The sequence below is a fragment of the Colias philodice genome, chromosome 1, assembly GCF_061535455.1.
Source record: "Colias philodice isolate Cphi_HAF_F1 chromosome 1, ilColPhil1 Martin Lab GWU primary, whole genome shotgun sequence".
Taxonomy (NCBI): domain Eukaryota; kingdom Metazoa; phylum Arthropoda; class Insecta; order Lepidoptera; family Pieridae; genus Colias; species Colias philodice.
The window spans coordinates 5,609,948-5,740,494 of record NC_143086.1 but is presented as its reverse complement, the minus strand read 5'-3'; the positions used below and the strand labels follow the sequence as shown (position 1 = coordinate 5,740,494).

Genomic DNA, 130,547 nt, shown 5'->3' with positions numbered 1-130,547 from the left:
TATTAACATTGTTTTAATTTTTACCTATTCTTGACCAACGGCTATAGGTATGTAAAATAGTTTTTACAATAGTGAACTTGCTTATCGTGATACCGAATTGTATGGAGGCTCCGTGCGATGTGGCAGAAATGTGATAGCACGTCAAATCAAATGCATACTACGCATTATGATGGTTCATTACGATATCGTGTTTCTCATTTGAAAATTTATTAAAGTTTTGTTGTTTACTGGCTAGCTACAAATTCCGGTATAATGCAAATTATTAGTTAATTAATTATAAATACATACAACACATCCATACCAAACATTCTATAATGGGTACGTTTTCCTCTTTTTTGTATACCATGTCCAAAAAAAAATATATATATTAATTTTTTCCACTTTGTCATTGTTATAATTAATGTAAAACTACTGTCACATTAATTGTCTTATTATTGGTATTCCTTTTTATTGGCGTATTGTTTTGTTAAAGTTAGTTATAAATATTGTAATACAAATAGCTGTAAGGAATCTATGTATGTATGTAAAAAAATAAATAAATAAATTAATAATAAGATTAACAATTATTACACTGGTCACCAATGATTTTGTTGCCCTGGATGTGAAAGTGGTTTCGAATAATTCAATGCATATTATATATAAAACTATTAATGGTTTTGGTAGATTGGCTCTAGTTTTTTTTTTATCCTAATTTTCTTATTAGACTCTAAATCGCAGTATGAAAATAAAAGGTATATTTGTTTAACATCATTTATTCATTACAAAGTTTTACTTATTGTTTTGTTTTAGTATTTAATTAATTCAAATGGATATAAAAATAGAAAAAAATCATTAAAACTTATGAAATAGTACAAGGAAATAAATTTTATAAGCTTCTCTTCTTAGTTAATTTTGGGACAATAGTTTTGTTATGGACCATCAGTAATCTGCCATCATGTAACGATCCCATATACCCTGATACCTTTATTCCATAATTTTTACTTCTTTTTTGATGCGTTCTTCCTGTTTCTCACAGAAATTTCGCAGATTTACTGGATATCTATCCAGGAGACTGTGGGGAAAGTGTAGCTTTATATTCGTAATTGCTCATAAAATAATGAAGTTTTTTAACAACTGATGTGCAATTTCTTTATAATTTGGTGTTTTAAATTTACCTTAAATTTACCAATACAATATCTATCCATAATTTACATTCAGCATCAGTTATAAAATTTTGTTAAATTTCCATCTTTTATCAATTTTCGACACGCCCGTCCTGTAGGGCCGTCGGGTATTCTTCTTATACTTCTAGATTCCCTCAAAGGCCAAAATTCTCATATTTATTAATTATTCCTAATTAATTTGCTTTGTCTAATTCTATTAATAAAAACATCAAGGGAATTTCGTATACCTATCCACTTTACTGACCAAGTGCTACTGGGTTTCTACAACTCAGTACAAACCGAACATTGTTGTTCATAAAAATGATTTTTTTTACAAAAATCATTTATTATTCTGATATTCTACAGCCAGTTTTATAGAATAAGGTTATGTCTGAGCGAATAAATGTGCAGAAAACGTAATTCACCAAAAAAATAAACACTTGTTATTAACCCGTATTCTGAAGGGCCGTAAGAAAATTTAATATATGAAAATCCAAATTAAAAAAAAACTAGAGCCAATTAAATAATTTTAATGATTACATTCGCAATCTGGGTACTTGAATTATATAAATCTGTAGAAATATCCAGGGCAACAAAAAAAAATTGTTTTTTTGTTGAGCTGTGTTATCTATATAATATATTATCACCTATCTATAGCAAAAGTGTGAGTATTTTTCGTGACGCTCGCCTAGCCCTTGCCTAGCCCCCTTAGCCAGCGTGCCGCGCGACAAGGGACTTTTTTCCAAAAAACTAAGTCTAAAATATGGTACTAGATCCCACCGCAGGATTAGTGCTACTTAATTTTACACTAATCTTGCGGTGGGATCTTAGACTAATAGTCTAAACTCTAAACCAGGGCTTCCCAAACTTATTTGTACTGTGACGCCCTTTGGATTTTACCATTTTTCTACGACGCCCCTCAACCCAGCCCCCAAAAATACTTAGCAATTTTAGTACCAACCTCAGGTTATCAGAAAAACACTATTTGGACATTTATAATTTTTATTAGTACCTAAATAAGAACGAAATCAAAACATAAGCATAAAAATAAAAAGAGATATTTAAGCCAGCAAAGCTGGCTAATGTGAAGGATGTATTTGCTTTTCTAAGCATAGCTTCTGAAATCGGGGCTCCAGCTTGGAAATTGCCACTCTCATTTCCTTTTCTATGTCTATTTTTGACCTGTACTTGTTTTTTATTACTGCAATTGCAGAAAAGCCTGTTTCGCACAAGTACGAAGTCGCAAATGGTAATAAAACCTTTAATGCAGCAGTCCCGATGGCACGATATTTATGAGAAACAGAAGTCCAAAATTCAAACAGTTTGTCCTTGTCATGTTGAATTTTTAGGCTGGAATCACAGGACAATTCTATTAATTGTTCTTCTTCTTCTGTTGAAAGTGTTGATGGTGGTGGCGACTGAAAAGGATTTCTGACCCAGTCATATTGCTCCATATTATCGGGGAAATATGGACATGCGACGCCCCTGGGACAATGTCGCGACGCACAGTTTGGGAAGCCCTGCTCTAAACTAATAGAACTAAATGAAATTTAAATGCGACCAACCGAAAGTCACCAGCTTTGAAATAAAAATGATTCATCGGTTTCCCTAATAAAAAGTTCAGTGGTAGCAAATCCGAAAAAAATCCAGGTGACTTGAGAGCCTCCTCCTTTTATTGAAATCGGTTAAAAACTACGTTTAAACCATCAATTCTAAAGTTTAAGAATTAAACTTTAGAAGTGTCAAAACTAAGAGCCTCTTTCTTGCATAGAGTTTCAAATAATATCTATACTAATAATAGGTATGTATTAGGTATAAAGCTGAAGAGTTTGTTTGTTTGAACGCGCTTATCTCAGGAACTACAGCTGCGCTCAGCGAAATCACCCGCGAGGCTGCGCTCCTTTTGATCATAGCGTGATGATAATTTATAGCCTATAGCCTCCCTTGAAGAATGGGCTATCTAACACCGAAATAATTTTTCAAATGGGACCAGTAGCTCCTGAGATTAGCGCGTTCAAACAAACAAACTCTTCAGCTTTATAATATTAAGTATAGATTATAGGAAAAATAATTAGTGGACGTATTTTTTTTATTTTTTTATGTTATATGACCAGGCAAACGAACAGACGAGTCACCAGGTGTGATCATCGTCGCCCGCTTGCACCCACAATACCAGGGGTAGGGGAGATGGGCCCAAAGGGGGCACCTTACGGAAAAATGGCGAGTGAATTGCCAGCCATTAAGGAAGGTAATTATTATCCCAAATTATAAGCAATTATATTTATTTTCCTAGGAAGCATATACAATAAGAATAAGGATAAAGTAAGTATAAGTAGATAAAATAAAATTATTGAGTGACGTGAAACAGCTAAAATTTAGAAAACATATTGGTCCAATAAAAATTTGAGCTTACAATTTTAAAGTCAATTCATTTTACAATTTACCGCCTCCTTGGTACAGTGGTTGACATGTGAGCGTAGCACCGAGGGGTCCTGGTTACGATTCGCGGTGGTGACGAAGAAAAAAAGTCTCGATCTGGTAAGACACAGAAGGCTGATCAAGTGATCACCTACTTGTCCATAAAGAAAATCGATCAGTGAAACAGTTGTATAATGCATCTGCCCCTTACCCCACTAGGGGACACAGGACATTTTACAATTCATCATCATCACCACCCCATAGGTACATTATGTTCCCACTGCAGGGACAAAGGTCTCCTATGCCGATTATAAATAGAAAGTACCTACTCATAATTTACAAAAACACTTGGTATAATCTCCAAAATCTACTCACAAGAAAACAAAATAGGTATTATTGATATAATTTTAATTCAGAAACTGAAATATATCTATTGTATCAATATAAATGTTAGTTACTAAGGTAACGGCACCAGTGGTGGACAAGCATCCAGTAATGGACAAAATAAATATAAAATTTAAATATTAAGGCCAAAATTAACGTTATATAATTTGGCAATACTTAAAATAAAAGTTTGGTTCATAAGCTATCAAAATACGACACTTCATCTTATTCGGCCAAAACGTTTGAAGATGGCAGAACGTTATGTTTAGTTGCTGCGACTCGTTTCGAAGAAATCCGTTTTTACTAAGGAAATCCTTAAGGAAGTGAGGACACAATTTTGGTTATAAGAATTTTTGTATAAATGTTAGCAAAATTTGATATTACTTTTATTTATAGTAGTTAATTGTACGAAATATTACACGATTTAGTATCATGATAGGTTATGTTGTTTAAATAAAATTCTTCAGTGTCCATAACTGGATATAATTCTATGGATATATCCATTTATGGACATATGTCGAAAATAAACTTTTTTTAAAGATATTAATTACATGCGCTTTTCTGTATTGTCTATTCATTCTGATTAATAATATACCTATCACGACCATTTCAAACAAAGGGTTCCATTATTGTACAACAATTGTCCATGACTGGATTTGCTTTGGTTCCTATAATGGACATTGATATTTTTTGTTAAAATTACACTAATGGGTCCAACAACATAATATCTATCACTGCGTAGAGAAGTCGCATACTTATGCGTATTGTAACGCATCTATCATAGAGAGTTCTCTGATAAACTGTTTGGATCGCTGTCTGCTGCTAAATTCCACCACCATATAGCACACACGCTTAAATTTCATCCACATCCATCTTGACAACAGTTAAAAAAAGCTTTTTGCCTCGTGCTACAATTTGGTATCCATATCGATGGACCGATCAGATTAAGGCTGTTGGTGGATTCAGATTGGCGATTCACTTTACGAGTGTAACGGAATGCCAGGAAACAGAGAGATATGGCGGAATATCGTGAAGCGGGTAACATCTACCCCCCAAACCTCATGTTGACCACGTTCGCTCTGACGAGAGTAATATGACGAAGAAGAAGAAGTCCCAAAATGGATGGAATGACTGTTTTTTTTAATTATATTTTTCATCCCTGACTTATTGAGAAAAAAAAAACCCATATTGGTGTTTCTTATCGGACATAACTCGTATTTAACGATGCATTTGTCCAATTTTTGCCTAGAAAATGGAAATTAAGACTGTTTTAAATGTTATAAGTATGCAAAATAATTAATAAGTACTATTTTTTTAAATACATCCCCGATTTATTATATTCCAATCATCATTTTCAAGATTCTATTGATAACTATAAGTCTTCTCCAAGTATAAATAACTGGGGAAACAACATTAGGTACAGTCCATAAATGGGTGTTCATAACTGGATGTTGTCCAAAACTGGGTGTCCATCATTAGATTTTTCACTGTCCAACACTGGTGCAAAAAAGTGGTTTTTTAATTTATAAATAACTTCATTATTTATGCATTGTAATCTTTTTTCTAACATAGGTTACGTTAAACTAACATTGAACTAAAGGTATAACATAACAATATCCAATAAAGTTAAAAAACCTACGAGAAATTTGCAAAAAACTTCAATTTTTTCCTTAATCTGTACAAGACTGGTGCCGTTACTTACGTATTATTTAAATCATACATGATCAATACCTATAATGAAAATAACTTTGTAATGAATAGGAATGCTTATTAAAAATATGTAGGTATGTGAAACCACAAACGGATAATGTGACAAATGGCATTTAGCTTATTAATACCTTTTGCATTTTTTATGTTATATTATGACCAGGCAAAATAAAAATAAAATAGTTTGGAAAATCCAAAAGTGCACGCCTCATAATTTTTTTTTTAATAATTACTTATTAATTATTATTTTTGTTTATTTAATAACAATTAAACCACATCGAATCAGACCCTGAAAAATGAAAGGGTTCTATTCCTGAGCATACTCAAGCGTAAGAGAAAAAAAAAGACTCGATTAGTAAAGTATTTCGGTCGCTATCGTGTTAACAAGAAAATCCTCCGCACATACAGACACACGGACGTCCAAGACAGAACTTTTTTAAACTGTTTTTTAACTAGTTTAAATAACAAAAATGACATCAAAAATATCATGAATGTTAAAAATAGTGTTTTTTCTTAATATGTGTGTGTATGTATTATCTTACAAGTGCAATGTATGATACATAAAGACATTTTAAGTTTGAAAAATCAGATGTTTTGCGCGAAGTGACAGTAGTACCCACCTCAACGCTTCGCTTATGAGGCGTGCAATAACAGAATTAAAATTGAAATAATTTATTTAATTAACCCTACAAGTTAATTATTATTATATACGTCAACGACATAACAATATGTAACTGTGATTTTAAAATAGCCGTGTTTGTTTAATAATAATTCTAATATATAATAAACTAGCGGTCCGCCCCGGTTTCGCCCGTGGTACATGTTTACGTTTTCTCTACATAAGAACCGTCCTTGTACTTCAAGGAATATAATAAAAAAAGAATTATCGAAATCGGTTCAGCCGTTCTCGAGTTATGCGCTTACCAACACATTTTGCGATTCATTTTTATATATAAGAAGAAGAAGATATAATAATTCATTATTTATCTAAAGTAATAATTCAGTAAGTGCAAAAATATAAACATTTTTTCTTTTCTGTTAATGTCTGAAATCCGTCACTTCATAAAATCAGAAGCACATTCGGCATACCTATTCGCGAAATGGCTTTCCATGAGCCTCCATCGGATCTAAGAGCCCATTTTCTTTTCTAACCGGACTAGGGCTTTGACCTTCAGTTATTTCTATGTAAAGGCTTGAAATCAATAATATTGTAGAACAGTAAGTACATAAATAATAATATACTTATAGATAACTAGCTTTCCACCCGCAGCTTCGCCCGCGCAGTCAAAGAAAAACCCGCATAGTTCCCGTTCCCGTGGGATTTCCGGGATAAAACCTATCCTATTTCCCGGGATAAAAAGTACTCCTTTCTCGGGTATCAAAATATCTCTATACCAAATTTCATGCAAATTGGTTCAGTAGTAAAGGCGTGATTGAGTAACAGACAGACAGACAGAGTTACTTTCGCATTTATAATACTAGTATGGATTTTTAAACTTAGTATTCCTATAAATGCCAATTAGGAACGTGGCAAAAACGTCTTATTTACACCCACGTGAAACAGTCGCTAATTAACAAAATAATATACGTCCGATAGATATATCCAGCTCCTATGGTGTTACAAGAAAATGGCTTCGAAATAGGTACACAATACGAAAAATATTATTTTCAGACAATTTTTATTTGTGTAGCTTTTCTTAGCGAATAGTTAGCGACGTGTGTAATAGATAGTTTCGGTCATTGCACGCTAAAAATGAACCAATTTTACTTTAATACTGTATTTCTAGATTAATTGTATGAATAAAATTTTATGAAATTAATAATGAACACATAGATATCATATAGTTGATAACAATCTTTATCAATATAGATCAATCTCTATCGGGAAAAATTAAGGTAGTATCGCGTATAAAGGGAAAGAAAAATAACAAACAGTAGGTAAACGTAAATCTAGGAGTTCGATACCTCAGCGATGATTGAAAAATTGGGCTATGCATAGGTAAAGGAAAGAAAACATGCTACGAATTGAGATTCGCCGTCGTTCTTTTAGATCATCAGTTAAAAAACCGGCCAAGTGCGAGTCGGACTCGCGCACCGAGGGTTCCGTACAAACCTGCAAGGTTTACAAAGTTGATTTTGTTACAGCTTAAAGGTATTATAGACCTGAGTATTTGGTATGAATTTCAATTTAATACCTCTACGCGCGGAAATGGGTAGTAAGTTTAAAATTATTAAAAAAAAATATATTATGTGATGTAACTAAAAATTTATGGTTTTCGTAATTTTTCCTTTATCTATGCTATAAGACGTTGCTTCGTACCAAATTTCAAGATTCTGAATTCACGGGAAGCACCCTGTAGGTTTTGATTCCCTTGCAAGTGTCGAAAATTTGCGGCATAAACGGCTGTATCTTTTGATTGCGTTGGCTTAGAAGTTTGATTTTTTCACAGCTTCAAGGGACAGTAGACCTGAGTAATTGATATAAATTTCAGCTTCATACCTCCACGCGTTCCTGAGAAAAAGGGTCTTGACAGACGGACGGACGGACGGACGGACGGACGGACGGACAGACGGACAACAAAGTGATCCTTATAAGGGTTCCGTTTTTTCCTTTTGAGGTACGGAACCCTAAAAACCGATGTGAGAGGAGGTACCTTCCTACTCTTAAAGATCAATAGACCTACTTTTTTTAATAGAACAAATACATCATCAGCTTTACTGAAAACATCAATTAATACAATTATATTCTTTTTATAATTAGTACTTTACTACCTATGTACATATGTTAACGGAAATGTATGTAATCCGTCATTGTATAAAATTCCTAGGAAATGTATGTAATTCCTAAAATCGCACTGAAATGTGTGAAATAAATTATTTTATACACTTTTCCTAGGAAATCTATACATTTCCTAAATAGCAATCGGAAATGTAAAACATCTAAGATATTGGAAGGTACGCTGGACGAGGGGTGTGTAATGTGTATGTCGCAGTCGGATTGTATAATCCGCTGTATTACAAACGGCCGGCATTTTGTAATATGCCGAAAATTCGTAATCAGAAATTTTTGGTTTGGATAAGGGGGTGGGTTAGGTTAGGTTCGTGTTTTTTAAAACTACACAGAAATAGGAGCCCCACGAAGTGGGGCTCCGTCGGCTCGCAACCGTCTTTTTGTAGAATTTTGGAAAAAGACGAATTTCGGCATATTACAAAATGCCGGCCGTTTGTAATACGGCGGATTATTATTGCGGATTATACAATCCGACTGCGACATGTACACGGGGGACAGCGGGACGAGGGGACTGATTACTTACCAAATGAAAATTTGATTTGATTGAATATAAGTTGATTTAAGAAATGTTAATAAGTTCTTACTTATTAATATGAACATATTATTATTATTTTACGGTAAGACTGTTACCCGATTGTCTCAATAAGTGCTATAATAAAAAAAAATAACAACGTGTTTTATTACAGAAATCATTTACTTTATACATTTCCTAATACGATATTGGAATTATATACAATTCCGAGGAAGATTATACATTTCCTAGGATATCTATGCATTAAATAGTTCATTAAACAATATTTTATACATTTCCTAAATGGTATCGAAATTGTACACCGTTCCTAGGATTTGTATACAATTCCTTGATTTCATACATTTCCGGTAACACATACCTACATTATATAGTTTATGATGATATTCTATACAAAAAAAAAAACACAAAACAATTTTAACCGAGGGCCCCTCTAAGATTGTGAGCGAAAATGAAATTGGAAATGAAATGAAATGAAAATGAAATTTGGAACAATGTTGTAGGTACGTACCTTCAATCATTATCAAATGATAATGCAAGATTGGAACAACAGATATTGTAATAACAGGTTAAATATAGTCAACTAGGTTTCCGCCCGCGGCTTCGCCCGCGCAGTCAAAGAAAAACCCGCATAGTTCCTGTTCTCGTGGGATTTCCGGGATTGCGTCATTTTCCTGGGATAAAAAGTAACCTATGTCCTTTCTCGGGTATCAAAATATCTCCATACCAAATTTCATGAAAATTGGTTCAGTAGTTTAGGCGTGATTGAGTAACAGACAGACAGACAGACAGAGTTACTTTCGCATTTATAATCTTATTATATATATTATATATATAAAATTCTCGTGTCACAATGTTAGTCTGCATACTCCTCCGAAACGGGTGGACCGATTCTCATGAAATTTTCTGTGCATATCGGGTAAGTCTGAGAATCGGCCAACATCTATTTTTCATATGTACCACGGGCGAAGCCGGGGCGGACCGCTAGTATTATATATAATAATATAATAATCAGTATTAGTATGGTATGGATTTTACATCAAAATGTATGTTGTTGACAATTATTTGATAGCAAGGGCTATCTATTTCAGCGTAGGTACAGCTATGTCAAAGACAAAATCTATTCACTTAATTAACTCGCATGATAATATTATCTCACATGAGCCGATAGTTATTTTAGAATGTCGAAATAGACGATAATATACAAATACATACCTATTTGAAATAATTACCTATTTGTTCGAATGATACGCCCCATATGCAATTTTCATGCCCGTTTTGTTGGGCTGTCCTAATATAATTAATGTATAACTCATATACATTACATGTAGGATAAAATTGGGACATTATGTCACTAGGTTGTAATTGGGAAAAATATTGTTTCACTACATTATTTTCCAAGAATCCGTTATTTGTTATGGCAATACATATAAATATCAGAAATTATTTTATTGAACGAAGTTTGTATGTACCTATCATGTTTTCTTATTTAAATCTTATTGATGGTCACTACATTCTCGTTAAAGTAGTGGGATCCTAAATCTCTTTCTAAACAAGTATACCTACTAGAAAAGCGACCCAAGTTACTTCCTATAAAATGTTCAAGAAAGGATACATTATGTAGGTAGTTTACTTTCATCGATTTACTACGCCACATTCAATAAATTTGATAGAAATAAAGTTTCGCTTAAATGTTGATAGAATAATACATTTAAGACTGAAACTCACACTGCACTTAATATATTTAGAGAAAACTTTTGGTAGACTCGAATAAATTGATGGATGAGGAATATTGGATAAGTTTAGATTTAAGAAAATGATTCATTTTTATTAAAAAAATAGATGTTTGAAGTTGAAGATTTGCAGATTTCGTAAAGCATTACCAATTTGGGCATTTTCGCCAAAATGTCTACAATCCAATTCACGGGGTGTCCCACACATAAAAATTGCAAAAAACTCAGGATTTTATGATTTAGAAGTGTTGAATTAATTTTAAATAGTTTATGATGACTTAAGATTTTTTGTTTTAATTTTACTTAAGAGAAAATTAAACCAAAGTTCCAAAATTTAATCCTGAAAACTGACATCTTACGGATTGCTTACTGCTACCCTTTTCGAAATGTGATCTTTATTTAACAATTTCTCAGCAATTTCGCTATTTACATATTACTTACTGCAAACGTTTAAATTATTGTAATTTCGTTGTAGTTTTCAAGTGTAATAAACTCATAATACATTTTAATACAATTATATTATTTTAAATTAGTTTTAATCGTGTCTTCTTGGTATCTGTTAATTGGACATGTCCTGCACTGTTACCGTAAATGCTCAATAATTTCGTTCGGTTTTTTTTCTACCTTCCACAATTTTTTTTATACAAATAGCAACACCAAATCGAACACGAGCTATGTCAGCAGCCATTTGAAGTGTCAGCCGTTTTAGCGTTCATTTTTGACAGTGTTGTGAGCGGTAACGGTCATTTTGCAAATTTTTCACCTCATACTGAGCGGTAAATGTTTCACGATTCTAGAACGATTTTGTAATGTTAATGTTAAAACAAAGGTAGTTTCACATGGTGACATTATTTATGGTTTTATATAGATTAAAGATATTCAATTATCTTAACATAGGTACCTATATTCAGTTAATGATTAAAAATCTAAGAAAAGATGTCGGGTTACGTCATTTTCGTTACCAAATGGCTGGTAACGTATTAGCTGGACCAAAAAAGTAACGAACAGGACAGCGTAAACATATGGATACACTGAGAGAATTTTTAGTACTATAAAATTGCTCTGCTTATTAGCCACCTGCCAAATTTAACTTGAGGTTTATAAATTTGCTTTTGTTCAGAATTTAAATTTAAAACAAATTGCATGTCAACTATGAGATAAATATGCTAGCTAAAGGGTGATTTTTTTGCTGGTTTCTTTTTGGCAATACTGTTTTTGATAGATCACGCGTGAATCGTGTCTTGTGTCTTTATCAAACTTGTTCAGTTTGGTCTATAATTTAACCATGAATCGACTTACGAACGAACAACGCTTGCAAATTATTGAATTTTACTATCAAAATGCATGCAGTGTGAAGTCGGTTAAGAAGTGCGCGATGCACTTCATCGATTGGCGATTTTATTTTTTTTTGCCCAAAATGGAAGAATTGGACATGCCTCACACGTGGTTTCAAAAAGACGGTGCCACATACCACACGGCACGCGAAACAATAGCCCAATTGAGAGCCGTCTTCGGCGAACAGTTTATCTCACGTTTTGGGCCCGTCGATTGGCCGCCTAGATCGCGTGATCAAACGTCTTTGGACTATTTCTTATGCCTACAGGGATAAACCAGCAACGATTGACGCACTGGTAGCCAATATTGAAGCATTTAAGTATTCGTGATATACCGGCCGATATGTTGTAGAGAGTGTGCCGAAATGCGAATGGGCCATCTAAACCGGAGCCGTGGCCATCATTTGCATGAAATCATCTTCAAACATTAAATTATATTGATCGTTTTATCAATTCCATTATAGATTACATCAACATTTTCAAGTTTTTTGTGTTTTTTTTGAAAATCAAATCCTATACCTCTTAAAAAATCACCCGTTACAAAACTACATCAAGTAAAAGCTATAAGTAGTCATTCTTAATTAGTCCCAGTATGTCCTCAACTTTACTATGTCAGGACCGTTACTGATTGGTCAGATATACGTGACTGTCCCCTGAAATATTGAAGAGTTTTGATAGTTTTTCTTTATTTTGTGAAAAAAAATAATATTTTTTTATATAATTTCGAAACAAATGCATTCTCAAGTACTGATTGGTATTGTAATTCTAGATTTGCCCCTAGTTATTTCATTAATAAAATAAAAGTTAAGTATTGCATTTTCGTAAAATTAACGGTCATGACAATTTGTTACAAGTTACAATAAGTAATTATTTCGTTTTTAACTAGAGTTTATGTTCATTTGCTAGACAAGACAATTATTAAGCTACTACATGCCAAAAAAAACTCAATTCTAACTTTAGTTTTATTTCCAAAGCAAAATATTTTTAGGTAACGTTCTAGACCAAAAAACGTGCCTAAGCTACTATTTTTCACTATTTCATATAAAATCGGGGTTTAAAATAAAATTCAAAAACATTTTTAGTAAAATTTAATTAATCTATTACTCTAATAAACCAACAATTACCCAAAATATTGAAAACAATATTCAGTAGCATATTTTGAGAGGTGGTACCAATTGAAAAAAAAAAAAATGCCCATTTATTGAATCAGGAAAAGAATTAGGAAGAACTAATATTAATTGTTCCAAAAATTATAAGAAACGTACCTTCACGTAAACAAAACCAAAATATTAACGACACGGAAGTAAATGATCTGATAAAAATAAAATACCTTTCAAAGATGAACAAAGAAATCAAAACATATTATGTATGGGAGTAAAAAATGCAGGAGTTGAAAAAGATACCAGCAATGTGAAACTAATGGAAAATAGCAGAGGGAAGAAGGCTAGGTAGGTACTCATTTCTATAATAAAACTGGGTCGAAGGAAGAAGGCCGTAAATAAGTAAATTTAATGAATCATGTAGTAAACATGACTGATGATAAAGACACATAGGTATAAGAAAGTTAAAGTATTCCTTTGTTGAAAAGGAAGAAAATGTTCCACGATTTTTCACTGACGAGTGTGGAACAGCCTTTAATTTTTCTCTGACTAATGGCTAAAAATATTTTGTGTTTGATGGTGAAGTACACCGTACTTACAGATAAAAAATTGTTGTGATTTAAATAGATTATTATCGTTTATTGCTGAGGTAAGTACTAAGTATAGAGTAGGAACATCTCAGCCTATATTGTTTAAGGTATTTGTTAGAGGAGACAAAGTTCTCGAAGTGTCGGCGGTGTTACGTAACAATAAAATAAAAGCCGTTTAGTTGGCATAGTTTTTTACGTTTTAATGATTCGTGAAAATTGCACCAAAAATAGCTAACAATATAAATAGTTGTCATAGCTGGGAAATATCCAATATAACACCTATGGTTAACATTGGAATTCGGATTGTAGATAAAAGCTCGACCTCTGTAAATTCAGACAATGGGCAAATTTCAATTTAATTCAAATTTCAGCATATTTAGAATTAATTGTAAAGGAAGCACAAAATGCAGATTTTGTTATTGGATCAAAAAAGTCGTTAAATCAATATTATGAGAAAAGTGAAAACTGACTACCTATTACCTATTTGAAATATTATAGTAGGGGAGCCCAAGAGGGGATTTTGGGATTTACTCGAGCGCGTCAGATTACTATAAGGGACGGAACCTTAGCTATTCATTAGTACCTCTAGTCAATATGAGCAGTTATGGTTGGTGGGTGCGCTCAGGGGCCCCGCTGGAAAATTTGAATAATCCATAATTCCCTAAGGTTGAGCTCGAATCGTCAGATTAGCGAAATGGGGACTTCTTATATTGTAATTAACCCCCCCATATATTAATCTGACGCGCTCGAATAATATTACTTTAATTTTTTACCCTTTCTTCATAGCGATTAAACCGCCACTTAAATCGTCAGATTAACGTATACTTTTTTTCAGTGACGTCCTGGAGCATGCAAAATATCAATATCTAACGCGCTTGAGTATTTCCAAGCCAATTTTTTTCTTTTTTAAATTAAAAAAAATCAAAAAACCCTTCCCCACCGCTAAAAGTGAAAACATTATAGGACCTTTTTTTCTCGCTATGGTCTAATCTACCAATTCTAATAGGTTCCCGTGACGCTCGAGTAAATCCACATTTAGCATCCTGGGCTCCCCTACTATTAGAACGACTGTCAACATGTCGAAGAAAAAATAAAACCGCAAATATTTATTTATTATGTCGATGATTGCTTTGGAATACAGGAAAAAGAAAAAAACATTTCAAAACCGGCTTTTCTTAAAAAAGTAGCAACACCCAAGATTTACTATTCATCTCGAAGAGATAGCTGGTGCGGAATATTCAAGCAAACTCGGTGCGGTGAGTGTAACATGGATAACTTCTTAAAGAAGGGTTGAATCTTGTAAGACATCTGTAACGACGGCGAGCACTGTAAGGGAGGCGACTTGTCTCACCAAATTTCGTGGCTATTGCAAGACGGCTCCTCCTTTCACCGCTATTGGTTTCACGCGGGTAAGCTCCGCCAATGACGCCTCGGCTTTCCCCACTCGACGACAAATTATTAAGATTACGCATTTCTTAATCAACAAAACTGTGTTTCCACACGAAAGATGATAAAAAGCAGCTCACGTATGCCCATGGATAAGCTCTACAATGTGCTGATGACAAGATTTTATTTTTTGTCATCTCCGTTAATATGAAGAATATAAGTAGCTGAGGCGGCACAAGTTCGGCTCCATGTCCACGCTGAAGAGTCGGCTAGTGTTAGTTTGTGTCGACGGCGCCACGCTTCAGTCGTATCGCCGAGCGCTTTTCACGGCTAGAGCTCGGCGCGCTTACACGTACGCTCGTCCTACGTACACGAAACGCGTTCAAAAGTTTTGCCGCGTTCAAGTCAAAACAATTTTCTTTTGACATTTAATCCGGACATGGACATTTCTGAAACCCTTTGTGTTAGAGCTGTGTTTGAGTGAATAAGGATTTTTTTGTTTATTTTTATCGGACTACGACAGAGGATTTAACTGAGTTTCCCAGGAATCGTTCGAGTTAGGTAAGGAGAAACTTTCTCTTGCGCTTCAAATTTTATAAGCTTCTTACTGTTACAAGTGGCGCTAGTTTATTTTAGTAGAAATTTATTTGGCTAAAATTAGAGAAACTTTGTTTTCTTAAGCTTTGTAGGCGTAGATACCTATTTAGAGTTTTGATTTTATTAACTTTATTTAAGTTTTTCTTTTAAATATACAAGCAAGCCCTTTGGTTTTATATTTCCTATTCAATAAATTTACCTTATAATTATCACAAAGGTCGTCTTGTCTTTATATATTGTAATTATGTTAGTGGGTTAAGCGATTTATATGTGTGTATGTTATTTCGTCGACTTGCATATTCTTCACAACTACATATTGTCGTACAGTCACCGTTTTTCCTTACGTAGGTATCACTTGAGTAAGAATTTTTTGACATAACTAATCTAGCATAATAGCGTCATGTTACAATGAATGAAATACCGGCAAATTATAATAAAGTTTGTTGACCTTTCATAAAATCTTTTCTTTTGAAATCACTTTGCTTGAAAAGTTTGAAGAATTTACAGTCGCTGTATGTCAGGGAATATTTACCTAAGCCATCATAAAAATACATGTAAATATTTAATTTGAAAAAGAAAGTTACAGTATAAAAAAGTACATACCTATAACAATTGATAACTTTTAGTTTCTGTCATTCCTAAATGATAGATACCATTCAAAAACAATTACATTTTAAAATAAGATACCTATTGAGAATAAGATAATTTTTACTGGACAAAAAAATTACTATGGCGGATATATTATAGACAGAAGGATAACATATTTATTTGCGGATTACAAAAGTTCATAAATACGACATGAAGCACTTTAAAAAAAGTTGGTTTTAGTTGGACGGGAATTTTCCGTCGTCAAATCAACATGAAATCTTAATTGTATGTATCACTAATAAAACATCACGGATAATTCAGTATCGAGGATTCGTTACTTGAAAAAAGGAAGGATAGGACGCAATTATAATTAACATTGTTACAAAAAACCAATTCCACAATAAACAATATAGGTACCTACTTCTTGGACAACACGTTAATATTAGTAAAAATGTTGTAAGACTTGCAATAATAAGCGATACGTATACCTACCTACTCCAAAGTAGTTATAAAAGTATTCTGATCGATAAAATTACATAAGATAAATATTTTCATCCGATCCCAGAAATTTCAATGGAAGCGTACACTTTTAATATGTTTCATTTCAACGTTGTTTGTACAGAAGATTTAAATATTTACTTTTTTGAGAAAATACAGGAAATAAATTAAGTACATATATATAAAGTAGGTCGTTGACGTATTGTAGGTATCTACATGCAATTTGTAGAAAATAATAGTGAAACGTGAGGATTTGTGCAATCAAATATATTCTCAACAATCTTCCGGCCGCTTTATAACACTGATACAGAAAAATTAGATCAGTTTTATATGTAATGCAAAATTATAAACTATGTAGGTATTTCAAAATTTATTATATTGTATGAAATAGTTCACTATTGATTTTATAATTAGTTATTGAGTATTTTTCATTTGATTATTTTGGTAGATATAGTAAGCAACATATTTAAAATAAAATGAGTTTGTATCTGCTTAGAATTCTACTTGTACTTTAAAAAATATACATGATAAGTATTCAAAAAACATTGATTTCTCTCAACCCTTTAAAGTAGGGATGTAACGATACCGATACTGATACCGATATATCGGCCGATATATCGGCAAGCCGATATATCGGTATCGCCGATAATAAATCAACCGATACCGATATTTTTTTATTAAATTCTTTCTTTTCTTTTTATGTTTTTGCATTGTATTCATTCATATTGTTTTATTTCTGTTTCTGTAATAGTGTTAAGGAAGAGCGGAACCTCCTGACACAAGCATTTTATTTGCTTACTAGGAGTGTTCCAATCACAAATTTGTTTATGTAAAGGAAATAAATAAATAATTTTGAATTTTTTTAATTTTTAACGTGATAACGTTTTTAAAATCGTTTTAGTCGGGTGACATGTTCATAAACTTGTGTCACACCAAAACCTCACGAGCGCGATAGCAGGTATAACGAGAGAGAGACGGACCGATCTCCCGTTTCATCTCGAGCGCTGCCACTGCATTATGTTATCACGTAAACATCTCGATCGTAAACCTACTTTACAAACAACCAATTTTTTTGATATCAAATAATTCAAAAATCCGCGCCCAATGAACGATGCGGGAGGCCGCCCGCGCGTGCGCACTTTGTTTTCTGAAAAAACTCTACCAAATAGTAAACTTTTATTAGGTACTGATTGTATGTGTATTACTTAAAGTTTAACTGACTTCGTAAAATAATAATACTAAAATAAATGGTTTTGTTGTTTTTTGATTAGGCATTTTTATTTAAAAGAATACGATTAACAGTTGTCTCTGTTAAATGTTGGTAACTTTTTATGCATAATTCACTATTTATTTTTCTACCAAGCCATCGATATCGGTATCGGTATCGGTATCGCCGATACATTACTACAAATATCGGTATCGGTATCGTATCGGCAAAATCATGTATCGTTACATCCCTACTTTAAAGGGTTTTCAGAATATTAATACTTTATTCCACTAATGTAATACCTATTTAATACGAAAAGAAAAAAAAAGCAGTTAGTGATCCTTAGATATTAAATATATATACGTAACTACGTATACGTAACTACTTTTCATAATTAAAAGTAAGATGAGAATAATACTCTACATGCTGTATCTTCGTAATCTTTAAAATAGTTAATGCCATAAAAATAAATAACTTTACATGAAAGTTAAATGTTGCCATGACAATTAAACCATGACTTGTATCCAACTTGCACCACAACTAAAACTAACAAAAAGTCGTCATTATATGTTTCGCGCTAGAGCTTAACTCTACAATCCCTTACTTGCTAAACTCTACCTTATTCAAACTAGGGCTTGATCAGCAGTACTTGTATTATAGAAGATCTGTTAGTAGTGCATATTTTTTATTATCTACAATAATTAAGCTCAGGGTTCAAAAAAAGTTTAGATTTTCTGAAAAATACGTTAGTCAAAACATCCGTTGAGACAATTATCGGATTTTGTGAAGAAATACGACATTTGGATAAATGTCTGCCTTATGTCTGCTATAGAAAACACATTTTTAATGTAACATTGCAGTTCGAATATGTTCGGATCTCGTATTTTACAGCTGAATTATTTTTGTTCGTTATAACAATTAAAATGTAGTTGTTAGTTAGGTAAAGTACTAACTCCTACCTGCAGATAAATATTATGTTCAAGTAATAATTGCTAAGTAGGTAGTGTAACGTAAGCGCGCGGGCGATCAAGTTCTCAGTTTATTATAACAATTAGCAATTTTTCGCTATTAATTGCTAAGTACTTAAAACTAATATTTATATTTATTGCGATAAATTATAAACTTGCACGTTGCGCTTGTAATATTGTTTTGTAGTGACATGCGATTAATATACCTACCTAAGCCTGTTTAGATTTTCAAAGATTATTACTCTAGTATCAAAGGGCATAATATTACTATAAAAGAACTTAATTGATGTTTTTATCTAATCCTATTTCTAATAACAACTATTAATCAGATTTTATGGAAGTTCATTGATATTAGATTTTTTATATAACGTTGTTATGGAAATGAAACGTAACAATATTATCATAAGAAATCATTGTAACAAATAGATAAATTAACGTTTATGATAATATTTAAAAATGATAAGTTTTACTATGAAATGTTTTAATTTATGATTATTATGGATTTAGTATTAATTAAATTGTAGAAATAATTAGAAATCAGGACAAGGGCTTTTCCAATAATAATCGTAAATAAAAAATGACTAAAATGATTGAACGTTTTAATTAATTTCAATATTACTATAGGTATATTAAGAAGAGCTGGAACGTCAACACATTTACACATTGCACATGTTAGGCCGGGAGATACTGACACAAAATTTCGGGTCATTTGTAACAGGATGGCGGTCTAGAGGGGTCTTAGTACGCAATGACAAAAAGAAAAATGATGGTCAGAACGCTAGTACCGGCGGACTAGTCGCGTGGGCGTTAGTCACACTCGTCGGATAAATAGCGAAAGTCCAACGATTTGTAACACAAAAATTTTAGAATTTACCGATAGCCCTTAAAAAAGATGTAGGCGGTAGTGTCATGCCATACTTTGACGATGTGACTTACAGTCCGCTATACCGACGTGAATGCGTTGATTTAAAAAAAAACAATTCAACCATTTGTACCGGGCTAACTTTTGCACAGGTAACCATCGTCGTGCAGCCATTTACTAAAATCGCCATGCCATACTTTTCGGACGATTCCAAATGGTCGCCATACCGCGGAAAATCTGCAAATTTTTGAATTTTTTTTCTCGCCGAACGATTTGTACCACCCTACATTTTTTTTCAACAACTCCTGAATGATTAAAAATAGAAGTGTGATAATGCCATACCTGTGGGAGGTGACGAATGTGTATAAGATTTTTTTCTTATTGTAAGATTTTATTCGTAGTTTGAACGATTTGTAGCAGTATGGCACTAATTTTTCCCTCTATTAAAAGTATGGCAAATATAATAATGGTCACGATGCATCATATACTTTCCAAAAATGCCGTACTGGTACAAATAGCCAATTCTTTTCATTTTTTTTTACGTCTTGGCTTAAGTCTTACAATCATCCGCCCCATGTTTGCATTCTGCGATATTTTTTCTATGTAGAATTGTATACAAACAAACAGAATATAATAATCCCATACTGTAAAAAATTATTTTACGTATTGTACAGTCGTATTTTTAAAACGTGACGAATAAATTAATTTTTCAAGTATGGCAGCACTTTTTCCCCCTACTAGAAGTATGGCAAATATAATAATGGTCACATTTTATCAAATACTCTCCAAAAATCCAAATGCAATACTGGTACAAATTGTTTGGCGAAAAAAAAATTTTTTTTTGCAGATTTTCGGCGGTATGGTGGCCATTTGGAATCGTCCGAAAAGTATGGCATGGCGATTTTCGTAAATGTCTGCACGATGATGATTACCTGTGCAAAAGTTAGCCTGGTACAAATGGTTGAATTGTTTTTTTTTTTAATCAACGCATCGCGTCGGTATTGGGGGCTGTAAGTTACACCGGAAAAGTATGGCATGACACTACCACCTACATCTTTTTTATGGGCTATCGGTAAATTCTAAAATTTTTGTGTTACAAATCGTTTGACTTTCGCTATTTATCCGACGAGTTCGACTAACGCCCACGCAACTAGTCCGCCGGTACGAGCGTTCTGACCATCATTTTTCTTTTAGTCATTGCGTAATAAGACCTCTGTAGAACCGCCATTCTGTTACAAATGACCCGAAATTTTGTGTCAGTATCTCCCGGCCTATGTATGTGTCATATTTTGCAATTGTTTATAAATACAGGGTGATGTAATTGGTGTAGTACGAATATCTAAAAATCTATGAAGAATTTTGTGATACAGTAAATGGAAGAATTATAGACTATTTTACAGTATTTAATAAAATCATTTAATTTTTTGTTCATTTTCATTAGAAACTAGCGGTCTGCCCCGGCTTCGCCCGTGGTACATATTTACGTTTTCTCTACATAAGAACCATCCTCGTACTTCAAGGAATATAATAAAAAAAGAATTATCAAAATCGGTTCAGCCGTTCTCGAGTTATGCGCTTACCAACACATTTTGCGATTCATTTTTATATATAAGAAAGATGTCAATTTTTCTCACCAAGGTGGAAATTTGGATGATAAGGATCTTGTTAGAAAAATATAAATTTTGACTAAAATCGGCATTTTTACCAATAACAGTGTGATAATGAGCTTTTACTAAATCAGGCACACTTCTCGAACTCTATATTTTCTCTTGTATCGGCTTTTCGGTAACATTTCAAAAGAAAAAATTTCATCTGATCAAAGCATGGATCAAAGTAACGATACCACAGCTAACATTTGACAGTATGTACATAAACAAAATGATGTCGATAAAAACATTTCAGGTCGTTTGAGAAATTTGCCATTGCCAAAAAAGCTCATTATCACACTGTTTGTATGCATTTTCTGAGTAAATTTACTATGGTAATGTATATTATATTTTAGACCATTAGAAAGTAGATATTTCAACGAACAAAAAGCCCCCAAACTTTTTGTAAAAAGCTGATATTTCGACGTCAGAATTTTCGATTGAAAATTAGGTTGTTTTTTTGGTATTAAGTTGAAATAAGGCGAAAAAATAAATATTTTCAATCAAATAAATTACAGTGTATTTGAGACACAATAAGGTAACTTTTCACCAAATATAGTAGAAAAAATTTTTTTTTGAAAAAGTAATAAAAAACCAACAACTTGGTTTTTTGAATATTTCACCTAAATTTTGAGGTTATGTGAAAAAATTGTTAATACAAAAGTACAACTTTTGTACTTTTTATTACCTACAACTTTGCCATTGAACTTTTTTCCATAGGACTTGTAGTTTTGTTGGAAATCAAGAGAAACCATTTTTTAGCCTTAAAAGCTCCCCCCTCCCCCTTCCCGAACTCGGATTGTCTGTAATTTATTTTTCCTTTAATTTTTATCACATTCTCCTCCTTTTCTAATGGGTTTCATCCTACTACTATTTTTTTTAGGTTTTTATCATTTTGGAAGGGATTGGCCCTGGTGTATGTTGGGAGTGAGCGCACGTGTTATTTGTATTGTTTTTATGACCTGAAATTTAATTATTATTTGATAATTGAATAATTATTAATACTTTTATCCAATTGATTATTATTAGAATAAATAATTAACTTCATCAATTGATTTACTTTTAAATTATAATTTTACAGGTAAATTATGAGAGCTTTCATAATTATATTTGCATATATTTATCTACAACGCACCATTTTACAATTCAAGTCTAAAATGAAACTAGAGTCGCATTTATTTTTGAACATACTGTAAGTGAAATTGCATAAGTGTGAGTACTGTGAACATGCCAGCTTTCCTTAATTGACCGATACTTCAATAGAATGTCATTAAAAGTGTGAATATACGCTAATAATGTACCTACATTCACTATTCAAAAAGTTGAACACCACATTGAATGTGATTCGCAAAATGTGACTATAAAACAAATGAATATGAAACATCGCACGGTTAAATAAACGGGAAATAATGATTTCGACGAATGTTTACATAATTTAAAATCAAAATTGCCCTTTCTACTTGACAGTCCACAGCGATTCAATAATATAAACTGCAGGCAGGCTGTCGAAAACACGCCTGATTAAAACATTTTTGTGATGCTCATTTTGTTTCTATCTAAATAATATCACGTCAGTTAAAAAAACTTTGTACCTACCGACGACTTAATTAGGATACGTTTTAATAATAAACATCGGTATCTGTAAGGCATAATTCAAATTGCCATAATATTAATTGGTACCATTTTTCTGACAATAATTATGACGATAAAAATATACTCGTAAATTGGAATCGTTTATAAGGTATTTCCTGGAAATTTATCTTGAAGGGATTCAATATGTAAGAATACTTTATATCGCAAAAGCAAATTGATGAAGCGGAAAGTTTATTTTATTGAAGTGAAAACTTCTTTAGCAGCGTTGAGCACTTTTTCTGTAATGGGTATAAAATCTTAAACTTGCGTCAGGACACGTGACCTGATCTAAAAAGCGTAAGACGGATGGATATAAAACATGCTCAACGTTAAGACGATACACAAAAAAAAATCCACTGCTTGGCGGGCGGAGTCTAATAGCTCGCTATCGCGAACGCGGGTGTGCGCGAAGTCATTCTTGCATACTCGCCGCGCTACCGCTGGCCGACTCGGGACAAACATGTATGGAGTCGTCATACAGTTATAATATTGTTATACATATATTTAATTGTTGATTTATTGGTTTTATTTTCTTGCTTATAAACACAAAATTATCTTCTTTTTAACAACTACTTAGACATTATTAATAATTATTAATTATTATTATTTCGTAATGTTTACTTTATTACAAAATAATACAGGTTATAAATAATCTTTAAAATAACAAAAAATATTGTTACTCTGAAAAAATGAAATGGCACCTAATTACGCGGACTACTGAATTGATTTAGATAGAATTTGATGCTGACGTAGATATTACATCATGCCCAGAAATGAAAGGTACTATTTCTGAAAGAAGTTATAAACCCTAATTCTACTCAGTCAAAGTCAAGAGTGGAAGATATCGCTAATACAGTAAAACTGATGCGAAACTTTGGATGTTAATTTGTATATTTTTTTGTTAGTTGTTACTTAATCACGTCAAGACTACATTACCAATTTTGATAAAATATAGCTAATTGCCTGGATTTACACATAGGATACTTTTTATCCGAACTGAACACTTCTGTGGGATAAAACAGGATTCACGATATAACCTAATTCCACGCGGGCAAAGCCGCGGTCGGAATGATATTTTTTTAAATAAAAAAATTGTTTTAAAAAAACACAAAATATATTGACGCATGTATTTATTTTTTGCACTCTATTATAATTGTAATTATTCATTACAAATAATCAAAATAAAATAGCCAGAACAAAGTTAGGCCCTGGTAGGATAGGTAGGCAGGTACAGCAATGTGAGACGAACACTGGCTTATTTATACCAATAATAATGTATTATAAACATTAAATTAAGTTTACTTTCTAACAACAAAAATACATAATATTAGCTAATGTGAAAACGAATCAACCAATCATCCCACAACAATGAAATGTGCACACAAATATTCATCCAAATCGGTTCATGTGATTAGGAGGAGTGACTGCAGCGCCATCCTCCGGGCCCAATTGTGTTTCCAGATCACCCAGGAACTCAATTTAATATGCTTACACAAAATTTTTCGAAATGAAAACTCACATTACTATGTAAATATGAATATAAACCGGTTTTAGTACTAAGCAATTACCCGCACAGGTGTAGTAAGTATAAATGAAATAAATATCAACATCAAATTCTTTATACAACATACTTATCTATCACCTACTAAGAAATTCTTGAAATTTTTTCGTATTTTTTTAAAATATAATACTACTCCAACGAGCTCCTGTTCCATAATTCCATATTACGTCCACCATACTTCCACTAAGTTCACCATGATTTTTTATTTCTTTGCACTTTGTTGCTTTTTGCTAAAAATGGAATCATGCGATAAAACCAGTAGAGCGTTGATAACATACATTTTTGACTGAATAAAGGTACTTACGAAGGAGTGGGTTCACATTGTGAACAATCAGTGGGTTTATTTTCCTTCTGGATTCCGGATTTCTGAAAAGATTATTTATGCTATAAATGAAAAAATCTTACACATTCGTTATGTACTTAAAACAGGGGTACATATCAAACATCGTCTATAATACAATTATCATCAAATTTAAAATAAAACCAACTTACTTCATTAATTTGTTCCAATTGTAAGCATTTTTTTTCCTCCAACCTTTATGTTTCTTCTTCTTATTTTCTTTATTGTCCCCATTTGTCTCATTTTGTCTTATCGTGTTGTCACCCTTTTTTACGATTGCGCAAGCGACACAAGTTCCCCGTGTGACGGCCGTAGCGGGAATGACTCGTGCAGCGATCGGGGTAGGAAGGTACAGGGCGGCTCTCGCTATATTGGCTGGTCGCGCGCTAATTTCAAGTATTTCTGGTTTATTTCAAAACCATCGCATATTTCAAAATTCTAACACGGTAGACGTATAGGTTGTATATTTTATAGTTAATATCCAAAAAGTCGTAACTTTACGTTTGTTATTTTGAAGATGCCAGAGATTAAAAAAAAATAACAATGAGAACTTTGTATTTTTTTTCTATCGAGAAAATATCATGGAATCATGTTTCTAAAACGGTAGACGTATTGTGTTACTATTGAACTTTCTTGTCAAGAATTTTAGAAGGTTTAAAAAGGGCCGTAAATGTTAGAAAAATTAATTCATCACCTTAATAATCAAGTTTTCACTTCTGCCGGCACTCCCGGAGTGCAACCCGTCTTTTTTACATATTAAATGTATCTATTTTCCTATAAATACGCTGTTTTATTCATATATCCATTATGGATTACCAACTGCATGTGTAGTCATTCCTAGTCATTCAAGATTGTTTTCGAATATTATAATTTATAGATATTATGCTTGTGCATATTTTGAAATATGCTTAAAACAGTTATTTTAAATAATTATTTGGGTAATTTTATAATTCATAACTATACAATGGATAATTAAATTATAAACTACTATAATAATACGTTTATTATTATCCTATATATATTATATTCACTAAAACAGTTTTTTTTATTTTCATTTTTAGCAAATTCACATTCACAATTCACATTTGCTTCACCAAAATCCACCCATTCACTCGGACGACTGTAGCAAATTTTCGTTCCAAACGCACGAGGGATCCCATACTGCCTATTTTTTTATTGGATTTATGCAAGTTTTAAAAAGCTAATCCGTTCACCATTATGGTTCGCCACCCGCAATGGTGAGTTGTATCTATAGCGTAGATTGAACATTAACACCGTCGCACTCGACAATTGCACCGTGGCTCTACAAACTTACTAGATGGAACATCCCTTAATTATCCCGTAATAGTATAGTGTAATGAACTTATTTAACCGACTTCTAAAAAAGGAGGAGGTTCTGAATTTGGGCGGTATATTTTTTTAAGTAGGTATATCAAATATTTATTTATTTATTTATAAATATACTAAGTTTTCAGTCAAAAGCTGTTTATATAGGAGGGAAAGTTCAATTTCACGTGTATTATAGCAACTCATTTGCATTATAGATAGTTAAGCTTTGTGCCGAAGGGCATGCTTTAGGAATATTATGTAGGTAATTTGAGTAGGTACCCATGAATATAAGTAGATATATGTGAAATCAACCCTAATTAGTAGCACATAATATAATTATAAATGTGATTAGAAAGATAAAAGTTTGAAAGCATAATAACTGGAAATCAAGTTGACCACCAGTTACATGCTATATTTGTGTTAGGAAGATGCCCAGAAATTCATTTTTTATCTATGATAATAATTAATACCTCAAGCCGGGTAGGTTTTTATCTTAATATATATAAATCTCGTGTAACAATGTTTGTCCTCAATGGACTCCTAAACCACTTAACCGATTATAATAAAATTCGCACACCATGTGCAGATCGATCCAACTTGAGAGAAAAGATAGTTTAAACATGTATAGGTACCACGGGCGAAGCCGGGGCGGACCGCTAGTAATTTATATATAATTACGTAAATATATTTTATTTCCTACTATCACACATATGGATCTGGATATTATTATGATAACATCATCAAAATTTGCACCAAATCGGTAATTGGTTTATCTACCCCATATCGTGTGCATCAATGGTTTACCAACCCTATAAAAGTTATGCTACCTCTATTCGACTATTTGTAAAAAACTACCATACAGTCGAATCATCAATCATTATTTTTTCTGTGAAAAATCGTCGCCGAATTGAGAGTCCCTTTTTTGAAGTCGCCTAATAACAAAAAGGCGAACTTTATTTTTGCAAAAAAATACGCGGCATGTCTATTTTTACAAAAACGCCTTAAAGTGGTATTATGATCCACCCTTTCAAAATTCACTTTAAAATGAAAAAGAAGTGTCCTTTTTTACAAAAAAAAACAAAACTTATGAAATGGACGACCGCCACGACGCAAAAAAAAACAACAAACAGTCGAGTTTAAAATCTCCCTTTTTGAAGTCGCCTAGCAACAAAAAGATGGATTATATTCTTATATCTATCGGTACATTTCGTTTAAACAAAATCAACGTGTTAATAAGTCGCTTAACAAATACCCTTGTTGGCAGAGCCAGTAGCCGATGGCGCGCGGTCGCCCGGCGACTGTCCGCTGAACGTGCGAGCAGGCGGTACGATGAACGACATATCAGCAAGCTCGTACGCAGCTGATACCCGCAGGATGCAGCTCTTCTCGCACCCCCATGTTGGCCATCGAGTAAGTACTTACTATTTTTAGGATTCGAGAACCTTGCAGAGATACCTATGTAGTACTAGGAGCTATTTGTTATGTCAAGGAGGATCTGATCCGATTATTCAAGAGAAATCATGCATGATATATTCATATTCTCCTGGGAAGGGAATATTATAAAGAGGAAAGGTTTGATTTTTTGTTTGTTTGTTTGTTTGTATGAATTGAATAGGCTCCGAAACTACTTGGCAGATTTGAAAAATTCTTTCACTGTTGGAAAGCTACATCATTTCTGAGTGACATAGGCTAGGTTTTATCCCGGAAATCCCACGGGAACGGGAACTATAAACTATGTTTTTTTTTGAAAACGCGGGCGAAGCCGCAGGCGGAAAGCTAGTTTTAATATAAAATGGATATTCTATTTACGTTTATTGCACGTGGGCGTTAAATAAGTTCATAATATTCAAAGCGCCTTCACCTCCAAAGCACTATTTTGTAAAATTACGTTTACTCAAAGATCCTTTAAGTTATCGATGTACAAATTAAATTAAAAAATGCTACTTGTATCTGGTGAAGTTTTTGGGAACATCGGTTGTGTCGCATGTAGCTGAAACCGCGGGAAACAGCTAGGTATAAATTAATTGTAATCTGTCAATGGACTGTTACGTGTGACGCGTGTGTCTGAGCTAGCGCTGGCTATGGCGCATGTGCATAATGCACTAAAAACTTTTTGCCTGAAAATATCTGCGTTCCTTTCTAGTATAATAAATTCTATCAATGCTGGATAAATGAATTGAATTGATTTGGTTTCAAGGTACTGAAAACTTACTAAAAATGTCTAACACCTTTTTTATCCTTATTTTTATCACTTGTTTGAAACACCGCTTGTAATCATTTATTTTGTTTGTTTAGTGTCTTGTTAAATGTTACAAAATATAATTACATAAAGTCGGATTTCAAGGTTAGATATTTTATTTATATATATTTATGAAAAACATTCTAATCTATAAATTTGAATCATTGGGTGTATCGCTAGGGTAATTATTACTTCCATGTTCTTTGATGTAAGAAAAACAAATATTATTATGACAATAATATTTACTTTAAAATTTAAAATAACTTTTTGATTATACACAAAAATAATAAGTCAATAGTTTAAGCAGCTAATTTGTGATCAGAAAGTCCTGAGAAACAGTATTTCGTACCTTAGGATTATTTTTTTCCTCGACCTATTTTTTAAACTTGATAGAACTAATTACTTACCTTCCTACTGGTTGCCTGGAAGAGATCTCTACTAAATGATAAGGTCTCTAAATACACTAAACTGTTTCTGATTTGTTATTATTTGTCATTTAATAACTGTTTCTTTAATAATAAATGTCTGAAACCACAACTAAGCTCATCAATGGCAAAAGTTAATCAGGTTTTTCATGTCCAACTCGCTATTATAAGCAGCATACTTACCTTAATGATTAATGATCAAGATCATAAATCTAATATCAATTGAAGTCGGAGAAGTGTCAAGGTCAGAGTGGAATAAAACTGTTTTAGTAGGAGGTTCAAGTTCTAGATATTTGTCTTTTTAATCGTGTCCTTTTAATCACGGCGAGTGAAGTCTGTTTCACAACAAATCTACATCAAAACGTAATAATAGGAATATATACCTGAAAATCTTTAAACAAACCTTTGCTAAAAATATCTATCCATATAGAGGTATAAATTGAAAATGTTTACTCAGAGTGTGAGGTATATAATTTCATAAAATATGTGAACATAGAAATACAACCTCTTGACAGAATAGGTACGGATCATATTATATTAACCTTTTACGTCATGGCTAGAAATATTGTATATGTATACCTAATGCAACTATTTGCAACCCGCTAATATTATTTTACAGTTTTGCTTCTACGACAATTTTGATAATAAAGCATTGTTTGCATTTATTTTCTTTATGCTTCATTATTACATTTTAGTGCAGTACATTTCCTTCAAGTAGATACATGGCCGTGACGTAGGCGTAAAGCGTATTAAAAATTAATTGCAAATATTGTTTACAAATCAAAAACAGTACCTATAAAACCTCTCCATAAATAAGTTTAAAATTCGATGCGAAGACTATAATATCTACCTAATAGCAACCCACATAAAATCTATCTATAGAGACTAAATTATTAACAAATAAGTATAAGACTTGCATTTTCCTGAAATTCTAAGTAGTGATGTCAACGTAAGTCGTAAACTCTTCGAGGGTTTCATAATTCTGCAATAAGACACCGATAATTGCCTTTGTACATATTTCAATGGAACTATTAACGATCAACTGATATTTACTGAAGTGGGGGCGCAAACTTAAAGATGCCGGCATTTCGCGGCTTTCAATAATTCTTTATACATATACTAGCGGTCCGCCCCGGCTTCGCCCGTGGTACATATGAAAAATAGATGTTGGCCGATTCTCAGACTTACCCGATATGCACAGAAAATTTCATGAGAATCGGTCCACCCGTTTCGGAGGAGTATGCAGACTAACATTGTGACACGAGAATTTTATATATAAGATTTTTTTTGCAATTGTTTCTTTAACAACATAAAATACAAAAGTTGCTTTTTTAAGTTCTTAAAAACAGTAAAGTACTGGTAGTTAAATGATATAAATAATAAATATGTACTACAGTCTACACTTGCCAGAGAAAAGACGTAAATTTTAAAACCATAGAATACCAATAGGTAGGTACCTTAAATTTCCATTAAGATGAAAATAGCATCAGACAACTCGAAACAAGTGGATGAAATTAATGAGGCAAATATCTTAAATTGGAATCTGCACAAATCTACTTATGACTACAGCTTACGTAGGCTCCTACGAGTTAGAATTCTTATAGTAGGGGAGGCCAAGAGGGGATTTTGGGATTTACTCGAGCGCGTCAGATTACTATAAGGGACGGTACCTTAGCTATTCATTAGTACCTCTAGTCAATATGAGCAGTTATGGTTGGTGGGTGCGCTCAGGGGCCCCGCTGGAAAATTTGAATAATCCATAATTCCCTAAGGTTGAGCTCGAATCGTCAGATTAGCGAAATGGGGACTTCTTATATTGTAATTAACCCCCCCATATATTAATCTGACGCGCTCGAATAATATTACTTTAATTTTTTACCCTTTCTTCATAGCGATTAAATCGCCACTTAAATCGTCAGATTAACGTATACTTTTTTTCAGTGACGTCCTGGAGCATGCAAAATATCAATATCTAACGCGCTTGAGTATTTCCAAGCCAATTTTTTTCTTTTTTAAATTAAAAAAAATCAAAAAACCCTTCCCCACCGCTAAAAGTGAAAACATTATAGGACCTTTTTTTCTCGCTATGGTCTAATCTACCAATTCTAATAGGTTCCCGTGACGCTCGAGTAAATCCACATTTAGCATCCTGGGCTCCCCTACTATTATTTTCACAGCAAGGATCACCTACCATATTCCGATATGTATTTTCTATTTATGTTTTGCACGCTTTATAAGTATTAAATCGAGTATCTGAAACGAAGTTTTCCGTTCGATATGCACATGATTAAATCCTGAACTAGACCCATCCCGGTTTCGCACGGTCTAAGCTATTTACGAGGCTTAAAAGGGGATATAAACTATCTGTGCGCAAAATAAACGTACAAACTTCCAGATACACATTAATAATAATAGCACTGCTAGGTACTACACAACGTCATCGTATTTTTTTCCAATGCGGATAACGAATGTTTGAAAGAGCACATATTTTCGTTTACACTTTATCAATTAATTAAAGTTTGTTGAGAATTTCCAAAAAATCTCTGGTAATTAGAATTGAGATATAACTTAGTTATAATGAAATACGTTTCTGCCCATGACTATATGTCATGTGATTATACAAAAATATTAATTTCAGAGAATATCGCTACTTTGCAACTTATGGTACTGAAATTTATGAGTGTTCATTGCAAAAGTGTACCTACTCTTAAAGTACAAATATTGAATTGGTCACACAATATATAAAGAAATAGAATGGATGGACGAAAATTATGATGAATTGTATAATTTAATAAATAATAATACTCGATTATTTCATATTTTAAAATAGAAGATCTTTATCGAAATATAATTCGTACATAGTAGGTACATACACATTCATAAGAGCCGAAGTGAAGCGACAGCAGTTTTCTAATTATTATTAGAATAGTAGTATCGCCAATCTCTAGCTTCTATATTGAAGAAGAGTGATTATCGCATACATGTATTGATATTCAGAGCGCGGTAAATGTATGACAACTTTAATAATAATACAACCGCTATGACGTTTCGTGGTCCGAAGCTATCAGCATGAACTTTTGTTATCAAGTGACTTCGTCACTGAAAATTACATCACCGACCTTGTTTATTTGACTTTGCTTGCAAATAACAACGAAAGTATGTATTAAAAATAATTATTAATATGAGAAGTGATTTTTATCCTAATCAATGAATGAGTGTGTGAATGTTTTTATTAGATAATAATATTGTGATGTATATTTTTTATTCGGTTGTTGATTATTATTTTTACAGTAAGTAAGCAAGTTATAAACTAAGTATATTTACTTATACAAGAAATGGTGGACGAATATAGGTATATAAATCAAGATATGAACTTGAAAAACATAGCCTGTTAAAATAAAAATTTGATGGAACAGGGATTTCAATAATAATCAATATATTTTTTATGAAGCAAAGACGCCTAGTATTCAAATATAATTTGCATAAATCTCCAAAACGAATTCGCTTAATATAAACATATCTTTTCACACATTCGACAGATATCAGAAGCAGTATCAGCAAAATCAAATACGTTTTTAAAAACACGTTGAATTTATTACAATCATATAAATATGGATTTGTTTGAAAACCTATCTATCACCTTAAACATTTAGACTACAAGCCCGCATAGGACAAAAATATGGGTCAAATGAACCACCAGGGGACATATCTAGAACGATAGCAGAGCAAAAAATAATAAGATTCATCACTATGCCGTCACTTGTAAGCTGTCCAACTGAGTGCAGATGAGAATTGAAAAGTACAGGTAGACTCGGTAAATTTTGGTCATATATTTTTGTACGGCATTCTTAACCATCGATAGATCCATTAAAAATAATAAGAAACCGCTCAGTGCCGTACAAAAATGGTGGTCCACCAAGTCGGAATTTTTATTTAATTTCCGAGAGTTACCGGGGGTAAATTTGGTCATTTGACCATGTACGGCATCTGTGTCATACTATTGCTATACTGCTTTTAATCCATTATTCCGCAACGCCGTACAAAAATCATGGGGACAAGGGGAAAAAATCGAGAGTTGTAATCCCCTCTCTTTCCCCACTCCAGGGGGTCATTTGACACAACACGAAATAAATTTATTTTTAAAGTATTTTATGCATAGATAATATTTTTTCATGTGCCGTACATTTTCGTTGGTTCAAAGGGGAAAAATCTGAAAAAGAAAAAATCCATATAACGAAATGTTTGCTTTATACAGTAGAACCTCGATAAGTTAAAGTCCAAGGGAAACACAAAATATTTTAAGTTATAGAGGTTTTAAGTTATCAAGGGTCTATCCATTTTTCACTGCTTCTATAGCTTTTAATTTATCGGCGTAGGTGAGGGTTGTTAGTTTTCTTTTTGGACTCATTTTAAGCCAGTTTTATCACACAGTAAGTAAAGCGATGTTTCCAGGACAACTATCAAAAACTTATGATGCAAGTAAGTCGTTGTCATAAAGCTATCCGCCGCAAAGCTTTGAAGAATTTCGATAAAGCAAACAATAGGTAATGTATTGTATACGTTAGCACTACATAGTAAACACGTGCAAGCAATAAATACCGAAACCTTTTGTTTTGACACTCTTTCAAAATGACTCATTGACAAATAATTTTATGTTATAGAGGTTGTGGAAACATTTCTTTAAGTTACTGAGGGCCAATACAGAGATTATTTATTTAAGTTATAGAGGTTGCGTATTTTAAGTTAAAGAGGTTTTGGGCTCTGATGGGAAGGGAACATATAATTTTTTGAAGTTACAGAGGTTTTTATGTTATCGAGGTTTAAGTTATCGAGGTTCTACTGTATTTTTATAATAAAATATAAATATACATTAATATTAAGAATCTCGAGGTGGTTAATTATCACCTTGGAAAGTCGGAGTCAGGTGGAATGGACTCCGTTAAATTGAAGAACTAATAAAAAAGCTATGAACGAAAAGATGTGAATTATATGCAATCAGTCCATGAATACAGGTAAAGTCACAAGCAAATGCTAGTAATATATACATATTCAAAATGTACAAGTAAAGCGCTTTCAAATGATACCAAACACTGCATATTTATCTTAACTTTATTTTTTTACTCTGTATGTTTTGTCCGCTAGAGGGCGCCACATTAGATTTTGTGAAACCCCATATAGCCTTTAGCTAGCTGGTCGCTGGTTATCCAGTGAACAATTCAGACGCTTCTAATGATATGTCATTTGTCGAATTCTGATAAGTAGTTTAGAAGTTACGAGGGAATAGATGAACATACATACATGACCTGTAAACAACCATAACCCTCCTTTTGCTTTGCCGTAGTTGGGTAAAAATATGTTAATGCCGTACTGTATCAAATGGCCATAAAGCACCCTTAAAATTGTAGCTTTCGTCGCTTTCATCAGCCTAAAAGATGTGGTCTGCACAAAAATGTACGGCATCGTTTTTTCCTAATTTATCTATGTTAATACTATATAAAACAACGGATAAAGTGTAGAAAACTATTATATTTCATTAATCTACGATGTTTAAACTTTAACAAAATTTCTGGTTTTGCATTTCTCTATAACTTTTTTTAGAACGGTTTCTTTTGAACGGCAATACTATACAACAATTGAATTTTACAATATCATGTTAAAAAAAAAGTTCCCGTACAGGGTCAAATGACCTTACAGCTCTTTATATCAAGAATTCGATGAAATTAAGATGATTATTGGTATACATTTAAAAGAACAATTATATTTTGACGGCATTGCTTTTAATAGTACTTTTGAGTGCTAGATAATGTTTTGGAACCGAAGCCGTACTTAGTCAAATGACCCCCTGGAGTGGGGAAAGAGAGGGGATTGCAACTCTCGATTTTTTCCCCTTGTCCCCATGATTTTTGTACGGCGTTGCGGAATAATGGATTAAAAGCAGTATAGCAATAGTATGACACAGATGCCGTACATGGTCAAATGACCAAATTTACCCCCGGTAACTCTCGGAAATTAAATAAAAATTCCGACTTGGTGGACCACCATTTTTGTACGGCACTGAGCGGTTTCTTATTATTTTTAATGGTTACCTATCTTAATCTCGAATTTTAATATTCCGAATATCATAATCCAGAAAACGTTTGGACATTTTTTCATAACCCCGAATTTTAAAATTTCGAAGTTTTGTTTGCCATATAATCGCAACTCCGAATTTCATTTGCCCATTTCTTTATTTGTACGACGTTTTACAATCCAGACGAATGAGTTCCAGACATACGAAATCTAAATGCACACAATCCAGATGACCGTAATCCATATACACGAAAGCCAGATTTTTAAAACACAAATTTTTGAAATACAGTTAATTGATATCCAGACAAACAATGTCCAGATTTTTGAAATTCAAATAAACGATATCCAGCAAAACGAAATCCTTCCAGGGGGACGCAGCACGAACCTAACCTAACCTTCTGAATAGATTTTAACACTTTAACCTTTCTGTAATGGGCAAGTAAAACAATAGCGAGTCGGTTCTGGCACTCGCCGGCCGCTACCGCGGCACGCTCGCTTCGCTCGCTCGGCTCGTGCGTGGGGGGTCACAGTTCAAACCTAACCTAACCTACTGAGTCGAATTTGACACTTAAACCTTTCTGTAATGGGCAAGTAAAACAATAGCGAGTCGGTTCTGGCACTCGCCGGCCGCTGCCGCGGCACGCTCGCTTCGCTCGCTCGGCTCGTGCATGGGGGGTCACAGTTCAAACCTAACCTAACCTACTGAGTCGAATTTGACACTTAAACCTTTCTGTAATAGGCAAGTAAAACAATAGCGAGTCAGTTCTAGCGTGGGGGTCGTAGTTCAAACCTAACCTACTGAGTCGACTTTGACACTAAAACTGGTCTGTAATGGACAAGTAAAACAATAAATTTACTTACTGACAATGATTATTTTCAGTCGATAGTAAAGGTATAATCACGATTGTATGGAAATCAAATAAAAAGATTATGAAAATCTGGCAATAGTTTATCTGTTATACGATTATATGGGAACCAAATAAAAAGATTATGAAAATTTGGCAATAGTTTATTTGGAAACTGGTACGATGGGAAACAAAAAAAAAGTATTCTGAGAATCTGGTATAATGAGATCTGTATTATGAAAATACGGGAAACAAAAAAATACTTTTTAAAAATCTGGTTTTGGTGCATCTGGAAATTGATTCATCTGGGAAATTAAAAAAGGAATTTTAAAAATTTGTCATTCATTACATCTGTCTTTTAAAAGTTCTAACAACCGTTTTCGGGGTTTTAAGATTCGGGTAATAGAAATTCGAGTTTTTAATAGGTTACCATTTTTAATGGATCTATCGATGGTTAAGAATGCCGTACAAAAATATATGACCAAAATTTACCGAGTCTACCTGTACTTTTCAATTCTCATCTGCACTCAGTTGGACAGCTTACAAGTGACGCCATAGTGATGAATCTTATTATTTTTTGCTCTGCTATCGTTCTAGATATGTCCCCTGGTGGTTCATTTGACCCATATTTTTGTCCTATGCGGGCTTGTAGTCTAATTGTTTATTTATGTTTAATAAATGTGAAATAAAAATCTTTCAAAATTTTAGAAAATGCAGTAGGTAAGCAGATATTTGTGCACTAAGTGTGTAGGTAGGTACATATTATTTTCAAATAACAGTATTATATGGTTGTTTCGCCAAATATTAGTTTAATAGATTTGTTTCATGAAAAAAAAACTATTTGGTCTAAAGAAGGAAAATTTAAATATTTCGCGACACATAGTAGAAACATAACAATAATTTGTGATAAATCCATAAAAATAGCAGTAGGTAATTAAAGATTTTGATTCGCGGGTTAAGAGGGACGTGACAGGTCAAACACTGATTACGGTATACTTGAGTTATATCGCCTTGTTATTTTCAGGGTTTAGGGAAAAATCTCAACAATAATACCGCCCACGCCTTTTATACGCTTGATTGTAATAGATAAGTATCCTACCATGTCTTATTAAGATATATTTTTGTTTACAACAGTTAAAATAAAGTGTTATATTCTGGAGGCGAGACAGACACAGGTCCAATTAAAAATTATCTGTAATTGACACTTTGTTTTGTGCATTCGTTTTAATTATTGTTGACCTATCGATTTGGAAACTGTTATATGTTGTGAAGATAATTGCTTCGTTTCATACATTTCTAGCTTATTTATGTATTTGCAGTTTCTTTGTCTGCATTTGAAGTTATCACAGTAAAGACGGTAGACGATCATTTCTCTTTATATGTATATGAAGAAAGAAGTGTGCATTTCGAACCTATAAAATGGGTACCTAGCTGATGTATTGACTCTATAATATTATGATGCCACCGATCTGCCACGAATTACAGTTTGGACTTGGCGCTCATTAAATAATGCAGGCATTAAAATTATTATATTACAGTTGATAATAATTAATAAGTAACGGTAATATGAAAAACCCCTTGACACTGGCACCAATATGAAAATTAAAATGATTAAGTGAAGAATTACATTATCAGTCGACCGTGACACAAGTTCATCTTGAGACGAAATAGATCGTTAATAAGATATCAGCTATTTACGACTTAAAGTGATTAAAAAATTAAATGATGAAATAAAGAGCAAAACAATATCAATAAATTCATCTGTATTATATAAACGTAAATAACAAATATAGAACAAATAAAGACTTAGTTACTAACACAGAACATATAAAGGAGGACCTCCTTTATATGTTCTGTGGTTATTAATAATATTTATGAACATCAAATGCTTTATTAGACCAGTGCCGATAATTTTTGAAAAAAAAAAAATCACAGTAGGATGAAACCCGAAATTTTTTCCATAGGATTTGTATTGTAGTTTTGCGGAAATCAAGAGAAACCATTTTTTAGCCTTAAAAGCTCCCCCCTCCCACTTCCCGAACTCGGATTGACTTTAATTTATTTTTCCTTTAATTTTTATCATATTCCCCTCCTTTTCTAACGGGTTTCATCCTATTGTGATTTTTTTAAGGTTTTTATCATTTTGGAAGGGATTGGCACTGGTCTATATTATATGATATGTATATCCCATCGCTTATTCTAACCTCAATTGTTGCAATACCTGCTGCGATAACAAACTAAGAATATTGTTGACAAACAATGGATTTGTATTTTATCATAAAGACGATTATTAAATGTTGGACGTACAAATATAAACACTTGAGTTTATTTTTATCGTAGCCAATCAACACGTCACGAATATGGTAAAATGTTGGTCAAAGGCAGCCTTTGTTCGAACGGAACTAAGCTGGTGTCGATTTGATAAAATATAGCTTCTGTATAAGAAAAAATTAAAGTATGTTCTGCAAGTCGCGCTGCGTTTGCATAATACGAACTTATGTTTGAGCGATGCAGGGCTACCAAAATTGAGTTTTCAACAAGTTTTAGTTATTGAAAATAATACCCAACAGCTTAAGTTCAATTGTTATTTACAATATCCACAATTCACGTGTATGTATAAATTACGAGTAAAAAACGAAACCAAAATTAATGGAATGTTACCAATTAACGTATGACATTCTCTAAATTTCTATGCGTGTATAAAATATAACTAAATCAGCTTTGATCATCAGATTTTTTTAAAATATAACTAAATCAGCATTCATGCAATTACGTAACACATACCTAGTTAGAGATGCTTGCTGTATTAGTAAGGATTATTGCCACTGAAGACAGAAAGCTTTGCAATGCTTGGATGATAAGCAATTAGCATATACATTTATGATTTAAACTTTAAACTTACGTACTATTTAAATACAATTTCAGTTAATTAGTCCTATTCGTCTTTAAATCTATATTTAAATAGAGTAAAGCCGATAAGATTACATTGTTTATTCTTTTAATTTATATAACCAATCTTTAGGTACAGTTTTTTTCATATTAAGTATACTTTATAACATTGAATACAATGCAAAACATACCTACAACAGTATAAAAATATTATCAACGCCAGAAACAATCAATTTATAATTTTAATATAACATTGTTAGTTATAAAGAAAAAAATGAATGTAAAGGCAGCCCTAGTATTTGTGTAACTCAGCTGGTCAGAGCACGCGGGCGACTCAAATGGCTCCCTGTAATTTGAGCCGTTCTGTGACAAATGTGAAAAGTATTGCATTTTTTAAGTGTGCCGTGCTCGACTGCCGTCAGAGCCGGTCTCCCGTTTCATGATTGCACACCATATAATTCGTCGTCTGCAATTTGTAATCGATAATAATTTTGTTTAGTTGTGATTTTATTTTAATAGTCTGTGTAGCGAAATTGTATTCGCCAGGTATTTATATAGCCTTTGAGATGCTACTGCAGATGGAGAGCCCTCGTGTCTTGTCTATGAATAGCATTAAGTTTCTATTAAAACTGGGGAATGGAAGCTAATTACCCAGTTTACGTATACTAATTGCTAAGTGCTACATTGTGAAAGTTATATTAATTTAATCCCGACTATTATTTTACTAATGAACATGAATTTATTACCTAATGTTACATCGGTACTATAATGTAACGTATCCGTGCATATTGGGTAGATCTTAGAATTGGCCAACATCTATTTTTCATACCCCTAAGTGATAAGAGTAAGGCAGAACATAGTGTGCCGGGACAGTAAATTTTTGGTCAACATATAAAAAATAATTTGGAAAATCCAAAAGTGCACGCCTCATAATTTTTTTTTAATAAATATTTATTAATTATTATTTTTGTTTATTTAATAACAATTAAACCACATCGAATCAGACCCTGAAATATGAAAGGGTTCTATTCCTGAGCATACTCAAGCGTAAGAGAAAAAAAAAGACTCGATTAGTAAAGTATTTCGGTCGCTATCGTGTTAACAAGAAAAAGGATCCGCACATACAGACACACGGACGTCCAAGACAGAACTTTTTTAAACTGTTTTTTAACTAGTTTAAATAACAAAAATGACATCAAAAATATCATGAACGTTAAAAATAGTGTTTTTTCTTAATATGTGTGTGTATGTATTATCTTACAAGTGCAATGTATGATACATAAAGACATTTTAAGTTTGAAAAATCAGATGTTTTGCGCGAAGTGACAGTAGTACCCACCTCAACGCTTCGCTTATGAGGCGTGCAATAGATACTTTCCTGACTGTATTCATAAGATGTTTTCGAGTGAGACAGATAAACTTTCTTTTGGTATAAGGTCCTAATACGGTATAACCATTGTGCCACTATTTTATTTTCATATATCAATATTACGAGCAAATAAACTAACATTGAACTAAAAATTGTGAATTACTCCGCAAGAATTTTCTATTAACCAAATAAACGCCGAAAAAAAAATAACCATAAAATCAGAAGAAGAACTGCGAAATTTTAATATTTCACTTTACAAATTGCACAAATACTAAAATATTTAATAAAATTTGTTTAACTGAACAATGGATTCGAAATCCGTTAATGGATTGGATTATTGTTTGTGATACTTACACAAGAAGAGTGTTATAAACTAGCTTTTTTCCGCGACGTTGTTTCTATTTAGTTGTGCTTTCACAGCTTATGGCTCTCCATAAATAAAAATATTGGAATAAAAATTATAAAATCATAGGTTTTCGAACATCGTGTTGACTATTAGATTGTGATATTATTTCTTTTCATAAAAACAATGCGGTAAGTGTAAAGGTGTAAGGCATTGTCACTAGATTGCGAGGTTTACATGATTTTTATTTTTATTTTTGAATGCATATAATATGTACAAAGTTTTAAAATTATTTTTAAAAAGAAGTCAATTGAGAATTTTCCCTAGGGTTAATAATACTCGTAGACTAGTTTTAATGATTATAATATCAATAATTACATTAGTAAATATATTCCTGCAGATTGATGGAATTTAAGACTTAAATTTCTTACTTGCATTCTTAACTAAAACATTATTAATTTTCTATCTAGTATTCCAGTGCAGTTACAAACCTATCATTTTAAAGTACTTTACAATAAGCAATAATAAATAATCACATTTTAAAAATAAACAGCTGCCAAACGTAAATTGTATTGTTAACATTATCACACCTAGCTCCATTAAATTTTCTGATGCAAATGAACTGAAACTTTAATAAGGTTTATCTGTAAAAACTTTTCCAGAGTTCATTAGAAATAATTATGTTCATGTAATAAAGCATATTTGAAAATTAAAGTTATTATAAAGATATTGAGAAACTTTCAATTTGATTTTGATTGATTTGATATTTTAATAAACACTTAACAATGCGGTTACTTAGTTATTCAACCGTTGTTCCCAATTATGTTCGACGGAAGGCTCTCAATTCTTTCACAGTTTACTCAAGTCTTGCGTATTTTTTCTTAAATAAGTTCTTTACTGTATAAAATATGTTGGCCTATTACTCAGTAGAAATATAAGACTCAGGAACAATCTGGCTCTTTAAAATTCATCGCTTTTTATTGACTGTTGAAAAAGTTTAAGTATAAAATATAAAAGTGATAGGTAACATGAAACATAGAGGTTTTGTTGGTAAAACTGCATGTATAAATGAAAATAAATTTGATACTGTTTTATTACATAATATTACATAACTACTTACATTTATTAAGCTGATGTATGATAAACATTTTGGATACCTTTAAACTCAAACATTAAGATATTAAGATACTCAACAGCTTATTTCAGGAGTACTTTTGAATACTCACAATACATACCGGCTTAGCTTCGCTGATTCGTTGAAATAATACCTAACCTAATGCAAGTATCGATAGAATAGCGTCTGTCTGTTAACACTTAACTTATCGCTACTTCCCGAAAAACCCCGAGGCAAAAGGGTTGAAAGGAAATAATTAGAAATGTTTGATTTTTATTATTTAAAACATCAGACGTGTTTTTTTTAACGAGAATGACTGGCGCTTTCGCGAACTGAAGAAATGTACTTTAATTATAGTACTTGGATGTAAATACAGTGTCAATGTACCTACGCCATTTTCCTTTCAAAGGAAAATATTATACTTAGACTTACGATGATAGTGTTTCAGAAGCAGAACTATTTTATGATTAAATTTATGTAGTACCTACTTGCAATTGTTGCAAATATTGTAACTTACTGAGTAATATGTGCAAGATAACCCCAATAAGGCGTTTAAAATAAAACTATTAATAGTTATTTACGATTAAACTAAATAGATATTGGGCACGATATTCCATCAAAATTGTCTTATATATAATATTATATTTTAAACTAATTTTTCTCAGCTTCCATCTCCTTAGAAATGTTCGGTATAGGCGCCAGTGAAAGCTTTCTCACAAATCAGAATAAATTAGCCTTTAAGCTTAAGCTAGCTCGATTTAAAACCTTGGAGCGCACGTGTGTTCGAACACATTAATGTTTGTGCAATTGTTCGGAATATTCACAGATCGTGGGTGGCCTGCCACATTTTTACATACATACAAGCAAGCAACTTTTATTTGAACTTGTGCAACCGAAATTCGATCTTACGAGGTGCTGTAAAGGGTCAAATAAGTGGTCGCCTTTTGCAGGCTTTGCTATTCAGCAGCTAATTTGACCGTTTCAAGTGCCTACACTGCACAATGGACCTATTTCACGAGCGGGTTGACTTTGTTGCGTATCTTACTTTTTAATACGAGCGAATATTTGATGCGGATAGTGGATGCTAAACTTAAGTATGCAATAAGTTTACTTAGTACATTTTTGTACAATTATTACAATTGATTTTTTCTAAAATGAAATAGCCAAATAGGTAGAAAAATTGTAAAGTCGCGCAATGATATACCTATTCCTGCACACGTTATTTGTATCTTTTTTATTTACATTTTACTCCGTTAGTCGGAAAACATACATGAGTTTTATAAATTGTTATTTGTTAGCAATAAAACGATCATATTTTCGACGAAATGTTGTTTTTTCATTAAATACTACCAAAACCAGTGAAAATAAATAAAAATATTCATACGAGATTAAAAAATGGATTAAAACGAAACTGAAAAAATATTCATACGAGATTAAAAAATGGATTAAAATGAAACTGAAAAAATGAGAATGTTAACATTGAATATTAATAGTTAGTATTTTAGTTACATTACTTATAATTCGTATTAATTATGAAGTTGTTAACTTCGACAAACAACATCCTATACCGTTGTGATGTCAGATATACAATACTATTGTATCAACTATATCATGTTTTATTTGCATGTTAATTTATTTTGTTAGCTAATATTAACTATAATGAATAAAAGCATTTAATTAAAATCATATTATGATGTGCCTCGGCTATCCGGAATTCAGTGTAGTTTTGTAATGTAATAACATGTAGGTAAAGCATGTAACAAATTAGAATTAATATTATTCTATTTTATATTCAGGATAGGTACGTAGGTAATAACACTGAAATTAAAAATATGTTTAAAATGATATTTAAAAGAGTGTGAATACAAGTCTTGAACGGGACGGAATTCTCAAATACTCGATTTGAGATTGTGGGCTTCGAAACATCCCATTAATTACATTGCTATTTTGGTTTAATCCTACCTCGCGAGCGTCTCCACGGTGCGAACATTTTTCATACAAAGTGTTTTTATTTACTTTATTCGAAACACTATTGGAATCCGATCATTGTATTAAAGGCTTTGTTCTAACTTTTCACTGACGTTCATTCCCATGACTCTAATTTATGCATACTAATTAAAATTTATTGTAATAATTATTGTCAAATTTTACATTCGACAATAGGTTATTCGAAGTGAAATTAACTTTTCTATTAAAATTTGAAATGTTATATATAAACGAATCACTTGTAGATAATAATAATTCGTATAAAATCTTTGTCTAGAATGTGTATCATCACTACATAGTATAAAACAAAGTCGCTTTCTCTGTCCCTATGTCCTTATGTCCCTATGTCCCTTTGTACGCTTAAAATATCTTTGAAACTACGCAACGGATTTTGATGCGGTTTTTTTTAATAGATAGAGTGATTCAAGAGGAAGGTTTATATGTATAATAACATCCATTAAATAGTGGAGAAGTACTGTTATTTTTGAGGTTTCTAATGTGATGTCGTAAATAATTACATTTTTTTCCGCTTACATTGCAAACGCAGGCTGAACCCTACGAGTTTTATCAAAATAATGTACTAAGTATTGTACACATTGAAAAGGTCTACAGAAAAGTCCGCGATGGTATATGTCTATCTCTTATGGATAACCCACAATACCTTTTTTTGTCATTTACTTTTTACGACAAATAATGGCTAATTTTCGAAGCGATTTTAACCAATACAGCATTAATCCTTATCCAATTAAATACCTTGAATACATTGTTCATTTAATATAGAATAGCTTTCCGCCCGCGGCTTCGCCCGCGTTTTCAAAGAAAAACCCGCATAGTTCCCGTTCCCGTGGGATTTCCGGGATAAAACCTATCCTATGTGTTAATCCAAGTTACCCTCTATATGTGTGCTAAATTTCATTGTAATCGGTTCAGTAGTATTTGCGTGAAAGAGTAACAAACATCCATACATCCATACTTACAAACTTTCGCCTTTATAATAGTAGTAGGATCTATATGGCCCTTTACACCGTATGATTTAAGTGAATATTTTCTGTTAGATACGTAGTAGGGAACAAGTGAAACACTTAACGGCTCGATTCGCACTGCTTTAATTTATAACTTGAACACCGGCGCGGACGCAGCCACGCACACATATACAAACTAAGTATACAACATTCCTCCCCCTATTATAATAATAAATTAGTAAAAAGATACAAAATTAACAGAAAAACCCTCCACCCTTATGTTTCTGCTTCATGGAACTCATCTTCCATATCACCAACATCCCTCACTTCCATTTGCCCCTCCTGAGCCCTCTCATCACCACCGTCCAACGTATCTGGTGGAAGATCGCATGGCACGTAGAATTCTGCTCTGCGTCCTCTCACGTGATGCGGCGCCTGGCTGGTAGGCGACACACACGATCGCGACGATGACGACGGTGACGGAAGTGTGGGTGGAGGTTCAAGCAGGTCAGCGCTTGGACTGTCCCTGATATCCCATTGATTGTTACTTAGACCCTTATACCGTAACAACTGATTAACATGCCTCTTTATTGTTTCTAAACTGTCGATATCTCTTATAATATACGTAACCTTTCCTAACCGTCTTTGAACAATACCTTTCTTCCATGAATATTTGGATTTATTTTCAAATTTTTTGTATAACACAATATCGTTCTTTTTAAAATCAATTATATGTTTATCGTTTCGTTCCTTAGACTGCATACACTGACGATTATCATTATTAAGGTTAGACAGAGATGGTGACAAGGGTAACGATGACTTTGGATGAATTAAATCTAAACGAGATCTTAACTTACGTCCAAATACTTTCTGAGCTGGGGATAACCCTGTAGAAGTATGAACAGAGTTGCGGTAATCCATGAGATACTTAAGCAAATTTAACGACGTATCTCTAATGTTATTTCCCGACAATAAGCAAGATTTTAATCCCTTTTTAACTATTTTAACAAAACTTTCCGCCTGGCCATTACTCGGCGGATGATACACAGGTGACGTCACATGAGAAATTCCGTTTAACTTGCAAAACGATTGGAATTCTTTAGAACAAAAAGCTGTGCCGTTATCGCTAACTATCGAACATGGAACTCCGAACCTAGATGAAAACTCACAAATATTTTTTATAACGGCGGCTGAAGATGTAGCAGTTTTCATGTTATAAACTTCAAGCCACTTTGTGTGTGCGTCAACGACTACCAAATAAACACATCCTTTAATAGGACCTAAAAAATCTATGTGTATTCTTTCAAACGGATGCGACGGGTACTCCCAAGCGACGACCGGAGCGCGGGGGGGTGAGGGACGTAATTGTATACACACTTCGCATGAACCTATCATTGACTCAATAGCTCGGTCAATACCGGGAAACCAAAATCTAGAACGGGCCTCAGCTTTGGTTTTAACTATTCCCAAATGAGAAATATGTAATTCATTTAAAATTGACGAATGCAAACTTACTGGTAAAACAACTTTATGACCCCTCTTAACGCAACCGTTTTCGTATGACAGCTGATTCCTACATAAATAAAATGGTTTTAACTGTACATCGGCTACTTTCGGAGGCCATCCATTTAAAATATAAAAAATCACTCGAGCTAAAACCTCATCACGTTTAGTTTCCGATCGCAACTTGTTTAAGGTAACCGGCATACTTCCCTCGACGACAAAACAAACATATGTTGCCCGATCGTACGCCACCTCGCAATCACAACACCTACACTGTTCGGTACACGCGCACTCGTGCGCTTCGCGTTGCACGCTCGCCCGTGAGAGATAATCCGCGCTGTTATCAGCGCTCCGAATGTATTCTATTTTATAATTCGACGCCCCCCGCGAATAATCCGGTAATGACCTATTACGGGGTTTTTCATGTTATGCGTTTTTCGGCATCTAGAAGTTAAAATACACCATGTAAATTTTTTTCAGAATTTTTCTATCTTTATTTACGAAGATATGAAAAATTACGCGTATATTCCATAAAATAATATTAAAATGTATTTTAAACGAATAATATGGTTTTAGATCTTTACGAAAAATAATATCAATATGCTTCGACAGTAAACATTGTTACGATATTATTCAGGTAAATAGTTTTCTACATTATTTAAGTAAGTGCTAGTACAGGCTTATTCGGGGTTTTATTAAGAAATCGATTTCCAGATACATTCATTATGGAGTGCAAGTATGCAAGGTATTCTTTTAAACACTTTCTATTACTGAGCAAATGATTTATACGGCCTTAGAAAAATTAAAAGAGATGAAAGTTTGATAGATAAACGAGACAGGCATCAGAATAGACCACATCGAAACCTTCATCTTCATCTTCATTAGATGCTGGTCGTCCGACTCAGGTTCTACCTACCCACAATAAGCCCCCATCAGTATGGCTTCATGCCACAGAGGAGCACCGAGAACGCCCTCTATAGACTGGTGGGCCACATCAGAAATAAGAGGGAGGAGAAGAAGATTTCTGTCGTGGTATTTCTGGACATAAAGGGAGCCTTCGACAGCGCTTGGTGGCCAGTCATAAAGGTACGGTTGGCCGAAGTTGGGTGTCCGGGGAACGTAAGGCGGGTGATCAGCAGATACCTGAGTGGAAGAGGTGTGAAAGTTACCTAACTTTCACACCTCTTGTCCCCCGCATACCTGCGGGTGTGAAGTGAGTAGAGAGACCAACAAGGGGTGCGTGCAGGGTTCCATAGGTGGGCCGCTCCTGTGGGACCTCTTGCTGGATCCTGTGCTGTGGATGTTAGAGGAGATGGATGTGTTTTGTCAGGCATTTGCCGACGACATTGTGCTAGTGTTTGATGGAGATACTGCTTTAGAAGTAGAGACGAAGACAAATTGCACATTGAGGAAAATTGACGAATGGGGTGTCAGAAATAAACAAAAATTCGCACCGCACAATACATGTGCCCTGCTCTCGACACGAAAATTAAAATTTGACATGCCACGACTTGTAATGGGGAGTGTGGACATCCAATATTTCGAAAGTATTAAGATACTGGGCCTTACTATTGATGGCGGCCTGACATTGACCGAAACGTCGGGAGCGTTTGCAAAAAGGCAATCGCCCGTTATAAGCTATTAGCAAGAGCAGCTAGAGTAAATTGGGGGCTTAACCCCCAAGTAGTTAGCGTGGGCACCCACTACGGAAAAGATGGGGGTCCAAAAGAGGCTTAACACCGTTCAACGGGGTTTTGCCCAGAAGATCTGCAGAGCATATCGGACTGTCTCCCTGAACTCTGCGATGCTGTTGGCTGGGATTCTCCCTCTTGACCTCAGGATACTCGAAGCTTCGAGGCTTTATGAGATCAAGAGGGGTGTGTCGCACACGGCGGTGTTGAGGGACAGGGAGGTGGAACGAATGGCTCTTGCGATTGAGGACCCACATTCGGCAGAGCAGGTAGAGCTGGGGCTCGGCTTGATAAATGAGGACACCTATGCTGACGTGGTTAACAGCCACGTCCACAGGGTCTATACGGACGGCAGCAAGATTGAGGGTCGAGTCGGAGCCGCCTTTTCCGTATGGAAAGGATATGCCGAGACAAAGGCCATTAAGCTTGCGTTGCCACCGTATTGTACCTCTATCTATCAGGCTGAGCTCCTAGCACTCAAAAGAGCAGTAGACATAGCCTGCAAGAGTGGAGCGGCAAAGGTCGGTGTCCTTATTGACTCCAGATTGGCGCTCCAGGCGGTTACCCTGAGTTCCCCTCATCCCCTGACTGTACAAACACGGGCGGCCCTCCGAAAAGCTGCATTGCAGAGGCGGGAGGTCTCCCTGTTTTGGATTAAGGCGCACGCAGGGCGGGGAACGAACGGGCAGACGAGTTAGCCAAGGAGGCCGCTCTGGGGTTGAGGAGGAAACCGGATTACGATCTGTGTCCTGTTTCATTCGTCAAGCGTATTTTGAGACAGGCTACGATCAGCGAATGGGATAGGAGATACGATGTAGGAGGAACGGCCGGAGTCACGAAGCTCTTTTTCCCAAGCGCTGCTGCTGCATAGAAGGTAGTCGGGAAAAAGACATCACACACCACACCATACAAGTACTGACTGGTCACGGTGGATTCGCATTCTGCAGTGAGGTTCTGATGAGGATTCTGATTAAATTTTTAACTGTAATAGGACCATAGTATAATTTTCATGATTATGTAATCATGTGTAATAGTCGTGTCTTCAGTGCAGTGTCTATTTTTTATAATAATAATAACTATCGTGTTTTGTGAAACAATCCAAAGTTGTTTCATTTACTAAAATGTCCTGTATTTCATAAAATATACTATAATAATCATCAAATAATACTTAAGTAAACTATTCGAATAAACAGTAATAGTTATAACAATAAAATGTACGTTACTGTTAAACAATCGAATAACCAAATAATAGATTTTTACAAATGTTCAGTATACAAAACAAATAACACGAATATTAGCGCAACAAGATATTACTGTTGCCGTCGAAAATATAAATTTACACGAACAATATCGTAAGTGACATTACTGACCAGAGCTTGACCTACACTAGTATAGTAAAATGCATCCAGCTAAATTATAACGAAGCCCTTGGGACTACTTAAATTTTGTTGAAATAACCAGATAGCTGAAAAAATTAGCTTCCATATGCGATATTAAAAGTCTCTGATACTTGTTGTTTAATGGAGTTATTAAGGAAAAATGGTTTTTTATTTTTCCTGAACATTTTCACTTTTACGATTACCGGATTATTCGCGGGGGGCGTCGAATTATAACTACTTAGGAATAATGCGTACCGTTGCAGTCTATTCGCCGATAATTCAGGTATACCTTTATGCGGGCCAAAAATTGTAATTAAGGGTTTATGGTCTGTACGTAAAATAAATGGTACTGTTCTACCGTATAGATATTGATGGAAACGACGAACTCCGTAAACAATAGCGGTTGCTTCCTTTTGTATCTGAGCGTAGTGCTTCTCCGCGGAATTTAAAGTACGTGACACGAAAGAAATAGGCCTTTCGATTCCCGACGATTCTAGCTGAGAAAGAATCGCGCCGAGCCCAGTGGGCGACGCGTCTACAGTCAAAATTAATTGTGCGGTCGGGTCGAAATGTGCTAAAACTTGCTCAGATGTCATTAAACTTTTAATCTTGTTAAAGGCTTCGTCCTGGACTTCTCCCCATTCCCATTTACAATTTTTTTTTAACAAATCGTACAGCGGAGTTAACACGGTTGATGCATTCGGAACAAAATTCCTATAATAATTTATTAACCCTAAAAACGACTGCAATTCATTTACATTTTTTGGAATCGGAGCTTCTAACATTGCCCTGACTTTCTCTGGCTCTTTCCTTAATCCGTCCTTAGAAATTATGTAACCTAAATAGCGCACTTCGTTTTGAAAAAAATTACATTTTTCTTTCTGCAAGGATAGGCCGGCGTCCTGTAGACGTTTCAGGACGGCGTTCAACCTCACCATATGTTCCTCCTTGTCCTTTCCTGTTATAAGTATGTCATCCAATAGACACAATACTCCATCGATTCCCGACAGCACCACTTCCATTGCGCGCTGAAAAATAGACGGCGCGCTAGCTAATCCAAATACTAGGCGTGTAAAACGAAATAATCCGCGGTTAGTATTGATGGTAGTGACGTTTTTTGAATCATCTTCTAATAAAAATTGATTGTAGGCCATCGAAAGATCTAGCTTACTAAACTGTTGACCCCCATGAATGCGTGAAAATAATTCACTAGTGGTTGGAAGCGGATATTTCTCGACCACTAATTGTTTGTTAATAGTTCCAGAGTAATCGGCACACAAACGCACAGAACCATCACGTTTAAGCACCGGTACGATAGGTGAAGCGTAATCGGAATATTCAACAGACTCTAAAATACCTAATTCCAACAACCTATCAATTTCTCTGTTTACTTTTTCACGCAATGCAAACGCCACCGGGCGCGCCTTACAAAAAATTGGTTTTACATTATCTTTTAATACTAACTTAACCTTATATTTATTAAATGTACCAAGTTTATCTGAAAATAGTTCAGCATACTGTTGTTGTAATTTTTTTACTAGTAATTCGGAATCTTCGCAATAATTTACAGGGACTAATTGCAATTTAAAATTTGAAATAAAATCCCTACCCAACAGCGGAGGTCCCCCATCGCGCACGACATATAAAGTTATAACGTGCTTTTGATTTGCATAGCATAATGGTAAACTAAACGTACCTAAACAAATAATTTTCATACCATTATAGGTTATTAGCTGCTTGTTCGTACTAGATAAGGGCACGTCTTTAAAATTGATTTTATAAAAGTGTTCCGATATCACAGATACAGTAGACCCGCTGTCTATTTGAAATTTAAATGGAACATTCCTAATTAATACAGTTTCTACCATAGGTCGCCCCCTGAACGAGCGTATATAAAAAAGCTTACCGTCATCATCCACGTTATCCTCACCCTTATCACCACCATCCGACATTACATAATTGACTTTGGTGCACATTTTACGTAAATGACCCTTCACATGGCATTTCCTACATACATAATTAGCAAACCTACAGTCCGACGATTTATGATTTGTAAACCCACACACACTGCACTTCACTTTCTTTTTTTCACTCGAAATTTTGTAAAACTCATCGACTACGGTAGCCGCCGAGGGTGCCTCGCGCGCCGCCGCCACTGCGGAGCGCGCGCGGCTCAGGTTCTCCGCCAGCTCCACGACCTTGGCCAGAGTAAGGTCAGACGGATCCTTCGTGTACAACTCCTCCTTTTCGCGTCCCGGTTGCATGCCCATTATAAACTTGTCACGCAACGCCTCTTCCACGTTGAGAAAGCCACACCTTGCTGTCAAGCCACGTAATCTAGCGGCCCATTGCGAATAAGATTCACCCGTCATTTGCACGGCCGAATAAAAGTTATGACGGTCACCAAACCCAACACTTTTGGGCGTGAAATGCGTGTCCAACAAAGCCAATAACTCATCGTATGGCACATCGTCGATATCCTTCGGTAAGACCACTTCTGTTGCTAATTTGTAGGTTTCTTCAGTGAGTGCGCTGAGCAATATCGCCTTCCTCTTCTTGCCCCCCGTATCAGAACGGTCGGAGATCTCATTTGCAATGAAATATTGCTTAATACGACCTTTATAAGTTTTCCACGTTTGTGTGTTGTGGTCAAAACTATTTAGAATTCCGTATTGCACGTTCGTACTCGACATTTTACGCTGCTATTCTTATTAGGTAATTCGTAACCTCGCGTGGGTATATCGTCGCCACTGTTAGATACGTAGTAGGGAACAAGTGAAACACTTAACGGCTCGATTCGCACTGCTTTAATTTATAACTTGAACACCGGCGCGGACGCAGCCACGCACACATATACAAACTAAGTATACAACATTTTCGAAGATATTACAGATTTAAAAATTGCGGGACGTAGCGTTTGCGGCGGTACCGGCCGGCCGCTATTGCACCCGTGCGAAGCCGGTGCGGGTCGCTAGTTTAGAATATGTAAAAACAATTACCTACCTGCTACAGTTACCAATAGGTACAAAATACGAACCAAAATTATAACTCTTAATTTCAAATACTCTATCTAATAAAATATCAGATGAAAAATAATAATTAATAATTGTTGTTTGTGTCAATTCGTTTCTCAAATTTGAATTGAATTAAAAAGTCCCCATGCGAAAATTCTAAGTCATGATAAATAAACCATTGTCGCTGGATATCCGAAATTTATTCCGTTTGTTTATATAGTAAAGAACATTTGTTTATAAACTTTGTCCCGACACGCTGACAAAGTAAACCTAAAGTTTTTGAACCTTGCCGGTCTGACAGCGAGAAATGTCTATGTGATTCGGTAAGGTATAAAATTATTACATAACAATATTTATAACATGAAACATTATTAGAAAGTCGTTCCTTGACCAATATTTCTTTATATAGAAAGAGAAATGACCTGCCAGCGACATATCGCGTTAATACACCAATTCAAAAATTTTTCGGGCGAGAATTTTTCGAGTGTCACGATGCAGCAAATAAATATCGGCCGTGAATCGAAGAAATGAATCGATCTCGCTCACATGTAGATGATTCCGAAGTTTTATCTCTCTCTCCCTAATAGCCGCCTGACAAACATGTATCAGCGGTTAATAGGTGCGCTGCAGCAGCTGTTGCGAACAAATCAGATCGGATATAACTGCCACTGTCAAAAAGCTAATACGCCGGCGTGCATTACAAGACGCAGCGGAGACGCTTTCTCATTATTGTTGTTTTTGTATTTTCATAAATCAAAATTAAAATTTAATATTGACTGTTCAGTGAATTAAGATTAAATTATACATTTACACGTAATTTATCAAACAAAAATATAAAAATTATATACATATTTTATCTGCTTCAATCTTGTGTATAATTTTATCGTCACAATAATTTTTCACACATGCGCAAGTAGGCACAATATAGTTTGAGCGCGTCTAATTATATACGCACCAAGATATTTTTGTTCCGTAATCGCGTCGTTCTTATTGTTTAGACCAAACTTACAAACGTAGCTCAAGGAGGGTAGACTGTTCATTCAAGATTGGAAAAAGCATCCTACGTAAAAATAGATATTGTCGAGTATTTATTGGCTATCTCTTCGTGATTCGATTTAATATTAACATTAGAAAAATATCGTATGCACGTGTTTATTCGATGGCTAATTTCTCCAAAGGCTTAAGGATCGTGTCGACTTAATGCAGCTAATACGAACGCGTGTGTTCAGATTTAAATGAGATAAACATTATTGCATGAATAAGAGCGTCGTTAACTTTTTATGGGAATCATTTCTAGCTCTAAGGCCTACCTCAAAGCATATCTCGAATGACTTTAATATTACAGAGAACACAAATGTAGTCTGTGGTTTGCAGGTTCACGGAAAGCATTTCATTCAATAATACTTAACGACAATAGAGTTCGTTTTTGTAAAATTGTGCAGTGAGACCACCGCAACAATTGGCAATCTACGTTCAACAGAAACCTTTGATCAGATTAATATCTGCGCCGAGTGCTATTGATTTCGATACTCCGATAATTTGCTTCCTGTAGGTATCTTTTTTGGCCTGCACTTACGAACTCTATTCTTTTTCAACGCCGTGCCGAGCGTAGATTTCCCATGCAATTCGATATTGGCGGAAAAGCGAATGTACAATTTCCGTGTATTAAATACGGCTTACTTGTGAGGCAATTCGGTTGATAAATGTTAAAAAAATACAAAAATCCTACACCTGTGTTAGTTTAGTATCATGCTCGAGAGGCAATTGGCGGTCAATCAACGCGAAATGTTTGTCAGAACGTTGTACTGTGTTTTAACCGTTGTTTTTTTATTGTAGGAGCTTTCGATTCACGCTGTTTCTACACATGAGCTGCTCAAGCCAAAAGAAGAGCCTTCTTACAGCCTGGCTTCGCCGGAACATTGCTCCGTGAGCCTCTCCCATACAGGTTAGTAGTAGTTAGTATTTTATATATTAGTATAAGTGTAATTTTTAATTATAGATTATTTAAATAATCTATGAACACACATATAATATAGTAGTAGAGGAAAGTTTTAGTGGATTTATTGTTAGATATATTTTTAAAATATTACCATCGTTCGTTTTACTATAGGTAGGTATTCATTTAAGTTTTCTTTCATTAATGAGGTATTAAAACATTTATTCATATAGCCTACCTCCATTTCATTACACTAAATATAGTTATATCATAATTCACAAAAACGTAGGAAATCGTCAAAATAAAACATGAAAAAAAAGCCTAGCTAATTAGATAACGATATCAACATCACCGAAATAGAATCCTTTTAACAAAGTGAGAGTGAAATAACATAATCACTTATTAAATGCGATAAAAAGCGGAGTAGGCACTAGGCATCGATACCGGCACGTGCCGTCAAGATGGGGCTGATTCTGCTAAGATTGAGTTACCAATCCTGGGGTTAATAGAGCATTCGACGATAGATATTTAATTACACTGCTTAGGTAAATAAATGGAGAAACCAAAAACGCAAATTTTTCCTCTATACGTATCTACATATGATTTAATTCCCTATTGAATATATATAAGTTACTTATGAAAGATATTTTCGTAATTGATTTTAAGAAAATGAGTTCATCACTACGTTCTACGGAGGCGTTTCTTTTTGGTTGAATATATTTAGCATAATTTATATTGATTTCCTTATTTTTCCACTTGCGTAGTATATAAACAAACCAATTGACGTTTGTTTCTTTACTACGCTTTTTATTGTTTGAGTTTAGTTAAGTTTCTTTATCATTACTTGGGCGTAATTGATTAATTATACCGTGGCGGGTGTTTTAAGGGGGCGCATAAAGCAAAATAACCAATCTTCTATTAGATGATACGTGTAATATGCAAGACCAAATCTAAAAAATAAAATATATATCAAACTAGATGATATGTTCAACGATTCTGTTTAATCAAAAACATAAAATATTAAAATTTACTCGATAAAAAAAAATCACCAAGTTAGCTCTAATTTTCACACTTTTACGATTTCTACTTGACATGGTAATACTTATTATGATTTTTTTTTCATAAACAATTATATTAAAACATTTGCAAGATATTTGTCAGAGCATTTTGTGTAATTACTTTTAGTTTTGGTTTTATCTGCGATAAACCACTTTTATCGTGACAAAATCAAACGTTTATCTCGAGAAAAAAAGAGCGCCAAAAGTGGTTTATCGCAGATAAAACCAAAACTAAAAGTAATTACACAAAATGCTCTGACAAATATCTTGCAAATGTTTTAATATAATTGTTTATGAAAAAAAAATCATAATAAGTATTACCATGTCAAGTAGAAAACGTAAAAGTGTGAAAATTAGAGCTAACTTGGTGATTTTTTTTTATCGAGTAAATTTTAATATTTTATGTTTTTGATTAAACAGAATCGTTGAACATATCATCTAGTTTTAAAATATATTTTATTTTTTAGATTTGGTCTTGCATATTACACGTATCATCTAATAGAAGATTGGTTATTTTGCTTTATGCGCCCCCTTAATGTTGTTTTGATAAAATGGATGCTCAAAGCTTAATCTATAATTAAGCTTTGAGCATCCTATTAGATAAAAATATATCTTGTTTCTTTATATTTTAATCTAATACTAATAGAATGTTGCTAGCAATAACAAGCACTTAGTTTAAAACTAAGTTTATTAAAATATTATTAAAATCTACTTCAAATATGTTTAATTAAAATACTTATAAATTTTCTCCCTAATATGTATCTACTGACACGTATAACCAAACATAAAAAATCCCCCCAAACTAAGAACACACATACTTTTTCACTACTTACAAGTTTTACAAGCAAATAGTTGACTAGCTAGCTTAAAGCTGTCGCGTTTAGTTTACGGCCGCTATTGTTCAATGGGAACGGTTTCGATTCGACTTCGATATTAAGTGTCAAGCTGCCGGAAACTCATTGATAGATTTAATCGTACTGGAAATAATTTGCGATTTGATTCGAGCACTGAATTGCGGAGTTAATGCCGTCCGGTCTTGGGCACTAAAAACTTCGTGCTATTTTCAGGAAGCCCGGATCCTGAGCAGCATTTACGTCATGTGGTTATTGTTCTGTGATAGGTTGCTTTAAATATGTATTTGCATATTTGCATTGTTCTTACCCACATTATATTCGTGTTAAATAGTTTTTTGATGTGACACCTCTATAAAGATGAGAACAGCTTTAAAGCTTCTTCATAATTTAATCTACGATGTAGCTATTAATCATTTTTCCTGTACCTTCACTTTTATTTTTACATATTGCGACCGAAAATGGACATTTAAAGTAGGTAGAGCACAAGCTGAAGAGAATAGTAGCTTTAATATTTTGTACTATTGTTTCTATGAAACATCATCTCATCACCATTTGCTAAAATACTGGGTAGGTATTTAATTTACATACTTTCTCCAAAACCTAATGCACGTTTTGCGTTTTATAATTTTGTAGATACATACAACAATTTTAAATCGTACACCGAATACATGTGTACATCTATGTAGTTATATTATAAATTATAATACCTACTACTACTTTAATTAACTTTCAAAACAACGCCATTAGTTTCAATAATAAAAATACATTAACAAGAAAGCCATTCAATATTATGTAATATTCTGATTTTCTGGAGATTAGAATAAGAGTAAAAACATGCATTGTTCCGTTGCAAATAGAATGCTCTCTACGGTTTTATCTGTTAATGAAATATTTGATAAGCTAGCAGCTTGCTAAAAAAGTTAAATCAAGAGAATCAGGTATGCAGATTAGTACTTTGTTGCTAGAATAATAAAAGCTATAATTTTATGTAGCGCATTAAAGTATTTGTATGGTATATATTTTTGGCTTGTAATAATTAAGAATTTATTTACGGTAGTCATAATATTTTAATACAGAATAACTCACATCACTCGATATTATTTTACGATTTTCAAAGATAGATGCAACATGAATATTTTTGATAGTTTATTTCCTTTTTATGTGAAACTAGCTTTCCACCCGCAGCTTCGCCCGCGAAGTCAAAGAAAAACCTGCATAGTTCCCGTTCCCGTGGGATTTCCGGCATAAAACCTATCCTATTTCCCGGGATAAAAAGTAGCCTATGTCCTTTCTCGGATATCAAAATATCTCTATACCAAATTTCATGCAAATTGGTTCAGTAGTTAAGGCGTGATTGAGTAACAGACAGACAGACAGAGTTACTTTCGCATTTATAATATTAGTATGGATATGTATTTTCGTCTTATACTAGAACAAGAAGGCCTAGTTAGTGACCTCATCATTTAAGATGTTATATGATAAGGAATCAATGGAAGTGTATTTTTTTATTTCCTGTCATCCACAACCATGATATAGTCGTGTAATAAATTCCAGCACAATGTCTTTGTTTACGTTTCGTCCGCCATCTAAGGTATTCGCCGTGACATCATCTGCTATATTCATATGCAAACGACTCATTTCTTTCTCTTAACTTATTAAATCTGCAATGAGTTTAATTGGCCTAAAATCGTTTCTTAGAAACGCTAGGTCTTTATAAGGTGTAGTTTAATTTTTGGAGTCTATCTCTTTATAGTAGGTAGTCATAAGCAGATTAACTGCTTACAAATTGTTGAAGTTCTTTTGTTATGGTTTAGATATAGTATATTATTTAATTAGTATATAATATCAAGTATATACCTTTATATAGGTACTTTAACAGTAAAACTTTATAGGTGCCCAGCGTAATCTATCAGGACGTTGACATTTTGAATTTTTTTACAGAATTTATCATTCAGAAATAAATTAATATCACCATTGTGTTGTCCATTAGTTGCCAATAACTTATAATAATTTTTATATTATTATTGTATTCGTTATAGCCGAATAAATAAACCTATAAAATTATACCATTAATGGATATCATGGAACAGCAATTATTTGTATAAGGCTTAACACAAAAATTCGTAGCAATATCAGAAAATTTGGTTAAATTTAATGATTCTACGAATCGGATTTTATTGGACACAAGGAAAAATAACAGCAACGATTTTACAAGCATTAATAAACACATCGCCAACCGCACTTTTAATCAACATAATCGAGATGGAACCATCGCTTTTCATTCCCGTATCGAATCAAATACAAATAGGAGCATTTGAATCGATATAGAGCGTAGTTTACACCTAAATCAATTAGATATAAAAAGAAATCGATTAGCTGTAACAGCGATATTTCATTTACGACGACATTATCACGCTCTATGGCTTTTCAACGTATAAATATGCGGAAAAATATTATATTTGTTATGGTACCGTGTTGCATTCGCTGTTTAGGAAATGTTAACGTGTATTTGACGTTGTTTACAATGGAAGTATTGAGGGTACAAGTTTCATATTAACTTACCGTAAACTTGCAAATGGTTTATACTTTAAGACTGTATGTTCTCACTATTTTTGGATAGTTGCACGTACGTTTATCATCATTGCTAGGTACATATCTTCTTAAAACGTTAATATTTTTCGGTTTAAAAGCCGCTACTTCCTTTGTATCGGCTATATGTGGCGTGCGCTCGCTATTGCTGGAACATTCCTGCGAGGAGCCACATTACGCCTTACCTAAATGATGCCAAGGTGCTGAACATGGAGAGTCGTCGGAAGTTACACTTTGCGGTTTTGCTGTTCTCGGTTATACGTTCCAGGGTTCCCATCTATCTGTATGATAAACTTTCTTGGTTAGGTGACTCAGATTCAACTTATAGGACCAGAAACACATTTGTCAAATTATCTGTACCAAAACATCATACCGCAGCTTTTAGAGGCAGTTTTCGTTACAGCGCAACGAAATGTTGGAACAATTTACCACCTCCTCTGCGGGAAACAAAAACCGTCACTACTTTCCGGTTAAAATATAGGCAATTTGTTTTGAAACAGCAAGTTCCACAGCTTTCGTTGCGTCTGTAACGAATAAACTAATAGTACCTAAGTATCCATTTTGATTACTTAGATTAATTCATATTATATATTCATATATATTAATTCATATCTTTTATTACATATTACATATCCATTCATATCTTTTATTACATGTAAGTTTATTTATTAAAATATTAGCGTATTCATAATATGGTATTAGCATCATGGTATCTTATTTGTGTACTCCACGAATTATATTTCTTTATCACTTTGTCCTTATTTATTATTATTATCCAGTACTTAAAGCAGCTGACATTCTGGATGTCATAAGGGGTCACTGAAAATCAGTGCTGAGGTATTATGCCTCAGGTATCCTGAGTGGCTTCCTTTTTTAGCGCATGCAACCACACATATATTTATGTCTTCTATTACATATTATTTAAAATTTACAATGCTATTTTATATGTGTGTTGTGTGTGTTGGAATAAATGTTTTCTTTCTTTCTTTCTTTCTTTCTTTCTATATCATGATTCATGGCCCCTGTAAATAAGTACTTATTGCTTTAAATCTCACACACGTGTAGCCAATAAAACTCGGGCACAGATACGCTTGATTGGTTCTGAAACTGCTATAGACTCTGAAAATTGCATTCCGTGTGTGGGATGGTTCCATACCATGTTAATGATTGTGAGGTCAAAAAGAAATATTGACGGAAAAAGAATTCGATTCTGAAGCTATAGTCCAGTCATTTGGTTCAAAAAATGAGTTTTCCTGGAAAGCTTTTCGGTAGTTTCGAACGTGGGCGATGTTATAGATTTTGAGGTGCTCTTTTCGAATGTCCACTGCACTGTCACTTCGTATATTTGCCGCGCGCGCCGTCATATTATAAAAAATGGCGTGGTATGTATAGCGCAGCGCTTTTAACTTTTTAAGGAGGTAATGATTATTCTACATTCATAATATTATGGCGGAGAGAAATTTTTTAATAATTTACCAACCTATACTTATATGTATTAAGTATAAAACTATAGGTAGGTAGGTATTCTTTGTACAATTTTCTGTAATTATGTGAATGAAAATTCAAGTAAAAAGGTGTCAAAGACAGGGATCAGGGACATTATCAGTTAGCAGTCGAAGCGGCCTTCAATTTAGAAATAACAAAGAAATCAGATTAAAATTTAATGTCACATGACACCACGTGTCGTAAAAACTTGAAAGCAAAAAAGCATTGTCACGTGTTACATAATAACTCTAACAAAATATGTATAGCCAAGGACTGTGTTTACGCTGAATCACAAGATTTAGCGCTTATCTCAGCACACTATCAGAGCTTATCACAGCACTAGAGGGCACTCGGTTCTCGATTCTCGAATTTAACACGTCACTCGGTTATGTCCTATTAACCTCTGCGATGCAAACCGTAGTTCATTGGATAGCAATAAAAATATCATATTAATAGCTTATGTATGTAAGGTATTGCGATTATACGGGTTTACTGATTATTATAACTACACATACATAGATTTAATAGAGTTGGTACCTCTTTGTATTTTTCTTCGTTATTTTAGTGTGTTTAATATTGTTTTTAATATAAAATTATCGTTTCGTGCAGCTTTTATTCCTTATTCATAATAAAGTTATTATCTTTGTTAGTATAATATGTACAAATACGAAATCCTGCTTGCACTACAACTCATTTATTACCTCTATAGTATAGAGAGAATAGAGATATTATAATCCTATAGGTATATACTATAGAGTGTATAGGATTATAATATCCAAACCAAGAATATAATGTATCTCAATATTATAAGTCATCTCCGCAATATAACCGTACATAATATAGATACAGTGTCATTCCATTGGCTGTTCTCAGCGAAGGTTCCGCCTATTTTACCCTTTTCTTAGGTAATTGTGAGTCACGCGACCGCGGTTAACTTAAGAAAAAACCTTATACTCGGCAAGCCAAAATAACCCGTCTTGCACATTCAATACGGTCGCGTTCACCCTGCACATTTCATAGATGTATTATCTAACATTTTGTTCTTACGTATGCAATACTTAAGACCTTACTTTATTGAAGTTTATTGTTGAACAGAACAATTACCTTTTGTATTAGTTCAGCACATTATCACGGCTCTATCACCGGTTTCAAATTCTGGATACCGAACCGATTATTGAGCTCTTAATAACTCTTTGTTTGCTTATCGGCGTCGGATGTGTAACTCTAGCTTCTTAAGAACTTATAAAAAGAAACCGTGATTTATTAGAAGATTCTCGCTACGAGAGCTACTTCAATGTTTGTAATTTAACCAACCTTCAATTCGATAAAAATGAAACGTCTGTACACACCGTGATAAATAAAACACTTTTATTTTTGTAGTTAATTACAATCACACCTATAACAATCTGTTTTAAAAGATTGGATAATCTAAATGGTCAAATGAATAATGTAACTAGAATAAAATATATTTGTTTACTACAAAAACATCGTTCCCTCTTAACCAGTTGTTTGACAGATAATAATGCCCCGAGGAAATCTTTAATTTACCTATATAAGTACCTACCTATTGTGAGTTGTTAATTGAACGGAAAGATTATGTTTCCCTCCTCTAGGCATTTAGATCTTGTCCCTTTTACGTTCTTACGATTACATGAAAGAAACTTGAAAATCACGTCTCATTTCCCCTTAATTATCGTAACATAATACGACCAATTTGTGTTTTTTTTTCCTAAGCAACAATGCCTTCATTGTAACTCTTTAATTTATTCTTCTTTTTAATAGATAAAAAAAAAATACATTCACAAAATATATCAATCATTTGGAATGGACTAATTAAACTAAGTAGGTTAATATTATAATATGTCTTTATAATGTGTGATATTTCCTTAATTACTAATTTTAAAATTATGAGCCTTTGTGGTGAGTATAAAGTATTCTTGAATAATATCGACTAGAATACCTTCTTACAAAATGTATCTCAACCTTCTATTGAAACTAGATAACCGATTATTTGGAAATTTGTTGAAGCCCGACAGACAGCCGGGAAAAGCGATGTAGCGGGTATTTCCTTCGTAGATAGATAGCCTCAATACAACAACGTTCCATAAAGTCAACAACACGACGTCCGCGTCGGCGTCGTAGGCAACAGGTTGAGATCATGTTCACAGTTACTATCAAACTAAAACCATTTCTCATAGGTATACATATTATGTTGCTCTTATTTGTAAATAAAATTTTTATTACGGTGGTATAAATCTCAATAACTAGGTTACGCGAATCTGCATAATGCTCTAAAAATAGTTGCAATATGGCACTAAAAAACTACAAGTCCTAACAATTGCTCACATTCAATGTTATCTACGACACTGGTAAGTGGTGCGCAATACAAATCTTTCATAATCATACGAAATAAGAGAAAACGTCGATCATTGTAAGTTTAGTTGCTCAACGACTCTGGTAATTCGCACCACACTCGAACTAACGTTTCACAATTGTTATTTGTTATTAATTTCACGAACGATACGGCTTTTAATGTTTTATAAATACGATGCATTGTTCTATATGCGACACAATGCAGTGCTGTTCGCAGCGTCGAACACGATATTCTTGCCGCCGCCTGACGCATTCTTTACATGCAAATTATACGATATATTCCATTTTAACACCTTTAATTTATTGATACTTTATACAGAATACAGATGTATCTCTATTGTGGTTTTTTTGGAATCAAACATTGTAAAGTTTGCATTTTGTATTTAATATCTACTGGTTTTACTAGAAATTGTCACACAAATAGGTAAATAATCAATACATAGAACTACCCAAAATATATTTACTTTAATAAATAGTTATTTTGATATACTAGAAATTGCCACACGAATAAATAATCAATACATAGAATTACACAAATAATTGGTTCAATTAAGTTGGTTCAATTGCTATTTTGACAAATATATTAATTCTATTAGTTACTGAAAAAAACAAACATTTAAATGGCTGTTTCAAAATAAACATCATTTGCAGCATTATTTTAACGTAAAATCCCTTTGACAACTTTAATTAAGTAGGTATATTGCCAGTGATGCGATGTGCGTTAATTTTTGACTTAATTCTTGCTGAAATATTCTATTTGTGTATCAGATGTTATATCTGCCTCATTAAACCTACCTACAGGCATCTGACCGCCAATCGCCATGTTAAGCCAGTAAAAATATTTATCGAAATAATGTATATGTAATTGTATTCTTAACAATTTCACGGGTTATTATCATAGTATACCTATACTATTCATTACATTTAAATTCCTTATATAATATATTAGATCTCGGAGGTTTGCGTTATTACCGTGATATCAAGTACCACATATCTAATATATTATTATGACTGTATTTTGTCAGAACTGAAACTTGTATTTTATTGAGAATTAATGTAGAAAAAAAATCATGTGTCATGTGGGGCTAACAATGTAGCCCCACTTAATAAAGGCAATTTTTGTTAAATTAAGTAATTAATAACGAATTGCATTAAACACGACCCACGCTTTGAGCAGCTAAAGGCAGAGACAGGTAGTAACACCTCTATATTGGTCGGGTTGCCATATTTTAACCGTAATTTTTAATTGTTGTATCATGCATGAATATCTCAATCATAAGTTGAAAAATCTATAGAAACATCAAATCAATCAACACGAACAGGATATATTTTAATATTATTAAATTCTCTGATATTTCCATACAAAAAGGAAAAAATACACAAATAATCTACGCCGAATATGGGTATACCTATGAGCTGAATATGGGTATATTCAGCTCATTATATCGCCGTATTACCATTGTAATCTTTTTTGAACATACAAAATTACAGGACATCAATACACCCATCATCTATAAACGCGAACGTTTACGATATGAATTTTCAGTCCCATTTTATATAGTTTATCCAATAACAAGCACAGTCATGTGACCCTTTCACATAACATTTCTGATTAAACGTGTATTTAGCTAGTTTATTACATTTACGTCGAGCATTATTTGGTGGATTACAATCGTTCGACACTTAATCCGTTTCAACAATAGTGCGAACATTAGTTTTTCATATATGTGGGATTAATATTAGCGGTGGTGTATTTTAGTAGCCACGAGTGCGCATTGTTTAGTTTTATCCACTACCTACAACGAAACGATGGATTCTTAGAAACCCGTATTCGGAGGCACGTTCGCGATTGCTGAGACTTGCGACTAGGGTTACCAGATGCTAAATTGGAAAGTCCTGACGTAGCCTCATTTCGAAAAATTTCATACCCTGGCAGATATAACATTTTTATTCCCACGTGCTCATGACTCAATCTGCAGTCAATTTGCAGAAGTTAAGTATGTATTTGAGGCAATATTAAAGTATTGATTCCTTGGATAAATCCGTTGTAGATAATACGTGATAATACTTTACCGTGTCGATGCTGATTCTGTTATAAACATATGATGCTTAATGCTAATTAATATCATGATTTATCAAAAAATTCTCCGTGTTTGTCATTATGTCTGCTTGTCGCGAGTTTTTTTTTTTCTGTTTAGAGCTACTACAAAAATAATGCTCACAATTTACTCAGATTGAAATAGAATTCATCTTTAATAAGAAACGCTTTATAAAAGAAATAATTAATGATAATCCTATTATGAAACAATTGTATTTTTCCGTAAACTGAGCCACTCCAATACAAATATTGTTATTTCCTTCTGTGAAAATATTATCATTATCCTATCTATATTGTTTTTCTTGTGCATTAGAGTTCAAGGGAAAAATTGCATGCAATTATTATATTGATCTGTTCAACAACAACAGATACAATAATTGAAAATATCCATGTAATTTTTAAAGGAAATGTGTCTATGCACCAAAAAAAAGTTAGTATGTAGGTACCTAAGTAAGAATTTCGACACAATAAAGATTTACATGAAGTATCAGGGATTATATTATCTTGATTATATGATTTTTTTTTTGTTAACATTATTTAAAGGTATTTTCATTTAAATAAATTACAAATAACGGAACGATTTTAATCACGTTTTCCTATGGGGTATAGGGCTGTAAGTACCTACTAATTTATTTGCAACATAACCTTCACTTCACTATTTTTATGAACAAACAAAAAAGTATTATTGGTGGAAGCGTTAATGTGCTAACAGTTGTAATAATGACGCAATCATAATAAATTAATCTAAGAAATTAATATACTCTGTTTCTTTGTTTTTATTAGCCAAGAGACCTGAGAGGCCAGTCCCCTGCAACCACTATGAGAGAGTCAACACTCCCCTGCTATCCCGAGTCAAAACTATGCCGACTGTGGCTACATCTCTGCCAGAAACTATAAGGTAATTAGCTTTTTATTTTATATCAATATTTTGTGACGTCGGACAAAAATATAAACCCCTTTGACCTGGTGTTCACCGCATTTGTTTTATTTCAGTAAACCTAAAAAATAGAGCTGTAAAAAAATAAATTGTATTTTATTGGTTAGGTACTTGTATTTTTATAATTGGTTTCGAACCATAATATTTTATTCTGTATGTGAAGGTACTATTTACCATGCAGTATTTCATAAATAATTGATTTGAGCCTAAAATGAAATCCCCTTTAACGTTTTTTTACTGTTTACTCAGTTATGCGTGCAATATTTTCCTATAATAAAATTTATTCAAAGAGCGTAATATTGGGAAGGCATTTAAAATTTCAATATCTCGAACATGTTCATCAATATTGGGCACAAAGGGCATATCAATCATAAACAAACGCTGCACTGCATAAAACCACAACAGATCCATGAAGTGACTGAATTCTTTGGTTTGCATGACATTTGATGTTTTGAAATTCCTGATTGCACACTGTGGTACAGTCTGGTCAAGTACGAATACACGAATATACTCCATAACGAACTCTCTTACAATCTGAAACCCGGTTATTATAACTTTTGAATACCTTGTCATTTCAGTATAGAACAGTATATACTTCTCTTTAATATTAATTGTACCTAAATATTAAACTGTGTCCTTTTATGTCTAGAGGAAGTATAGAAGCTGGGTTTTTGGTGACTCTTTTCTTAATATTTTTTTTCATACAGCGAAATTATAACGAGCGAAATATTTTATTTTATTGTATCTAACTAATTTGTACTTATAATCAAACGCGTAGTGCGAATTTACACTTATAAAGTATAAACAATATTTTGGTAAAATAAATAAAAATAAATGTTATGTGTATAATATTATGTTTTAGTTCTTTAAAAGCTGGTAAAGTGCTTTTTACGTCCTCCAGTATGAAACCAAATTATAGTCGAGATGGAATCTAGTCAAGTATCTCCTAGTTATTTTTTAGACAACGCTGTATCAATTGTCCTCTCGACTCCAATAAAATATTTTTCAATACAAACAAATACAAGTTTTGTATACGTACGTCACTTTAATAAAGTCAAAAAGTCGTCAGTCATTTTTCTTTTTTACGAGAGCTTTTAACGGGATTCGTATTTCAACCGATCTATCATTTTTTGAAAAATATATTAATTGGCTGGCAATAACTTTGGATTTAAGATACAATATTTATCGATCTATTTCTATCTGCTATTTTCTAACGAGTACCATATGCGTTTGGTATGTCATCGTATTCTCAATAATTATTATAGTAAGCTATTATATATTATGGGCATATTTATCTTTAACGTTTTGTTCGCAGTACGGAACCCAAGCCGGAGCCGGCATCGAGCTCGAGCTCAGGGAACTCGGCGACCTCGACTCCCACGTCCGAGGCCACTAAGCCGCCATACTCCTACGTGGCTCTGATCACCATGGCGATACAGAACAGCGAGACCAAGAAGGCGACACTGAGCGAGATCTACGCCTACATTACCAAGGAGTTTCCCTACTTCCAAAAGAACAAGAAGGGCTGGCAGAACTCGATCCGCCACAACCTGAGCCTCAACGAGTGCTTTATCAAGGTACCTCGCGAGGGCGGCGGCGAGCGTAAGGGCAACCACTGGATGCTCGGTAAGTTTCTCAGCGTTTGCGACGGTTTGTTAGAGGGGCCCTTCGTATTGTTGCGAATGTTACAGCTGTGCGATTGGCTTGCGCTGCGACGAGACTGTGTGTTGTGAGAAAATAATTGTTTTAGATCCACAATGCGGGGACATGTTCGAGAACGGGAACTTCAGGCGACGCCGTCGTATGAAGAGGCCTTTCCGTGGGCCGCCATACGCGAAGGGGCTGTATGCTGAGGGCTTCCACGGCGGGGCCATGGGACAAGCGCACGTGCAGTCGCTGTCTATCTCGGCTAACTACTTCGGCCCCGGTACATACTCCTCGTCGTACCCGCCTTTTGATCCGTAAGTTTTATTTTTATTGCGATTATATTTGTTAAATTTATATTATATATTTTTAATTAATTAATTGTTTAATTAAATTATTTATTATATAATTGAATATGTATTTTTGTTAATTTGATTGTGGTGGCATAATTGCACGCCTCATAAGCGAAGCGTTGAGGTGGGTACTACTGTCGCTTCGCGCAAAACATCTGATTTTTCAAACTTAAAATGTCTTTATGTATCATACATTGCACTTGTAAGATAATACATACACACACATATATTAAGAAAAAACACTATTTTTAACGTTCATGATATTTTTGATGTCATTTTTGTTATTTAAACTAGTTAAAAAACAGTTTAAAAAAGTTCTGTCTTGGACGTCCGTGTGTCTGTATGTGCGGATCCTTTTTCTTGTTAACACGATAGCGACCGAAATACTTTACTAATCGAGTCTTTTTTTTCTCTTACGCTTGAGTATGCTCAGGAATAGAACCCTTTCATTTTTCAGGGTCTGATTCGATGTGGTTTAATTGTTATTAAATAAACAAAAATAATAATTAAAAATATTTATTAAAAAAAAATTATGAGGCGTGCACTTTTGGATTTTCCAAATTATTTTTAAATTTAACGTTATGGTTTCTCTCATGTTTATACTTAGTGATGGTTGTACTGGGAAATTACAGTTTACATTTTTGTTATTGTCAACCGACTAAAATTTGGTATAATTCAGACAATTTGAATGTGGTTTATATTATTGTTGAAAATAATTATAGTAATGTATTATTGTTTCATTATCGTTTCGGCTTACATTATTATTTGCTTAAGAGAGAAAAGGAAACAAAAAATTATTTAATAAAGATTAAATATAATCTTATACATATTATGAAAAATTTATACTTTATCATTTTTTGCGTAGAAATATGCAAAATGACGTTGAGGGTCAATCGTATAGTTGCGCTACAATCTCAAATATCAAAGTCCCCTGTATAATATACCTACGTGCCATAACAATATTTTTACACATTTTATTTATTATTTAAATCATACCTATTGTAAATGAAGAATTGCATAAAAAGGACATCACCTTTTTGTAAATAAAGAAGAATTGTTTTTGTGTCAGAACAATTTCAAAAACGACATGAGTTATAATTAATAGCAGATCTACATAGTAATATTAATCTACCACATTACAAATACATAATCTTAATAATAGGTATATTTTTATAAAAACTTAACTTATTATTGGAAAAATGTATAAATTGAAATCAACATTATCAGGAGATCCTCAACAACAATAGCTCAACAAATGAAAACGTTTTTATAAATAAAACTACAAGTAGGAAAACAATGCATGAAACATAATAATGTAATATAAAATTTTAATACATTAATAACTTGATGCAATATTATTTTAATATTTTAACGAATCGTTTCAGCGCTGATCAATAGGGTTCGTGAGTGGGTAGACAGCTTGGTATAAGCTATAAATATAATGTAATACCTTTGTAATACCCTTGTTTGGAAAACTTGTAAATTTGTGTAACAAAAACAATGCACAGAGGATTTTCCTCTTTAATTTTACTTGAGCAATACTTGACGGCGAACGTGGTCTCGGTCTGACTGAGATGTTACATGCTTTGATGATAATTGTTATAATGAATATGTATAATAAACCGCGTTTAAAATCCGTTAAAAGTTCGTAAGTTTCTAAATGTACCTATATTATAAAATAACTAACTCTAGGTACCTACCTACTCTTAATCTTTATTACCTCTAATCCTTAAAGTCCAGGTCATTTCATTAGGTGGTACATGGGCGAATAATTAATTTAGATACAAACCGATACCTTTGTTATCTTGCTGGTCAAAATCGATTTGAGACGCTATTTCGTATACCTACCTACTTAATAAAGTTTAAAAACAATATATAAAACAAATTTAGTAATAAAATACAATTTAATTACATATAAAAGTCAATATAGTGTAATTACTTATTGTTCCTAATACTTTTTATCTCTACCGTTTATTCAATGAATGTTGGGCTAGTCTCGGGTGCGGATACGAACTCGTACAGTACTCATTACGTCATATACACGAACTGTGACATACAATAAAATTAATTAATTAATTACAATAAATATTTACGTTTCGCATTCTCAAGTTTACAAAACAAACGCTTATATATTACGGAATTTTGTAAACTATTCTTATTTCTACTTCCCACGAATTTCTGTCCTGCAGTATTTGATAACTAAGTGATAGTATGCGGATTTGCTTGTTTATATTTTTTGCAACTTTTCTATCATACATTCTTACATCAAAGCAAATTGTTGGAGAGTTACGTAACACATTTGATCTCTTTGCGCATAAAAGTTACATCGCGCAAGCACGTTCAAAAGGAAAAAGTATTTTAAAATTTTACATTGTACTTCTCAAACTGTAAGCGAGAAACATTTTCAGTGAATGAGTTAGTTAGTACCCAATATAACTGTATATTAGGAGAATATTTCAAAGAGACTGTCATATTTAAGGGGTTATTTTTATTGTAGGTATTTGACGATAATTATTATCTCTGTGATTTTCTTGTATAAACCGCAAGGGTAAAAATAATAAAGTAATGAGTTTTATCACAATAATTGTGGTCTCACATGTATTTGCTTGTTATTTTGTAAAGTGGGATGATATTACGATTTAAGGTCAAGAGGTGGCCCGGTAACCGATTACTATAAACTGCTAGTTGAAGTAATAATAAACATTTCTCCCCCTCAAGATTAATATGTTTTCAATGTTTTTTAACCGACGCTAATGATTATTAGATAATTTTTAATGTTGTTTTAATTAGAAAATAGAAATTATCGTCATAAAAGCAGAATAGTAATTGGCCATTTATTAAACTAATCTATTGAAATAAATGAGAGCTAACAGATATGTGTGACGTCATTATATTTAATGCAACGTAGGGTGTAACGGAAATAGCTTGCGTAAATAACAACAATATTTGTTGCATCGCATCGCTTATATAATTATATGTATAATAGATGTTGCGTTAAACATACTGAATTTCCTCGCGTCATATTTCTTATCGACGTGATCTTTGCTGAACTTAAAAAACATTATAATCGTATACGTGTTTTCCTTAACGTTTTGTAGTTTCATTATATTATGTATTATTATTTAACTTATTTTAAACTGACAAACTTCTAAGGTCTTTGGGCAAATAAGACTCTTTTCATACAAGTCCTACTATATGTAAAAATGTATTCCTGTTCAATGTAAAAACAAGCCATCCCATTACTCCCATGTAGGTCATGACGTCATAATAATATATTATGCTTCTATAAATTACTATAATTATTATTTATAACTCTATATGATATTATTCAATAATATAGAGTTGTATACATAAAATGATAATAAATTGTTGCGGCCAGAGCTTTTTCACCGAAATCAATGTTGCAGCAAATACCACATGGTTAGCGTCTACGCGAATTTTTGCTATTATACATACCATAGTTTTTATTTATCGTAGATTTTTGTTGGTGTATGCTTTGAATGTTTCAAAATATGCGGCACCGGGCCCCCGGATGAAAAATACCATGGATAGTTGTTCTTTTTTTTTAAGTTGATATTAAAAAAAATGCCTTGAGTGTTTAGCGATACCAAACAACTGGCCATTAGAATTGTATATACATATAACAACTAACAAGCAGTGCCGCACGGTTTCACTCGCGGACGAACTCGCGGGTAAAATCATGTTATTTCTATAGCTCAGTGATTGTGATATTTTATAACTGTTAAATTTCATACAAATCCGTTCAGTAGCATTTTTGTGAGAGTGTAACAAACATCCATACATCCATTCATCCATCGATCCAACCATACCTACTTACAAACTTACGCGTTTATAATTATTAGTATGATATTCTATGAAAAACTAACATGGAAATTGTATGCCCACCACATATTAGAGTAATTATGTTCATTCGGCATTTCTAGTAATAGTGTTATTTGTTTAATGTTTGTCACAAAATGTGGGATTCAACAATAATTTATTATTCATTTCGAAAAAAATAATTTATGGTAAATTATTTAAATTTTCACATTCCACAGTAACATTCACAGTTTCCATGTGGTAAAAAGAGTAAAATAAGAAAGTAGTAGAGTTGAAAGTTTAACGAAGTTGTGTCTGCCTATTTATATTATAAAAACGGGCGGAATGTTTCCTAATTATTATTACCTATACCTAATGGCTAAGTATATGGATTTAACGTTACATTGAGCTGCATAGTATATGGGAATAGTACCTACCTACAAGAACTCGCTTCCCTATAGTTTATCACCAAAATCGTTAAAACTTTTATTCATGGTAAACATTTGTTTAGCATCAAACAAAATTAATCACATGTTCAGAAGTTGCTACCAACACTGCATGTTCAAAAGTTGATAACATATTGAAAATTCTCACCGGAAAAGCGTCATTTAAACCTATATTTCAGTAACATTATTCTTATATCTGTTGTTATATCTGTTGCACAGAATAATGTTTACAATAAGCACATATTTTAATCCACAGAAAAATAACAGTCTAATTTACCCACATCTACAAAAAAAAATTATAGTACAGGCTTACAAAGTAGTCGACAAATTCCCGCTAAGCGCCCATAGTTTACATCGTTTCTGACCAAAACGTAACAACTGAATTCGAATATCTGGAAAACGGCTTATATTAGATATCAAATCAGTCAGAAACGGTGTAACAATGCGTTCTTTACGGAAATTAGTCTATAACTCGGTATATGTACACATTACCACGGAATTCACATAAAACATAAAAGAAAAAAGATAAAGATAAGGTATTCAACAGAAGTTGGCTGGGCCAGCCATCCTCAAGCCTCGGGTACGGCGGCGGTCCCCCGCACTCGAACATTCAACACCAGCCGTCACCATTCGGCTCCTACATTACACAGCAGTTGCAGGAACAGGTAAGTTATATTTACTTAGTGATTTAATGTTAAATAGCTGTTTAACACAATCGGGGAAAAATAATAAGCTTTCTGGTAAAATATTTTTTTGAATCGGTCGAGTAGTTTTTAAATTAAATCGTTACAGTGAAAATATGATACCTCCTAAAAACTAAAAGATAAATATATGTCTTCTATCCTAAAAAGCTTGTCATTCTTTGTTCACTTTTTTTTATTCATTAAAAAAATACTACCTTTGACATATATCCGCTAAAATATATATTTTCTTATAGATTAATTAATATGTTATAAGCCGCCATTCTTTTCCTCGATGTATTTACTTATCAAATAATCATTTTATCAGATTTCAATCCACCGAGCGGTAAACTTGTTTTTCCTGTTTCCCACCAATGCTAGCTATAATTACCTATAACAGACTAATTACGAGCTTCATATAATATTTTATGGATTCAGCGACTTTGGTATGCGGGTAAAAGTATTTAGCCAATTTGTTAATCCGTGGAATAGGCTAACTTTTTTTTTAACTATTTCCTTGGTACAGTGGTTAAAGCGTGAGCGTAGAACCGAGGGGACCAAAGATCGATTTTCGGTGCGGACGGAGAAAAAAATATTACTCTAGCAGGACACTGAAGGCATATTATGTAAATAACGAAAATCGATCGATGAAAGAGATGTTTATTGCATCTGATCCATACTACTCCCACGGGTTCACGGGACCTCGCTATAATTAAGTACCAAATGTAATAAAGATTCAGTTACCTAACTCTTTTACGTGTAAGCTTAGCGTGTAAGAGAGAAAAATCTGTTTAGGTATCTATTCCCAAATCTTTAATATTATTTATAATATTAATGGGACCTTTGATTTAAAATTTGAAATACGGTAACTTATTCTCATTAGAAAGAGGTACGATTAAATTATATTATTACTAAAATTGCAAAGCTTTCTAAAATATTACACCACCTTGTAAATTCTTAGAATTCATTATCAAGAATAGTACCTACTTAGTATAAAATAACTAATTAATATAAAAAGCGAAATAAAAATACCTTTATTTTATTTTTCTGCAAAACAAATACCTTTTACTCAAGTGTAAATAACTTTTTACTTCAGTATTCTCAGTAAAAGCTAAAATAGCAGTAATTAAGTAAAAGGGGGAAATTGGAAATTTTCATAGAAGACCCTTTTCCTGTAAAGCTCGATTCCTCATAAATCGTGTTACTTACTCGTGTTAGTAAATATTAGCTGCGTGAACAAGCTTCGTTAACATCATTAAATAGGTACTTATGACCTAAAAGAAAAATTAAATTTCACTGAAAAGTAAAATCTAGGTAGGTATACTATCGTAATTTAATTTCGATAGTACTTACCAAATACGACAGTTGCAGTTTTACATCATGTCAATTTTTTTCACAGAAGCGATAGGGTGCAGCACAATTAATCAAAAGAAAGTAAACTAAGGAATATTAAAAAGCACAGCACTACTTTAAATTCTCATAAACACATACCGGTTCGAACGTAAAATCTTGGTCATCTGAAATTGAGTTATCCATCGTACAGTGGGCGTAAGTCCATGAACACCGATGACAAAGTTAATCACGATGATGTTCAATAGACACGCTTAATGCTTTTATTGTACACTATACTTTATCGAATTAAAAGGTACGTCAGATCTATCCTCCATTTTCAGTTTCATTTTCGCGCGATTTGCGGTGCTTTAAACTTATTATACGTATTCAATTGAATTTTATAACGTTGATGATTTATTAACTCAAAAGAGAATCGCGTGAGCTTTTATAGATGATGTTATATTGGCAAAAGCTTAATCCATGCATAATTAGGATAGAACGTGTCATCATACTGGACAACTTGCAGTAAACTATTTGTAGGTGTTAATTCGTCACGCCACCTCACTTAACACAAATCCATAATCCCTTGACCCTTGTTCCCACAATTACACTGTTCATACACATATATTAAGGTTTATTTACGTATGTTAATTCCGTTGAACTACCAATTAGTACGCATTAAATCACGTATAAAATCGCAATCATACATCATTAAAAAGTGCATCAGTGAATCTCTTTGGATATGACCAATAATTTTCTGGGACGCTGCGATCGTCGGTTTTTGATAATCAAGCGTATCAATTACAAATGGGTTAACTAATACGTCGAGCGGCACACGTTAGTTTTGTTATTGTTCAAACCGCTCGTATCATCAAGCATGCATCGTGCAAAAATCGCTGACTATGTATAGGTTATCTGTATCATTCCAGACACGCTGATGTAAGGACTACGTGTAAGCGGATACTTAATAACCTTAATTGCGTTTGGTTTTTCGACTTAACGTTTGCATGCAAAATACCTACTTCCGCATTATTCTGTGTAAACAATTATCTTATCAAAATACATTACGCGTTGGGAGCTGATATAAAAAGCGTATTGATGAAAAATGTTTATATTTCAAGGTAGGAACGAGGTACAATAAGCTTTTATACTATCAAAAATCTCGTTTTACATGTACCTTTCAATGAGTAAAGCCTGTGATAAATTTAAAGAGCAGCGTTGTTATGAAATACCTACAATTGTGATGCGGAGAATATTCTTCTCCCAGTAAGTTCTGTTAAAATAAAAATATCATCTTATAATAAAATTCAAAGCATATAATATTCGGATGAGATATGTGTATCGTAATAATATTATTCAGTGATAATGCTAGTACCTAGGTCATTTCGAAAAAAGAAAAGAAAAGAAGCCTTCAGAAAAGTAGTCATTTTTTTTTAATATAAAATAATTTATACTTTAAAGTTCTGATGAGATATACCAATTAATTATTGAAGATATCGTATTGAGCGCACAAATATTTTTAAATAAATTTAATGAATAATCCCGTACTCTTCGTGTCAAAGTGACGACGGAAATAAGCTGTGGAAATAAGCCTTTGATGACTGGCATCTGGCATACCATTTGAGAGTGTGAAAATAATAAATAATTCATTGTTTTATATAAAGGATTTGCATCCAAAGAATTCATTCAAAATTATTATCACATTAATTTTGAGTAATTGGTAAAAGATTCAGCATTTCTTATCTCAATCTATACTAATATTATAAAGCTGAAGAGTTTGTTTGTTTGTTTGTTTGAACGCGCTAATCTCGGGAACTAGTGGTCCGATTTGAAAAATTCTTTCGGTGTTAGATAGCCCATTTATCGAGGAAGGTTATAGGCACGGTTATCATCACGCTACGACCAACAGGGGTGGAGCCACGGGGGTGAAACCGCGCGGAGCAGCTAGTAGTGAATATATAAACAAAAATTAACATTTTCTAGCTTAATTTTATAATAATTAAATTTCCCAGTAGCCCAGTAGATTTTCTTTCGACAAAATTTAGATACCTACATCGTAAGGTTCACTCTACAGAAATGACGGTTCATACTACATAATTATTAGGAATTGGGAATAAAATTGTGTTTATAATCTAGCTTTAAATTATTCTCTAGGCACATTATGCAATAGGTACCTACAAACATTTGTCTTGTCAATGTAATGTAATCATGTAATGCGTATTCCAATTTTGATGACGTTTTTATAATGTAAACTATGTAAACGTAACTGAAAATTTGATACGGGCGGCCTAATGACGCATTAGCATTCGATTGAAAGGATATGAAACATTATAGACGTATTGCAGAAGACAGATCGAATTCTGAATCTGCCTATTTGCCTTTTTCATTATCAGTCATCAGAAAATATAAATGTAGGTTGTAAAACAGCAAGTTATGCTCTAAAGGAGTTTAATGGCGTGCTAGTAGTGTTTCATTACAGATTAAAATTTTAGTACCGTATCAATAACCGATAAAAGTGCTTACTTGCAAATTGATGTATTTGCTATCGTTCTAGCTTTCTCTATGTATGTAGTTTAGACGATTACAAACGTTAAAAATTCCTGTTCTATAAATATTCAGAATTTTTAATAAATCCAGACGGTTTGTATTTTTGGAGATTTTCCAGAATTGTTATGGTGTAAACCTGAAATTGTTCTAGTTAGACTCCTAAAATCACAAGATACACCAACCTAACGTTCAACAAGTTGGATTCCCGAAACTAAACTGCAAACTACATTTTTAAACGAGCTCTAAAAACTATTAAATTGATTTTTTAAGGTACATATAAGGTATTTTATAAGGTAAATTAAACCAGAAAATTGATTTTTTTGTTAAAAATTTGTTCCAAGGGATTAAAAAACACTTTTAAAGTGAAACTTTTATTACATCGTCTCAAACTTTTTGGTCTGTGTAGCGCATGTCGCGTACGTATCGCGGCTGCCGAGTAGGTATCTACTCGGCAGCCGACCGTCACGCGACATGCGCTACACAAAGCAGTGTTCGGAACCGTTCGAACAGTTTCACTTTTAACGTGGTTTCATAAAACCACACAACATTTTTTTAATATAGATAGAGATACTCCAATTTTTTGGTCTTTTGAATATTCGAGTGTATAGAGGATTATTTTTTTTATCATTCCAGCTGAGCCCACTGCAGCCCATCCCGATATCAATGAACACACCGTATTCGATGGGATTTCCAAATTTTGGTAAGTAATCATAATATTATTTGTATTCCGATTCATTGTATTCTTAATTGCCTTAAAATTATTTATTATAAGAGTAAGCACGAAAATCATAATAAACAGTCCTACTTTGTAGTTTATAGTGAACAAAAGAAATCAAGCAGTGAGATTTAAAAGGCAAAGCAATATCACAGACGTTCATTGTTTTAGTTGCAACTAAATCCTTACTTACTTACTTACTTACTAGAGTGGCGCAGGGACCCAAAGTGAGTCTTGGCCTCCGACAATAAGAGCCTCCATTTGACTCTATCCTGCGCCATCTCTTGCCAGTTATTAAATTTATGCCAGTTACTAAGTCCTACTTGCCAGTTACTAAATCCATCAGTACTACTTGCCAGTTACTAAATCCAGTTTATTAAATTTATTAGAGATGGAACGCAACGTGTGGTTATACTATATCCCTAGAGAGAAAGAAATACGTTGTTCGCCTACAACATTGAAAGTAATATGGACTTGTCGTCAATACTTCGTTGGAAACAAAGTTTCATTGCAATTTCCCCACATCAGCTATAGAAACAAGATTAAATAATAACATGCAATGTCGGTTACAATTCAATTGAGCTATTGAAGTAGAAATGAATAATAGTAAGTTACAATGGAAACTAAAAGCTGACAAGTCTTAAGATCTTTCTCGTAGGTATATTTCATAAGAACTGGAAGTCGTGTCAAATGTTACCTACTTCTTTAAAAAATGAAAAAATTTCTATTGAATAATTTTTTTTTGTGTTAACTTATACCTGTTTGTATTAGAAGCGTAGTTTATTACCTAATGTACAAATTCTCAATTAATCTTAATACAATAATTTTTTTTCCTTTAACTAAGTAGGTTTTTACAAGGTAATACAGGAACGATAAAATGACGGTTACTATGTATAGGCGGATTAAATTAAATACATACTTTATTAATAAGATTTTTCTGTAGTCTCAGATTTTCATTCCATAAACGATAAATGAGGGAAGCTTTAATCCTCAACCTTACGTTTGTTTAATAAACAGCCCTATCTCGATACCTTTTTAAAAAGATTAACATAGTTCTATTTTAGCCCCATTTATTATATTAATTTAAAAATATTTTTTTAAAATAATTAAGTACAGTATTCAGTTTGTTAATCATTAAATATTGTTGAATTTTAGATTATAGACTACTTTAACGACACTTCTTAACGATCAGAAATCAAGCTGTTCACATTAATAGGCATTAATAGGCTCACGAAGTATTGCTGTGCCGCGCGTTTTTAATCACGGTCGAAACCGACGGTTTATTTTTACTAATATATTATTTATTTTTATCGCGTAAAAAGGGGGAGGTTCGTCTGATTACACTTTTATATCGTTTAAGACCAATCTCGATGATTTACTAATCGTTTTGTTAAAAAATTACGTTAAGGATATAAAAAAGTAAAATGTTTTTTTTTTTTTGTTAAAGTAAGTATAAAAGTAATTACCTAACCAATAATTTTGCTAAAAGTTACGTCTACATACATCCATAAACGAAATATATAGTAAAAAATATCGCAAAAAATAACAAAAAATGTAAAATATTTCAGATTCGCCGCCAAACCCGGCCCCGTCTTATTCAACTGACGGTCATTCGGTGTCGCACCACGACATCGCTGCTGAAGCTTCTCACTATTGGGCTACAGGTAATTGTTTTTAGTTTTATTTGGGTTTTATTGGTACCTAATTTAATCTTCTAGTGATCAAATTTCAGCAATAACCATAAACAAATGAGTATGACTGTGGTTTCTATTAAAGGGTAGTACGGTTCCCATTTCCAAAAAAATCACATCAGAAACGTCACTGTGTTTTTTTTTAATAAATATTAATGTAATACATATTAGTAAGGATTGCACTTTTTGTGCCAAGCTTAATACTCGACATCTGTTTTTGATGGAGGAAAATCATTTTCTGATAAATTATGCAAATAGATACAAAAAAGTGTGACTATAAGCACAGAATACATAATAGTAGCTAAACGCTACAGAACGGACACTCTCCGCCTCCCGCCAAAATTAAACTTACCTCACCCCCGCGCGATCAGACATAAAATGGGCCATATTTTTCTGCAAGGACGATATACAACGAAGATTGACAACATTAATCAAATTGACTTAAAATAATTTTATTATTTTGGATTTGTGATTATCTTTTTTCGTAGAAAATGGTTAGATATTGTGCTGTTTACGGATGTATTTCATCAGAAAAACGCGAATTTTTTTTACGCTAGTCACAAATGTGCCAACCATAAAGCGTTACTGCGACTGCAAATGTGTGTGTACACATTTGCAGTCTCTACAGTGTGACTGTCAAAACGATCATTTTGTATGGAGTGTCCGGGGTGTGCTATAAGTAGAAAATATTTAGTATTTAAGAAATTTCTAGCGATTTCATGCCTAACTACCGCTACATTGGCCTATTCGTACCGAATACGAAGTGGAAAAATGCTCAGTTTTTGAACAGAAAACTATATTATTAAGCCATTGCATATTAAATTGGGACTTAATAAACAATTTGTAAAGGCTTATAATCATCAGTAGAAAGATTGTATTGATAATTCATGATTTCCTTTAAAATAGTACCTTCGTTAAATACTCCGAAATATTTCGGACGGTACTCAAAAACAGTTTCTTCTTTCAACTATAGAATTATCATAAAGTTAAATTTTTGGATTTATTTAACTACTAATAGATATAAAATAAAACTCTAATGAATTTCTGAAAACTCAAAATAATGTTCTACCAAATAAGCTTTTCTTATCAGCGCCATCTAGTAGAAGTTTCAATGATGAAAGGAAAATATTTTGAAACCGTGCGCAGTTCAAAGCTTTTCCGAAGTATGACTCTGATGGCAAATTTTTTCACAGGACTAAACGAAGTAAAAAATAACGAATAATGAATTCTGAACTATTGATATTAAACGGAGAAAACATTTTCAGTGTTAAAATAGGACATTATTATCCTACTAATATTATAAATGCGAAAGTTTGTGAGGATGTGTGTGTGTTTGTTACTCTTTCACGCAAATACTACTGAACCGATTACAATGAAATTTAGCACACATATAGAGGGTAACTTGGATTAACACAAAGGATAGGTTTTATCCCGGAAATCCCACGGAAACGGGAACTATGCGGGTTTTCTATTTCTATCTGTCAAGATCAAAATTACAGGACACTGAATAAATCCTACTACTACATTCGAAAGTTTGTCAGGATGGACTATTTCTTCTCCTATTTTAGGGATTTTTATGAAACTCTATAGTAACAGCTCACCAGAATAACACATGAGCCATACAATAACATCATTTTCTCCGATAGTAATATAATAAAAAAACAACTTCAGACTCCAACGCGAGCCACTCACGAACATACGAGCACAGCAGCGTGCGACCCGCCTCGCACGACGAGGGCATCGATGTGGCTGAGTCTGCTGCTCGCTATCTGCTCTGGTCAGATGGTACGTAGTCAATGTTTAATAAAAATAGTATTGTGACAATTTAGACGCAAATTCTACAAGAGTTCTGCGCGCTATGTGTTCCATTTCATGTGACGGTAAGTGGGGAATGTTTATAGATAGGAAGTATTGTGTAGATCCAAAAGTTAAAGTAATATGACAATTTAATAGGACTTCTAAAAGAAATTTGCTCTGATCTGACGGTGAGTGGAGAAAATTTAAAGATAGGAGCTATTGTGTAGATATAAAAGTCTTTTTAAAAGAAGACGGCTCACTATTTGCTCATGTGTGGTTTGTGGGAAAGACACAGTTTTCTAATGATCCAAAAGTCTTCCTAAAATAAATCTGCTCGCTATCTGCTCTGGTTTGATGGTGAGTGGAATATTTATTATTGTAATGATTGAGTGGAAAATATTTATGTACATATTGTTTGTGGGGATCCAAAAGCCTTTCTTACAGAAGGCTTCGACTGACTGCCCTGGTCGAATGGTAAATGCGGAATATTTAAAAATAGGAGCTATCGTGTACTTCCATATTTTTATCAAAACCAATTCTAAAAGAAGTCTTCTCGCTATTTGCTCTGGCCTGTTGGTAAGTAAGAAGTTAAGAAGGATTAATAAGGTAAATATTCAAAATCTAAAAGAGGACTAGTAGAAAAAAATGGTTGAGTTTAATGACTCCGTGAGATGACAATATGCAAAATATGGATTTTCTTTACCAAAAAGATTACTTAGCCTTCAGTCCTCTGTCAAATCGAGACTTTTTATTAGTCCGGCAATCAAACCAATGTCCTCTATGTTCTGTGCTCTCGCTTTAACCATTGTGTCAAAAGGTAGCCAAGAGCATAGATAATTGTTTGTTATATTATGCTCTAGTCTGATGATAAGTAGTTATATTATTTATTTAGTACTTACTTGGTCAGGATTGCAACTTGCGCTTTAGCGAGATCAAAAATGATTTAAGTGTAATTTCATAAAAAAGTGACTCATCATAAAACTGTTCATAAGAGAAGCAAAATGGCCTAACACTTATTAAAAACTTAAAACTGCAACTATGCACGTAATTGTACGTGCATAGTTGCTTCAAAACAGATAGAGACGATAGGCACAACAACTAAATTATTTATAGAATGACACTCAGGCCGTTTTTGCACTCGCGGCCTCAATTGATTATTAGTTTCAACTGGTGTATTCACTTGTGATAATAGGGCATAAAAATAGCTTTTTTCAGACCATTATCTCTGTCTGAACTTAATTTTATACAGATCTGATTTTTGCATAACAAACAAAAATAGTGGTGGTGGACGCTTCTGACTATAATTATTAAAAAGTGTTCAGACAATAGCTTGACAAAGAAGCAAATAATTAAATTAAGTGCCCAAGTGAGCTAAACAGTATCCAATATTTAAAGGAAAATATCTTGTTGAAGATCCTGGAAACCAAAAAATTACTTGTGACATCTGCCAATCCACACTTGGGCAGCGTGGTTAATGATGATATAAAACATCAAAAGGGCCTGGGTCCCTGTAGTGGGAAATAATAAAAGCTGATGTTGAAGACTAGCACATTACATAATTAATAAGAAAACCAAACAAATAGCTACGAACTATAGCTGTATCAAATTACTCTCAAACACAACATAGATGTCACGTACATAATATGAAATGTAAATGCTCAACGAAGTATAGCCTTAGTGCTAATCCAAACCAAATAGTAATCTAAAAGAATGGAATCATTGAAAATCTATATAATAAATTTTCCCTGGACCAATTTTCACATCCAAATCCAATAAGCCGCTTTGTGTGAAAGAAAAGTATTCTAAAACATTCATTAACTTAAATGTACGTTTGTACCCGCAAACTTAATTTATTAGTTAATTCAATTAGAAGCACAGAGATTAGTGGGATAAAAAAGAAAGGAAATTTTCAGTACCGTTTAGCGTTTGCTTTTCTGACCGTCGCAGAGATGACGCTTTTTTAAAAGTATAAACAGTACCTAAATATATTATATTTTTATTTGTCACTGAGTTTAAATTAATCCCATATGTTAAAGCTTCTACTATCTTTTAGATAAAATTTACAGGCTTACAGGAAAATGTCAAAAAAGATGTATTACTTTAAAATTATTTGGGTCCAGTCCTGTCTCTCCCATATATACTGGATATTGACGAAATCGCTACTTATTGGGAGGTGCCATTAATTAAGAGAAGAAGAAGAATTATTTGGGTCGAAGTTCCAAATTTGAGCTTTTGAAGATTTACATAAATCGGAACCAAAATTATAGATCTGAGAATAAAATGGCTACAAAATGATTCTATTACCTTTTTTTTCTAAGATTCCTTCCTTTAATTACCTTCCCATTGCTTCGAAAAATGACATAAATAAATAAAATCCTCCAGTCTTACGGTAGTCTTTTTAAGCTTAGATCATTCAGGTGCAGCAAATACCTTAAGAGCTTTTATGCATAAAGAGGTTGGTCGAACATACATAGGTACTACTACATACTATACATACATACTATAACATACTAATAAGTTTGTTCCAGTAGGAAAAAACCTGATATCTCTACAAAGATTTGCCACTTGGTTTTTTTAATAATTGAACACAATTTTTTATGTCTAGTTTGACCGGACAAATAGGTCCATCTATTTTTCGATCCATTCTCGTTTGTTTTTAAATATCTTCTTCTTTTGTTTTATATTTTAAATTATAATATTAAGGTCATAATATTATGTAAGTCTCTAAATATCTTCAATTTATAATAGACTGTTTAATTGTATATTCGTATTGGATTAGTTGCTATTTCATTAGTACAACGAACCCCTATGTTATGTAACCGATGGTATTAAAATCGGTCTGGTTAAATTCCTGTAAAATGTAAAACTCAAACAGAATTTGCTGTACAAAATTATAAGATAAACTTTCCATGGACCCATTTAAGAAGCTTAGAGATATTGTTTACTGTGTTATTGTCCAGGTTTCAGTTTATGTATATTATTCACGCATTTGAGCACAAGGTCCAGTGTCCAGATGTATTTATTATGGACTTTATTTATTATGTTTTTTTGTTATACATTTATGTTTTAAGCATATTTACATTTTAAGTCTTTAAGAGCTTCGTTAATCTCCTTTTTGTGTACGAGAGTATGTAGCTGTTCTAACATAAAAAAATAAAATTTGCTAAGTATGTTGTTTCAATACACAAATATTATAGTTGTAAAACTTTTTAACTTCCACTATAAGTCTCCTTTATACCAATAGTCTTTGTTACGAACCTCTCAGAAAGTTCAAAGTTAATATTTTGCAGGCGCAAAGTTATGATGGACTGATTTACACGAAGTTACGTCATGCAACTAATTACATTGTATACTGTTTCTTTATAGTTTGCATTAAAATGTTAAGCTATTAGCATGTTGTGAACATTGAGTAGACATGAATTTGTTGATGTGTTTCTATGTAGAGTTACTATTCACTTCACAGTTCAATCATTTGTTTGCCAAATTTCATAAAATTTGTTCAAAATTTTAAAGAGGTAATATGTAGATGTTCATATATTTATTAAAGATATTTTGTAAAATTGTCTCCATTTCTATATATGTATAGGCTACGTGCTTCTGGACCTCGCTAGACCACTTTTATCATGCCTCCGTTCGGTTAGCCAAGAACATTATTTATTAATTTACCCTTCCAGATATGAATCATATGTGTTGGAATATTTAACAAGGCAAATGGGTCGAACCACAATTATACATAATAAAGGAAAGAACTAAACCGATGCTTTCAAATTTAGCTCAATATATTTATTATCTATAATCTATAAGATTATGCATTCATTGATATTTTTAAGAAGCGCTTTCTCATCATATTGCATTTTCATACAGTCAGGTTAAATCATAAAAATAAGGATAAACATATCTACTATCGCATTTATAATGTTAAGTAGATACATGCAAATTATGTTTATTACCATCATCATAATCACTGGCCGGTGGCCCATATTTTAATATAATTTGTATGATGGTTGAGGGTTTCAAATAGTTTGAATAGTAGATGTCACTTGATGTATATAAAACAATTTGGCGCTTGAATACTTATGGCGATTAGGGCGATGTGGTACAGGTGCAGACAAATTGTAAAACAATTTAACTTTTTGCTCCTTCGGCTAGTTCCGAACTTTTTAATCCCAGCTCAAGTTTTTAATGAATTCGGAATTAAACTACCACTGCTCTATAATAATATTATGTTGAGAAAATATCTATTGTGATTAATTAATACTTGTTGCGATATCTCGTAAACCACGTAAAAATAATAAGAATATACCTGATTTCTTTTGTTCCAGTAGGAAAAGATGACAATTCCCTGAACTTTGCTCCCTGCGACACATAAATGCCTAAATGAAGAAAAATCGGAGGGAAATAAACAGAAGGCGAAATACTGATTGCATTGAACCTAATACATCCCACCGACCACTTGCGGATCAACTGCAGCAAGTAATTGATTATAAGAAAATCTCAATTGTTTTATCATAAGTACTTAGATGTTTTACAGGCCATTTTCAGTTGTAGTCTTTCCAATTGTTCATTGTTTCTTAGCTCATTCCATGTGTAGGTATATGTGATCATGATAAAATTGCTCCCATGAACATCTGGGATAATTCTGTGTTGTGTCAACATTTTTGCCACAGAATTAAAAAATCAATTCAATAAGCTAAATTATTCTTCAAAGATAATTTTCTCAAAAAATCATGACAAATCATCTAATTGAAAATGGCCGCACTTATTTTGATGTTTGTAGCTCGTTCGTGTTGTTACCAAATACAGTGTAATTCAGCCATCTTAATGTGTAGAACTAATTGTAGGCGTGTATCCCAATAGATGTCGTGTTTCAATGTTTGTGATACAGAACTCCTTCAATATTCATCGTAGTAATTTTTATTTTCCAATAAATATGTTCACTTTTGGTTAGTTATGATTTCGTTCTAGTGGCAATCACATCGAAGTGTGACGAAATAGTAACTGGACTGAAATCGGAAGCTATCGTGAAACCTTTACAATTTACAAATTGTAAATGTGACTAGATTACTTGTAATTTATTATATCTATCTAATTTAATTTAATTATATAGAATAATATAAACCTTATAATATCTCGGCATAACTGAGTTAATAACGTGTCAATAAAATTCTGTCCAATTTCCATTTTCGTAGCTTTTCTGACTGATATTAAATTTTGTAAGTTTGGACAGACTACCCAAAGAATTATTTTTTACTTTATTTTCTAGGTTTCCGATGCAGTCATTCAAATTTCAAATTAAGTTTCAAATGTGTCATTAATTGATAAAGATCTGAAATAATATAGTTAACAAAATTTCATAATAATATAGTATACCGCGCAAAGGAATAATAGGAATCATAGAGATCAATGTCAGTGGAATAAACAGCAGCTGATTTATTTGCAAGTGAAGTGGTTGCAATTGATATGATTGAACTTTACCCAACGAGTAGTCTGTCCAAATGTTACAATCTTCTAGAACTTTAAGACGTATTTGGAATGTGAAATTCACAGGGTATTATAAGTAATCGATCGTAACGAAATTATTATCTATATGCGGCGGACTGAATTAGTGATTTCCCCTTCTCATAAAATGTTCTTATTTTACTGTAAGATGTATTCAATAAGTTATAATCGAGATAATATTTTTCGATTTCTATTCAAATTTAACAAAATCGATCACTTATCACTACGCCCTTATTCTCTAAGTAAAAATATTTTCGGGAATCTTTGAAAGTCGGGAATCGTGGTCCAAGTTAGCATTGAAGATTAGGATTAAAATTAAGGAGAAGTATTGTTTGTAGGGCTTCTTGCCTCTTAGGGGATCTGTTCATTGTAGGAGCAGGGTTAATTATGGTGACTAAATTATATATTATATACTTACGGTATATTATTGATATATTGAAACAGATTAAACTAAAATGTAAAAAAATCAAATGATTCACCGATAACAATCAAAAATTTGATAAGTATTTCGATCTATTGCCACGTTTAATATTTTTGCCAATAAATCTTTTTTTTAAGTTTTTCATACATAGCTAAACGGCGCATCATATATTATTTGAACCGATTTTCTGTCCATTCATTGGTACTTGCTCAAGCAAGTTGCTCTATTATGTAGGTAATTAATAATTGTCTAATTGTGTCTAGTAAATCGATGTTTATGTATAATCTGTCATTATAAACTTTATTGTATAAACCCGTTTAGTACAATACCTGTCTCTCATTTCATAATTATACCTTTATTTATTATCAAAAATTTCGTAAGCTATATAGCTATAAATAGATATAACGATATTTATAAGAGCCGCTTTATTCTTTAGTTAACGCTAATTTAAGTGTGAATTCTATTATTGTAAATAATCGGTAGGAATAAGCTTTTGTCATTGGTCAATGGGTTGGTTTCGAGGTGAGTATGCTTAAACCAAATTACTATTCTGTACCTGATGGAGGGAAAAATCTGTTGTGAAAGAAATTATAATACGAGAATTCCTTTTATTCGTGTACACGCTAATTCCGTGAAACAATTTATGAGTAATTTCAGCACTTTTACGCCGGTCATTTAGCAAGAATTTAAAATTTCGATGTTCGTATTAAGTAGGTATAGGTGTCAAGTTGGTTGGATATTGTTATAAGTTTAATCTATTGTTTTGTATATTTTTTATTGTTCGTCTGAGTTTGATTATGTAATTACGTCTACGTCATTTAAAATGTTTTAATCGAGAATGATTTGTTTGTATGATTCTAATTTTAATCTCCAATATTCCGTCAATTTCAATCCAATTCTTTAAGTTAGTTGTTAAATTCCTTAAATTTTAACCATAATACGTGTAAAGTAGATATTTTTGTAGGTGCTGCAGTTATAATATCTTTCTCAGGTATCAGAATTTCGAAATTTAAATGTGTTTTAATATTTTTATCTAATATTAATGTAACTGTTATAATAATAATATATAAATTGGTGTTTCAGCTATAATAATGTATGTTAATAGAGAATCGATGTGTTGAATGATTTTTCCTTATTGTAAGCAAAAGCAATGGCTTTGCATTGATTCATTTATGATATGTTACTTTGTTTTTATGTTTAAATCTTTTATTGTTAGTCTGTTGAACAGATTGATTTAAAATATTCAATAAAAATTAAATAAATTGAAATTCAATTGTTTATACTTATTACTTAAGTTAAGGTTTTAAGTGTACATTAAAGGATGTTTTATGTTATACTTGGAAAATGCTTGATGGTAAGCGCCCATGAAAACTTACAGAGGATTTCTAAATATGAGTCCATAAGAATTTCCAAATATTAAAGGTACGCGCGTAGGTATACCTACACACACACTGACACACATACATACACCTTTTATATTTTCTTTTGCTTAGTATGCGTATTTCAATCACAACAAGTGAATGAAAGAATAAAATAATTTGAAAAAATTGTAATATGAAAAAAAGAATTATTCGATTAGCTATCCTTTATCTATACTAATAATAAAAAGAGGAAAGGTTTGTATGTATATGTATGTATGTATGTATGGTTTTCACGCATAAACTACTGGACCGATTTTGATGAAATTTGGCACAGACAATCTTTAGACCCTGAGAGAGAACATAGGCTACCTTTTATTGCGAAATATGTACCACGGGCGAAGCCGGGGCGGACCGCTAGTTGTATATGAAATTATAGATCAACTACCAGGAAAGTTACAAGTTATACAAGGACTTATCTTGATTACATATACTATAAAAAGTTCGTGTCTCTTTGTTTGTCCGCGATGGATTCCAGAACTACTGAACCGATTTAAAATTTGATTTTCACCCCGCGTGCATTTTAATCTGACTTAAAAGTTAGGATAGGTTATATACTTTCATTTTATTTCAGTTTATAGTCGCAAAATTATTTTATTGCAAACTATTTAACAGACATAATTATCTGCTAGCTCCAAACGCTTATTGTTATTACCTACCTACATAATAATATAGCGACAACTACTGGCTGGATTGAGTAAGTACTCATTAGTACCCTTACCCCAAAATATACCTACATAATATGTACGATGTAAAAAAAATCTTATCACATCGTAAAGAACTACTAGGTACTAAGTAAGGTTGCAAAGGTGTTAAACAGGGTGTAATCGTTAAGTGTGCACAGGCGATTATATCGTAACTATTACAGATATCAAAAAACTTTAAACTGATATCGAAAGTACGTTACCTAATGAGTAAAATAACAATAATAACTTTTTAAAAATAAAGCAGGAAATATCCAAAAAAGTTACATTAAACACTCTCATACATTTAATTTCCCATACATTTTGTGTTCAAAGCAAATGTTCGAAGTGACGTCCTCGTATTGGAATACTATTGTATTCCACATCGAGCTCTATTTGTAGTTTAAAAGTTTTTAAATGAATTTTCATTAAAATTTACGAAGTAATTTAAGCACAAAATCAAAAAAAGAGCCAAAATTTTTCATATTACATGTTTCGGATAGTCCTATCTCATACTAAATGTATGGGAGTGATTTATGTAAATTTTTTGGACATTTCTCGTTTTATTTTTAAAAAGATTTAATTGTCATTTTACTCATTAGGTAAAGGACTTTCGATATCAGTTTAAAAATTTTTGATATCTTCAATAGTTACGGAATAATCGCCTATGCACACCTAACGATTACACCCTGTATAATTTTGTTTTTTCTATTATGAAATGCATTATTTGCAGCAATCAAGCTAGTCGAAGAGAATCATATGATATCAGAACTTTATAACAGAAAAAACCTATCAGATAACAGATGATCTACTATTCTTGGATATATAAATAGAGAGTTCTAAGATTTCAGAAGATTACAAAGAAGAAACTAAGCTCAAAGTTGAACTAAGGTATGAATATCATGTCACATGTATTCAGCTATGTTAATACGCAACCTGCTTACCACCAGGCAGTGCGTCCGCTCGTTTGCCTCCCCATAACATAAAAAAAAAAAAAAAAAAAAAATTGGTCTAAAATTCCCTACAATTTGTAAGTTTCTCTTGATTTCTTCCGAGACTACTTCTATTTTCACTATTTTATTATAACGAAACAGATCATATTGTGTAGTAGGTACTTAAAAATATAAGTAAATAAAAGACAGACATTTAAAATCCTTTATTAGAAATTTTGACACCGAAATGTTACAAAATTCACATAATTTTGTTCCAAAGTACATTTATGCAATTACACATATAATATTATAGTAATACATGCTTAAGAATTATCACTACAAAGGAAAGCTTGAAGAAATTTTCTGGTTGCTCGGACATTTTTAAGCATAGAACAGGTTCCTGAAATAATACTATGTGTAACTAACTTAATTAGTATTGGGAGGATCATTTTAAATCTGCAGGATGTTATAGTGGTGGCCGCTTTTGCAGTGTAGTATTTTAAAACCATCTCATCCCAATACAATTTGACTATTCTATTAATGTTTCCACATCGATTAATCTAATAACATTCACTTAAATACTAGAGAATTAAACACAACGTTATGTGGATAGACATTAAACACATAATTTATGATATTTGAATAAAATTGAATATATGTAATAATAATGTTTCTTATACACTACCATTACTCCTTACATGGAAAAATCTTCTCCGTAAAATTCCTCTCTCTTTAAATACCCTCGTTTTCATTATAATACTAATAATAGATAATAATTTATATAATTTGAATTTGAAAGAATATATAATATGTCGCCGTCATCTGGTTATATCTGTTATTTGACTGAATGACTAGCGCGTTCATTGAATGACGACATTCGATTGAATAACTAGGCCGAACGTTGATTTAACATACGTCACTCAACGTCCAATTAGTTAGTGGATTGTAACAGCCCTTTGAACAGAGTAGATTTAACGTCCGGCATATTGTTAAATGACTAGCGCGTTAATTATATAGAACTCTACATATTAAGCAGTTACTCATCAATTTTGTGTTTGCCTCCAGGCTATTAAATCTTCAGAAAAAATTGTGTTTGCCTACGACTGAATCAGCAAATAAATATAACATCGTACGCATCCATCTCGCGGAAAACAAGCGAATGAAGGGTGTCATATTGTAATAGTATATCATGATGGGCCCTCTTCACAATGGGCAGCGTTGGACGAGTAGAGGCAATCAGGATAGTGTAGAACTGTAAAGGGTCTACATGCCTTATTATATCGGTCGTCATTATCATCATTTGGGCCAACGCTGTCCATTGTGAAGAGGGCCCATCATGATATACTATTACAATTAAATAGTTCGTATAGCTTTTAAAGTGGACTCTGCATCATCGCAGTCAATGTCCAAGATGGCAGCAGTAACTATATCTACTCACTCAGTTGCAGGACCTAAAATAAGATTAAGTTTAACATAATAATAAATAATTTGGAAAATCCAAAAGTGCACGCCTCATAATTTTTTTTTAATAAATATTTATTAATTATTATTTTTGTTTATTTAATAACAATTAAACCACATCGAATCAGACCCTGAAAAATGAAAGGGTTCTATTCCTGAGAATACTCAAGCGTAAGAGAAAAAAAAAGACTCGATTAGTAAAGTATTTCGGTCGCTATCGTGTTAACAAGAAAAAGGATCCGCACATACAGACACACGGACGTCCAAGACAGAACTTTTTTAAACTGTTTTTTAACTAGTTTAAATAACAAAAATGACATCAAAAATATCATGAACGTTAAAAATAGTGTTTTTTCTTAATATGTGTGTGTATGTATTATCTTACAAGTGCAATGTATGATACATAAAGACATTTTAAGTTTGAAAAATCAGATGTTTTGCGCGAAGTGACAGTAGTACCCACCTCAACGCTTCGCTTATGAGGCGTGCAAAAAGCATTAAAACCTAGGATAATATGTGAAAAATCTCAACAAATAATTGTGTTAAGAGTGGTACTTCCTCCAATAAAGAACGCATCATATTCTTTGGTAAGTTCTTTCGTATATTCTTTGAAGGTTCTTTGAAGATGACGTTTCTTATTCTTCCCCTTTTAAATTGTAATTCTGTTTGTTTTTAGGATTCCGTACCTAAGCTGTAAAACGCGAACTTCGTTGTCTGTCTGTCTGTCTCTAGGTTGTAGGCCGGTTTTTATTTGTTGCATGTTATTTGGGATTATTTTTTTTATTTCTGTGCGTTGGAATATACATCATTTTCCGGCCTTTCTTTTAAAAAAAAACATTAAACTAAACATAATAAGCCAACTAAACATAATTTTTGACAAACACAATTTTTGACTAACTGCGTACATATGTAGAGTTTACGGATAGAAAAAGAAATATATACTTCTGGGCATTTCTAAACGCCATATGGTCCCGAAGAGATATTCTTTCGGTACTGACAGATATATTTTATAATCCATACTAATATTATAAATGCGAAAGTAACTCTGTCTGTCTGTCTGTTACTCATTTATTGATCAATTTGTGGGTTAGGTACAAACATGTGACATTTGGACCCCAAACTAGGACAGCCTGTATTTTGGGGTCCACCTTCCTTAATGACACAATAATAACAGAACTATAGCATAATATGTATTAACTTAAATAATTATTTAGGTAATTTAGCTATTTTTATACAAAATTATACAAAATAAAATTTAAATTATACATTTTTTACTCAAGTTTAGTAGATATACTTATATGTTGTGCGTGCGGGTTTGAATGAGTGCGCGTGTTTGTATGCATGTGTGAGCGTGTGTGTGTGTGTGTGTGTGTGAATGTATGTGTGTATGAGTGTGTTAGCGCGTGAGTGGATGTAGTGGCCATAGATAGTGGTTTGCTGTACATAATAAACATTTTATGAAAATATTATATAAATATATTTTGTGAAAGAAAAGCGAGATGAAATGACTCGGCTAAGGAGCCATTCGATTAAGTGATATAAAAGTACAAATGATAGTAGATTTATATTTCTTAGAAAAACATCTTGATTGTGGACAAGAGTAACTCCTCGATCGGAGTGTTTTGTTATTATTAAAGACATAATCACTAATATGTTTCTTATCAAAATTTATAGGTTAATTTCAATTTTAAATGCAAGATAATATGTAATACTTTTCCAAAAGACTTTTTAAAATCCACTAAATATAAAGGATTACGTTTGTTTGAGATAGTATATTTTCTTTCGCATTAAACAATCTACAAGATTGTATATTTAAAATTTTCAAAAGTTGGGTTATGTTATATTTCATAGATATTTGTATCTAAACTTAAAAAAAAGAATAAGTGGTTTGATTTATGATTTATTATATTATATAAAAAATTCAGAATATATTAATATACTAATAAAATATAAATAAATATCAACGCCCTCCTTTAATTAATATATATAAATTGAAATACATAACAAGATATACCTATTGACTACCTACTAATAATTCATAAATTATTACAGCTAAATATAATTGATGTCGTAAAAACCGACTTAAATACTAAGACCCGATTCCATCAACAAATTGATTGATTTCCAAAATCTAATAACAAACTGTACGTATGAGTGTAACCATACAAAAAGGCCGTATAAAACGACTGTTCTCATTCAAAATTTGATTCTTGTCGATGGAATTGAGGCCAAACTTACAATTTTACAAACATCTAATACATTTAATAAGTTTCAAAATGTAAGATTAAATCTATTCTCGAATTACCACACTTAACTGAGTCGTTCTGTTATAATGACACAGAATCCAACTCAAGGTCTTAAAATCATCTTAAAATTGTGTCTACTTTGAGAATTCGGCTGCTAATGACACCAAAACATCAAAATAGCTAAAAGATCAAGAAGAAGGCCAGCAAGGATAGTAGGTAATAATAAATGGTTATCCAAATTATTCCTACCCAACCTGTAACGCTGATCTACACCAGGTAAGCAAAGTGTACACTTCCAAATATTTTTATTAATAGGTACTACTTTGTTAATGAGATGGGGTTCTGTTCCATTACCGACATTTCATTCCTATTATACTGTCAATACTCTAATTCAATTTATCTACTTCATTATCAAAATATTACAGTCAATTTCAATTTTTATAAAAAACAACAAAAAAGGTATAGTTTCATCAATTTTTTTGTTGATTTATGAAATTTCATTTCAAATGATAAGCTTTCTTAGTGTCTAAATGTATACCAAAATATTAAAAAAATAATTTGGAAAATCCAAAAGTGCACGCCTCATAATTTTTTTTTAATAAATATTTATTAATTATTATTTTTGTTTATTTAATAACAATTAAACCACATCGAATCAGACCCTGAAAAATGAAAGGGTTCTATTCCTGAGCATACTCAAGCGTAAGAGAAAAAAAAAGACTCGATTAGTAAAGTATTTCGGTCGCTATCGTGTTAACAAGAAAAAGGATCCGCACATACAGACACACGGACGTCCAAGACAGAACTTTTTTAAACTGTTTTTTAACTAGTTTAAATAACAAAAATGACATCAAAAATATCATGAACGTTAAAAATAGTGTTTTTTCTTAATATGTGTGTGTATGTATTATCTTACAAGTGCAATGTATGATACATAAAGACATTTTAAGTTTGTAAAATCAGATGTTTTGCGCGAAGTGACAGTAGTACCCACCTCAACGCTTCGCTTATGAGGCGTGCAAAATTATAATAATTTTGAAAATATTGATATCAATCTCTTTATTCTAACCACTAACCATATTATTATCACTTTCATTTCTTTCACTTTGGATTATCTTTTTTCTTTAAGCGTAACGATTTACTTCGCGGTTCTGGTGTAATGTGGAGTAACCCTGGTGTACGGTCAACGCAAAGGGAATGGCCGCGCTCCCGGATCGGATGGTTGGTGTGCAGCATGGAGACGTATTGCGTGGAGCTCGAGGGGACCTCGCGGTAGCTGGCTGCGTCGCATACTTTGATCACGTCGCTGCGCAATTCTGACGTTGAATCACAAGAACTAGACTCTTCGTCATCCGTTTCTATTATTCTGAAATAACGTAATCTATAGCTTATTATTGTTAATTGTAAATCGATGAGGTATTGATATTCGCTGAGCAAATATACCTAATGTCCAAAATTAAAAAAAAAATCCCAAAATTACCTGGCCTCTATTTTGTTCAGCCGCTGCTTAAGTTTGGCTTGCTCTTGACCAACATCAGCTAATAGTCCTTGTAATCGGTTGTTTAAAAGATCGACAGTGGCTTCCAGTTTGCGAACGTTCTCTTCGATGCTGAGTTGAGTAGTCTTTGCGTTTTCAAAAATAGATTCGTCGAGCAAGCCATCCTATAACAAATATATTTCATACTTAGATATAAATTTTAACAATTTTCATTTGTTTTCAAAACAATTAGCTAAACTGCTATTGTACATTTTTTTAATATTTATAAATAAAAACTAACCTTGCGCAATAGTTGACATCCGCGCTTGGTCAGGGTGGCCCTAGCATCAGGATAATCAGCTAGAGCTTCCCACAGATCCCTTTTGGCCAGACAGAATAGATCGGAATATCCTAAAGCCCGCACATTAGCTGTTCGCCTGTTCCCAGTTCTGTTGCCAGCAATATCAAGGACGCTCACTTCTCCAAACACCGAGCCTGCCCCTAATGTTGCCAAAACAGTCTGACCATCATCGGCTACTACTTGTAACCTCCCGCTCTTCACAATATACATCTCTTTGCCGACGTCTCCCTTCCTGCATATGTAATCTCCGGGACTAAAGACTTGAAGTTTTAATTTGAGAACTAAAGCCTCCAGCAATCCTGGTTCGCAATCTTGAAATATTTGCACTTTACGCAATGTGTCCAAATGCACGCGAATAGCTATTTCAGCTTTCAGTTTATCAGGCAAAGATGACAGAACATGTTCTTCATCCAGTGCACCACTTTCTGCCCACGTATAAGCAAACCACCTGATGACTCTGGCTTCTAGCTCACCGCTCACTTTACGAAACGCCATGTATTGTTTGACTCCATCCATTTTGTTTTGGAATTCCACTCTTGCCACATTCATGTTAGAGATCATGGAGCCGATGTTGCCGACAATCGTAGCGAAAATCAAAACACCAGCCAAAAAATCGAGGACCACAAAAATGTATTCAACGTCAACTTCTGGTTGGGGCGTTTCTCCAATGGTGGTGAGCGTTAAGGTAGACCAATAGAAGCTATAGATATATTGATGAGCTAGAGTTTCATTGCGTGATCCTGTTATATTATAGACCCAATTATCGTTACCGAAACCGATGGCATAACTAATTGCAAAATATAAGCAAGCATTCCAATGGATAAGTACTAATATCGCCATTACGACCTGGAAGGAAACAGAAAATTCTGTAAAACAAAAATAGATTTTAGTAAATTCTTTGACTTAGGTGTAATTTTCAAGGTTACTGTAGTTATATAACCTTGCAAATCCTGAAAGCGTTCGGAAAGCTCGTGGCGGTTTCGGTACGATCAAACCACTCCCACATTCGAGGCAGTCGGAACAGTCGATTGAGTCGTACAATAACAGGGCACGGCAAACGGTCCTGGAACAGCCAATATTGACACTCAGTAATAACTAAGGTAAAGAATGTGTTTGGTTTGAATGTTTCTGTGTTGTCCTATTTTATTGGTGTAAGCTTGTAGTACGCACTCGTGTAGCAATATATCATTAGTTGATAGCGTTTGCATATTGAGTTACGTAGTTTCGGAGCTTAAACGATTTTAGGTGGCGATTTTGCCATCGGATTTTAAATATAGTATGACCTTAGTTCATTTTCTATTATGATAATGAAATGTATTTATTCGTCTGAAGTAAAACTATAGGTATTCTTACCAAACTTTCAATCAACTTTCAATATTGGTTAGTTGCGTATTTATGAGTATGTATGTAAGTGACTTAAAATTGTAATGAAATTAAGAACTTTAGAAAGCATTATTCGAAATAAAATATATAAGCAATTTATCTATATTTTTCGACAAACAAATTGTTTTTAAAATTCGGTATCAAATAATATTTTCCTTCCACGGGCCTTCAAGGCTGACATTGACTTAGTAATTCTGAGTACGTTGGTGTTATATAATAAGAGTTGATATGTTACTAACGAAATCGCAGAGTCCAGGCGACCACCAGTAGTAAGCAATATCGGTTGGAATCAAGGAAATGAAATCATAGGGCCACCAATCTGATTTCATGTAATTGCGGCGTAGCTTCGCAGCATTTTTTACCATAATTCCTTGTTCCAAATAGCCTGAAAATGTATGCATTTGTAAAAGTGCTAAAACTAGGCAAAGGTCTTAAATGAAAGCTGGAAAATATAATTTTAATTAAAGCAATAGAAATACATAGCAATATAAACAAACAATAGAAGTCGTTCGCTTCACTAAAAATATCTGATAAATTAAATGTTCAATTCTGAACAGTAAACATTTTATTGGCATCATATCTCATTTCGCATCTCGACGAATAAAAATTAATGTAAATTCTTTTACAAGGCGGGCGCAAAGCAATAGTGTCCCGAGCAATGCAATATTTACGCGGAAAAAGCAACTAGGCAGGGTCGAATGTTTGCCTACACGTTAGCTAAATTTGATGACGCAAGGCGCGCCCTGGCGTGCGCCCGCGTGTGGGTACCAAATTGTTGATTTGTGATAGTCAAAGCGACTCTCCTTCGCTACGATCCAATGCCTCCACTACGACTTCAAGTGAGATTTACATTCAGAAAAGTTCAAGTTTATGTTTTTCTTTTTTTGCTCACGGTGAATTTTATATAACAACAGTGTAAACGACAGTTTAATAATGATTGCATTGCATACATTTAATTGCTGTTAAATATTCAATTCGCTGCGTTGTACAGTGCACACAAGTAATGTACCATTGCATTGCATTGTCTTTATATATTATTTATTCTTAAAGCTAATAATTATTGATGTGACAAAATACACTTACCTTCGTGCATGTGGACGACGGTGTCAATAAGATAAATAATATCGCAAAGGTAGTCCAGAGCGAACCAGGAAGGAATGGATGACTTATCGAGTTCCCAAAAAACAGCGCGGCCAATAACAAAAACTACGTTGTAGAGGATAGCCAGCGACACCACGGCTAACCACTGAACGAAAAGAAAGAAAGGTTATTGTTGTAGCCTCAAGTAGTTATGCATCTTAAATATCAATCAACTATGACATCCATTCAAAAGCATAGCTTTACATCGCTGAGAGCTTGCAGAGGATATGTAAAAATTTAATTGCAAATAGACTTTACGATGTACGCCAAGCCAGTATTGTTAGTGTTAGTCTGTTAGAGAAGAATAGATAAAGTTTAAAGTATTCGATGGTGACTGTGGGTGAGAGACTGAATTGTTACGGCTACAATAAATAATTGATTTATCAAAATCCCAAAAAAATATATCAGTAAAATTTACTTTATATAATATAATACACATGAAAAATTAGTTTATCACCCGTGGCACTATGAGTAGTGTTTGTATTAGAGCAATCCGATCATCTTCAATGAAAATCTTAATTCTCATATTGTGTCAGTAATGCAATATGGGATATATTTAAAAAATATTATAAAATATTTTTGTTTTGCTCCATTCTACCCATTAGTGCCGTGGGTAATAAACAATTATAATTCATAATTACCATGTAGCAGGTACGCGCAACAAGTTAGACATCAACCTATACAAATAACAATAATTAAATAACATTAGAATATTAAAATGGATATAATAATATTAATTGTCTGTTATATCTAAAAGAAATCCTATGATGTATAAGTGTCGTGCTCGCAAAGATCTACTAGTTAATTAAGGATTAATAAATATTAATTAATTAACTACTCAGATAGCAAGATGGATTACAAATCACTTAAACTCAACTAGCTCTAATCCTAGCGACTTGCAAAAAGATTTCTGCATTTTAGCATTTAATTTGAAACTCTGACAATAGACACTATAAGTATCGAGTTACTAGTTGCAACCCATTTTCTTTGGGATTAAGTTTAATGAAATTGTAGCAGGAATAAGCGATGAATGCAGAAAGCCATTCTATCAGTGTGTTGCAGTATTGTGATTATCAATATGAGGCGAAGGCTTATAGAAGATCAATGATGGAAATTGGGCACACATACATTTTTTTATTCTCTTAAACAAATATAAATTCAAAACTTGTATACGTATATATTTCCCATAATTTTAACATAACATTCGAGTTTATGGGTACCTACATAATATGAAACAGCATCAATAGCGTATTTGCACAGCTTTAGCTGATTAGTATGTTTGTGTAATTAGTGCTTCGTAAATAAATGTTGCATTGTGATGCCTCTTATATTACATCTGGCTCTAAACGTGCTCTTTGTGAATTAGTATTTACAAGTACATCTAGTGTTGAGTTTCAGCTTCAATTGACATTGTTATTCACATTCTGGTTACCTATTTATACTGTATATTTACATGATAGTGAGCAGGGAGGGTAGGGTCGACACCCAGCCTCGCGCCGCAGAGCCAGCGGCAGCCTTCGTCATCTGTTTGATCATCGTTATCATAGAACTCCTGAGCAGCGAATTTATCCAAAAACCAGTCAGTTGGCTTGGAGTGGGGGTTTTTGATCGGGATCCCCAACGCGCGGTAAATGGCGTTCAGCATACGACGCCAGCAGCTGGTACCGGGCGCCATTTTCTTGCGAATCTGCTGCAAGTAGAAACATTAGTAAAAATTGATAGTTTCAGTATAAGCCTTGACACTTATACTAAATATTTGTAGATAAATTATTTCCAACGTTTTCAACTTACGTAGTGGATTAAGTATTAATATAATATTTTTATTAATATACCTACTAAAAAGGTGTTTTCTTCTATTGTTTATCTTAACGTATAAAAATGAATAATGCGTGCGGAGCCTTGCGATCTTTAATGACCCAGGGGGAGTATGAAAATTGCTACACATACATTTTTCATATGAAATCGAGTCGACAACAACCCATATTGACAGAATACTGACGATCAAGCTTCAAGCTGAGTTATAGTCACAAGGCTCGCATTGCACATGTTCAGTGACCAGGAACGATAAAAACCATAAAGCACTTCGGCAGTTATTTTACAGCGTATTCATTGAGCTATTGCATACATCAAAATTTATAAAGAAACCACTTAAATTTTATATGTTTGTCTAGCAACTTTGGTTACTATAATTGTGTTTCATAAGCTATCTATAGAAATAGAAACAAAGATAAAACTTGGCTATAGAAATTTCCATGAAATACTTAATAAGTTCCCATACGAATTAGGGCAAACGATTCCACGTGTCCCCATTGAAAAACACCGAGCGTCAGAATTCATTACAATGATTCGCGGAGTGTTGTTACCTCATAGTTACTACACAGGTTACAACCTAATGGGCTTGTAGAATAGAAATTGGCACGACATTCTTTATGTTAATGGTTGATCTTTACAAAAATTACCTTTATAATATTACTTATAGAGCATATTAGTTAATTTGGCATTTCTTTAGACTAGCATTCATACCTAGAAATATTTTTTAGTCCAAATAAGTTTTTAGCTTGTCATCGTAAGTCTGCGTAATAAAAGGCGAGTGAAACTACACATTTGTAGAGATAAACTACGATAACATGGCGCGCCCCTCCAAATTAGGTACTGTTTCAATGTGTGTAGTGAAATACAAATATTTAAATATTATATTATTATTATTTATAATAATATAATAATTAAATTATTAATTTTATTATTATATTATATTATTTATTATGAATTTCACAAATACTTTCAAACGTTTTGAATTTTGGAGGGGCGCGCCATGTTATCGTAGTTTATCTCTAATAACTAGGATATAAGTTAGCATCGCTGACATAAACCCAGAGCGGTCAAGCCGTTTGCAGACGTTTACGATGACAATAACCGTAGCTATTTAATCATCCGGCAATGAAATAATACATGTATCATATAAGAGCATGTTTCTTATGGGTTTTCGGTAATACGCTATTACGGGCGTCTATATTGCGAGCTAATATTCCTATGAATTGCTATGAAATATATTATGTTAGATAAACGTTGTTTGTGTGCTACTTACCTATATTACAAATGAGACCAAAAAGAGTTTATGATAGATAAGAGATTAAGAGTGATGGATAGTCATAGCGCCCAGTGGCCGACCTGGCAATGTTGGAGACGAAGTATAAAAAGGACAGAACATTATTTAAGTATGAGACGCCAAACGCAGGGCACAATGTCGCGAGACCAAGACACTTTTGGTATCTGAGGCCAAAATCCGCTTTAGATCGTTGCGCCATCGAAGAAAGTAAATCTTCAAGAATATACAGTAAAATAAAGATGTGGCTAAATCAAAAAAATGTATTCTTATTTTAATTGGTAATCAAATCGTTATTAAATCATACATAACTTTTTTATGATTTCAATATCACATTAATAAGTAATACCAATTACATGTCATTAATATCCACTGTCCATATTCCTCACGCAATAAAAACAACTCAGTATAATTTATAAGTAGCTTCTTCGCTTTAAAGGGATAAGGATTATTTTCCTTAATATTTCGTAACAGATTCCTATTGTTACCGAATAGCATTGGAGACATCGTATTATGGTGTTCACGGCGTCGTGTACTATGAATTTAAATCAGGCACAAAATGACTTGGGTCAGTGAAATTACAAAGTTGACATCGATATTCATGCTATTTGCTCGTGATTTGATAACATGGCCAATTCCAATACCTACTCGATCAAATGCAAGAAATTGTAGCTATAGGTACGATTCCAATCATTTTCAAGATGAAAAATCCGATGCATGTTTCGTTTTAAACCAGGATTAATGCTTTTGTATGACCTATTTTACATTCGATGATAATTTTGATTAAACAGCCCTGTTTATTTATCGACTTTATTATTCACTAGCTGTTGCCCGCGACTTCGTCCGCGATTACGTCGTTTTTCGTCATTCGTCGTTTAAAAAAAATACGTGACACTTTATTTTTGAATGTTCTTAATTGTCTCTTATAAAAATTAACTACATTAAAATTGAATACTCTGATAAGAAAATCTTAAAATCGGAGGACATCGAAAATCTGAGGAAAACATGAGTGAATTTGATTTAAATTCTACATTACTTAGTAATTCAAATAATAATCTAAATTAAATGTAGATTAACAGTTTGAGCGCATCATTATATAATATGTACCTAAGTATTAAATAACGTTAGTTTACATAGTAATTTTACTAAAAACACGATAACTTTCTTTCGCGCTCGGTACAACAAACTAAGCATGTTTGTGGTACGTGGCCCGCGTCACTCGACCCCCCGTGAGTTCCCCTCCGTTACTATGCGAAAATACATTCGTCGCCCTACTGTAGGAAAAATTGTAATATGTATTTTAAATTCGAGAAATATTGATTTCTTGTATTCGACTATTCGTTGTAGTCGAATACAAAATATATTTGAAGAAACTTAGGTTGGCCTTCAGGCAAAAGGGATCCTATCAAATTATAAACTTGACCTTGTATCTTAAAAGTAAGCATGAAAGGATCCTCTGATAATTGTTGAGCACCAAAGGATCATTTAAAACGCACTACTATAAGAGCGAATATTGTCTAAGAACTGTTTAGATTGCACATGTTCCTCTAAAAGTAGTGATTTCAAAGGTTCTGGTGTATCTTCAAACGAAAGCCGACTCCTTACTCCTCTTTAAAGCATTACAAAAAGAACATACTACGTTAATATCGCCTATACAGAAGATGATCTGTAATCAATTGTGAGGTTATAAGCAAACCCACTTTTATATTTGTCGGACCACACCACCGAACTCGTAGATTGATCTTCTATGTTTACCTCTAAGTCATTAAGACTGTCGAAATCTGTCTACAGTAAGACGGGCCTCTCGCTATTCGTCCGTTTCAAGAGACCAAAATATAGTTTTAATTCTTAATCTTTCATTAAACAAACTTATTAATCGTACTTGTCTCAAATAATGGTAATATTCGCGTCCCTACTCTAGTCATTGCTTATGCTCATGTTCATCTTCAAGAGATCGAATAATATTATGCTGCACCCTATCATTTGTCAAACGGTCTTCATATTGAGTAAAAGTTTCAGATTATCGAGATAAAATATGCCATTTGCGATCAGCTGTGAGACGTTATACCCTCTCAGTGAAGGTTTCGGTTTCACAGGATAGTACATGCCGTTCGCGGTCAGCTGTGAGCCGCAATTCTCGTTGTGAAGCGGTTTCAGGTTCTCGGCATAACACATGTTGTTTTCGGTCAATAGTAAGCCTCTTACCTCTAACGATCCTTGAGAACTCTTATTTCTCATTTTCTTAGCTTTGCTCGAATTTCGATATAAAGATTTTTTAGGTGGCACTGATGCGAGTGAATAAAAATTAAGTTAAAACGGACTGAGAGTGTTATAATCATCAATCATCATCATCATCAATACATATAATAAAATTGTGGAAAAGCGATGTCTGTACAATGAAAATATGTAGAAAAAAATTAGCAGGTGTTATTATTAAATCGATCTTGAACCCAAAACTGTAGTTAAAAAATTTTTTGTCTGTTTGTCTGTATGTTTGTGCACGCTAATCTCAGAAACGGCTTATCCGATTTAGATGCGATTTTCACTAATGTATTGTGGTAATCTTCATTTAACATTTAGTGTTTAGTTCATGTCAATCGGTTCATAAATAAAAAAGTTATGACAATTTATAAGTAATCACGGCGAACATTTGCTAAGGCATTCTATTGTACACTGTACAGTGTACGATAAAACGCAATTTATCTGTTATACGCTACAGTTATTCCTTTACATGTCCAGATGATCATATCAAAATTCCCCAAGGGTTTGGGGGTAAGCTGAGGTAGTAGGGGGGGGGGGGGGGGGTCAAATTAACATTATGGTTACTTCTAATAGGTAAATTTTCCACATAAAATGTCCTTTAAATTATGTCGTATTATATTTTTAACCCCCGACGCAAAAAGACGGGTGTTATGTGTTTGACTGCTATGTATTTATGTGTGTGTGTGTGTGTCTGTCTATGGCACCGTAGCTGGCTAACAGGTAAACCGAATTAGATGCGGCTTTTTTTTTGTTAGGCAGCATATTTTCCGACGCTGGTTCTTAGATAAATTGTATCAAAATCGGTTCATCCACTTATTATACCTACATAGGGGTAAAAGTGGGAATGAAAAAAATGATATAATAATTTATTTTTAAAGATCGTCGGGAAGTTTATGAAATTATTTATTCCTTTTTCTATACACTTTTCTTCGTCTAAACGGTTTAGTTACGTGCTCCCTCTCTCTCTCTTCAGCCTTTAGTTACGTGCGTGAGACAGGAAACATCTAATTTGGATTTGTTCCTGGATTTGATAAAAATTGAGTATCGATTAAGCTGATCAGTGGCTACACCATACATTATTAAAAACATCCATTTAAGAAAGGAAGGAAATAGAATTTGCTCCTCTCCCCCCCTGGTTCCTAAAAAATAATATGACATAATTTAAAAGAAATTTTACGTAGAATTAGTTAGGCATTTCTTTTTTGATTTTCGATATTATATACTAATCATAATTTTTAATTACAATATTATGTAGTAACTATTTGGTATAGGTTAGGCATTTCATTTCTTGATTTTCTTTAATAAGTTGGTTGGTACGTAAGTTTTTTAGCTCAGTTTAGTAAGGAATTTTAATAACAATTCTTTTAATTATTTATGGTAGTACGTATTTACTCAATAATTGTATGTTAAGTAGTAATTCAGCATGGGCGTAGCCACGGTGGGGCTGGGTGGGGCGCTTACCCTGGCTTTGGTCTGGTAGGTACCAATTGTGAAGGGGAGTGGGCGTGGGCGTTGGCGTGGGCCTGGGAGTGGGCGTGGGAGTGGAAGCATGAAAATAAAAACAATTATTGTTGCCCCACCCTGAGCCCATGGTCATAGGTCCCATAGTCACTATTCCACGCGGACGAAGTCGCGGGCACAGCTAGTAGACAAATATAATCAGAAAGCTTTGAACTCCTACTCAAACTTTGGCGTCAGTGTCGATCCCTAATCACCTCGTGATAGTTATTTAGGAAATATATTTCATGTACAGAATTGACCTCTACAGATTTAATATAAGTATATAAGTATACATATAATTAGATTCCAATTTCCATGTAACGTTAAATTCGACTATACAATAACTAACAGACAACGCAGGTTACTCTCGTTTCCGTAAGTTGAGGCGGCTACATATTCGGTCCTCATAACTTCACTTTTTGTGAACGAAACGACAGCGCGGTTTAATTCGATGCCAACACCATCAAAAAAAAGGAAATATTTTTAATTGTGAAAAAATATTATGATTTACACTATTAATACTATTTTAACATTAACACAAAATATAAGACTGTGAGTGTGTAAAAATAAATCCAGCTAGTTTCACATCAAACTTATGTTTTTAATTAGGTATACGACATGAAAATATTATATTAATTACCAAGCAATAATCATACAGGTAAATACTGAACAAAAGTATTAACAGTCAAAGTATATTTTTACTTACAACATGTAAATGATGAAGGAATAATAATTATCAACGAACTAACCTTTTTGTATTATAAAGAATAGATAAAATTCGAATGCTGGTTCGAGTAAAACACGAAGATTTTTAAAAATGTAACCAATGAACACAATCAATATTAGATTAACTGAAATGGTGTCTAGTTTGACTTAAAATAATAAACATCTACCCTCACTTTTAAAAATGTAGTATATTCACACGAATTATAAGCGCACCTTATAGGGAAGGGAAGATATGGGTTAAAGAGTTAAATAAATAAATAACATAATTATATTTAAATTATTAATTTTTAACATTGTGTTCAGTAGTGTTAACATGTAAATTGATTTGATTTTTACGAAATCTCATAGATGGCGCTGTTTCAAATTTGTATACTAATAAATTCATTAAACTGATTCTCTGCCCAAATTACGTAAATGACATAGTTTTTATTGTGTAAAGCTAGATAATAGCATGGCTTGCCCGAAACCAACATTTAAACATGAGTCTTTAGATTGTACGCTGTCGTAATACACGGAATACGTAAGAAAAAAAAAGGTTCACAGCTCCTCCCCCGGAGGTGATAGCATGATAATATGTTTAAAAAAGCCTCACCCGACCTGTTAGTAATATTCATGCAAAATTTGAAGTCAATCTATGCAGTACTTTTCGAGATTAGCCTGGACAAACATACAGACAAACAGACAAACAGACAAACAGACAAACAGACAAACAGACAAACAGACAAACAGACAAAAATTCTAAAAACTATGTTTTTGGCTTCTATATCGATTATAGATCATGGATTATGTATTCTTTTAAAAAAATATTCAATGTACAGTTTTGACTTTCCTACGATTTTATTATATGTATAGATAAAGTTATTTAATAACCTCAGCAATGTACATTTCGTAATTAAATTACGTAACATGATATTAATAATTTTATATCTACACTCTACAGACAACTAAGTTTGGAAACAACAAAATATTAATAAAAATGTTGTTTAAAGTATTTGAAAGGTACACAGAAAAATTTCTATCTATAAAATAATTTCCTCTTTGTGTTGATAGTATAAAATGAATTGTAAAGATGCAACGTGTGCAGCAAAAAGATATCAGTTTCCGATTCTAAAGGGAAACGGCAGCTTTTAATTATTTGTTTCCTAGTAACTAGTTTCTCTATGTTAATAAATATATTTCTCTCAATAACGACGTTTTATACTAATGGAGCCTGCGCCTTTAGTTGTTTGTAAACAGTCGACGACTTCGAATAAACACACTCAGTTGCAAACAATCCACTAGAATAGGTGATTCATTGAAATTACTTCTAATAATTAGCTACAAATAAAGAGTCGGTAAGGGTTTCTAGTTTCCTATGAAAAATGTTAGAAGGCATCGCCTTTGGCCAATGAGACTCTCTTTGAGTGCAATGCTTCTTGGTGCAATGTCGTTATTGTTCGAATGTTTCTAGAACTTTCCATAATGACAATCGATTCCATTGCAATTATCCCGTTACCACGTTTCCAATTATTTCTATTTATCCTTTGTTGACAAATCGAAAGGTGGAGAGAAAATTGAAATTTTAATATAGGTACTTATTAAATTTTCTATCTTTGTGTACCGACCACTATTTATAAAAAATCATGGTTTTCCTATAACTTGATTCATTTGTTATAGGAGTAAATCAAATTATGGTAACATAGAGAATTACATTAAGGGGATAATATTATGTAACATCAAACATGTTTAATTATATTAATGGCAGTGACCTTATGGCGTAGACGTCCAGAGGAAATTCTCAATTTCCATTGCTATATTTGGACGAGCCTACAAGAAATGGCCATAAAATAACTACGTATACTGAACACATATAACACAAGGAACGTGAGTATGTTAAAAATTCGACAGCTAATAACAATGAAAAAGGAAAACATTGGACACTACGTATTTTCCTATTGAATGTTCAAGAGCGAAATATATTCGAAAATCGGCTTAACTTTACCACACACAATCCAATTGCCGACAGACATCTCAGTTTCAATTCAGAACTAGAATAATATTCTACAGAGAACCTGTAGTAATATTGTAAAAGCAGATAGATTTTTTTCTGTTTGTAATGGATAAACTTAAGAACTAATGAGCTAACTTCATATTTTTTTATCCCGATTAAACTCAAGCGAAGTTAGGGTGAGCGACTAGTCTTTGATAATACTGCTTACCTCTGACCCTGCATTTATAAGGCAGCGATAGCGATAGCCTGAGGCTCATATCTCATAACAATATAAATTGCATTTTTGTCGTTAAACAAATTCTAATTAAGATATCCTAAGACTCCCCTTTTTATCACTTTACTGTAACATTTATAAGTCAAGTCTTCCACAATTTATTATCAGTGTGTGTCTAATAAATACGTAATAAAAATTCATACACACACAGTAATGACATCAGAACAGTGCATGGAGGGTTTTATTAGTTATGACAAAGTATTTAACGATTGGAAATACGTTTAATGTTTAAAAAGTGTCTCATTAGCCGGCGACTACGGAGCGCGTGTGAGTGCTAATTAACAAGCGTAAACATTTCGTGAGTTAAATTGCGTCATTTGTAAAAATTATAAAATCTACAACGATACAAAATGTCTCTGATGATTAAAAAAAGAGAACTGGCCATGTACAAGATTAAAAAAAAGAAAAAGGACATGCGCCTCGGATTGGTCGTGATTTGATAGAATTTGAATTGAGAACCTCCGCCGGACTTCGGTGAAGAACTTTAATTAACGAACATGAGTTACTTTATGAATTGCGCTATTTTAACATAATATGAAGTATGGAATATTCATATTTGTGGATAAAAATAAGCGTAAAAACCGGTACTGTTTGTAGGCACACTTCCGCTTTTCCGTTGAGGCTAGTTCCGATTGCTGCGCTAGTTAAACTTTTAAACTATTTTATCGACACTATTTGTCCATAGAAAAAATGATTATTTTATATTAACAAAAGTAGCTAGTTTGTAGTTGTTTTTGTATGAGGCTGTGTTGCTCATATGAACAGTTCATACTGTACATAATGTAGACAAGTACCTATAAAAATTAAAAAATAAACGAAAATTCACGTATCAATATTTTCCTTTCTAAATATTCGTTAATTAAAATAAAACACGTTTTTCATTTAAATTAAAGCTGTCGAAAATTAAAAAAGGTCATATTTATATAAAACGAAATGTATTCTACTGAAAAATACTTATTAGAATGTTTAGGAAATTACGTTTTAAACCAAGTAGGTAATGATTAGAATAATCAGTTTAATTCCTGCTTTTTCTTGAAAATAGATCGTAATGCAAGCTCTTGAAGAGCGATGAATGGCTAACACGAATAGTCATTTGTTGTGTCATTAAAAGGCACAATAATTAACCTCTCGCCTGTGCCTGTAGCAAGGAACTTATATATTGATTCTACGAACGCATTTGGCCGTCGCAAATTTGATTATGATTAATTACTTGGGATTAACAGCACAACTCGTGTTACAGCGTAATTATCTGTTCGTTTTGGTGCGTGCCATAAAAAGAGGATTTCTTTTTTCAATGGAAAGATAATCAATTTATATGTAAAAAATCCATGTTTCAATGAATAGACATAGAGAATAACTGGAAAAGGATTCAAGGATGGAACGACGCCAAACTAACATTGAATATATTCATTTCACACGTCTTATCTTTTACGTAGATTTCGTAAAAGACACATGAAACTAATATTTGTCGACTCACCGTTATTAACACCTATTTTAAACCAAATAACAAATGCAACTTACCCCTTCCGTTCCGCTACCTAGACGAATTTTATGAATTGTAAAAACAGGGCTCATATTTCAACCGCAGACGAAAACGCAACGTTTTATTTCACTGTCTCTATTTCATTTACCCTCCACATGTACACCGCATACGAGTCCTCAAAAGAAATGAAGTCAGTAAGACTCGTCGACAAATAGTACAGATCAGTATCAAAGTAATTGTTAGAAGGCTGGGTCACGATACCGCTCCGCCACGAACTTCAATTAAAGGAATTTAGTTAACACAAGTAATAGCTCGCACGAGTCTGATGAGACTCAATTAATTAAGAGATCGATATCACGGAATACGCTCAGGGACTGCACGAGTCCAGGGCTTCGCCCGCCTCCGCGGTTGAAAAGTGAATGATCGTCAAGACCACGCTTAATGTGGAGGCGATTCGCGTTCAAGGCACTCATCGAAACAATGGCCCATGAACGTTACCGACTTCCCCGTGTCACGTATACGCCTTGGCTTCCGTTGTAAACCGTGATTGCTCTGCGGTTGTAATAGGCCTTATTGCCCCTTTTAAACCAATGCATTAGGCTGATCAAGATGTTACAACTTTGACAGTGGCCTGACAATTTTATTCAGTCGCTTTCAGTTGCGTGCGCGTTATATAATTTAATCGTTTAATTGTTAAGGAGTTTTAAACGTTGAAGAGTATTAATGCATTTGAAGTTAATAAGACTCATCAGGAATACTACATTTCTAAGCATATTTAATAGGATTCGTCTTAAATCGAAGATTTTAATGTCCAAGTTTCTTAGAACTGAAGTCGATTGATCAGACTCAACTCCGGATGTTTCGTGCAGTGGCAGCTTTAGCGAGGTAGTTTGTCTCTTACTAATTATTATCCTTTGAAATCCACAGAAACTGTTCAAGTTATCTAAAATTCTTGATCTAACTACACAGTGACGTATATTGAGCTTATAAAGTAGAGATTTGAGAAGTAAGTAACAGATGGATACTTTTAGACAGTAGATACAATAAAGGATAAGGATAAGGATAAGGATAATAAGTGATTTATTTTTGTTAATTACAATTTTACTAGTGATGTCACATATTCGATTGGTATTCGTTATAAAATATTATTATTAAAGTGTAATTTGCCTAGAGTTCTAGACTATAATATTAATTTGAAAATTATAAAATGTGAAATAATAATGAAGGAAGCCGCCGTAGCTGACGTTAAAGTTCCTTTAGGTTTCCAAAGGACAAAAATCTCTTACTTACCTCTTTATTCTTCAAACTTTCTCTGCCATCTGCCTGTCTTATAAAAATAAAAATAATATACTACATATTAACGCAACTCGTTCGCTACAAAAATCGGCTTCCCCTCTGTGAAGATAAAACAAATAGGTATTTAGAGGAAAAGGCATAAGAAAAATTCTCCAAATTTCACGTCGATGTCTATTGGCTAAAAAAAATAAAAAAGCTGGCATAAAAAGGCGCTGTAGATTTTGTTTACGCTTCTGCAATTTAAAATTCTCTATTCTCACAGAATAAATTTATGTCGTATGGAAGAGTCCTTGATCAATATTTGTAAATTTAAGATGTGCCTATTCTCAAACTCTAAACATAATAAAATTATTTTTGTCCTTTTTTGATGTTTATGTACAAATTTTATTACAACACTTCCCTGTTTGGATTTAATATCGTTTTCCGCGCGTCATAAGAGGGAAAAATTGTCAGTTCAAGGACGGTTATCACCTCGAGTCTTGTAAACTTTGCAATGAAAACAAAATTAAATCCTTTGAAGTTAATGTAAACGGAACCAAATAAGTAATATAACATTAGAATTTAGATGTATCCACTCCAAGTTAAAAGGAAATCCTGATGCAGATACCTGTAATATTCTGTATCCATTGCATTGAATAAGTTTGTCCCCAAAGAGGATTGAACCGGCATTTTCCGATTGCAACATCAAAGCCCAATCTTTGAAAGCGGCACAAATATAATGGAGATATTAAACAAATTGTGAGTACGGTCTATAAAATGGTGTTTAAATAGTTTTCAATGTGAAGAAAATATATTGAAGAAGTCTTAAAAACTCAGTTCTTAAGTTTTTGTTGTCGAAGTAAACTGAAACTCGCTTTGAAAGTTGCGCGAAAGTTGAAGTATTTTTGAACTCGACTCCTACCTCGAGCGTCGGGTAGACGCCCTCCTCCAGGCGCACGTCCGCGCGGGGCCGAGTCACGCGCAGCGGGCTGGTCGGCAGGCTCAGCGACTTCTTGGGCGCGTACTTGCTGGGCTTCTGCTCCTGCATGCGCGGCCCGGTGGTCGACGGGCCCGGGTACGGCCCCGTGTACCTGCCAGACGAACTCGGAAGCATAAACACTTTGCCCTCTCGACGTCTAAACGAGTACAATGAAAAAGAAAAAGTAATTAATAGCATGCCTGTTTACGCATTCCCATTCGCTCCCGTGCTCCGACTCGGGTCCAATCGCTATGGAAAATAAAAGTAACTATGAATACCACATTAAATAGCGAACTACGAGCAAAGGTTACTATACGAACTACGGAAAGAAAAAAAAATAGATCATAATTTTATAGGATCAAAGGTTCTACGACGTGCAAACAATCTGCAAGTTACGAAACATTTGTTGCTCTAAAGCTCTATGCGACAAGCATTCCAGTTACAGTTACAAGTCTACTCAAATAAAGCAGAAATCATAAAAGGAAAACAATCAGCTTTAAAATAAAGTTGGTGTCAAAGGTTTCCAACGACGTGCATACAATCTACACGAGATGCACAAAACTTTCTTTGTTGTTTTGTTGCGACTTTAAAGAACTTATTTTGTGATGAATGTTTCCTTTTCATATTCAGGCTCGATTATAACGCTCTTTGAAACGCTTTTCAACGTGGGCTGAGTTAACCTGTATAATATAATAAATGCATACGTCAATTAAAATGTGAATTGAGTGGTGACGTACCTATGTATCTTGCACGTAGTATCATTGACGATGTCGTCAGTGGTGCGCCTGGGCCGGTCTGGCAGGTGCGGGTCCCCGCAGGACGCTGCCACTATATACGACCACATATTCACCAGGGCTTTATGCCCGGCTTCGACTGGTCTACAAAAAAAAAATGATAATAGAGAGCTCCTGCTAATAATATTATGCGTGGCTGTTTTAATTTTGTGCTGCATTCGCCAAACCGACAGAATAATCATTGGAATAATCTACAAAAATACATCCAATAAGCTTATGCATCCTCTCAGGGGTATAAATCGTGATTAACGTTACATATTGCTATAGATTACGGCTGTCTGTAAGATATTTATTCCAATGGGACTTTTAAACCGAGGTATTTTTCTTTGAAGAAATATCGAGTCGATGCAAATAGATCAGAAAAGTTATTACACATTAATTATTCGAATTATTGATCATTATGATCAATTCGCTAACCCACTTGTTATTGAAGAGAGAAAAAGGGTTATTATATATTTATAAATTAAGGTATTCATTCATGAGTACCTATACTGAAGGGGATGTATGATGTTGTAATTGATAAAATATAATGTTATTTATTTTATTTATTTCTGTACGAGCTTAATAAAATTGATGTAAAGGAAAGAGGTTTGAGGTAAGAAGCCACAAAAGTTATAACAATTGTAAGGCCTATGATTTAATTTGTAACGAATTGACTTAGAAGCGTAGGAATATAAAAATGCATTTACTAGAAACATGGTTCTTGTGTCTTCGCAGGCCTTAGATTGAATTGGGAAATAGAAAATGCTTGCCGGAATCGCCTGGAAAATTGGAAATAGCTTTCCTTGGCGTTACATTTTACAAAGTTAAATTGACTGTAGGTAAATGTAAAGAGCGGGGTCCATGCGGGGTCCTTAGCTTGCGAAGGGGACATATTTCTGCAAGTTTTCTTTATTGTAGTTCTCACCCGCCGGCCATCCCTTTGTAGTTGTTGTAGTTTTTTTAATTTTTCACCTAAATTTTGAGGTTATGTGAAAAAATTGTTAATACAAAGGTTGTAGATCCTTTTATTACCTACAACTTTGCGATTGAACTTTTTTCCGTAGGACTTGTAGTTTTGTCGGAAATCGAGAGATACCAATTTTTTCTCTTAACCGTAATTTATTTTTCCTTACATTTTTATCATATTATCCTACATTTCGAATGGGTTTCATCCTACTGCGATTTTTTTGCACTTTTTATTATTTTTAAAGGGATCTACCCCAGTGTAAAAAGAATTTTGCCATATTCAATATTCAGGCCAATGGTCGGCTTCATCAATTTTCAGTTTGCGTTTGGAATATAAGCCTCTATTATTTCGGTGACTTCTCGTGAACCAATAGTGACGACAATTTTATAAAAAAAATAAACAATAACTTAATATTTTTTACAATACGAAAGAAGTGAAAGGAGCCTTCGCATTGATAGACATATTATAATATAGAGACGTTGGTGCTAGATCAAGATTTTAGTCCACCATTTTATACAGGTAAAACATTCTGCTGCGCAAAATACGCCAACCACCGAATGAATGGTCAGAAAGGATCAATTAAAACGGCATTAACGCAATTAAGTAAAACCTTTATAATATAAAATGCACTTAATTAGTTGGTAAAAGTCCATTCCCGAAAATTTCGTGTAATGGAAAATGGTTTACCATCAGCTTGTCGTGTTGATAGGTGCCATGAAAACTAATATGTGTATTGTGTGGGCATAAAATGATGAAAGTTTTAAAAGCCTCCGTTCAACAAATTTATTCCATGTTTTCAGTATTGACGCCATAAACAATATCCAAGTAAGAACGCTTTGTACTTCGGTGTCTAAAGTTTCGGGGCTGCTCCGTGGCGTAGGAAATATTCCTCGCTTGTTGAATATAGTGTAATAATATAGTGTATTGTGTGTTTACTACAATGCACTAGGCTTTACAAACTACGCCATGGAAATTCATTTGTTTGTTTGAACAATGTTTTAAAAAATAGTGCTAACTTTTTTTTTTGTGAACGATTTTTAAATTTTTGATAAAAATATTTGCCTGCCCCATTGACTAAGGCGTTGAAGAGAAATTAAATAATTATTTAAAATTAGAAAAGAAGTCTGGTTAAAAATTTGTAGAAGTTATAATAATTAAGAATTATCTTATATTCATATTATAAATCATATTATTGAGATACGAAATGAAATTTTTTGAAATATAAAGCCGAGACTTCCTCTTTAAGAAATATAAATTCGCATATTATATAAATCAGCTCATACAATTCCTAGAAATGGATACTAAAATGGTTGCTTGACGGTTAAATAAAAGGAAAGTATGCACGTTTGAAGAAGGACATCTTTCTAAGGCAAGTGAACAAGATGACAAGAGTGCTTTGCTTACCTCTTCATCATCACTACATAGTATAAAACAAAGTCGCTTTCTCTGTCCCTATTTCCCTATGTCCCTATGTCCCTTTGTACGCTTAAATCTTTGAAACTACGCAACGGATTTTGATGTGGTTTTTTTTAATAGATAGAGTGATTCAAGAGGAAGGTTTATATGTATAATAACATCCATTAAATAGTGGAGAAGTACTGTTATTTATAAGGTTTCTAATGTGATGTCGTCAAAAATTACATTTTTTCCGCTTACATTGCAAACGCAGGCTGAACCCTACGAGTTTTATCAAAATAATGTACTAAGTATTATGCACATTGAAAAGGTCTACAGAAAAGTCCGCGATGGCATATGTCTATCTCTTATGGATAACCCACAATAACTTTTTTTTGTCATTTACTTTTTACGACAAATAATGGCTAATTTTCGAAGCGATTTTAACCAATACAGCATTAATCCTTAACCAATTAAATACCTTGAATACATTGTTCATTTAATATTGATCTATATGGCCCTTTACACCGTATGATGTAAGTGAATATTTTCGAAGATATTACAGATTTAAAAATTGCGAGACGTAGCGTTTGCGGCGGTACCGGCCGGCCGCCCGGCTATATATTTTATCTTAGATCATTATACCCGTTCGAAGCCGGAGCGGGCCCCTACCTATGTTTTTATATACAACGTTCACAGTTTTTCTGTAGTGTATTTAGTATCAGCATTGCACCCGTGCGAAGCCGGGGCGGGTCGCTAGTAGGTAATAAAATGGCTTGCATCCGAGCAGTGGTTTATAGGTAAAGGTCTCCACTAATAAATTGAACTGAAGTTCAAGGAATCGAAACACAGCGACCGAGAACGTCATATACTACAATTTGTTTAAAATCCAAACGGGAGGATTATGACGTCATCAAATCCATATAATGGTATCTAATGAAAATTATAGCGAAAATAGTTGCCAATTGTAGCCGGCATTGACCAATGTGGTGACCCCAGTCTGCAGTGGCAATGTTAATTGGATGTCGAAAATACTATTTTTACCTCGTGGCTTATGTGGTATCTACCCACGTCTATGCCAAAAATATAAATACATACATTTGTCAATGTCTGCCCAAAAGGCCGCATTAAAAGGAAATTACTTAAATCATTTACTGCTACTGCCTTTTTGTAAATATAATAATTAAGTAATAGGAATTTTTCTACATAAACGTATTTCTAAGAGTGAGTATTTAAATCCAAGTGGAGACAAATACAATAAATTTAATAAAAACGTAAAACTCCGTAATAAACTTAATAAGAATTAAACTGAAACGACTTTCATTAATTTATTAAGTAAGATTTATGTTTAAAGATTAGAATTAAAGTTGTCCGCCCGGTCAATCAATAGCTGAAACACAAATTGTGCCATATACCAGCTATATTTATGTTGCTTGAAAATAGAAATATGTAATTAAAAACAAGTACCAAAAAGCCTACAAATACTTCGGGGATGTACAAAAATCGTTCCGCGTCTATATAATGACGTCACAATTTTATTGGACGAAGGTCAAGGGAACAGTAATAGGGACATAATTTCATAAATCTGCTACAAAAATTAGATCACAAGTCGAACACACGTGACATACATTAATATTCCACTCTCGTCCATTGAAATTATGAGGGCTTTGTAAGGACTGTCGTATTGATTATCGCGTAAACAGTCGTTTTAGTGAGCTGCATTTTATGGGAGTGCCACTATTCAATGCTACTATCGAAGATGTACAGCAAAATGCTTGTAATTGTGCCATTACTTTGCCTTCAAGTTAATTTATTTGACATGTTTCAATTCATATTTCTGTAAAGCTTGTTGGTCTATAAGAATGGTAAGAAAGTGTTTGATTTGTCGTAATGTTCTGCATGGAAAAATTCTTTTGTGTAAATTACACGTGTCAGCGCAACAAATGTAAGCCACTTGAGCACCGTGCGACTCCTGACGATTACACTTGAATGTGTTGCATTCACGTCGCATTTGCAATGAATAGAATGACATTTATTACATTCCCTCTACATGCTCTATATACTTTTTTACTAACTATTAATAAAATTATAAATAGATGGAAACTTCCATTCAGGAAATCTATATGTAACTCTATAGCAGTATATAATATAGTTCCTTGTTATTGTAAGGGATCAAGTGAGCACAGAAGGCCATGCTGTCAAACATGTCAACCAGCTTACAGCCGTATTCATGAATAATAGTGTGACGGCGCGGACGCATCATGTCGCTTTGAATTAAGCGACCTCGTTCGCCTGTAAGATCATGGTAATGTCTTGTGAATATGTGCGTCTTATATTTGGTAAGTATTTTCGTAAACAACTTGAAATACCTATTTAAATTATATTTTCATTTTGTATTTGTGTCGCAAAATTGTATGCTATATTTTTACTCATTTGTTTCATAGCGTTAAAATTTAATAAGAATATTAACCAGTTGTTCATGAATAAATAAAACTAAAGTATGGTTTGAATTTGTCTACGTATAACCTCCTCTGTTTCCAATAAAGCGTCTTATAAATTATGAGTAAAAACATTCTAATAATTGTATCCACTATTTCAGGAGAAATCCACCCAAAAGCCGTACCACATGTACCTGAACTTGAACTGTATTGGGTTCGGGTTCACACTAGGCAAATGGTTGCATCTAGAGAACCAACACACATCACGTACCACCATGATCCGCAAAGCAAACAAGCGCTCATGCGTTAACGATTTGTGTAGGTACTAAATAGTAAACATGTCATATTACATACACCCTGTAGATATAACTATACAGGGTGTACCGCTCTTGGTGTACAGACTATGCTCGATGGAATATATAGTTCTATACATACGATGATTACGTCAAAAATACTTAAACAATAAAACGACGTTAAAAATGGTTTACTTAATTTTTTCAGAAAAATAACTAATAATACGTATGTTACGTAAAAATTTTCATCTCCAAGTCTTTTTTTTACGTAGTCTATAATAGATATTAAAATTAATCGCAAAATGTGTCGGTAAGCGGCTTTGGCTGAACCGATTTCGTTAATCCTTTTTTTTTATAATATTCCTCGAGGATGGTTCTTATGGATCGAAAACGTAAACATGTACCACGGGCGAAGCCGGGGCGGACCGCTAGTTACGTACCTGTGAAAAACGACAAGTTTCAAAAAACCTAGCAGACCGACAACATGACATCCTGTGTAGTAATTGCGATATAATAATATAATAATTCCTTATTATCTTATATTCATCGAAGTTTCCTTCCAATTTTCAAGAGACACTCTGTCTTGTCTCAAAAGCTATCGACGGAAATATTTTCTTCGTTTGAAGCATTCATTTTTTTATTTAACTACTTTTTCTTAACTTTTTGTGTCTACTCTGTTTACTATTCCCATATTAATAAATATAGGTATATTATTATGGCTCATCATTTTATTATTAGCTTTAGAAAAAGTGTAGAAATTTTTCTCTCCCATGAGGGTTGTAGAGGGTAGTAATGAGTTTTAAACAAGAACATGCATATTGTTCGTTAGTTTGCGACGTAAAAAATTAGTTCGAAACAAGTAACCGGTCACATTAATTAGCCACTCGTTAGATGTTTTAGAAAAAATCTTATATTTATATCATTTCATTAGCCTATGAAATTAATAGATTTTTACTCCCTCCTGAATTTTTTTTCCTTCGCATATTCTATCTACAAATAAAGAGAAAACTCTAATAGCCGTACAAATAAACAAGTTGTAACATTTTATGAAAAGAATAAACTAAGAACAAGGAAAAATCATACAAATAAACACGTAATAAATATTACGTCCTTAATCCGGCTACCACCCTAGCCCTTAAAGCTTTTGTGTCACTTTTTTAGTACATGTACCTACTTATTGCCGTGTAAAACTTTAACGTTCCAAAAAATGATAACAATCCTTTATTTTTCTCCTACATGCCAATTATAGAAAACATTTGATTCATGTGCTAGGCGACTGTTGAATTTAGGGATTCCCGGAATTAGTGATGGTTTGTGTTTCTGGTCAATAATAGCTTTAATGAAATAGTTTTCGTGTTTAATTTGTATTGATTTAACTTACAGGTGACATAAACTATTGTTTTTGCTATAAATAAAATCTTTAATATCTTTAACTTCCATTAAGAAAAATGCAGTTCCTCTGGTGTTGTCCAGCAAAGACTGTCCAAGGAATGAAATATAAAACAATAGATTTACGTCAGTCGGGGCGACAGTGGAATTACTTGTAGATGAACTTATGCATAGTAATATTCGTATTTATAAACAATAATTGTGTGTGGGTTCAGAAAAATACTAGCAAAATGAAGAGCTTGCATCTCAAACTGTTCCTAGCGTTGGTTCCTAGATAACCATTGTCAATCTTACAAGTTAGTAATTTGCAGGTGAAGTTGTCGGAAATTGTAAGCCGAATAGACAATACCATAGTTATGCGCTTGTGATTCAAAGCGTCTTTGTCTAAGGGCCGATTTTTCAATGCTTGGATAAAACTTATCCGTCCAATAAAGTATTACACGATAATATTAAAATGTCACGTAAACTGTCAAATATTTTTATACATTATTCGACGAATAAGTTTTATCCAAGCTTTGAAAAATCGGACCTAAGTCTAGTTTGACATACATTGTCTCTAAGCATAGTCTCATGTTGGTATCGTAATTTCAGTTTATTGTTACGCAATTTTCAATTGATGAAAGGGAAATGTTTATATGACTTCGCGGAAAAGCTACAAGGAGAAATTTAATGGTGTAATTCGTATTATTAAATATTTTTTTGGAAACAATTAAGTTTCAATGCAAATTAACTAAGAATCCTTTCGATACTGAACTTGTATTTGAACCGAAATTTCTTTTCCAGCTTCGATAACGTGAATGCATTGTTACTATATATGTAATTAATACCATAAAGTCTATGTGTTTATTATGAAAGCATTTATTTTTGTACAATTACCAATTATAAACTAATGTTGCCATAATCGATTAAATACATTTTAATAACGACACGATATATAATAACGCATAATTATCTTTTCATCATCCCATGTGATAATGACTGAATTAATAGCAATAACATGGCTCATCCTTAAATTAATTTCGACAGCACGCACTCAAAAACGCATTCGAGTATTGTAAATTAATACATCTGAAATCGTATAAATCGTCCATTACAAAATTCCAATAAATGTGTATTTGCATTAGGCTTTTCATGTCTGTGGACTAAAGCTCATTGTACAATGTACCCGTACATTGTACAATGAACTTTCATGAACGTCAAACAGAATTATTTTGACGAATGCATTGTATGGGCGAGCTGCAAAAAATTTAATTAGGCGCGCTTACTGCTCTGACCTTTGATATATTTTTAGTTTCGTTTTCAATGTCGAGATAATCTTATATTCCATTTCATTTAAAATCTCTTCATAATCTGTGAAATTGAAATCTTCCAATAAATTTTCCGTATAAAGTGAAAGAAGCGCGGCGTGACATTCAACAAGTTGCATTGAATTATAGGTCGCAAGCAACGCTCCCGGCGCGGTTAGGTCCAGATAGAATATAAATATTATTAAGCTATTGCATAGCTTCTATCGCGGGCCTTGAGCGCGGGGACCGAATCCAGGAATTGCGTAACGAAAAACCTCGCGCTCCCCACTCCGACGGGCGCGGAGGTGTGGCTTGAAGGCATAGCATGCAATAGCTTTACCGCGGCAGTCCCCGAGTGCCACACGTCTTTTTTTTTCAGATTCAAGTTCAGCTTTCAGATATTCGAATATTTGCACGTGTTGTAAATGAAAATTTTCCCTTTCAATATTACAGGTGACAGCATTACACGTGGACAGGCAATATGCGCTTATTGCTTTTCCAATTGTTAAACTCGAGTCAAGTAGTCAAGGTTTTAAAGTCTGTCCAGACTAGATTCCAGGTAAGGTATTTTGATAAAAATTTCGCGAGTACTTGTCTCAGATGATGGTAGTACCAGGTGGCACGTGTAAACATTACAATTGTCGACAGAAACTATCGGAACGTTCTGGAAACTAGATGTACCGCACACAATCCGTCGCTAACTTAACGAGGTGGTGAGTAGCCCTTAAATTGCAATCGTTAATTAATATAAGCTTGAGGTTCAAACACGAGATATCTGATTAATTAATACTTAACGAGCTTTTGAATCACTGAGCGTAATATGCATTTGTTATCTAATCGCGTTTTACTCGGTTTACCTCTTCATCTTATTTGCATTCAAGAAATACAAATTATTATTATAATAATCGTAGTTAATTTTATTAATGTATACTCAATATATTTATTGCGATGTAAATTTTATTAAGTATCAATTTATGCAACGAATACACGAGTATATTTTGTGGTAACCATTGACTGATATAGAATTTCATGTTTTCGCTTAAAATAAATAAATCAATAAAGCCTACCTTGATTTAATATAATTTATTATGCACGTAGCAAAACTAAGCTGGCGGTCAAATTAAAATAAATATTTCGACACGTTCAAATATTAAGTTAATTTATAGCTTAGTGATCGATCTTACGAATTAGTTTCAGTTAGAAATGCAAATCCTAGTTCCTGTAAAAGTCAGTATAAAGATCGAAGGTTGAAAGTCAGAAAAAGTAAGGCTAAAGGATTTGGTTCGGATCACTCTCAGTCAAGTAACGCAATTACGTGCCGGCGTCATGGGGAAGCGTGTATTTCGCACTTGACCATTGAAGGCCTGATCAATTTTCCCTGCTGAATTTTAAACTCTATTTTTATTTTTTGTTTGTAACTGTTTTCCCCTTCAAATTGATAGACAACGATATTGCGCTTCCTGAAAAATTTATTCATGTAACTAAATTTATTCCTGAAACGCTTTTGAGTTAGAATTTTTAATAGCAGCATGGTAAGAAAAACATGACAATTTCGTCATATTAACTTCTTTAATCAGCTCAAGTAAAATACGTGTAAACAGGAGTTGATTATTTATTAGGTCTTTTCCTAGTGCCGCGCGCTATACTTTTTTCATTAAATTACTAGGCACAAAATTAGCCTAAATATTTCTGAAGATTAATTCATTATTTATGTATAATTTTATAATCGTGGCTTTAATTTAGATTATTCGTTAGTTACTTTTACTGTAAAGGCACACTACAATTGATCGGGAAAATTCACACAATATGGAGATAATCAAAATACATATCTAATTTTGGCCAATAATCTAATGTATTTAGGTACAAAGGAATTTGCTACATATTTTGATTGACAATGACAGTCGGAAGTTCAGCTATATTGTAAGTTATATAGGAGTTATAAGTACCTATTATTTCGAATCAATGAATACTAACGTAAAGTTAGAAAAGACATACCTACCATTCAAACAATTTGCTAGAGTGCAACGAAATAAATTGGGAAACGTAACTGTTTTGTACAAAAAAGATTTTTTGGGTCATTTCAGTGTATATTGTATACCTTCGTTTGCAGATTATATGGTTATCAAAAGTTCGTGCCGATCAATATTCAGAAGCGTGATATTGGTATAGATTTAACGTGAAAAAGAGAAATTAAAAGAACGCTCTTAGGAATAATATGACTCAAACTGCAGTGGAGGCGCGCTATTTAGTCTTTGAGGGGTGTCGTTATCAGACCCGATTTCAAAGTAGCTTAGTTTTTTCATGTATACGATAAAAACATGAGTTTTCACACTTTGAATTACTATATTCTACATTCATAGTATGTATACTTGTCAAATTGTATTGTCATTGTAATATTTTTTACTCTTTTGAGAAATTAAGAAAATTGGTAAAAATAATAAAAGTATTGAAATGGGTTCATTGTTTTAAAACAAACGCTCGCCTCTCTATTCTTCTCTTCTATCAATAGGAAAAATGTTACCAAGTTAAAAGTAAATGTAGCGTTGTTTTCTGACTTTGTGGCGTTCCGTATTTCAATAAGGAATCTATAAAAAAGTTATACCTATATATCCATCGGAACGGAAAATTTTAGATATAACTAGCTATCCGCCCGCGGCTTCGCCTGCTTTGTCTTAAAATTAATAAATTATATACCTACTTATAAAACTTATTGTTATCGAGAACCACTCTATCTGTTAAAAAAACCGCATCAAAATCCGTTGCGTAGTTGTAAAGATTGAAGCATACATACGGATATAGGGACAGAGAAAGTGACTTTGTTTTATACTAGGTATGTAGTGATTTCAAATTTTAAGAAAAAGTCGGTATACACTTCAACTTAGGTAAAGGTACCTATGTCGTGTAAAAGTATTTTATTTTACTACTAACTTACTGTTAAATTTTTTACCGTATCATTATTTTGTTATTATTTTGTTCAATTCAACTTTCCGAAATTTTATAATGATTTTTGGATCTTAGGGAAATCTGATAATAAAATAAACTGATAAGACCTTTTTGTATAACATTGTTATTAATTATTATTTTTTATTCCCGGTTATAGATAGACGCACAAACGTGTCGTGGAAACAATACACCAAATCCATAAAAAATAATCTTTGACTATTTTTCCAGCCATGACCAGAATTGAAGGGTATATTAAAAACCTCTTAAGGGGGAAGGTCGTAAGTCGCTCGGCATTTTAATGTGAATCCAATTTTATTATTCCATGAGGCGGTTAGGTAGTACAGGCTCGATTGGTTATATTTAGGGAAGCCAATTTTTTACAGGTAACTGGGGCATTATGGATGTTCTGTATGAATTTTGTAAAATATACCGAAATTGAATCAAAGAAACAGCTAAATGCATGCAATCATCATGCAATGGATCGCGATATTCCGATGCACAGACCTTTGTAACTGAATGTCATTTTTCATTGAATTAAAGGCTACCTACGTTAGTGCATTATAATTTCATATTCCATTTTGTGCTTCCCACACATTGCCTTTCAGGACAGAAATGAATTGCATAAGCTTTACATCAAAATTTGGAAGTTTCGAACTAAAATATAATTGTATGACATTATACAACAAAAGGTGTTGTTTATAGAACGGCTTATCAAACAAATATTTTAGTGAATGAAAATTTACTAAATGCTCATGTTTATTTCTATCCAGCTAATGAAATATTCGCTGTTTTAGCTCATGTTGGTTCACTTTGATGATTGTGAAGCAGTATTTACCAAAGCTCCAAACAACCCTCGCGGAATGTATCCGGATTTCATTACACATCGGTTATTTCACTCAAAATCAAATTCCAAAATATCTATAATGACGTTGACCGACTAGTAATTTCGAAATGTCAATCTAAAATTGATGAACCGTATGTAATAAAGGGCAAAGCTCCACGGGTGATATGCGAAACGGCGAACATTTCCAATTTGCGGACGAAATGTAAAAATGATAGACACGAGTATCGAGATTGCAAGACTTTGCCAGTTTAAGTTTGAGCACATTACATCTGGGCGGATATGAGCTTCCCTTTATAGTAAAGACACACATCCGTTTCGATTTCAATACTCATTCCTTCACTCGTATGCCTTACGCGTCTTATTATCTTGTTTGCTTTCAGTGAGCCGCTGAATAATGTACTTATGTGCCTATTGAGATGCGCCTAAATTAACTATCCATCAATAATCGTTGCATATGCACTATGCACTCGATGAGCTTCGGTATACCATGGTGACATGCAGTGAAAGGCAATTAGGACAGAGACAGAGTTGGATGAACAGATTATTAAATAATATAAAATATTTCTCGTTGCGAGATATTTTTTATTAAATTTATGAAGTTGCAATTAATTTTGCAAATTAATTGCAACTTCATAAATTTATTATATTATTCATAATTAATTTTGCGTTGTGATTTCTTTGCTCTAAAGCAGTTCCTAAAATGTGCAAATCTTTATTTTTTAGAAATCTAGTCAGCAAATTTTCGCCAAGCCTTTACATGACAAGTTCACGGGCGTCGTTTGACTTTGAACCAAGTGCCACGTGTACTCTTTTTCTGTCTCATCAAAAAGGAAAATGCACGAATATGTGCGGCAAAATATGACGAAATAATGGACCTTCTGCTCCCGAATTTTAAGCCAATTTGTTAAAGCTACCCGTATCCATAACAATGTTCCAATACTATCTACGCGAATAGACCTTATTACATGGACTAGATAATTATTATTTTTGAATTCCCATTTAACACAGCTATACTAATATAAAATTTTAATTGAATACGCCGACGCGAGTGGGCAGATTCATTGATAGCGTATGAACTACAAAGCTTGTGAAATGCTCGCTCGCAAAAAGGGATTGTAAATTAAATAATGACAATTAAATAATTAGGAAAATTATTCTCGTATTACAACAGACAACAATATAAATTCTTGGCTCTATATAAAGCACAAATATGCATCGTGAAGCACGAGTTAGAAGATATCTCGAGTTATTTATATAAAAATAAGAAGTTAAATGAGACGTGATCTATTTATAAACATGCTTCTGAGGAATTAGTTAATCCCATATTTTAAACGAAAATGCTTTTAAAAGTATATATTTTAGTAAGATAAATTAGTAAGTAAATATGCATAGGTATATTGCGCTGCAAACAAACTTCATTATCTTTCTTTCTTTTTTACCACTTAACTTTTCGCAATGAATTTTAGAAGTAAGCAATAAAATCACTCAAGCTAAGATGTCTCAATTCTTAAACGTTGCATTGTTTACTTTGGGAGTGCACCTTCAGTTTTATTGCATTGTTGACGACGATCTAAAGCATCCGACGATTTGATAGAAGCTAAGTACATTTACATTCATATATTTCTTATTTCAATTGTGTTATTGCTGTATGAAATTCATAAAATTTATTTTGTAAATTTTTCTTCTCATAATATGAATTTATTTATATGAAATACTAGCAAACCGGGCGAACTCCGTTTCGCCACCAGCGACACCTTTTCTTTGCTATAAACCTCACGGAGCCCGAGACCTTTCCAACGAATGCAAAACCGTGGAAATCGGTTCGTGCGTTCTGGAGTTATAGCGTCAGGATCAGGAAGGAAAACCCGACTTATTTTTATCAGTCCATATAGCTATTTATTTTTGCAGGGTTAGCTCGAATGGCATTTGAAAGTACATAATACTTTATTTAAAAAAAAACCAGACATCTTGCTGTAGCACAGATTTTCTTGCAAAGGCTCTTCTTAAATCCCTGGCCGGATCCAGTGGATTGCAAGTTAACAACTGACTGTAGTGCAAACTCGGTACTCGGTACATCGTCTGCATCAAGAAGAACTCTTGGACACACACATACCCCTCGTCCCGCTGTCCCCGCGTACCTTCCAATATCTTAAATGTTTTACATTTCCGATTGCCATTTAGGAAATGTATAAACTTCCTAGGAAATGTGTAATGTGTAAGTATAAAATAATTTATTTCACACATTTCCCTGCGATTTTAGGAATTACATACATACATTTCCTAGGAATTTTATACAATGACGGATTACATACATTTCCGTTAACATACACAATAATATCTTTCAAATGGCAATATTAATATTGTTAATAATGGCTTATCGGTATAATCTTACCAATAAAATATTTTACAACTTTTTATTCGTAAACTGTTTTTGATTATAATATCAGCTTTTTTACAAGTTGCATGCACTTCCGATAGTTTAAAACATAATAATTTGATGAAGAAAGTATAATATTCAATTCAGTCGATGTGAGCATTTTTATTAATGTTTATTTAGGTTGTTACGAGCATTGTATACCTAATCACGGTTCAATTAGGTTGATGAACAAATTTCTATTTGAGGAAAATTATATTTTTTGGTGCAATCAATGGTATTATGGAGTCTAATTGACTAATTCGTTGAGCCGAAAATAAGTTTGTTTATTTATATTTTTGTCAAACGTTGTGGTGATTTTGAGAAACCCAAGAAAAATAGCTCAAGGTATTTTTCAAATATAATTTTATTTATAGAAATTGCGTTCAAAAATATAACTTAATATTGAAGGTACCTACTATAAAATGATTAGCTGATAATTGACTGCAACTTGCAAGTGTATTTATTCCTCGGTTATTTTGTCGGTTAAATTTAAGATGATAATGAAGATGTTATAAGATTACGAAGACATATTATTAATTACTCTATCATCTCAATTGTTGTTTGTTTTATTTTTTTATTTGTGATAGCTGTACATTGTACAATTCAAACGACGACTAAATCAAAGACCATTTTATTCAATATTTATTTGGTTTCTAAACGTATAAAAATAGCGTAAACTCCAGAAGACGTCTTTTTTTCAAGCTGTTATTTAATTTGCCTCGGCCGGGCCGTTTGCAGACTGACGTTCCGGATAAAAATCTGTAATACATTTACAAACACTTGTTGGTTTCCGATTGAGGTAAAAATATATATCTTTATTTAAAGAAAACTAAATGTATTTGATACTTATTTACTTTTAAAACATTCAAATGCTTTTTCTATTCTTTAAAATTTTATACAACTCAATATACTTAGTTCTTTATCATCAATCACTTACAGAGCGGGAAAGCAGTGATACATTATTCAATTTTAAAATACAATGCGTGTTTTATCAATTTCAGAAATTGAAGATGGAACTCACCACGTGTAAGTTTTATGAATATACATTATTTTCCGTTTAATGATTAATTAATTTTCTAATGCAGTTAATGGTTTATGCATAGTTAAGATTGACCGCCTCCTTGGTACAGTGGTTGACGCGTGAGCGTAGAACCGAGGGGTCCTGGGTTCGATTCCAGATGGAGACGAAGAAAAAAAAATGTCTTGGTCTGGTAGGACACAGAAGGCTGATCACCTACTTGTCCCTAAAGAAAATCGATCAGTGAAACAGATGTACACATAATGCATCTGTTGGGGACACGGGACTTCACTTTTATATGTAGTTAAGATTAAGCTTTATTACATTTCTCTTCGAGTTAAAACGTGCAAGACGTTACAAAAATGGAGATATGTAGGTAATACCTACCACATCATTTCTGATTTTGTATCTTTAAATTTATTATTAGATTCGTAAACATAGAAACAAATTCCGCACCCACGCTCAAATTCAAATTATTTTTTTCTTTTATTTACAATGATTTTTAAACGTTTGAGATTAGAAATATTTTTTTCTTAGTTTTTATTAATATGATGTTTTACCATACATATTATATTGTAGAAGCATGTATTTAAAGTTTTCAGTGAATTTGTAGGTACTCTAAACATGTGACATGAACTATTAACAACAATGAAGCAAGATATTCGGAACAAGTTTTGGAAGCGGACATGTGTCCTAAACACATTGACAGGCTATTATCCAGATTGAAATTAATGCAGACCATTATTGCTTGTCATATTTTGAATACAAACATTTTAGAAATGTAGTCATTGAAAGGTATACGTTTTTACCTTAATTTTTTTTAGTTCTGATTGCAAAATTCATTTTGTTTTATTAGATTTTACTCAGATTTTTTTTGGTAATGTATATTATATTTAAAAAATCATTAGCAAGCTAAACCATTTCATCGCTAATAAGGCTGTTTGTAAATATGTATACAAATAATTGTAGCTATAAAGCCTTTGTAAGTGTTCTGTCTAACAGATATATAGAGATAAACTACGATAACATGGCGCGCCCCTCCAAAATTCAAAACGTTTGAAAGTATTTGTGAAAGTATTTACAATGCACCACCAAGATTCACAACGCATGTGTGCGTAATGAGACGGCCGTCAAACAAAAACAAATCCACGGATTTGTTGCTCGACTAGTCACGCTCTAATCGCTCATTATTATTAGTAATGGCGCTGCACTGACGTATTCTATGAAAACGACACGTGCGTTGTCTTGGGCGCTCGGCAACTTATGATTAGTTGACCAACAAATCTGGACGTAAAGTACTAAAGACGAATACGTACAACTACATACAAACTCCTTCGTAAGGATGTCACTACACACATTGAAACAGTAATTTGGAGAGGCGCGCCATGTTATCGTAGTTTATCTCTGCCTAGGTAGACGACACTAACGCTTGGAAGGGAAGATTTAGAGTGAATTTCTATTATTTATTTATAATATTTTTACTTTGAAACTCTATTTTTTTACTCTAGAATACCTACATGAAGTGAAGCTTCTATAAATTCCACAATTTTCTTAAAGTTTCAATTTAATAATAATTTTTGACTGCTCTTCAAGAAGCATTAATCATATTATGCACTACAACTTTTTAGATCTTCAGAAAACATGAAGTTGAACTGAATTTATCTACATTTTAAATATTATCTTAATACATATATATATATATTTATATATAAATCTCGTGTCACAATGTTTGTCCTCAATGGACTCCTAAACCACTTAACCGATTATAATAAAATTCGCACACCATGTGCAGTTCGATCCAACTTGAGAGCGGGCGAAGCCGCGGGCGGAAAGCTAGTATTTTTATATAATTAATTTATAATGATGAAATGATTAATTTATTATTATACAATTAACCTATTCACAATAAAAAGAGATTAAAATATGACTTACAAGAAGCTTGCACAACTTTTACAGGCCACTACGACTACGACAATCATGGTAGAGCAAATTTAACTTCCTTCAATCTTAGGTTATTCCGATGCAAACTTTTTAAATCTTGCTGAGAAGTACATAAATAAGAAATCTTCAATTTTCCGCTTTCGTGTTTACACTGAGCTTACATACATTTTACTATCATCTTATAGACCTGACACTGCTCTTTTTTGAACTTGTTGGATTTGTCTCCAATTTTGGAATTAGGCCCAAAATAGGTAAGTACTTTACTATAATAGGTAATTGTTTAAGTAATGTTGGTCAGTAGTGTATGTCAACTTTAACTCAATTATATGTTTATTTGATTAGACTTTTAGCAACGCATTTGAATCGTCATACCTGTATACTAATTACGTATTTTTTAAGAAAATTATTGTACAATTTGTTAACTTCATTCTATTCCATATTTTATACTAGTTTATTTTAAACTAGCGGTCCGCCCCGGCTTCGCCCGTGGTACATATTTCGCAGTAAAAGTTAGCCTATATTCTTTCTCAGGGTCTAAATTTCATCAAAATCGGTCCAGTAGTTTATGCGTGAAAATCATACATACATACATACAAACCTTTACTCTTTATAATATTATTAGTATAGATATAAAACCTTCTTACATACACAATATTTTTTATAAGATGCTCTTAAAGTTTGCTCCATACATTCAAGTTTGGTGACATGAAAGCGGTAAGTTGTTGACCTCTCCAATAGTAAATTAGCAAATTCTTTAATAGTAAAATCGCTTTTATTTATATTTACTTGAACACCGTATTATGTTAGGTTCCTTGCACTAGCTGTATTCACTATATTTCAATATAATAGTATACTAGCTTACCGCCCGCGGCTTCGCCCGCGTTTTCAAAGAAAAACCCGTTCCCGTAGGATTTCCGGGATAAAACCTATCCTATGTCCTTTCTCGGGTATCAAAATATCTTTATACCAAATTTCATGCAAATTGGTTCAGTAGTTAAGGCGTGATTGAGTAACAGACAGACAGACAGAGTTACTTTCGCATTTATAATATTAGTATGGAAGTATGGATTATAAGTATGAAAACCTAATTTCATTTAATTTATAATAAAACTATATTAAGTAAATATTTTAATCACGTTAATGGTTGCCTTATAATCTTTTATCTTATATATAAAAATGAATCGCAAAATGTGTTGGTAAGCGCATAACTCGAGAACGGCTGAAGCGATTTCGATAATTCTTTTTTTATTATATTCCTTGAAGTACGAGGATGGTTTTTATGTAGAGAAAACGTAAATATGTACCACGGGCGAAGCCTGGGCGGTCCGCTAGTATATTATAAAGCTCAATACGTGGTTCTCTTTAATTTATAATTAGGTTAGGCTTTATAGACCTCTGCTTCCTATATTATGTGTATTACACGTAATTGCAGATTTTAGAAACTGTATTGAAGAGATACCGGGTATCGATTTTTTTTCGATTTATATAAACATTGTGATATTATGATGTGATGATTAGTCGGCAGTCGAGACTACCAACTTTTTTGGCCGTCGTTCCCAAAATTTACCGGAAGGTTCTGATTCGTAGCGGATATTGTTTAGCACTTTTTGGTAACGGAAAATTTAAGTTTCCGTCATGACGTCGACATGTTAATGTTATGAAATTTCAAATTTTCATACTAAAATTCAAAGTTAAGTTTTCACT

The 130,547-nt window shown here is 33.2% G+C and overlaps 4 protein-coding genes across 5 annotated transcripts; 1 reads left to right on the top strand and 3 right to left on the bottom strand.

Annotated features, from left to right (window-relative positions):
• Window positions 1–15,407: 15,407 nt before the first annotated feature.
• Window positions 15,408–84,912, top strand: LOC149491125 (uncharacterized). 2 transcript variants are annotated; one of them, XM_089704951.1, is made up of 11 exons: window positions 15,408–15,675; window positions 27,607–27,752; window positions 54,007–54,115; window positions 65,347–65,461; window positions 66,816–67,126; window positions 67,251–67,461; window positions 72,310–72,427; window positions 76,955–77,021; window positions 78,605–78,700; window positions 80,399–80,512; window positions 84,850–84,912. In XM_089704951.1, the coding sequence occupies exons 2-11, from the start codon at window positions 27,672–27,674 to the stop codon at window positions 84,891–84,893; spliced, it is 1,266 nt and encodes a 421-aa protein (XP_089561077.1). In that variant the 5' UTR covers window positions 15,408–15,675; window positions 27,607–27,671; the 3' UTR covers window positions 84,894–84,912. The 2 variants fall into 2 exon arrangements, with proteins under 2 accessions (XP_089561077.1, XP_089561001.1); XM_089704875.1 differs by having other exon boundaries at window positions 84,847–84,912.
• LOC149491127 (uncharacterized) lies at window positions 23,688–25,848 on the bottom strand. The gene is made up of 4 exons (XM_089700152.1): window positions 25,830–25,848; window positions 25,166–25,415; window positions 24,978–25,039; window positions 23,688–24,903 (listed from the first exon to the last, which is right to left on the bottom strand). The coding sequence occupies exons 1-4, from the start codon at window positions 25,846–25,848 to the stop codon at window positions 24,863–24,865; spliced, it is 372 nt and encodes a 123-aa protein (XP_089556278.1). The 3' UTR covers window positions 23,688–24,862.
• On the bottom strand, window positions 45,200–52,024 carry LOC149491126 (uncharacterized). Its single transcript, XM_089701487.1, has 2 exons — window positions 51,063–52,024; window positions 45,200–45,348 (listed from the first exon to the last, which is right to left on the bottom strand). The coding sequence occupies exons 1-2, from the start codon at window positions 51,847–51,849 to the stop codon at window positions 45,335–45,337; spliced, it is 801 nt and encodes a 266-aa protein (XP_089557613.1). The 5' UTR covers window positions 51,850–52,024; the 3' UTR covers window positions 45,200–45,334.
• Window positions 84,913–94,247: 9,335 nt separating the features above from the next.
• On the bottom strand, window positions 94,248–109,247 carry LOC149491124 (cyclic nucleotide-gated cation channel subunit A-like). The gene is made up of 8 exons (XM_089698996.1): window positions 108,922–109,247; window positions 98,999–99,232; window positions 97,489–97,651; window positions 96,645–96,790; window positions 95,963–96,085; window positions 94,963–95,868; window positions 94,665–94,846; window positions 94,248–94,550 (listed from the first exon to the last, which is right to left on the bottom strand). The coding sequence occupies exons 1-8, from the start codon at window positions 108,973–108,975 to the stop codon at window positions 94,286–94,288; spliced, it is 2,073 nt and encodes a 690-aa protein (XP_089555122.1). The 5' UTR covers window positions 108,976–109,247; the 3' UTR covers window positions 94,248–94,285.
• Window positions 109,248–130,547: the final 21,300 nt, after the last annotated feature.

Bases quoted from the DNA above. Each gene is read 5' to 3' on its own strand.
- LOC149491127 (XM_089700152.1), bottom strand. The intron at 25,040-25,165 runs GTAAGTTGGTTT...TAATCTTTTCAG, and splicing joins AATTGGAACAAATTAATGAA to AAATCCGGAATCCAGAAGGA. The intron at 24,904-24,977 runs GTAAGTACCTTT...TTCCATTTTTAG, and splicing joins CAATGTGAACCCACTCCTTC to CAAAAAGCAACAAAGTGCAA.
- LOC149491125 (XM_089704875.1), top strand. From the start codon at position 27,672: ATGAACGACATATCAGCAAGCTCGTACGCAGCTGATACCCGCAGGATG. The intron at 65,462-66,815 runs GTAATTAGCTTT...TTTTGTTCGCAG, and splicing joins TCTCTGCCAGAAACTATAAG to TACGGAACCCAAGCCGGAGC. The intron at 80,513-84,846 runs GTACGTAGTCAA...CTTTTGTTCCAG, and splicing joins CTATCTGCTCTGGTCAGATG to TAGGAAAAGATGACAATTCC.
- LOC149491126 (XM_089701487.1), bottom strand. From the start codon at position 51,849: ATGTCGAGTACGAACGTGCAATACGGAATTCTAAATAGTTTTGACCAC.
- LOC149491124 (XM_089698996.1), bottom strand. From the start codon at position 108,975: ATGAGCCCTGTTTTTACAATTCATAAAATTCGTCTAGGTAGCGGAACG. The intron at 97,652-98,998 runs GTAAATATACAG...CTTTTCGTTCAG, and splicing joins CCCTCCCTGCTCACTATCAT to TGGTTAGCCGTGGTGTCGCT. The intron at 94,551-94,664 runs GTAATTTTGGGA...ACGTTATTTCAG, and splicing joins CTGAACAAAATAGAGGCCAG to AATAATAGAAACGGATGACG.